Source organism: Phaethon aethereus (genome assembly GCF_964289735.1).
Source record: "Phaethon aethereus genome assembly, chromosome: 4".
In the NCBI taxonomy this organism is placed as follows: domain Eukaryota; kingdom Metazoa; phylum Chordata; class Aves; order Phaethontiformes; family Phaethontidae; genus Phaethon; species Phaethon aethereus.
The window spans coordinates 68,971,511-69,115,689 of NC_138578.1; positions in this window are offsets into that span (position 1 = coordinate 68,971,511).

A 144,179-nucleotide genomic window follows, 5' to 3' on the forward strand; every position below is an offset into this window, starting at 1 on the left:
AATTCGAGAGTAAGTTATATACTTCTATTTGCTGTGGTTTTGTCAATCACTTTCTGAACTACAGCAGAATATTTGCTCTTCTTACATGATTACTTTGTTTTCCTAATTGGTTCCTCAGGAAATACTTTTTCAATTAAATACATTGGCTTTCAAGTGAACTTATTTACAAAATGGTCGTCATCGTCCATCGCTTAATACTCTTGATGCATCTCAATAGACTAGAGAAGATCAGTTTTCCTAAACAGAAGCTCTGCCAGCTTGGTCTCATAGCATTCTCATTTTGGTGATTTTATACTTTTGTCTTAATTATTGTTCAAAAAACTTTTCTGAGTATTCATAGTTTGTAACTCTGAGAATTCCCCTGTTTCCCTTTTTGGAAGGAAAGGGCAATGTTTGCTACCCTGCTATTCTGTGTTTTTTAATGAGCTGTTCTGTATTCTTTGTTGGAAATGGCAGCTATGCTTCTAAGAGATCTCCTGGAGGGATACCATCAGTCAGGTGACGTGCTGCTCTTTAATTTATCAGTTTAATTTTCCTATTCTTCTTATTTTGACAGCTCAGCCTGACATAGCGTGCTCTTTATTTCCTGATAAGGGTAGGGCTTGGATAGGTATCTTGGCTGTATTTTCTGTGGTGAAGACTGATATTGAATCTGTGGTGCACTGTAATGCTGTTTCTAACGTCTACAACTTAACTTCTTTCAGCCTGTCTTTCTGTATGGTTTATAGTCAGGTTCTGTATTATGCTGTCAAATTCCGATTTGGCCATAGGTTTCTGAAAAATCTGTTACATCGTGGCCCTATTACACTGCCAGGCAATGTAGTTAAGTGGTTTCTGCTTTGAAGCTGTTGGCCTCGGTATATGGACACATAGGGGCTTCTTTCCCAACGTGGGCAATATGCCTACTCTTATTTAATTCCCCTTCCTAACAGCCCGATCTGCGACTGCAACCCCTTTCCACTTCATCCCCAGTTTCAGAGCTGTTGTCTCAGAGACACAGAGCTAACCTCATGTTTCTGACATTTTCTGCAGGTGTATGCATGATCCAATCTCTCCCTGGTTCCTGTCAACGTTTCTTTTGCTCCAGCTCTAAACAATGTCCCAGAACTTGTAAATACCCTGTACCTGCAATTTGGTTCTACATTGGTTAAAGGCGGAGACCGTTTTTCTGTCCCTTACGTACTTCCCCTAATGTCTAAGACACTTAAAGCCTCTCCTATACACCACCTGCCCAGATGTCCACTGTTTCCTTGTGGGATACTTGATGTAACTTGTCTGGTTCCTCACTCTGGAAGTAAAAACCTGGTTGTGGGGACACTGGGTCAAAGCATTTGCCCCTGAAATCTGAATCTAGCTTCTAAGACCTCCATATCTCACTTCTCATGATATGTTATGCTATCATGATGTTGTAATTGCTCTGGAACACTTTTAAAACGCTTGCTGTCTTCATTTAAAATATGGTCATATCATAGTATCAAAGGTTTAAATAATGTATTAATAAAGTGTGGCCTCTCCATTTCCAAAAGTCTAAATAGGGAAAAATTGTACAAAGAAGAGCTTTTAATGGGAAAGTCAGTTTTATGCCCATAGCCTATGTGAAAACAAGATGGCATCATTTCCTGCAAAACCTATTACTGTATAGGGAGATTGTCACTTATCCCAACACAGGCTGTGCAAAGATCAATGTTTACCCTTCTCTGAATCACATATAAAACAAATGATGTGAAGAGAAGATTCACCATCTATTTAAAAACACTGGTTTCTATTTTGGACATAACATGTAAAATTTCTGTTTAGCAATTTCAGTTAATTGTTAGATTAACATTTTTGGGAACAGATTGCAAACTTCAAAATGGAAAAGATCATTTTAGGGAGGGAACCAAGGCAGCTGTCAGTGAGCAAAAATTAACATAAATTTGCATAACAGATGTACAGTAAGGTGTCTATGACAGACAATCGCTGAATATTAATGATACAGACCACGACATCATTTGCGTAAATGCTGTCTGCTGGGTATTGAAGCTGCTGCGCTATTTGCAGAAGACAAAGGAGCGTGGAGCTGAACAGATGCACCAAATACATCGATGCATCTTAATTTATGACATCCTCATGAAAGACCTTGTGGTGCGATTTCAGGTTTTATTACAAATAATTCGGAGATAAAGGAACTAAGTAATTATCTTTTCCACTACAGTCAATTCTTTCAAAGGGGAGGGAAGCTTACTTGTGACAACCATTGTGACAATTTTTTTTTGTGTGGAAAGCCTCTTTAAAAAAAAATCCCCATTACAAAGAGTCAAATATTCATCATTATTAAAAGATTAGCGCATATTAACATGCTTCATGGGACTTGCTACCTAACTTACCATCACCACCACAACTGGAGTCCTCCAACAGACAATGCATTTCAACAACTGTGCAAGGAGTAAAATGAGAAAAACATAGAGGTGATACAAACTGTTTTAAAAAAATTACTCATATGGTATTTTAGGTTAATCTTACCCAGTGTTCATCCTCAGTCTATCGTGCCCTTGTTATAAGCTTCAGATACAACTGCAACGACTCAAAGATTTAGAGGTATCTGCTCCATACAGAATATTCTTACTACAGTATTCCTGCAGCTGGAGAAACTGATGCAAGTTATATGCTGATAACTGCAAAAAGCAGAATTTTTAGGGCCCTGACTATATAATGCAGTAAAGTTAATGGGTGAGGAAGGGATAAATATAAAAAAATAACAACTCAAAACTAGACTTGAAGCCATGTGTATAGAAAATCATGCAAGGCAGGGGATGTTTCTCTTCTCTGCTATTAATTTAGTTGGGTCTTAATGGATTCCTCTCCAAGCCCATGCTACCATAAGAAAATGAATTGCTGACATGATGGATCTGTTGGTAGCACATATAGTTTTATGCGCATAGTGTTCAATTTCGTTCTTGTCAGCTAATCAGCAGCAGCCAGACTTTTTATTTCAAGGGATTTCCTTTTCCCATTTGAACGGAGACTGTAGCCCAGCAATCACTCTGCAGAGGCACTGTGTGAGCTGTTATTTCCACCTGTTTTTTCCTCAAAATCTCTCTCAAAATCTTAATCCAGTAACCTGATAAAATCCTTCCAAGGTCCTGTAGGTGCATTGTGAAATTGTTCATCTAAATGGATCATGAAATAACATGAAAGTTACCATACCCCAAAAAGAGCCATATGGTAATTATTTTAATGGATGCTTACTGTATGCCCAGAAGGCAGTTAACATGTTATTTCACATTTTTTGTGAAAGAATGGAACAACTGCAATCTGACACTCTTCTGTCCAATTTTGCACCCAATGTCTTTTACAGAAATGCAGTTCTATTCTGTGTTTCAGTACACTAACAGTAGGTGATAAGCTGTTGCCCACATATGCTAACAAGAGTCAATGCTGATAATCCCCTCCATTTTAGCCTTTTGCTTGAATCCCCATTCTAACTTGGGGAAAGGGATGGACAGGTGAGTTGGGAAACACCAGGTCCAGGGTGTACAGAACAGGGATAAACTCTGGAGCTGGAGGCTTTCTTTGATGTGATGGAGATCATCGATTGCTCTTTATAGTCTCAAGTAATAACACAGAAAATGTGGAGTGAGGTTTTATACAATGGTAGGTAAGCAAGCTGCTGCTATTCGCTACACTATTCCCTATTTTGAGCCTTGATGACCAACTTCAGTCAACACTGACGAAGAAGATGAGCCTGGAAGACAGCTGAGACAGCACTGACGATGTCTCTTCTCCTGCTGTGAGAACTAGTTTAGGACTTTTCCTCCTAGTCAGCCTTGTTGGACCACAACTTTCAGTTCACTTTGACAGTAGCCAGCTGGCAGGGTTTCTTGGGTAGCAACTTGGACCATATGCAGCTTTCAATGAACTGCCTCTCCTCTGGCTCATGAGGGACGGAAATGCTGTAGGGGTATGGGTCACCTGAAATCACAAGGGGCAGGGGAAACAGGGTTATTACAATGGGAGTGTTGGAAGAAACCTGCAAGGATGGCATTTTGATACATTTCAGCTGTTTGAATGTGTCAGGGTGAAACCCAGGCTCAGCACTCCCCTCTCTATCGCAACCTAATGCAACCATTTGGTCTCAATCACTTTCATAGTTATTTCTTGCGTGGCTGTTCTCTCGCTCTCCTGCGTGGCTCAAAAAGAGCAGTGAACATGCCCATGCCTGGGTCATTTAGGACACTAAAAGGGGAAGAGTTACAACCAGTTTCTCTAGCTGATAGTCTTGACTCAAAGTGAGTACTTAGACCTCCTGTGGCGGTCTTAGAAGGAGGTGGCAATCAATGCTGACTTTAGCCAGGAGCAGTCTCCTACATCTGCATTAGATCCTCTTGAGGAATAAACTACTACTCTTCCACTGAAGCCTCCAGACAGCTCTGCTGGCTTCCCATTGGGGCTGGAGGGGCAGCCCAGTGACCAGGGCTTTGTGACCGCTGGAGGGAGGTGGCACAGAAGTGTCAGCACTCTCATGTGGAGTGACAACTCAGAGGATGCTTTCAGGATTGAAGACAGATTTAGGAGCCCAGCTCTTCCAGGAGATGCATTTAAGGTGCTCAAGGTCTTTTTGGGATCTGGCCCTCTATTCTTTACGCACACATGAAATTAATATGACAAATGACTCTATTCTTTCAGCAAATATAGAGGTTGTTGATAAATAATGCAAGTAATTTAATGCGAGGTTGAAAGCTTATCTCCAAAAGGAAATGATCTGTTCTGACTGAATAAAAGAACCATGATCCTGGGTATTGTGGGATTTTGGAGAGGGCTTGAGCTTATGTTTAAGGGGAGGAGAAAAAGAGTAGATGACAGTTGTTTGTAGCTTCTATTTAGTGGTCTTCTTTCAAGTTTGGGATTTAGTGAAAAAATTCTCGTTCAACCCCAATTGCCACCTCAAGGAAAAATCCAGGCTGCCTTTTTGCCTTAGCATTTAGCAAGTAAGCGTGCAATGACAACAAACCAGTGAGAGGAACTTCTATGCTTCTGGCTAGGAAGTCTGGTTCTGGTAGCATTCGCAAATGGCTGCATTGTCATGTGGTATAATAGGGCTTCGTTAGTGCCTGCCAAAGGGCTCCCAAAACCTGTACATCCTGTCACTGTCCATTTGCCAGCATAACATGAAAACACTTGGCAAATAAAACATGAGCTCAATTTGTTCATTTTCATACTGTTAGAAAACCATTTACTTCCTTAGATTTACTCTGAAGTTATCCTGATATAGCTGAGAGTGAAAACCAGTTCTGTAGAAGTAATATATATTTTATTCATTCTGTTCTTCCCTAAAACAATTTGAGAGCCTTAGTAGAAGGAACCCTAGGTTGATGCATAACATACTGAGCTGAGCAGTAACTAAAATAGACCTTTTTCCTCTGCTGCAAGTCTCACTAGGTCACTTTTTGAAAACTGCTACAACACATTTCAATAAACAAATATTTTTGTATTCATTTGGATTCAGCTTTCAGAATGAGGTCAGCTTTGGGGCGGTATCCTGCAGCTCAGGCACTCTCAGCGAGATGTGCCTGAGGAACGGGCTTCAGAATTCGATAGTCTCTGTTTTGGATAAACAAATACCATATTTGTTCTAAATGTCATGCGAAGATCTCCTTCCATGTCTGAACAGATGGAAGCTATAGCATGGTGATATCTTCTTTTTTTTTTTTTCCTCCTTTTTTTTATGTGATACAGTAAGGTCCTCCTTTGTCTGGTTACATTGTAAATAACAATTTGTTGTTAGCAATTATTAAGTTATAGTTAAGCTTCACTACTCGTATCCTTTTGTTGTGGGCTCTAAGACTACTTAATGGCCCTTGTTCCACCCAGTATGTAAAAATCCTTTGTACAGAAACCAGGGATCGGTCAGGCTAGATATGGGGAGTATGTACTCTAACTGGGATCCTTTTGCTAATCATGATCCCCTTGAGGCAGCAAAAGAAACCTAGATTTCTGATGAGAAGTAGGAAGGATATCTTAAAGCTAAATTGTAAATATTATCCAAAATACCTTTCCAGTGCTTTGGAACCCACTGTCCTGATCACACCTACAAGCTCAATAAAATAATTGTTGGGAAAGAAAAGGCTAAGAAGACAAGTATCACAATAGGGAACGCGAAGGCAGACTGGGATCTAGTTGCTGTGATTACTCAAACTGGTCACGCAAAGGGTGGTTCTAGCTTTTGGATGAAGTGAGGATGATTTTTGAATATGTGCACCTGAAGAGTGTTATAAGCATAAGGAAAATACTAACAAAAGGAGAGAGGGAAGCATTGAACAACTTATACATAACAGATTCAGAGTAAGAAACAAAGGAGAAAAGGCATTAGAGAGTATATCAGCTTGAGGACAAAACCAGAATGTAGAAATAATAGAGCCCAAGAAAGCTCCAGAGAGGATGCAGTGGTGGGGGACAGGGGAAGCATGGAAAGCTAGTACAGAAGTTCAAACCAGTAAAAGCATTCAGTGAGACAGGAAAGGAAAATGGTGTCAGAGAAATATGTCTAGTGGATGAAAATAAAATGAAATAAAGGGAGAAAAGGCAAGTAGAACAGTGAAAGGTGAGAATTACTAGAGTATAAGATGGTGTCCACAGAACTTAAAATGGGAAGGTACAAAAGGGGAAAAGCAATAAATACTGGACTAGCTGTGAGGGTGTAAAAAGGAAGAGCTTTTTGGTGTGAAATTGGTTAAATGCTAAAGAAAACATTGGGTCTCTTTTTTTAATGTAAGATTAAATCCTAGTGAAGCAGGCCAACTCCACAGCTTCAGCAGAAGAAAATTCCAAAAGCGACAAACTTAACCTGAAGTATCTTACCAGAGCACAGTAACCAAAGTTTCTGGGTAAAACTTAGAGCAGCCCAACAGCTAGATGCAGTGGATTTCCAAGAATGAGGACATGAAATTCTGGTAAGATAAACTGGGCCAGGAACAAGACTTCTACAAGAATGCTACTAAAATATAATAATAATGAAAATGGTAAGGAAATAATAAAACCTTCTGAAGTAGGAAACTTATATTAGTACTTGTATTAGTACCTTCCTTTATTAGAATCCTGAACCTTCCTTCACCCAAATCAAAGAAAAGATTGCAACATAAAATGTTACCCCAGTTTTGAGAAACTGATAAAATAATAAAATGGAATCTATTCAGACGTACTGGAAGTGGGCAAAAATCCGCTAAACACTACCTACCTACCTCGAGCCTGAATTGACCCATGTTATTGCTATTAAGTAGTGGAATGTTCTTGGGAAGCCCAGCCAGGAATAAGAAATGTAACCATGAGAACTGGGGTGTATGTGTTAGAAAAGCAGCTGTGTAAATAGTGAATCTTTTGTTTTGCTGGTATTTCTGAAAGTAAAGAAAAAATAATTTTGCATTGAGTGTAAAGGAAACATTTTTAAGATAAATTAAATTATCTTTGGTCAGATTACTTGCTTCATTTGACCTAAAGGAAAATGCATTGTTTAAATTTTGTTTTGTTTTATTTTTTAGTTTTAAAATATCTTTGTTAAAAATTTGCTAAATTAAATACTATTTTGAATGAAGAAAATATAACCCCCCAATTTTCCTTAAATATCAACACACTTTTTTGGAAAGAGGACTACTTTAATCCTTTCGTAGCTCAAACTATTCAGTAAATTCAACAGGAGTTGTTGATATATTTTGCTGTTCACTGAATAATTTTCTCCAAGAGATATTTTAGCCAAAAACTTTCACCAACCTTTAGTCAAAGTTAAGCCATAAATCTGTTTTCCACAACAGCAGAAGACCTAAATCTTCTCATAGAAGCAGATATTAATTTTTTTTTAAAGTAGGTTACAAGTATCAAACAAAAGAAAGTCACTGGGTCTAAAAAAACCTCAGGTGTTTCTTCACTGACTGGCTTTCATGGGAAGTTGATACCGTTTTTTTAACCCCATTTGAAAATGGCCAAAGGGTCAGCTGGCAGCTTTGCCTTGAGAGGCTGGAGGAAGGCTGCGGGAGGCTTCCCCAGGTTCCGCTGGGGAAGGGTGGGTGAAGGATCCTATGCTGGAGGAGCAGTCTGGGGGGGCAGGTGGGACACAGGCAAGGTGGTTGTCAATGCTGGGGTCTAGTGGCACCAAGGAGAGAAGGAGTAGGCTATAAAAAGTGAAATTTACAGTATTTCCCATGGTCAGAAGTGTTAGACATTTAGGAAAGATCTCCATCCCTGAAAACATGAAGATTCAAACAACCCAGAGGCAATTTTCCAGCTGAAAGCATCAAATCTCTTTCAAGTAGTACCTTCTCAACTCCCTTCCCAAAACCTTTTCTCAGAAGCACTGTAGGTTGCTTTTTCAAGCTGTTTCAGGTTTTCTTACCTGGCAATTTCTACGTTTATGTTTTCTTGCCCCTTTCTCCAAAAGAAACACCCAGCCTAGACCTCTTTGCTGAAAGCATCCAAACCCCTCATCAAGAACGTGCCTTGATGGGAGCCATCGGGAATACAAGGCAGGTACTGGAGCACAGTGGCATGCTTGGATGATCTGGAATCAGGACTCCCGTGGCTGCTTTTCAACCTGCGATGCCGCTGCCTGCTCCCTCTGCTGCGGCCATCTGCCGTTTGCACCTATGAGCAGTTGGCCTAAGGGCACGAGGTGCAGGCAAACCACAGCCTCCTGAGGTTTAGAAACTGAGGGAAAGAATGAATAAACGACTGAATTGTTCAAAACAATGAATGTTCCCAGCTGAGTTTGAGAATATGCAAACTCTAGGTTTTATTTATATCTATAAAGAATTTAAGAAATTTGTGAAATACAGCTTTCCAAACAAATTTCAGATATGTCAGGAATTAAGTCATGCTTCTAATTGAGGCCTCGATTGTGACCTCTTAATGAAGAATTAAAGAGTATTTTCAGGTTTTATTTCATAAATGCTCTTCTTCATGGCTTCCTCTTTGTTCCTCTGTTTATTCTGTTAATATTTGAGCACTTAACCTTGGATTTTGTTCTCCTTCCACAATACTGGAAGATCTCTAGGTGACATGTATTCCTTGAGCTATGCTCCAATATGCAGGTGGTGCATGTTAAAGGTCATGGTCCTTGTTAAAAGAGAGGAGAAAAGTGAAGAGCAAAAACCAGTCTGAGTAATTTTCTGCTTCTTTCGCTTCTGTTGAAACTAAAGCTTATACTGAAAGAGGATCTTCCACTTCTTTTCATTATAATATGAAGAGAGAGTATATTTGTGTTGGTATTACCAGTTTTTAATTTTCAGTTTTAAAAATATAACAAAGATGAATATGGCTATTGTGAATCACAGGGAAGATAGTACATGGCTAATCGATGTCCTCATTGAAACGTATGTGTAGCAATTTACTCTCTTGGTGTGCTTACAGAACTGAAATCGGGGATTTGTAAAAACAATGTTTGTGGATTAATTAATCTTTATATTAGACAGAAATTTTCAAAAAAAGCTTATATCTAAATAAGAAACCAACACTTTTAAATAAAAATGTTAAAATTAGTCTAGAAAGAAAAAAAAATCCAAAACTTCAGAAAATTCATCCCTAGCTGTTTATCTTACCTGTAACTATTAGGTATATTTTTTGTCTTTCACATAAAGAAACTTTTCACTTATAAACAATTTGGGGGGGGGGAGAGATGTGTGCTCAAGTCTAGAGTTTCATTAGTTCAAAACTTGGCTGCTGAATTACTGACATCTGGAACTGTATAAGCAACAAGTAGTAGAGGATGTGAAATATCCAGGACATTCATGCCATCACTGTGTAAAATACAGAGATATTGTTGTTTCTGAAATGTCCTTCTTTCAGATTATACTACTGTTTATGCACATTTGTATGAACAGGTATTTTATTTAGTATTTCCAGGACCAAAACAGACTTAGTGTCCAAACCTGTGGCAAAGATTTATAGATCCCTTTACAAGTGTGCACCTGAGGTTTGGAAGACTGAGGTCCCCCTTCAAGCGCCATTTCAGTTAGCATTTATTTCTTCAGAAGACAGTAGTTACAAGAAGAGTTTGAGAAATTCTGCGTCAATCTAAACTCTGGCTGATTCAAGGCTAGGATCTGGTCTTCAATCTTTCATATTTCACCAAAACCCAAAAACTTTGCAGGGGTAAAAACTGTCGGGTTTTCCTTCTAATAGGGGAGGGAATCGGAATTGGAATACTATCAAGCTTGGAATCTTCGATACTTTCATGCTAAATAAATTTTTTTCTGCTTTGTCTACAGAAGTCTTTGCAGCAACATTTTGGTCATCAGCATACAAAGGGTGCAGGACTTTCATTGCTGATTCTAACCATTGGTCCAATGTTGAGAAACCCCCTCCTAATACTTAATTTTTTTTTCTTTTCCTAGAAAAGATACGTTATCTTTTTTTTTTCCCTAACTCTAATTTTTATTTAAAATATGCTTCATTTCATTCTCATTTTGGGTGAACTCAAGTTGTGAAATGTTAAAATGGAAAATTTAAGTTCAAAACATTGCTAATCAGAACGTACTAATCCATTTCTGTACACTGAAGAAACGTAGCTATTTCAGCTGAGAAAAAACACAGCAAAATATGCATTCAATACATATATTGAATTGATACTATTTTACTTGTGATAATTTAAAATTCTAGATTCCAAAAATGATTACTCCATAGTCATACTTCTAACCCGTGTGATGGAATTTAAGCATAGCCAACTACTGCTTCCAGCTGTGGTCCCATATACTACCTTTCCTTCATGTTTCACAGCTCAGTAAGGAAGAGTAACTTCAAACATCAATTTCTGCCATGGAAGTGAACCCCTATGATCCACAGACTGCTCTTTTGGAAGACCTGTAGCTGTGAGGAACCTAGTGCTCTTCATTAATGATGCACTGTCATGCAGATGACCTGAGGCTCAATACTGGAGGCACATTATTTCATTTTTAATCAGAGGCTTCACTTTGTTTTTTCCTTTGTAGCCAGAGGAAAGTTTCTTTTGTATTTATGTGTTCAAGATCTTGTCTTCTAACCAATTTGATCTCAGGAGATGGTTGGCTGCTTTTTTTTGGATGCAGTGTAAAAATTATTTCCTCCAGAACAACTGTCCTGTCAGCAGTGTAGTCAGAAATATTATACATACATTTCTTTTTTCCATCAATCCCAATGTTATATTGCAGTGCATTTTTGGAGCAACCTCCTACATAAATCTGTTCTCTTCAGTTCTAGAAAAGCAATTTGTTGTGTTTTCTTCCCAAACTTCACCAGGTACTGTTGCTTTCTTGACGCAAAATAAATAACAGGCTATGATAGAGACATCTGTTTCGACAGTACTGATTAACTAGCACAGCCATGTCTCTTCCAAGAAGCAGCTCCTTTTGAGTAAGCAATCCATTTCAAATGGTCTTTGGTCTTGTTGCTCTGCTGTGTAATCCGTTTTTTGTTTGTGTGTGTGTCTGTGTGGGCTCTTTAATCATAGCCAGCTCCATTGGTTCCAAGTGATCCTTGGAAGGGTGCCAGTGTAAAAGTAGGCAGAGGACAAGAAAATTAGACCTTTGCTTTTTTTCCTTTCTCTTTTTGCAAGTATTCTTGTAATTATTGGGTCCCTTCTCAGAGGGTACAGGCCCATAACCATGCCACATAACTAGATGCTCCATGCTTTTTTACATGACTGACTTTTAGACGTTGGTTAGAATCAAAAGCCTGCAACCAAATACGTTCTGGGTATATATTATAATACAGCAAGGATTAGTAGTCGTCTGTCATTTTAAGGAAAGTCCAATGAAACCACCATTTCCATTGGCACCAACCCTTTGAGTTCTGTTATCCATTCGTAGTAACTAGCCAAGCTGGCTGTTCCTGTAACGGCAGCCGCCTTCTGCCACTGCCCTCCCGCTTTGTTACAAAAAGGGGCCAAAATTAGCTTCCCAGTTTCCACCCAGTAAAACCTATTCCAAAGCACTTATTTCTAGCTGTAGATCCATCTGAAAAGAAGCTTGTGGGTTTATTTAATCACCTGCAGCAATATCTACTTGGACAGTGTATAAGCTCTGCTGTCTTTTGTCGCTGAGTACTCCAGGATGTCCCCAGAGTACCACCACAGCTAGTTCAGCCTTCAGAGATGTGTTTATGAGATGGCAGGTGGAGCTGATGGCAGGTGCCTGGGCAGAACAAAAAACACCTTTCTAGGGGACTCATAACAAATTCAAGGCAAAGTATGTTAGTGCCAAACAGCGGATGAGTAGCTCCAGGAGAGAGAGAACTATTTTCTTCACCTACATTAAGGCAGGTGGGTTTGCTCCGGCATGAAGCACCACAGGGCACACACGGTGCTTAGGGCTAAACAATGGGAGCACTGTGACGTGTGCTGCATTTAGCAGAAAGGGTTTTCCTTCACTGAGAACTTTCTCTGTTTCTGCTTTGGGGAACTTTTCTAATTATTTGCATAAAAATTTTGGGACGGGTAAAATGTGCAAGCATGTAATCTCCTGCCATGGATTTAACTATGCTTTTTTCCTTAGTCTCTGACAGTGTAGTCTTTTTTTCTTTTTTCAGTTCCATTATAGCCTATTCTTACTGTCATCCGATTCTGGAGCATGTTCATTTATTTTTTATTCTGCAATTTATGTGCTGCATCTAAAAAGGGTGTTACAACAATTCTGAGGTCTAATGGGCAATTTCTGCCTCAACTGCTCGTTTTCCTAGGGTCGCCTGTGGCATGGATCCTTGCAGAATCCTAAGGAGTAGATCTGAAAAGGGGCCTACATGACTGAAGTGATACTGGAGTCAAAAGTGGCATTCTTTTGACAAGGAGAGCAGATACTGCTTCCCTGTCCAGATAACGGGGATGGCATGACTCCATCATCACTTTTGTGCTCTTGGAAACGGGACATCTGTGAAACTCGGAGATGTCACATAGGAGTAGGAAAGTCTCCAGGACCCACCTAGAATAAGCTTCACACAGTTGAGCTGTTTTTACCAGTCTTGCTTTATACTAGTTGAATTGATTACTGTGAATTTGTGTGTGAGTCTTGAAACCAGCTTTCTGTGATCACTGGTTCCAGCTGAACTTCTCTCAAATGGAATTCCAAGTTCATGGCTTGCTGTGCCGAGGATGTGTTCAGAGAGCTCTGGTTAGACTTAACTGATCTCCCTTAGCAACCGTGGATAATTTCCCCCCTGGCTCTGTGTTTAAGAAGGAAACTTGGTTTGAAGATTAATTTTGGCTCTCCCTTTCCTAGAGTGTTAAAGGTCAGTCCCCCACTGATTCTGGTTTGACTGAACCTTCAGGCCACTCCTGAATAGTCATATAACTACAAAGCAAAGTCTGAGTCCTTGGGAGCAAAGGAAAGTGCTGCAGTGCAGATCAGCAACATAAGAATACCAAGATGAAAAATGACAGCCCCGGAGTAATGTCATTAGGTTGTTAATACCCAAAAAGGGTTCAGGGCAGAATTTGTACCAACCTCATGCATCAGAGTAGGAGTAAAACTGAGTATCTCAAGCCACATCCTGTGGTGATAGAGAGGAAGAAGCAGTTCTCCATTAGGTTGGACTTGCCAGGGAGGCCAAAAGGGCTGTTGTCTCTCATTAGCTCCAACAGGTAAAGTATTTACTTCTAGCCATATAGGGTGACAATTATTTTCTCTGCCTGAGGAAAATACCCAGCCTGGCTCCAGCCATATTCCCTTATTTTCCTGGATCCCAGGAGAGAATTTAGTGCCTGGGATTCTGTAACCCCTTATCTTCACATCTGCAAACAGTTGAGAAAATATCTTTGGATGTATGTTCGATGACTCTGAACTTTTAGCTTAGTTCTTGCCTGTTACCCCTGGGTTCAAAAGAAAAACAGAAGGAGGAGAGAAGGGAATCTCAAGTAACTGAAGAAAAGGTCAGCATAGCTGAAAAGCAGTGTAGGACTGTAGATGGAAACTGGGGTCGTTTTGTTTCTATGGGAGACTATTCTACCCCAGCAGAAAGACTATAATCCAATTGCCTTACCTTTACAGCTGACATCGGTTTAGGCTTGGAGTTTCTTGGAGAAGATCTTTAGGTCATCAGTTTCTTTCTGCAGGCTCCCAGTCTTAGCTGGAACATCTAGATGCCATTGTGCTCTAAATAAATAATCATAATCAGTGCCAACACTTGGAGTTAGATAACGATGTGCATGGCCTCTATTCTGAGAGGATGGTTCTTCCTACAAGGGTCTCTCTAACAATATGAATGTTCCTTCTCCTAGTTTATTCCAAATAGCTCCCATGAACTGCTGGCACCTGAATTATCCATGAGGGGTCCAACTCTTTGTCGTGTAGTTTGTGCCATGGGGAATAAAGTTTGTGCATTAGAATGTAATGGGGTCAAACAGGGGAGTCTGCAAAGGCTGCAGCTGCTCTCAGGATGGAGCTTTCCATGCCTCTCCCTTTTCAGAAGCATTTGATGCTCTCCTTTGGGAGCAGGAAGAGAAGAAAGCACTTTACTTACTTACTTTACATCAAGCACAAGCTTCTAAAAGACGTTCACAGTATGGCACAGCTTCTGTGGCTGTGTGCGCCTTGCAGCAGAAATGTGGAATTCAGGAGAGAAGATCCTAGATGCAGATGATATACTTGCAAAGGTGAATGAGCTGTTTCCTCCTGCCTAAGTGATGACATTAAACAACTCCTTCCTATCTGCACCACATTTCTTTACTAAGCATTACCCAAAGAGAGAAAGGCACAGACTAACAGACACAAAACTTTACTAGGGAAAGCTCCATAACATTGATGAAATTGTAGCAGAAAGCTTCCTATAAAACCAGTTCCCTAAATTCCCATCTTAACCTGAATAAATTTAAAGGTTGAACCAAAGTGCAAGGAAGTCAATGGAAGACTGCCTGTTGACTTAGAAAGACATGGGATTAGGCCCATGAGGAATAAAGAACTTTATACATTGACCAAACCTTGAAGATTAATTCATGAGAGCAAAGTTCAGACAAAGTTAAGTGTTCCTGAAACACCCTCCCAAAGTGTTCTATTTCAATAAAACAGTAAAGTGGTATCCCTCTACTTCAGAACAGTTGCCCCCTGAAACAAGGCCAAGCTATTTAATTAAATTTGGACAGTCAACTTAAAAAAAAAAATATTTTATGTGAGGGTGTATGTGCAGCAAGCCTTGGGAAATTAGTTCATTTCTTTCTTTTTCTTTAGGGGAACTTCTGACAATTAGGAAGCAATTAGATGTCAAGCTAATTAAAATAGCATTTTTTTTCTTTTTATAAAACAAACCTTATGTTCTGAAGTGGTTCCAATACATTCAAAGCACTGAAACTGGGCTTGAAAGAAAGGACTCGCATCTGCCTCTCAAGGTCTACTCTCCCTGTAAACTCATGAATAATCATTGTTACCAGTTTATCACTGTCAGATTAGGGGCTTAGTATTACATTTTATTTAAACCTGATCCAGATGGCTGCCAAGAGATTTTCAGGCAAATGAACTGTGAGGCAGACTATCATCAAGAAACATTTTATTGTTCATGCATATGAGTGTGTTCCAGGTCTCCAAAGCACTTTACCATACAGCTGACAAACTTTTTTTTTTTTTAAAACTTTGGCACCTATCAACTTAATCTTCATCAGCAGTTTGTCAATATCATTTTTCTGAAGGCAGAGGAATGCTATCTATGACCCATCCTTCATCAGATATTTAATTTACTTGAGTTTACCAAGTCATTCAATTAACAGTCTAAATAATAGAAGCAGGAGTCACGAAGTTATGTGTGTCTTTCTAGACACATGCAGTGACTTTGCATAATTTGACATTGTTGGAAAAAATGCTAGCTCAGCATACCTGGAAGAAACATCTGCTTGCTTTCTATTCGGTTTCGTGTTTCCTGTTACTCGATGGGTATGCTCACCTGTAACAAGTCTTCAGTAAAAGCTTTTCCCATCATAAGAATATGGAGAGATTCCTTTTGCAGTGACTGACACAAAATCAGTTTACACCTCTATTTGCAAGTCTTTGACAGAGGACAGTAGAGCTGAATACACAACTGCCATTCAAACAGCGTGGCACGTTATATCTAAATCAGCTTCCACCTGATTTCTGAAAGATATGCTGTATTAACCTTTTTAAAAAAACATTATATGTGTGAATATACATTATTTGCCCCTATATAAATTAAATTAATGGCTCACTTTCATTTATGTCATGGTTTAATATTAACTAATATTGCCAGTTCCAAACCTACCTCAGGAAAGTTTTGTCTGCAGTGAAGTAGTTGTTCCAAGCCTAATTTTTTTATAAAATCATTGGGCAAAAAAATCACCTCGGGGAAAAAAATTTGTGTTTGTTTCTATCTTATTTACAAAAAACTTTCTCAGATTAAAAAAAATCAGTTCCATTTATTCGGTTATTAGATTTTTTTTTATCTTTAAAAGGGCTGTATTATTTCATTGCACTGGAAGTAGGTGACATCTTAATTCAGAAGAAAAGTCCTTTTTATCAATGCTAGCTAATTAATGTAAAAATTTTCCAAAGAAAATACTTTAGTTGTTACATTTTCTTATCCCGCATCAGTAATACTACTATTCCATTCTAAGATGACTATGCTAACAAATAATGTAAAAAGAACCTTCTCATAAAACTCAGAAAAATAAATGAAAATTCTGCAATTAAACTGTTAATAAAGTAATCTTTTCCTCAAGCTCCTTTCATAGGAAATTTTGAAGATACTGATTTAATTTTGCATTTGAGTTGGAACAAATTTCCCATGAAAGGATCTGTGCTTGGTATTTTACTGTGGTAAAGGCCAGCATGAATCCCTTGTGATATCTGTGACCTTCAGACTTGAAATTATCTTGTACTTAGCTTATTATTTTCTCTCGAAACATAGGTTGAAATTTTTTAAGTGGTGGAGGGGACATAGACACATTAACATTAATGGTGGATGTGTACCTCAATACCCTAGACAGTTTTGAAAATCTCAGCTGCAGATTTCAGATATGTTATCTTATGATGAAATACTGTAGTAGCATTGCACTTGTATGGATAATGGAGCCATTATCTAATCATCATTGTTCCATGTTTCACACTCTGCTTGAACTCATGTATTCATGATTTTCTGCATGATAAGTACACTTGTTAGATACATTTGAGATAGCACATAAGGGCTGTGGCACATTATGATGGCTACAGAAATCCCAAGAGTGAGAGTATAAAATCCTTGGTGGTATCCAGCTTCAAGTCATAATTTCAGTTCTTGGTATCAAACAGTGAGGCACAGTCTGTGGGAGTGGGAGAAGGCACCTCCTGGAGCATGAAAACAAAATGGCAAATACCATGGCAAGACCCTGGAAGAGAAGCAGATGTCCACTCTTACCCAATAATCCTACTGCAGTTTTAGTCAATACACTCTGCCCCATGTTAATTAACTCAGGAAGATCCTAGCATGATGAAAGGACTACAGAGCTACTACGGAGCAACCGTGACACTTGCCTCCATCAAAAGTTGAAAGTACTGCGACAGACTGACATTTGTAGATGTTAGTAGGAGTCTTAGACTGTATGGTTTTGGTCATCCCAGGGGAGAACCTCTGGAGAATGTGATTTCAACGGGATGTGCCCAGCAACTTCTAAAAGTCAAACCCCTATGTCAGCTCTTAAATTGACTCACCTTCCCATGAGAGAAAAAGGTAGAGATGGGGTATTTGTCCACTTTTCTTATTCTTTTATGGTCTAAACTGTGACACCAACTCATGTGTGTGTGCAAACTAGCCATGTGCAAGCACTGAATAAAAAAGGAACCGTACGATCTTTGCCGATCTAGTCATCTCTCGAAACCAAGATTAAGAGTCACAGTACTGGACCCAGAATGGAGACTACTTTGCCTTCAGGAACTGATTTTACAGTATGTGTTTCTCATTCTTCTGTCACATGTTGTGTTATGCTGTGTTAGGTTTTGTCCTATTATCAATAAAAGAACAGAGTAGGTAAGTTATCAAAGTATATAATGTAAGTTAAACTAGATTTTCACTTGTTTATAGCTTTCGAAAGATGGTTATAGCTTGTGTCACTTAGTATTGTCTATTATTGATCTCACTGTGGAAAAAAAGTCATGATGTCACTAAGAAAAAGCGCAGATTCAGTTTGAAGTGAAAGTATGGCAATTGCAGAAACAGCGACAGAAAACTCTGCTGTGAGTAATTTCAGCCACTCCCTTCCATTCAAACTGCAAATAGTACAATGGTGCATCTTCCTCATCAATCAAGGCATAAAATTTCTCTGTTGACACTGCTTTTCATGCACTAGTTCAGTATTTTTGTCTCTGTCTTTGAGATTTTGAATGACTCTGTCCTTGCCTTCATTTCCTTCGTTGGTACCTCTCATGACGGTGGTGTTCCACCAATAAGAACATCCTAAATGTCTCCTTCTCCTCATCCTTCTGCCTTCCTTTTTTTTCTATAAGGAATAATTTTCATTTCCTGCTCTTCTAGGTTCAAGTCCTGTCCAGCAAGAATTTTTTTTGCTGCTAGAAATTGAGTCTAATAAATTAAAAATCTTATAGATTCCCCTCGCCATACCAGTGAATGTCACTGCACCCATTTGAGCCCATAGTCTTGCCAGGGTAAGGTTTGTGTGAGACAAATTTGAATGCAACTCTGGGTGCTTGGCAAGCAGTTGGAAACTATGGGTATAAATCTGTTGTCAAAGCTGGTTCTTGGTTTCCAAAAGTGGTGGCATACTTGAAAGGTAGGAAGGAGCTGCCGACAGCATTGCTCATTTCTGTACATAAGTGATTTAAATGACACTTCATTTCTGCTGGGCTGCACAGACACACGTTGCTGTCCATCCTCATAAGCAGAGCGCTGACGGGGCTTGACATTTCCTTTCATCTGCCACAAGGTATGATGCTCAGTCATCCACCACTGAGGCTGTCTGTGAAACTTGTTTCTTTTGCAAATCTCTCTGGATATACACTGCATTGGGAGGGGCAGACTTTCTTCCTTCTTTGGGTTGCAAGGAGAGAGCATCAAAGATCTCAGAGCTCTGAAGGACCCTTCATTCAGAAATAGCTGCACCTCTCAAGCTTAGCAACTCTCAGGACATGAAATATGCTCCTTCAATGTCAGGAGAGAAATGCTGTGCTGGCAACACATGTCCCAGCATCAGTATTTGAAGGTGTTAGCTTTCTTTTCATCACCTCAGCTTTTCATGCCTGTGTTCATACTCATTTATGCGATGGCGAATCAGTGCTAAGCACACTTAGTGAAATCCTGGGCAGTACATTTTCCTTGTGATTAGTTTGAATATCAAACAGCTGTTGCAATGATAAGTTGATGTTAGTAAAAATAATATCTGACATTTACATGGCAATGTGCATCCTCAAATATTTTCTTAGAATTATATAACAGGGAGGAGTAGGTGTCTCTTATGAACTCAAACTATGAAAGGAAATCCTGCTACGCTAAGACTGCAGACCCAGCAGAGTGGAGCTCACCTTGGCTTCCCTGCAGGATGGACACAATTCCTGCCAGGAGTTCACAACCTTTTCTATCAGAATCCATGGCCACTCTTTCACTCGTTCCTCTGGGTACATTCAAAATGGGAAATCCCAGATGTTTTTTTGACAGAAGCTACATGGTTTTATTATGAAGAATACTTACTCTGGAAGAAAAAGCCATCAGGGATTCCTAAGCACAAACATATTGATACAGCCTCTGACCAAACAAGTCCTTACATTTCTGGCTGTCAAGCACTACAAATGTATCACAGTGCTACATCTTTTTTGTAAACATCTGCTCTTGGCCACTGCTGGAGAGAGAAACAGGGATAAATATTTAATCTGATCCAGTTCAGCAGTCCTTAGGTTCTGATGTATTATTTAAATATGTAGGATCCAGAATCTGAACAGAGTCAAGTCTTCCACCAGCTCACCGGGAAGCCTCTGCATGCATATGAAGATCCAGTCCAGCTTCTCTGGAGTCAGCGTTGATCCATTTGACCCAATTTAAATGTATGCTCCCCCAAAATTCTACATGTCTGTTTATAATGGAGTCATAAAACCAGAGACAGGTAACAGATTGGTTATCTGACTGAGTGAAAGCTGTGATGTGTAGCAGCTATCTAACTAGACTTTAGTCCCTCTCTTTCTCTTCTGACCTTTCTGAGAAAAAGTTAGTTTGGCACAACCTAAGAGTGGTACATTATCTACAGAAATTTGGATAGGATTCGACACAACTAACATTGGCTATTTAAGGTTAGGTGTCCAGTCTCAAGTCCTCATTTAGTTCCTCTCTGTAGTCAGGAAGGACAAACAGGTTCCTCCTCTCTAAGGCACTCTATCCATCTTCTCCACTGACTCATGAAGGAGCCCAGACAGTAACTCAGGTTAGATACCTTCTTTTTGACAAGCTAATAATAGGTTACGTGACTTTCTTTCTCTCTATTGCTCATTCAGTTTGTTTATTTCATGTTACAGGAAGAATTTGCACCTTTTTTGTGTGTTTGTGTGTCTCAGGTGGGTTGAGAAATCCAATATATTGGATTATCCAATAGTGGCATCAAGCACAAAATCCCAGTCATGGCATCATGAAGGCTTTCCTTTCAAACCTACCATGAGAAGTCACAGAGCACTCTGGCTGGATTTAAGCAACTTCTTGGCAAATAGTTAGAAGATGATCAATTAGTTTGTTTTACCAGCTCACCAAACGCTGTGGAGAAGGGACGGGTCTTGGGCTGCTGATTCTATCCTGTCTTTTCCCTGCAAAAATATGTTGTTTTCCATGAGAAAGGAGGAAGGGGGTGGGTGGGGTATGCTAGCCCAGACTCTCTCATTTGCTCATTAGATGGAGATGTCTTGCCAATCCCAACGCTTCACCTTTTCCACCAATATCACCATCCCAGTCAGGAAATGTGATAGTTACTTATCCTCCTGCACAGTTCAGTTTGTACTGATCGTCTGTGTCTAGCAAGCGCCGGCTGTAGTTTGCCGCCTGCATGATGTCAGGCGTGCGGTCACTGATTACCCGGCAGCGCGCTGTTTGGTATGCTGATGCACAAATAGGAACAGCAGCTCCTCAGGTGCTCTCTCTCTCTGTTTATTCCCAAACATGAGACAGCGTCTAGGGGTAAAGGGTCTGTCACTTGAAACAGGAATCCAATTTGTAACAGAAGAATGTCTTCAGGCAGTTGTTTAGACATATCACGGAGATTCCACAGATTCACTTTATCCTCTGCGGCGAACGGCAGAGGAAATGAGCTAGCTGTAGCCCCATTGGTGAGTTTATTACCTAACATCTGGCAAGTAAATATCGAAGATGCCGGTGTTGCCAAGCAACTGCCTGCGGATGACAGTGGTCAGAGCACACATAAGGACCCTGTTCGAGGAGTAGCGTACAGCTAAGGTCGGCTGGACTTACCATGGTGGGCCATGGTGTGTAATTAGCAGGGTGGCAGGTTCTGTCCTGGAGATGCAAGTAGCTCCTTTCTGGTCGTGAGATGTCTCTGAGAGCCAATGAATGTAAACTGGAGAGGTGTGGAGTGGCAGTCCTCTGCTGCACCAACACAATGAACTTAAAAAGAAAATCTCCTTGAGGTCAAATATGTTCTGACCTTCAAAGTGCCATAAATGCAGGACTGAGCTTGGTGGGTTTGCAAGTGCTACAGGCTGTACAAGAAGATTAAACACGTCTAAGACTGATCTCTGCCTTTGAGCCCCACTGGCAGGGGATGCCATACGTCCTTACATGTACTTCTCTTACCCTCTAGAGCTGCATATTTGCCAGGAGATAAATGGTTAACTGGGAATGGCTTCTGACCCATGGTAGCTCATGAACTTTGGCCAGGATCCTTTGGGAGACTGCCGTTCCAGTGGTACATACAACTGATGTCCAGTGCCCAGGAATGCTCCCTGACACTAATATATGAGTACAGAAGTAGTCTATGATACTGCTTCCTCTATACTTCTAGTTCAGCTTTTCATCTGTAGAGTAGTGGAGCCCCAAGTCCCCATGTGTCCTGCTCAAATGATTGTTAGATCCCACCAACTTTCCCCTTGGCTGAGCAATGCCGCTATTTTCAGCACCACTTTACTTGATAACTGTCGAGTATCGCAAGAGTGTAGCACCCCAGTAGAGAGGGTCGTGGGGAGTCCTTGCATGTGCCCCTATTCTGGACGCAAGGCTCTTGCACACACCATCTTTTCTCTGGCAATAATGAATCACATGACCTTGGGAAAGTTATTTAATCTCTGCTCTTAGCCTCCTCATCCCAAATGGATGTCTCATTGGCATGCTTGCAGTATTCATTATTTAACAGATAGTACCGCTATTTAATCTTTGTATTATAGTAGCATCTGGAGGTCTCAGCTGGGAGACAATATACAAATATGATGTGAACGACAATTTCTTCTCAAAGACCTGACACTGTAAGCAGAAAAGCAGCATTGCAGGGTGATTTTCTCCAGATCCCACAGGGGAGTAGTGTCAAAGCAGTATCTCACCTTGTTTTGTGACTGCTGAAATAACACAGTTGACACAACCTTTAATATAAGGTTAATATAAGATAAAAAAGAGTATATACTAAAAAAATGCATGTATTTTATGAAAGGATATTGATGATACCCCTGATCAACAGGGTTAGAGAACAGTTGTCCAGAGGATAGATATAGGTAAAAACATCACTTAGTATCATAGATTTAATCATTAAGGTTGGAAAAGAAAGACCTCTAAAATCAGCAATCCCAACTGTCAACCCAACACCGCCATGCCCACTGAACCGTGTCCCAAAGTGCTATGTCTACACATTTTTTGAAAAAAAAAAAGCCACTTAAATTATATGTTTATAAGATGTCAGTGAATATGCACTAAATATGGTTCTTCAGAAGGCCTGCTTCATACAAATCTGATTTGAGGTGAAAATTATTATGTCATATTCGTATCAGTTATATATATTGAGGCTTCTGAATGAAGCAAGGTGATATTCCTTCGTTAAAATGTTTTTCACTGAAAAATAAAGATACGATGAAACCAAACTGTTTTGTAAATTCATGTTTTGCCAAAAGGCACATACTGGAAAATGCATTAGAAAGAATTCCTAAACAATCAACATATTTGGACAGGTCAGTTTGTAAATCAAAATTCTCAATTTTCTTTTCAAAACCATTTTAAAGAATGTTTTAAAAAGCTCAAAATGGCCATGGATTTTTTTTTTTAAAGTTGATTGAAATGAGGAGCTAAATGAAAAAAATTTGATACATTTTTTTTCAAATTTTTGCTTTCCTGAAAGTAATTTGATGCTGACCCAAAATGTATGGCATTTTGAACTATTTGTATTTTATAGGATATTCTTTGCAAATTACATGTCAAATTTTCAGGCAGACTCTTTGAGTCTCACATTCAATGAACGTTAATGGTTGTCTGAGTATTTTATTGTCTTTTTTCATAAGGATATCTCTAGTAAGGAGAGAGTGTAAGCATGTCTGTTGAGTAGGGTACATGTTCTTAAAAGCTTTCCAAGCTTTTCCAAGTCCAAACAAGGTATTGTCTTTTTGCATTCTATTTTATATCTCTGATTAAATTCTAATTCACATAGTCACAGAAAAATGCGTTTCTCCCCTTTTGTTTTGTCAAACTATATCATGGCTTGTTCCCTGTACTTGTGAATGTGGCATCTTCCAAGCAAAACGTGGGTGTTTGGTTGGAGCCAAAAGAGAACACTGAGGCTGTCCAATGCCATCTGAGGTCAAAATGGAAACTTTATGTAATCAGGGACATTTGGATCCATCTCTGGGGTTTGGACAGCGCTGAAGGTGCTCCTTGACTGATGAAGCTACTCTGTAAGGTAGCAATGAATCTGTTAATAAAAGTGCAAAATGTAGCCTGAGAGCAAACTCTTTTATTCCTCTGGATAGTAAGTCCTTCGAAGTTTATAACCTGGCAGTAGCTCATCTGGCATGCAGCGTGTTTGGCAGGAACATGGATATGCCCATTAGACATAAAAAAATCCTACCAATGTCACTCTGCTGGCATGAAACGGGATGGTCATAAAAGTAAGAATTTGCAACTTTGTTGAACTTCAGACACAGTTTTCTTTATTATTTTATTTGTTGCCTTACTTGGTGTACAGCAAAATGTATTAACTGCACAAAGAAATAAACAGCAATACATACATTTTGCAAACAGATTGCAGTCCGAGACCCACCCCCTCCAGCAAACACATGTTTGTCTTCAAGTTGTTCAGTTGCTTTTCAGGGAACTACTCACACTTAGAGAAAACATTACTTTGGACAAGTTTGGAAGATGGATGAAGGAAAAAAGTGTGTAAGCAGGATCTTTCTCAAAGTTGCAGAGAAGACTACCGGCAAAAGGAACAGGCATCAGTCTCCTGTTAATGTACTGTCCTTTTATCCCGTTGTCTGGATACATCATTCCCCATGTTAAAAGATACATGGAGGAAAAGAAAGAAAAGGCTCAATCCTCAGACATCTTTTACAGACACCCTTGGTGCAAGGAAATTGCCAGGGACTCTCAGCATGAAGCTGTCATAATTTGGTTATTCCACATCCACCACGTTATTTAGGATTGTCTGTCCTTACTGTGATGTTCCACGGTAGTCAAGGCCAGTGAGCACAGCCTGGGAATTAAAGATCTCTCCGGAAAATTTCCCTGAATTGTGACACAACTTCCTTACTTGGTCTTTAATTTAGATTTGTCCTATGTTGTCAGTGAAGGTCTCTGTGTGTATTCACAGCCAGGGGACAAACATCAGACTGGGAGTGAAACGGGGCACACAGGCAGTTGGTTTCTGGTTTTCCAGCGTCAGCCTCCCCGGCTCCAGTCTGCCTTCCCATTGCACAGGGCGGTATCTTTATAAGGCTCCCACCAGCAGCAGCTGTTTTGCCGAGGTTCGCATTATGCAATGCTGAGCAAAGCTATTTCCATCAGTGAACAGAACACCCGTGTCAGGACTTCGTGGCTTCGAGTGACTGCAGAGCAGCAGCAGAACAGAGCCGTTCTCCTTACCACTGCCTGAGCTCCCTGATCACCTTTCCTGGCTTCTCTGCTTGGTCCTCTCAATGTAGTTTGGGAAATAATATTTCAGAACATGGCTGTTGTTTCTTGTTTCCTTGCTGTAGAACTATGCAGTGAGGCTGGATTAAAAAAGAAAGCAGCTGTGAGCCTGCATTATTTAACTCTATAGTGTTTTCAGATACAGTTTATATCACTGGCTTGAGGTACGTGAGGAAATTCTAAGAAAAAGATTCCCCTCCCAATATCACCATTTCAGCTGTGCTGGAATACAGAGTAGAGACTTTAAGAGTGGCTGAAAGTTAGCCATCAAAACTGTTTTCAGTAAGAGTATTTCCAAATTTTCTGATTTTTATAGAGGAAGAGGTTTCAGAAAGTCAAATGTCTCCTCTTCCGAATACTTGCTCTTCAAATATCATAGAATCACAGACCCATAGAATGGTTTGTATTGGAAGGGATCTTAAAGACCATCTAGTTCCAACTCCCAAATATGTTCTAGAGGGCTTGGGAAATTGTACATATGCCTGTATTTTCCATTATCTACCTTATCTATGTTAGTTCTTTATTGCCAAGAACTCCTATGATGAACCACTTCTTTGAAAAAGAAATCATGATGCATCATAGAGGAAGATGGAACACAATGGCAAAATATGATGTGAAGTAATAAAAATGACAGCCTCATGAGGAAAATGGCAGTATTTCCTTATGAAGGTGTCTGGGTTATCTGAGAACATATTTGGGAGATTTAAATAATTTTAAAGAGAGCATTTGAATATCTGCTAATCATCAAGTCATTTAGTTTTTGAACTAGAAAAAAAAAATTAATGAATGTGGATTCACATAGTTCACTGCTGTATTAAAAGTGGAAAGATGAGCAAATCATCAAGCTTCCACTGACACAGCTGAACCAATGTTAACACAGCTGGGAATTTTTTCTTTAAATTCCCTAGTGTGAAAAGGCTGTAGATATGCTAGCACTAATATCTCAAAATTTAACACTCTCAGGTTTTTGGTAAATGTAATTCAAATGTAAAATTAGATCTGTATCATGGTTCAAAACTTAGATATGCATTTTCCAATCAAAAACAATTCTAGAGGAAGTAAATTTAAATATAACGAGTGAAGTGCATTGCATTATGGGCAAGATAACTTTAAAAACCACACAAACAAGAAAAAGAAATTAGATGTTCTCCTAACCATCTTCCATGCCCACAAATTAACTCAGTTATTCATATTTTGATTAATTGAAGATTTTTGTACTAAACATTTTCAAGGTTATAACTAGCTTTCTCTGCATTAAGTTTTGTTCAGCCATTGGAATCTTGATGAACTGTGCAATCTGTCTTACGTTACTTCACATCTGGCTTTGCTGAAGTTTGAGCATCAACAGTAAATGCTTGTTCCTTTTAAATAATTAATTTAGCTATCTGTCTGTCTTCTACCTATCGTACCATTTTGTGTTTCTGAATATTCAGGAGCATGGACTTCTACTAGGAGTTTGAGAGTAAGTATAGCTTTAAAAGATTTTTGACAAATGTTCTGTGAAGATCACTCAACACAGACATTTTTTAGAAGAATAAATGAGAGGATGTTTATTTATTGCTACAAAAAATACTGTGATGTGGAAAGGTGACTTGTCTTAAATTTAAGATTAACTTTATCCCCTTAGCTTGAGCCTTTAATCTGTAGAAAAGCCTGGGGATTTATGAGTGTTAACAGACCTGAATTTTTTATGTCTCCTTTCTTTTTACTTGTTCATTTTCCATCTGTGTGTCCCCTAAGAACCTGAGAGCAAAGACTGAAAGGAAAGATATGGTGATTTATTTGATACATCTCTATTCTGCCACACAGGCAGCAATACAGTTAATACCAAGGTGATTGTTAATGGTTTAACTGAACATGAAGTTTTGAAATTCAGTGGCACTGAGTTTGCAGCTGATAGCAATACCTGGAAATGCACAGATTTTTAAATCAGCACTGTTAATCTTATAGAACTCTATCAGTTTATGCCCTGAGAGGTGATCTACATTCTGTGGCGTTTAAAGTTCCTAAGGAATTGTTCCTGTTGCCAACAAGATTGCTGAATTCCCTTGTTCTAAACATGAACATTTTAAAGTATATCTTGAAATAGGCATTTATAATTTCCTTAACATGCTGAATATTCTTTATTTTAAAATAAACAAACTATTGGTTTGTGGTGTACACATTTTTCTTGTGAATTTTTATTTTAATTTTTAAGTGGAGAAAGGAACTGAAGCAAGGTCTTCGTGAGACTCATACTCTAACTAGTGGACTGTTGTGAAAATGTCTCTTTTGTAAAGAATCCTCCTCTAATACCTGCATTTAAAGACTTTTGAGATTATTTCAAAGTGATTTTTTCCAAGAGAGGACACCAGGTTCTGCATTGTAATTTAACTGAGGAGTTTAAGCTTCGTAAAAAAGGTGAGTGTTTAGATATTTCTGTGCTTAGTGTTTCCTATTAAAACAGCTTCTAATCCAGTAACTTTTTTGGATCATTCTTCTCAAGCAGTGTGCTCATGCAGAGGGTTTATGTCCTTATTGGGTGGGAGTGTTGATCTGCTGGAGGGCAGGAGGTCTCTGCAGAGGGAGCTGGACAGGCTGGATTGATGGGCAGAGGCCAACTGTATGAGGTTTAATAAGGCCAAGTGCAGAGTCCTGCACTTCGGCCACAACAACCCCCTGCAACACTACAGGCTTGGGGAGGAGTGGCTGGAGAGCAGCCCGGCGGAAAGGGACCTGGGGGTGCTGGTTGACAGCCGGCTGAACATGAGCCAGCAGTGTGCCCAGGTGGCCAAGAAGGCCAACAGCGTCCTGGCCTGTATCAGGAATAGTGTGGCCAGCAGGAGTAGGGAAGTGATTGTGCCCCTGTACTCAGCACTGGTGAGGCCGCACCTTGAATCCTGTGTTCAGTTTTGGGCCCCTCACTACAAGAAGGATGCTGAGGTGCTGGAGCGTGTCCAGAGAAGGGCAACGAAGCTGGTGAGGGGGCTGGAGCACAAGTCTTATGAGGAGCAGCTGAGGGAACTGGGGTTGTTTAGTCTGGAGAAGAGGAGGCTGAGGGGAGACCTTATCGCTCTCTACAACTACCTGAAAGGGGGTTGTGGCAACGAGGGTGTTGGTCTCTTCTCCCAAGTAACTAGTGATAGGATGAGAGGAAATGGCCTCAAGTTGTGCCAGGGGAAGTTTACATTGGATATTAAGGAAAAGTTTCTTCACTGAGAGGGTGGTCAGGCATTGGAACAGGCTGCCCAGGGAGGTGGTGGAGTCGCCATCTCTGGAAGTGTTCAAAAAACGTGTGGATGTGGCGCTTCAGGACATGGTTTAGGGGACATGGTGGCGCAGGATTAATGGTTGGACTTGATGATCTTGAAGGTCCTTTCCAACCTAGTGATTCTGTGATTCTGTGATTCTAACACCTGGATTCCAAACTGAATGTTATGCCTGGGATTTATGTTTTGTAACATATGACCTGTTAGCACCCATGTTCCTTAATGAAACTGGTCCAAAAGAGGTCATATAGCTGCTTGTCCTTGAAATTTCACTGGAATAAACTAGAAACTATTAGACTAAATTCAATGGAATTACACTGGTAGGATAGCTTGGTTGATAGTGCTGGATCAGGTCTTTCAAAACAAGTGCAATTACCACTTGATTGATCTAGGAAAAGCAATTTAATAACTAATGAATATTTGAGAGACTTGCTGTAGGAATGTAAATGCTCTGGAAATAGATTCACGCAAAAACAAATGGGAAAACATAAATTAGGGAAGGAAAAGAATAAAAAATTCATCAACATAAAGACAGTAATGAAGAAGTGCATTTTAAATTCAAGAACAGTATCTTTTTTCTGAAATATATATTCTGGGAAGTTCCAAAAAAAAGCCTTTCCTCTTATCTCTGATATTATCTGCTTATTTGGATCATCCTGAACAGTTGAAGGCTTCCTGTACTCAAAACTCACTCACTAAAGCACCTGCAAGCTTCAGTTTGCATTCTTTATGACAATTCAGTAGGTGTATGAGAAATGCCTATTCTGTTATTCAGATACAACCACGCACTTGCTGGGTAGCTCTGTTGCACGTAGATGAATATTGGGTGAATAAGGATTTATACTTCCATTCCCCCATTTCACCACTTCCTCCGCTCCCCAAGCTCATAAATTGCAGCAGAAAGGAAAAAAAATAGGTTTTCTCAAATGCTGATTTTACCATGTTTGATCTTCTATCCTGTAGAAGAACAGAAAGTTTAGCTGTGGCTTTAGATTAAGTGAATATCCGTAAAGCTGAAGAAAATATATATCTGAAGATTCAAGTACCCTATGTGACATGAACGTAAAATGACGGACTAATTGGTTTCAAATTGAACGCATGAAATATACCCCTTTTCTGAAATGAATGTTTCTAAACCTCACCACGAAGTTGAAAGGAGTAGGGGAAAAGGAAGGGGAAGAGGAGTGGGAAGGGAGAGGAGACAACATCTTTGCCAAATCAAACCAGAATAAAAGCTGGAACGAGTTTTCTGTTATAGCTTCAGTGATGTTACACTTGTAATTCAATTTGGAAGTAGGAAAGATAATTGCATTTTTAACTTTGAACCCTTGCCATTCATTTCTGTATTGTGACCTCAGTAGTCTGTTTGATTGCCAGCCTGTTGAGGTACAGAGAGAAAAACAGTAGGAAATGACACAGCAGAAATCAAATTGCATGAGTCACTTTTTTTAAATTTCTTTTATGTCTCTTATATAATTCTGATTGCAGCAAAGCTGAAGTTAATGAACAGTAGTAAAAGCATCTGCTGAAGCTGTGTCAGTAGATTCACCTCAATGTTCACAACTGCAGCTCTGCAAAATTTATCCAAAGTCTCTTTGAAACAATTTTTCAAATGAGGTGAAAAGTATCAGAATTATACAGCTCATGAAGGAGCCATATAGTGCTGTGGTACCATAAATAAATGCTGACATTTCCTCATTAGTAACTACAATAGCAGTGGGTTAAAAAAAAATGGAAATTCAGGGGGTTTTCAACCCCATTTTTACAATTTTTCAACACCATTTGTAAAATTTTTATTACGTTAAGCAAAGTGAGCAACTGGAGCACTGTGAAATGTCCACCGTGCCTTTCAGCCAGATTACTAAGGGCACGTATGACCTTCTTCCCCTCAGGGGAGCCCAGACTTTCAAAAGTAAAAGAGGAAAGCCCCATCGGATTAGTTTCTGGGCTTTGCAGCAGGAGGCGTTGCTTGTTTGTAATTGCTCGGTTTCATTATTCATGGGCTGAGGGCAAAGTGCTCAGGCAAAAGAAAGTGACGAGGGCTGGGGCACTACAGGGAAGATATTTAAGGGTTGATTCAATAAAATACTTTATAGTAACTTATGAAAAATTAATTTCCTGAAAGAGGAAATACCCAGAATCTACTTAATTTGTGTGTGCTTGTATTGTCATGTGTAATCCATGTAAGGAAGACCATGGGAGACCAATTGCTTTCTCATGGGAATCACAAGTAACGGCAGGTTTTTGTTTCTGCTTTAATTTCAGCACCTGCTCCTGGAAATTAGTGAAAGTGCTCTAATAGACCCCCACAAACGGGTCTGCTGGCGTGATCTTCTTTCTCCCTCACAATGCGAGCAGTGGTACCAGCAGGGTAGCAGGATGCTGGGCCAGGGGTCAGGAGCTTCTTTATTATTCTGAGCTCTGTTCATCAAGTTCCTTAGGCCTAAATCCTTAAATGAGAAACCTAAATCTACTGACTCTTGCTTGTCTCAGACTGACTTGGGGAGCTGGTTGTCTGAATACTTAGGCTTGGGAAAGCTACTTGATTTCCCAGTCTGACAAATAAAGATAGTTAAACGTAAAGACTAGGATCATATTAAATAAAGATTTGGTTACGTAAAATCAGGTGTAGGTCTAACACAGGTGTCTATGTTATAAAACTGTGACCTTGAGTCCTCCCTTCAGTTGCTACTTGGCCCTGAAGGAGATTGGATGTCATGGACACCCCCTTGCCGTCTGCTGGGCATCCAGAGCTCTCCTGAGCCCATGCCCAGAAGCACCTCGGTCCTGACGGTCTGTGACACAGCATATCCATCATAACTAAGTTCATTCACGGTCTAGAAACCACATTTATGTATTTCTCTGCTGAGGCTCTGGCTACAGGCATATCAAATTGGATTCCACTGAAAATACACCAGATATTTTGACTAGGTTTTGAATATTTTTCTGCACACTTGAGCAAAAAAAGCAGAGACATCTCCATCTGAGAGGATGTTTTAACCTGATACTTAGGGAGGTGGTGGACATGGAGACAGAATCTAGGCTACTTACCCTCTGACTACTCTCAGTAGGTTCAAGAGTTACATTATCTGCAAGAATGCTGTGGAAGAGGTTGGCTGGAACAGTGGCCTCAGGCCCTCCACCCTCCATTAGAAATCAGCCATCCTGCTTTTAAACAGCTGACCATGTTGCGTATTGTTTGCATTAACAATCTACAAGTATGGCTGAGCCAAGCCAGTGTTAGGCACGAGGCACGTTCTCTGCTCAGGGAGGGTCCTCTTAGATTACTAGAGTAACACAGAGGCATAACTTTAAGTGGAAGAGAGGTTGGGAAAAGTTATGATCTGTGTTGTGTGATGGGAGAGGAGGCCACCCTGTGCTACCTTCATATCACTGCCTTATTTGTGCATCAGCACTGGGCTGCCCTGAGGAAATCAAAGAAAAGAGGAATATTTTCACTACTCATGCTAAAAAAAAAAAAAAAAAAAAGCCATTTTCATTCAGCTTCTTTTAGGAAAGGTCACAGGCTCTTTGCTTCAATGAATTCTAAATAGATGCAGGCACCTGAAAAGGCCTTTATTTAGGAGATTACTCTATTCCCAGAGTTTTTCTGGAGACAAGTTACAGGCAATTCCCTGTTCAGTGTGTAAGCCTTGGGCATTTCCCTTGTAGAAAGGGCAGATTATTTTGAAGACTTCTGTGATGTACCTTCTTCTTCCTAACCACTGTGTAAGTAGCTGAGGAGCCCACCTCAGTGTTCTGGATTTCAGCTTCAGGAAGGTCAAAGCATCACTTTCTCTGTCAAAGCACGTGGGTGCCAACTTGGACCCTGTCTCAGATTTCTGTCTGGTTTTGTTTCCTTTAAAGAACAAGGCTTCCTAGCTGCAAATATCACAAGAGCAACTAAGAGCTGTGTACCATGTATAAAAATTACAAGTACTTTTACAGCCTTAAGACTGACAGCTAAAGAAAATAAACAGTTTTATCTGTGTCATGGTCATGACTGTACTTGAATCTACAGAGTGAACACAACTCTTGCAGGTGACAAAACACTAGTGTGAGTAATAGGTGTGCAAGGCAGAGGTCCGCTGGATAGCGGAATGACGGGGTGATGTTGGGCTCACAAGACCTCTCTGTGGGGTGGCAAGGACAAGATCACACTGCCTTTTAATTCTCATGGATTGGGAGCTCCTGGGAATGCAGCTGACCTCCAGCACAGGTCACAGCTGCTCAAATGTGCGCTGTGGCTCATGTTTGCTGTAGGTGGAAGGTTGTTACAGGAGAGGAGGCAGCTGACAAGTAAGGAGTTATGGCTCCATCGCTGCAGAGGTCAGGGATCTCCAGCTCTGGTCTACATGCTGCTAATCCTTGCAAACAAAGTGTTTCATGCAGTAGCCTGGAAATAATAATGCTGATGACATTTTTTTTCTAAAGTTCAAAGAGAGTTGGATTTGGTTTGCAACTTCCTCCAAAATTAAGATTCTTAATGTAAAGGAACCAGTGCTACCTAAGAAAACTGGAACCAACTAGCATTTATTGAACCATGGCAACAATAAATAAGGGATCATTACTTGCAGTTTTATATCCCTTTCATCCAGAATTTTCTGTACGCAGTATAAGCATTTATTAACTCATAGCCTCATGATAGCACTGAGTTACAGCTACTTAACAGATAGAGGATTGATACCAAGAGACTAAGCAATGAGGTTATTTTCACAGAGCAAATGATTGCAAAGCCGGTGATGAAAAGATGCCAGAAATTCTGGTATTATGCACTTCTAAATCATTGTACATCCTTCAAAAGTCACTGATAAATATTTGCCTTCCCAAACCCTGAGCCACACTATCCTTCCCTTGAAGTAATGCAGCCTTACCCACTCAATAGTTGTATTGTCTCTTGTAATTCATAGACCCACAGAAGGATACGACTGTGAAGGACATCAGGAGGACATTTGGTCCATTTCCCCAGATTAGTCATTCCTGGGAGATATCTATTAGGACAGGCTGTTTTTCAACAGTATGATGTCCTTAAAGACCTCTAATATTAGGGATCCCCTGGCCTCCATCTGTAAAATCTTCCAATTGATTTTCTATCCCTAACATTTTCAGTACTTTTCATAAAATCTGACCCACATGTTTCTTGTAATTTAAAATTCTTCCTTCTCATCCTATGCTCTGTGGCCATGAGCACCAGATGTTTCCCCTCACCCCTTCATAACAATCTTTCACACACTTGAAAACTGTTATCATGCCCCTCAACCTCCTCTTTTTTATGCCCCTTTGATCTCAGGGTCATGTTTCCTTGACTTATGACTGTTATCGTGGCTCTGCAATATTTCTTTGGCTGGTCTGCAACTTTGGAGAAGGTTATTGCCTGAAACCAAACCTGGGACATACGTGGGGGAGACCTGACCACCACCTGCAGTTCACAATAAACCTGGCTATTTGGCTGCAGAACTACTGCCTCACCAGTTGTTCCTTATCTTCTGTTGCTGCAGCTGATAATTCCTGCCTGAGAGTTGCATTTGTCTCTATTGAATTTCATCTTGTTCTTTTCAGCCCATTCTTCCAACCTGTCAAGATGATTTTTGAATTCGAATCCTACCCTCCCATTTACTTGTAGTCCTTCCTAGCTTCATGTCAGCTGCAAATTTAATAAGTGTATGTTCCATTCCATAACTCAGGTCATATTGCATAGACTTTTATGAGCTCTGGGAAGAGTGAAAGAAATCAGCAGACAATTTGACAAAAGCCTATGCTCCTGTGTACTGCCTAACTATGGAAAAAGTTTCCTTTGATTTTTCTAAATATATCTGAGGTTTCCTTGGTTTTGGTGCTCTTTTTAAAACTTCTAAGATTTTTACTTCTGCTTTATTTTTCACAATAAATTTTTTAATATTAGCCATTTCTATTAGTAGTCTTTAAAAGTCTGTTGCGGGATAGAGATATCACATGTAAAACATTAGCCACTCACATTGTGCTAGCATTTTTAACGTTGTATTAAACTATGTAAATCACTAATACAATACAAATGCCACTAATATGACAGAGATTATCCAAAACTGCTGACACCAACAGTCTCCAAGGGAAAATTTCTCTCTGATCAGCTTTAATCGGGCCTTTCTCAGAAGCTTTTATGTAGGCTTCCACTCATGCAGGTCAGGGCATCTGCCAAAAGAGCATTTTCCTTGCTGTTTATGTAGTGCAGCAAGTGACCATTTAGCTTAGAGGCAGGAACGTAAATCCTAATGTGTTTGATTTGCCAGGCCACAGTGGCACCTTTTCCATCAGAAACAAAGCTTTCTTCTAGTTCAGCTTACTCAGCAGGGTTCATAAAGCTGGATAATCCCATGAATTTCAGCTGTTAAACCTGTTGCAGATATTTAATATAAAATGACAGAGCCACTGTTCTTTAAACTATTTCTTTGGCACTTAAAAAAAATCTGAGGCCACAGACCCATCATGAAACAAAACTTATAGTACCAGTTGGTAACGGTATCTTCGTTGCAAACCGTTGTGATTTACATTCACAAGCAATTTGAATTACCGGGGAAGCAGAGGATTTTAACCAAGGTTACATAATAATGTTTGTCTTGGCTCTTGTAAAACGCACCATGAAAACCATTCAAATCTTCAAAAGCATATTTAATGTGGGAAGCAACAGGTGTCAGGAAAACACGTTTTTCTTAACTCTATTTTTTTTAATATTTCCCTAATTATTATTTATCTACATCAGTGATATCTTAAAAGTGCTTGCAAGCATGAATCCTTGTTTGCATCCTGGGTTACCTATCAAAAAGAAACTTGAGTTTTTATACTTGCTGTATTCTGCATTGGGTCTCATACTACTTTTATCTGCATAAGCCAACAGAGTTTTCTGCAATACTCAACAGCTGCTATACAGGATGCACCTTCTTTTTCACCCTCTTCATATGAGAATGAAGTAATGTTTCCAGTGGTGTCTGTGAGGAGATCTGAAATTAGTCTAGGCATTGGCCCTTTGGACTGCACTATCCAGAACTCTTAACAGGCTGCAGGCTGAGAAGGGAAGGTGTGTTGAATTTTTAACCAAAAAGTCTATGGTCCTTTTTCATGTAAAATAAAAAAACCCACTTCAGATGTTCTCCATCTTTAACAAGAAAGGTATGCCCCAGAGCATAATCTTTAATTTTCTGCTTTCAACAACATTTTTGGCAATGTCATTTGGTTCTATGTTAAGGTCTTTTTTAGTGTAATGGCAGATCTCTTTAAACGTTGCCTGAAGTAATAGCAACTAAAGTTTGTGGGATGACTTGAATCTGAGGAAACCTGAATATGTTGCCAAGAAGGGGCATTGACACTCACTGGCATGCATTTCCCTTTCAGACTGTTGATATAACCTGAAGCAAGATAGCAAACATTGCCAGCTGAAAGACCCAGTGCAAATAAATAAAGCAGTCAGAAAGGATGGAGCCATAAATAACACTTTAAATATGTATGAAAAGGAACTCTGGGCACAAGAGGACTTATTAATTATTTTTCACTATTTCCTTTTGGTAGGATTCTCCAGACCATAGCTGGAATTCTTCATGTTCCTTTTATTTCCCCAAAGGGACACTGTCATCAAATTCTCCCTTTCTGTGATACCCCTGTTTTCCAAGGTCCGTGAAGACTGGACACCCTGTGTAAATTAAATATTAGGTCTGGAGAGGCTCTGTCCTGGTATCGCAGGGCCTGCTGTAACCCCCACAAGGGTTACGTTGTAAAACAGGCTCAGAAGCAAATGGATCCAAGGTTCCTGCTATGTTGACACATCACTCTATACTCTTGATTCTTCTCCTATATTTCTCAAGGATCGGTCAGTAAAGCAGTGAGAAAGGGAGAATTGTTTTAGAGATTTGTTGTTGTTATTATATGTGCCATCAGTTGTCAAGAGCAAAAGGAACTTGTCAGCCCAAAACAAAACTGAAAAATGTATCTTGTATTTCTGCAGAGAAGAATCGTTTGGGAAAGAACTGAGAGGAGTAAAGTTTGATTGTGATTCTTAGAATAAAGTACAAAGACTTTGAAACTGGCTAGAAGGAAAAATAACAAGCACTCCCAAACACACTCCCTGCCTTCTAATTTGTCATGATGTACCAGCTTAAACATATGTTTTTCCTTTTTTTAAATAATAGTCTAATATTACCAGCCCAAACTAAGAGTGAATAATGTCTCACTTCTTTGAATCTTCACAGTATAAATCCACCAGCATAAATTCACTTAGCTCAGCACTCAATGCTAAAACCTACCAGTGCTTGACACATTCCCACAGGAGTCAACAGTTGATATATGAAAAGTTGTTTTCAGCTATATTACCCTGGAGGGAAAAAAAAAAAAAAGAGGTTATTTAACATATCTATTCAGAGATGCCACGCTGGTGGTACAATAACCTGCAATGACAGTCCTACTACTGACTTGCATATACTCTCTTATAGAGTAACATAAAGAAAAATCAAGGATTTTCCTACCACCAACAAAAGGTAGAAAAACATTGGCAGTGGCATATGAACCTACTTTCGACCGGTGTAACTTCTACTCCATCATCATTACTTGTAGACGTGTGTGGTTATTTATCTAAAATAACTCAAGAGTAAGAAGGAGGGACATCATTTTCTTTCTTTAGGGACTCCATGGTATGTGGGCAACTTTCATAATTACTATTAGTCTTATAGAATCATAGTATTACAGAATCCTTTATGTTGGAAAAGACCTTTAAAATCATTAAGTCCAACCATTAACCTAGCACTGACAAGTCCACTACTAAAGCATGTCCCTAAGCACCACATCTACACATCTTTTAAATACCTCCACAGATGGTGACTCAACCACTTCCAAGGGCAGCCTGTTCCAATGCTTGACAATCCTTTCAGTGAAGAAATTCTTCATAATATCCTATCTAAACCTCTCCCAGCACAACTCGGGGCAATTTCCTCTTGTCCTATTGCTTGTTACTTGGGAGAAGAGACCAACAACCACCTCGCTGCAACCTCCTTTCGGGTACTCATAGAAAGCGAAAAGGTCTCCCCTCAGCCTCCTTTTCTCCAGGCTAAACAATCCCAGTTCCCTCAGCTGCCCCTCATAAGACTTGCGCTCCAGACCCCTCACCAGCTTCATGGCCCTTCTTTCAACATGCTCCAGCAACTCAATGTCTTTCTTGAGCCCAAAACTGAACACAGTATTCGAGATGTGGCTTCATCAGTGCCGAGTACAGGGGCACAATCACTTCCCTACCCCGGCTGGCCACACTATTTCTGATACAAGCCAGGATGCTGTTATCCTTCTTGGCCACCTGGGCACACTGCTGGCTCATATTCAGTCAGCTGTCAACCAACACCCCCAGGTCCTTTTCTGCCAGGCAACTTCCCAGCCATTCTTCCCCAAGCCTGTAGCGTTGCATGGGGTTGGTGTGACCCAAGTTGCAGGACACAGCATTTAGCCTTGATGAATCTCATACAATTGGCCTTGGCCCATCGATCCAGCCTGTCCAGATCCCTCTGTAGAACCTTCCTGCCCTCAAGCAGATCAACACTCCTGCCCAACTTTGTGTTGTCTGCAAACTTACTGAGGATGCACTTGATCCCTTTGTCCAGACCATTGATAATATATTAAAGAGAACTGGCTCCAATACTGAGCCCTGGGCAACAGCACTTGTGACCAGCTGCCAACTGGATTTAACTCCACTCATGACAACTCCTTGGGTCCAGCCATCCAGACAGTTTTTTACCCAAGTAAGAGTGGGTAAGCCATCCAAGCCACAAGCAGCCAGTTTCTCCAGGAGAATGCTGTGGGAAACAGTGTTAAAGGCTTTCCTAAAGTCTAGACAGACAAAGTCCACAGCCTTTCCCTCATCCACTAAGTTGATCACCTTGTCACAGAAGGAGGTCAGGTTGGTCAAGCAGGACCTGCCTTTCATAAATCCATGCTGACTGGGCCTGATGACCTGGTTGTCCTATACGTGCCCCCTGATGGCAGTCGTGATGATCTGCTCCATAAAGTTCCCTGGCACCAAGGTCAGACTGACAGACCTGTAGTTCCCTGGATCCTCCTTCCAGCCCTTCTTGTGGATGGGCATCACATTTGCTAACCTCCAGTCCCCTGGGACCCCACCAGTTAGCCAAGACTGCTGAGAAATGATTGAAAGTGGCTTGGTGAACACTTTTTCCAGCTCCCTGAGTACCCTTGGATAGATCCCATCTGGTCCCATAGACTTGTACATGTTTAAGTGGTGCTGTAGGTCACTAACCCTTTCCCCTTGGATTATGGGGGCTTCATTCCACTCATCAGAAAGTGGAGGGTCTTTTCTACATTGTTATCATTGTTGACATTTCTTTGGAAAAGTGAGATCTTTGCCTGTAAAAAAAAAAAAAAGCTGAATATTTGACTGTGACATTGCAGTGTGGTATTGGTTTTGCTTTGTCACTTACTTGCTTCACTCACCCATTCTGCCCTACTGGCAGGGGGATAATGCACTAATGTGGAATAATCCTCCAATGTTGCAGAGGATATGGTGGACCCCTCAGCTGTGGAGGCATCAGTTGTGCCTTCAAAGCCAGCAACTGCTGCACAGGGGACCCTGTTTCTAGCTGAACTAACTGGCTTCTAGAGCAGAAGGGAGTATACAGGGCAAGTCTGTGACAACACAGTAGTTCCCCTAAATCAAACTATCTTCAGTTCCATGCTTTCTTTTCTTCTGTGAAATATTAGCACTTTTGCTGGGCAATGGGTATTTCCCAGAGACAACAACAACAACAACAACAAAAATTAATCGAGATTTCATCCAAAAATGTGTTGATGAAATATGATAAACAAACTCTAAAACTTATGATTTGGGGCACTATTTTCAGTTCAGGAGAGTTGGAAATAATTTGGGAGAGGACTGAGGAAAAAATTTTAATCATAAGCACTGAACAAGTGAAAGGTCTCAAGCATCAGACGTAAGAGAAAATAGTAAGCTTTTCTGAAACTTGGGCTGATTTATATCTGCTGTATGGATGCAATGTTGCAGATGATTGCGAATATCTTTAAAATACTTCTGTATTTCTATTTCTCAATATTCATTTGGAGTAATTATAGGTCAGGATGTCCAGAACCACTTTTATATTTTCCTTATGTTTTGTGTCCATAAAATATGACTTAAGTGTATTATATTGTCCATCCTTGATAATAAAGGAAGAGAAAGATACTGTACATACCTCAGACAAAGAGGTTACTTTCATCAGACGGAACAGGGCAGCCTGTGTTTGTGGAGAGACGTGCGTGACAAAGAGGGTTTCATCCAGTTGTGAGGATAGCCCTCTGAACATGTTTTGTTCTTGTGTCTCTGTTAAAGCTGGGAAACATTAGGAGTAGATCAGAGTCCCTGCAGATGGCGAGCAGAGATGAAGTGACAGAGAGGTAGCTTTTGGGCCCTATGATAACTCAAGCTGAATTGGCCAAGAGATTGTGGAGGGACACCAGTAAAAACTTGTTGACCCACCACCAGAGCTGTAGACACTTTGTCAAAGACAGAGGTAGAACACTCATTCTTTTTAGGACACCTCCTAAAAGTGCAGATTCATCTTACCTTCATGTCAGATTGTTGTTGCTGGCATATAAGAAAGAGATCGCCATAAATGTTTCAGCATATGCAAGTACAAAAGACCCAAGACATTTTTAAGATCCTCAAGGACCCAGCTTCAAAGAAAAACATAGGGGCTCCTGACACAAGTGGTGGATTTTGGGTAAGATTTCCCAAAAGATATTTCATGCATAACTGCTCCAACAAGTGACAGGCAACAGAAGGAATTCTCAGAGCTTTCCACTGTAGCTATTGCTAGCCATGAGAGGACACACCTGCTGACAGCGTGTCCTCCTACCGCACTTTTTTCATTAGTCATTGCTGATTTACCTTTCCCAAACTCATGGTCTGTTTCTTTGCTCTCTCAGTCCTCCCCAAGAGATTCGTTTGCTTTACTTGCATGGATCCATTGCTTGTGAGGAAAAAAATGCTGTTCACCTGTTTCTGGTTTTGCATCACTGACTGGGACAGTGGCATTTCATGCCATCACAATGAAATGGTCTTTTGTACAGTCTCCTGTTCAACCTTTGCAATTTTGGAACTTACACTGAAGTCAAACTTCTTTAAGGTTCTGAAATGGTTTAAATAATATTTTTGTTTCACCACTCCCAGGTATTAAGATGGTTATCAAAAGTACTAATATTCTTTCTATTGTTTTTACCAAGTTGGATAAATGCTTGTCCATAAAAATTCATCAAATCATTTACTCATTGGAATTTCTGTCCGTTTTTCAAGAAGTCTAGAGAAGCTCTGGATAGAATTTTCAAACTGAAGTAGTGTTTCATCCATTTGGACATTCACCCATCTGAGCGAAATGCACAATTGTAAAGCACCATTCTGTTCTTGCCACCGTAGTTTCCCTTCATGAGCTTGCAACCACTTACTGATTTTTGCTTATTTATTTTGAAAGTTATACAGTTCAATAAAATCTACACTGTCTTAGCTTGCCTGTTTATATGATGTCTCAACATGTTGGATGATGAGCAAAAACATTTCACACCCTTTACAGTCCTCTGCCTAACATTCACAGGAACTTGGACTGACACTGAACTGTATTGAGGCAAGCATCATAAAGAGAGTATTTTCCAGGGAATTCATCATACCCATGCTTTGGTACCACGACTGCATTGTATTAAAACTAGGAGTTGGTTCATCACTTTGTTTAGGTGGTGGTCTTCCAGGAGTCTTCCAGACCAATGTGTGATCTTCTAAGAGTTTTCCATCCCAAGAGGTGCTGAGAAGGCACATCCTCTGGTTTGTGTTTGTGGATAAGGAAGACAATATAAATCAGTGCCTGCAATTATTCTGAAAGTATGTCAACAGTGGAGTGCACCATGGGCTTAGACCACAAAGACCTTTGCTATGGTACCACTTTCTCCTGGATTCCTATCTCAGACAGAATTTTTGTCACATACATTTTCTGTTATGAAACATGAACTTTGGTAATTAAAGGAATGATTGTACAACGAGAGCGTAACAGGCCTTGTGGATAAGAAGAAAATTGGTAGATGTCATGTATCTTGACTTCAGTACACCTCTGGACTCTCATGTGCAGGCTTAGGAAACGTGGACTAGATGGAGTTATTAGGTGAGTGCATTACTCATTGGAGAGAAGTGTATTAAAAGAGTAGGTGTCACTAATTCCTGATTAAATTAGAGGGATGGATTGAGCGGGTGTTTACAAGAATTAACCTGAACACTATGCACCGCTTCTATTTGTGATTTTCAAGACAGGATGAACACCACATATATTAAGTGCACAGAGAGCACCAGCTGGGCAATATGTGTATGACAAGACAGGATTAGAATTACAACAATGTTGATATATTGGAGAAATAGTCTGGAAAAAATAGAATGTAATTCAATAAGCTAAAAAATGCAAAGCTCTGCCTTTCTGCAGGAATAGTAAAGCACACAAAAGCTGGAAGGTAATGCAGCAGACCTGCAGAAAGGAACTTGGGTTTAAAATGAGTCACCAAAAAAAACCCAGCATTCTCTGCAAAAAGACAAACAAATATATGTGTGCTTACTCATTAAGTGGCTCTTCTTAGAGCCAGTAAACATCAAGATTTCTCACTGAGGTTATGTCTTCAATATGTGCCCTGTGTCCAGCTTAGATGATGGAGCACAAGAAAGATGTAGATTAGCTGGAGAAAGAGCAAAGGACACCAATGAGAATCATGAAGATGAAGAAGGGGCATCTGGGGAAAAATGAAGGTGTTGGATATTTTTGATCCAAAGACTGGAATTTTAAATAACAGACAGCTTAGATGAGGAAGGGAATGAGCTCTTCCCTTTGTCTGCCTGTCAGATAGAACAAATGCTCTTAAATTACAGCAAGGCAGATAAAGGTTGGACATAAGGAAAATCTTTCCAGCAAGAAGGATAATGAAGCACTGGAGCAGAGAGTCCGGGACTTTATTGGAAACCCCACCTGAGATATTTTTAAGAGTGGTTTGGGCAAATGTCTATCAAGAATGGCATAAGAATGAGAGGAATTTATTCTCAGAATAGAGGAATGACTGGATGACTCCTTCATTTATTTTCTGCTCTTATTTTCTGTAATTCCAAGCTTGTATTCATATTTGACTAGGTCTGTATTCTATTAGCTGATATAGCCCTACACTTGACTTTTAATATTTCTGTACTTAACATGCAATGCTATATCGCCATTTCCACCAAATCTTTGACTAAAATGAAAGAACTATCTCATCTGACATATCACAGGGTGGTGCTATCCATTTTTTTCCTGATAAATTATAAAGCCGTATGTAAAACTGCATGCACTTTTGATAAATTTTTGGCACTTTTGGCCACTTCACCTTCACTCTGCCATCAATCTGCTTATTGTTTTTTGTGGGGATGTTTCTCTCATTCCAACCAGCTGAGCAAGTTCAAACAGTTACCAAAAGGTATCTTTATCCAGCAAGGACCCTACGGAGAAGAGAATGCTCATTATGGAAATATATCCTCTCTTTCCTTTCCCCTGAGGGCAACAGGTAACATCTCATGTAGCGGGATAGGAGATAGATACTCATTCATTCCTGATCTGCCATTAAAATGTTCGCTCCGATAGCTGGTGATCTTACTGTTATCTTTATACTCATGCAGAGAGGTCATTCCTGGCTTTATAAAAGTATGCAGAGAACTCTTTCTAGTTGTGTAATGTCCTAAACTATTACATTTTAAAAACATTTTTAATAAATTAGTATGAAATCTAAAAATCTTTGAAATCAAAAGAGAGGTTCCTATTGATTTCAGCAGGGTTGAATCAGATCCTTTACAGACAACATCCAGAGGTTAATGCACTGGTCATGAAGTTTTTCTTGGCTTGTAATCAGTGCATTTGGTCTCACAATAACAAAGGAATCTAGAGAAATATGTACAAAGAAACAATGCAAGAACATTTTAAGAATACTGCTTATGCCTTCTTTTGCTTCCTTTTGAAATATCTGCAATATATCAACTAATGAATAACTCAGGCAACCCAATCTCCCAGTGATAAAACCTTTACACAGAGACTCTATTATCGTGTAGTCTCTTCTCTGCTTAATGTTATTTAATGTGAATTTTCTGCTGAGAAAGCACAAGTAGCCTAGATAAAATGGAAGTATTGCAAACCTGCCTGACAGTAAAACTGAATTTTTGCCTGCTCCTGAATATAATAGTTATATCAGTGATCAGTGACATTTCTGCTTTGCATTTCATACATCATTCGTTTCTGTGTTCCCAAATCCATTTCTGTAGTGTGACGTATCTGTAAAATACCAATATTTTACAGAACACTGCCCAGCACCATTGTATGCCTGGAATTCCTTTATGGCTACAAAAAAAACCCCAAAACATATAATACTGAAAAAGCATGAATAGCTGCAATTCTAATTTAAGCATTTAAAAAATTCTCTGCTGCCTAATAAAATTATTTCAGCCAGCAGTGTTAGTGGTTTGCATCGTACGCTGTTGAAGCAGAGCACTGAAGTGCAAACTTTGATTTCATCTAGCAATGATCATTTAGTTAGGAGTCAAAAGAAAGTCTGCCTGAAGAGATCTCTGTAAGAAATCCACTGTGACAAAAATGGAATGTGTCTGGGGTTTTTCACTTTGTTTGTTTCTGCCTTGCTTCTACTGATTAATGTGTGGTTCTTCAAAGCCTAAAAGATATATGGTATGACAGGTAGACTTTTTTCCTATAGCCATGAACTCTGTTTGAGATTTTCTTGCTGAACCAGAAAGTTAAGCAGGCTTTTCTCTGGCAGTGAACTTCTGCATGCACTATTTTTGCAGACAGATGAGAAATATTATATTTTTCCAATAATTTTTTTAGATGTGCCTTTAGATGATTTAGATGAATCACAAACAACTTGGGCATAGGCTGTCATGAGGTGCAGAGAAATGAAAAATAGCATTTCCTTCAACAACTGCACCAGATAAAAGTTTGTTTTCAAAAGTTGCAGAGCAGTGGATGGGTTTGGTTCCTGTTCAGATGGAGCAAACATGCAAAGTTAAATCAAAATCTTGCCTTTTACCTCTGTTGCAAACAGCACATTAGCACAAAAAACCAAACCACATGGGTGATTTGTCAGTTACTATCCACAGTAATAGGTCTTGCAAATCCAGCCCAAGACCCGTGTATGCTACATATCCTGAGGAGGATCCACCTTCAGCCCTTGGCGGTGGGGGACATACTTGCGCTCCTCCCCTTCGGCTGCCAGGATGGTGCAGATGCAGCTAAACCTGCAGGGAAGACGTGCTCGGCCTCCTGCGCTCAGGGAAGCGAGCGCTCGCAGCCTGCCTAGCCCTGCGGAGCAAAACGAAGCCCGCAGCAGGGGCTGGCTCGCAGGCGTGCACGTTATGTCCTCCCTGTGCCAATAACCACGGGCAGCAGGGTACGAATGAAGGCGCCAGGTATGCCGTGACCGTGCAAGAGGTATCTGCACCGTCCAGTTCACATTAGCGTCGGTACGAGTGTCTTACCAAGCCAGGCTGCTTCGCAAATGAACGTTGCCAGGCTGCTGGAATTATCTGCACAGTCAGATACTCATTTTTAGATTTTTCATCATGGCTGGAGACAGCTCCGCTTGGTCTCAGCGAAGTTATTTTAAAATCTGAGAGTTTGCCAATGTTTCTTTTTAAAGGATCACATCTAGTGTGACTCATTACTCCTGGATTTCATTTGTCAGAGCAGCCAAGTAGTCTAGCTTTTACATTCCCAATGGCCATTATCTCTGTTTGTTAACAGCTAAATGGCTGATGCACGGATATGCATTATTCTTGTGTTTTCTTGCAGAGGGAGCGCTTTTGCTGGAAACAAAACATCGGGAGAAGACACTAGAAGGATATAATAATCCATAGATTTTAGAGAAAATAAAATTGCTATTGACTGGAAATATGTATATACAGGATAGTTTACTGAATATTAGCTCTAGGGATTTGATTCATTGGATTTCTTTCCTTTTAGATTATACATTGCATGTGCTGAAATATGGTCTTGTGCTACTGACAGAGCAGAAAATTTGATGCAGAAATTTTGATGCAGAAATTTCTAGCAGAAATCAATACATTAATTCCAAATATGGCAATTGGTTTCCACAGTACAATCTTTATTCATTAAACTAGTGCCAGAATCTGCCTAAAAGTAAGTATGTGGTTGATCCTGTATATATTCAGCCGTCCATTTAAGGAAGTGAAGATGGTTCCACTGGCCACTGAATAAACCTGATTTTAGGTGAATACTTCAGTGAGCTATGTCTGTATCATTGTAAAATTGAACTGAAGAAATAGTTTGATTATCTGATGTGGACCCTGAACCATGTAATTATAAGATCACACACAGTTGTTGTGGAATTCGTTAGCCAACACATTAGAGTTACCTTTCGATAAGCACAAAGAGGGAAAATAATTGTTACTCCATACAATAAGCGTACTACAGTTTGTGCATTTCATGTCTGCAGTATGGTGCTGCAGCCACTTGTTTTCTGAATAGCAGTGAATCATGATGATGATGATGATGATGACATACAGTTGCTCAAAACAATTTCATGTGGTAATTAGCTTAGCAGAGAAAATTCCTGCCACTAGTTCAAGACGTCAAAGCAAATGTAATCCAAAATCTTTCAAGCCATTAAAATTTCACATTTATAAAAAGATCCCCTCTAAACTGCTCCACGACAAGACTAGCATCAGCAGTAAAAAAGATAAGCATAAGCAATGTACCTTGAGTAATACTTGCTACTAGTTGTAGATCTATCCATGTGAATGATGCTGGGCTAATTTTGAGTTGGTAGATGTAAAGACTTCCTTCTAAAAAAATAAACAGGAATGTCTTCTAAGGTATGGAAGGCCAGACAGTGCTGGGAGAAAGAAATTGTAGATGCATGTGTGACTACATCTGCAGCACAGCTGTTGAGTGGGGTTTGCAATGAACCAGGCAAGCAGAAATTCCATTGTAGTATGGCAATGAGTTAAGGTAATACTCTTACTGTAAATGTGCATGGTCCAGCCACATAAAATCATTTCTTCTTGAAGATGTTACATTTTGAGATATAATATAATTGTCTTAGTTGGGGCAAATAAGAGACCAGTAATAATAGCTGGTTCATTAAATAACATCTCTGTTTTTGATGATGATTAAGTATTTTTTTATCATTAGTTGAAAAGATTTCTTATTACATCACCTGTGATAAAGAATTGTATTTTTTTAAAAAAGAATGCTACTGTGTACTGTGTGCAATTAAATTGTTTCTCTGCTCATTATACAAGCATGTAATTAGAACATTAACACTTAGAATAATTCAATAATAATTGGAGCCATTCTGTATGGTTTGGGAGTCAGTGGAATTTGTGCATTTCAAATGCCAAAAAAAGGTCATGTGTATCAACATGCTGGCACATCTATAACACTGAGAGAGCACATTTCAGATAATCTGTGAGCATGGCACTTTCTACTCCCCCTTATGTCTGAGTATGCCGGTAAACCTCTGGACTTTGGGGATCACCTGTCCTCTTGGGGTGTATTGCAAATCATTATTTGAACAGATTGTGTATCTGGCCTTGAGAGAGTCCTGGCTGTGGTCCTGAATGGGCACATCTGTCTTAATATGTCTCCAGTCTAGCTGAGGCTATGTTAAATGTCTGGGTACTGGTTTACATCAGGTACTCGTAATAAGGAGGATCAGAGAGCTTAAACCCTCTCCATTCCCCAAGTAAATCCCTGCCTGTGTACATGTTCCTGCCAAGGTCAGTTGTCCTTACAAACAGGCTGATACGGTAACTCAGCGTATCATTTGTAGAGAAAGCAGCTGATAAATTAATTTCTAATATGTTACCTCTGCGTCACAGGTGACAGTCCAAGCTGACGGAGTGGAAGTGTGGATCGTGGGCACCACGGCACTAGCATTCAGGGACTGTGAATCCTCTGCCTGGCTACAGTACATTTTTTTCTGCTGAGTGACCTTGAGCATATCATTTGTCCTGTTATAATATGAAGAAAATTATTCAGACTTCTATTTAAAAGACTTCAAAATCTGTGCTTGAAACAAGCTCTATATGAGAGACAGCTATTATTAAAAGCAATGCCAGGTTCTGCACTAGGTCCCTCCTGTTTCTGCATCTATTGTTCTTTATCTTCATCTCTCCTTTTGTCTCCACTCCTTTGCCTCCCACGAACTCCTTCCCATAATCAACCTTCGTGAGACCGTGCTAAAATAGACCCCTTCAGCAGTCTGAAATAATTACTTCAGTTTAAGCCAAGTAAAGATATAGAGAACAAGTCAATAAACAATCTGATGAAGATTTTTCCTAGTAATACAAAATAACCATATAAATTTACACGTAGTCCATGTGCCCCCACTCCTCCTGAAGTCCCTCCTCTTTCCTCTTTGTTGGTTTGCTATCGTTCTTGCTTGACATGTTGCACCTGCTTTAGTACAAATGCCCTTAAAGGCAAGGGCTGTATCTTTTTTCTCTCTTTATTGTGTCTCAAACATAAATGTAGGAATGAACATTACATTTGAAATATTTTCAAAAGAACATTTTGATGATTTACTGCTCTGCATCTCTGTAAACACTGTTTTCTCCCCTGCAGGGAACCAACTGCCTCTTTTGGATCTTTTGTCACTGATTCTTTCTGAGTGTTCCTGTTTCCTCTGTTGCAGAGCTGAGATGGGTGCTTTTAAAAGCATTTGCTTCACACTCATTTATTTCTTGCAGAGTCATATCACCCCAGGGCTGATGCTCACTGTCTTTTGCAAACAGTTGCTCCCACCACTTGGGGCCACTGCTGATTTCTTCCGTCTCTCTGAGGAGAGTGGCTTTTTGCTTGAGAACTGTACCTGGTTTCTGAAGTAGCACACAGGCTGTATTTGCAACCACACAAGAAGGAGAAAGGGGCTCTATGGGACCATGCCTGGTCTCTAACAGTGACTGGAAAACAACCCTGAGGAGGCTGATTGCAGGGTAAGCCCAGGGTGGCACCTCCCTGGGACGCCTCTGCGGGTCAGGACTTCCTGGCCCACACTGTTGTGTTTATAAGCCCACAGCAGATATTTACTCCATGAGTTTCTCTAGATGTTTCTTGAAACCATTTATAATTTTGGCTTCCAAAGCATCCTGTGGCAATGGCATCTCAAGTTATGGATTATGTGAAGAAGTGCTTTTTGTGTAAAGCCTGCAGTCTGATAGTTTCATTTGGTGCCTTGATGTTCTTGTCTTACAAGATATAATAGCCACCATTCCCTTCCTTCCTCCTTGGCATTCATCATTTTATAAACCACAAACTCTTTCTTTTCTGTGCTGTAAAGTGCTATTCTGTTTAATATCTCTTTGGACAGAACCCATTTCAAACTTCTAATCTTCCTTGCTGCCTTTCATTGTACCTTTTGTTTTCTGAACTGGGGTGGCCACAATCATGCCTAACATTTAAAACTGTATTTTTGTGTAGTGATATAGTGATGTTTTCTCTCCCCTTCTCTACTCCCAGCGTCACTAATATACTATTAATATATATTATATTTCTAATATACTGGAGGCTGGATGCCATTAACCTCAGAACTACCATTTTCAAAGCAGTATCTGCAAAGACTCCTGCAGTCCAAGAGGTCATCATTATTAAATAGCATAGTTTGCATGTAATTCTATTGTTAAAATCATAGAATCATAGAATGGTTTGGGTTGAAAGGGACCTTAAAGACCATCTAGTTCCAACCCCCCTGCCATGGGCAGAGACACCTTCCACTAGACCAGGTTGCACAAAGCCCCAGCCAATCTGTCCTTGAACACTTCCAGGGATGGGACATCCACAACTTCTCACCACCCTCATAGCGAAGAATTTCTTCCTTATATCCAATATAAATCTACCCTCTTTCAGTTTAAAACCATTACCCCTCATCTTATCACTAGACTCTCTGATAAAGAGTCCCTCCCCATCTTTCCTGTAGGCTCCCTTTAAGTACTGGAAGGCTGCTATAAATAAACTGTTTGTCTCCACAGAAATCTTTATTAAAAGGTGAAAGATCTGAAGAGAAGCCAGAGTTCACTCATGTCATCACTTCTGGATTGCTTTTACTGAGACAGTGGTAGTTTCTGATGTATTAGACTGAAGTATTAAAAGCACAGATTATGATACAAATATTAATAGAAAAGACCATGTTGATCTTTAGGTAGTATATTTATATAATGATCATGAAGGGTAGGAGCTTTACTGTGGCGCTAGGTAGTGGACCTACACAGTGTGTTTTAGTTCACAGTCTTTCCTATAGGCTCTCACTTGGTCCACATCAGTTAGTCATTCCCATTTCTCCTTCCTTTCTCCGTGTTTTCTTTTGAGTCTCCATTTCCAACGCAAATAAAAGTTCAAAGTAAAATTCAGCCCAAACTTCTGAATTAGCTTTCTGGTCACCCTGCCAAGCCCGTCTTCGATGCTGGACCTCTCTGAGAAGACCCACCTGGTTCTTGCAGCTCATCTGTGAGCCTTCAGGAGTTTTGCTGTGGGATATCTGTCTGCAGAAAAGGACAGAAGGAGGAGAGAGAATGCGGTAAATCCATGATAAATGATGAATATGTGAAAGATTAAAATGGAAAAAGACATCAATTATTTTCTCTCCTTGACCACATGTGGCCATTATCTTAATTATATTAAAAGTTATGAAAATATCTAGCTATTAGTGCAGGGAAAGCCTGGAATCAACTACTGAGGAAGCTGGTGGAATCTTTCCTCAGGGAATGACTATGAAATATGAAACAGAAATATCTCTCAGAGGTGATTCGGATACATTTCTCTTACCTTACTGAAAAGCAATATAGTGGGCACTAGGAGGTCCCTCTCTGCTCTGCCTTTCCTTGAACTATGAATTGGCGTTGAAGACCTTGCGTCACCAGGCCATACCTCCCAACCACATTGTATATTACTGTAATTGGTTCAACAATACCAGAAAAACACTTCTGCTCATACATTTAAAGAGGCAGGCTTCAGAAATCTGTCGGTGAAATAAAGCCTGAAAGAGAGCATTCCATCTGGGCTAACCTTTTTCCCCGTATGTCAGTCCCTGTGAAATGTTTTATGTATGTATTCTTTGGAAATCATCTAGCAGAAACAGCTGTGTGTGCTGCCCACCTGCTAAAGCCTACAATCTAGTGTTATTTCAATTAGATTTGATTGCAGGAAAAGTTTATGGAACAGCTATCAATGATTTCATGCCATCTGGCTTCCGCTTTTCTCCTGTTTAGAGAAACCCTGTGTTTACATTGATTGGCCTTCTATATATACAAGCATGATTGAGTTTTATTATTCTTTCTATTTGTCTGATAGCAGCGTGCTTGGTGCTGTACAAACTTACAATGGAAGAGAAGCTGTCAAAGATTTAAAGCTGTGAAGTTCTGCTCAGATACAAATGAAGCTTCAGCTAAGAACATAGAAGAAGGGAAATTATATTTTAAAAATGCTCATTTATTAATTCGGATATAAAGTTTCCACTGAGGGGAAAACCTACTTTATCTTGGTTTTATCCATACAAAAACTAAGTTCTTGAGCAAGACAGCACTCTGGTTCCTTTCCTGAGTCAGCAGAAAGAGACAGAAATTTTACGAGGAGGAGGAGGAGTGTGTCCAGCCAAAGTCATGTCTCGGGTGGTGTGGATTGCCTCTGGGGACATTTCCTTTCCTCCGTTCATCATCACAGGAACTTGGACACCCAGCATAGGCTAGGCTTACATTCTCAATTGCTAAAGTCAAAGGAGATGAGTCATCCTTTGACTATTGGCTTTCTTTTAAACCCCCCAAATTATAGAAATATTCTCTTTGGTTAAGAAATGCTTTCCCATGAGCTATTTTTGCTTTAGTAACATTTAGATGTTTGCTCTCCTCTCAGGTGGAATGTGAACACAGAGATCTTTAAATGCTAACTTTATTTTTCCTTCTCCCCCCCAAATTCTTCATGTATCTGTTGTCTGTGAGGATTTGGTACATAAAAGTCAATCTGAAACTGGCTGTCTCATTGGCAGAAAAAATTTGTCTTCTAGCTTTGATCTGAATTCAGTTGTGGCAGGCTTTAACCCTGGTTTAATTGAACTTGACATTTCAAATGAAAACTGAAAGGTTCATCCCTGTTTGGATGAACCAGCTCTAGGAAATGACAGTTCAAGCTCACACAACCATCTTGTGTGTTTGTCCCTCCTGAGATGAAGCAAATTTAGGTGCATGAGTTGACTTTGGAATTAACACCATCTGCTCACACTGTGCTCGCTTAAGGTTTGCTTGTGCGACTTACCTCTTCCTTCCCAGAAGGATGATGTGTTGTGTGGGGCTTGCAGACAGTCTGGGCACATGTTACATTGTCAAACTCAGTGGTCTGGAGGCATTCCTGTTCTTTGGAAATATCTTTTGAAATTCTATAAAAAAGTAAGAGAGGCTATGCCTCCATTAGAGGATCCAGACGTCTTCTAAACTGACATTTTGGGGTTTATTCCATAGTGGTGTGCCATCCTGGAATACTAGATACCAACAGAAATTAAACTAAAAGAAATAGGATAAAACTGTAAATGCTCTAGTGAACAGTGTCCCCCTTTCATTTCTATGGTGCCCACTATGACGGGGATTTGCACCCTGATTTTCACCACTTTGTGCAACTGCAGGGTAGGTGTAACAGCACTGTTTCTATTTAAACCAGTGTACAGGCCTATGATGAAACTTTAGTGGAAATCAGCTGTTTAAACACCTTGTAGACCTGGCCCGGGGTACTTGCAAGCTGAGATTTACTCTATCTTATGTGTCCTGTTGTCTTTTAAGAACAGATTAAGAATGTATTAAAATGTCTCAGATGTGTGTACACTTTCCTTGGCTTCGCTATGGCACCAAGTTTTCAGATGTTTTACTGAGAAAAGAAAAAAACACACAGGCCAGCTAGAGTGGAAAATAATGTACTGTTACCACATTTTAAAACCAAATATTTGAAGAAAGTGAACAATTGTCTTCACACTCAATGGACGTGGGGAAAAAGGCAAACATATTTGCTTTTGCAAATTTCCTTATGAATTATTTAGTGCTTTACTAAAACAACTTATCCTAATAATATTGTAATAAGCAGTGCAGCTCTGACTCATGTTCAGCTGAAGAGGTATGGGAGGAGAACGCAGGAAACTTTGCTATAGGCTCCCATAATTCTTTGGAGTACAAATGATATAATTAGCCCAGTACTGTTGAATATATATGAATGTAGGCAGATATAGAGCATAGCTTCTACATACTTAGAAGCACGTGTTTAAAGAGTAGCTAAACATTGATATCACCACTATTCACCTATATTTTTATTATTAATTTCCATGACCAGAGCACCATGGCTTCAAACACCTTTAAATGTAAACGCAGTGAGCCCTACTCTGGAAAACTCAAGATCTGTTTGGATACAGCTTTGTTTTTTTTAAACACGTAAGGAACTGAGGCGTGGGTACATGCATGCTAACAGCATGGATAGATGGGGGCATTTACACTTTCACTCTTTATGGGAGTCGCACTCTGCCTTGCTGTAATCAGTCACACATATTTTTTTTGTCTACATATGCAAGAAAATTGAGGTACCTAAATCCGAGAAGTTTCAAACTAGGGAATTAGGAATCTGAAGAACTTTGGGTATCTGAATGTCAGTGATTTATTCAAAGCTATTTCATGAGACTGTGCAAGAGCCAGGTCTTTACACAGAATTTGTAAGCTCCGGCTGAGAATTTTGTCCTGGGATGAATCTTCCTGTAGTCGATAGTGCACTTTGAAACTAACTGCACAATGTCTAATTATCACCAGACCAATTTCTTTAGGTTCAGAAATATAAAAAAACCCACAAAAGCTGTTTAGGTTCTGAAACTGCCAAGTAAGAAACGTGGATAAGCCTTCACAGGAGTGGAGATTAACTGTAAAAATTTAAAATCTCTATAATAACTGCCTGCTCTCCAATTTGACGAATGCAACCTCCTGGAAAAAAGGAAGACACCCCTCACCCCCCAATAAAGAAAACAACAACCCTGATGACAAGCTAATACAAACATTCTGAAAGAACTGCATTATTACCATGAAAAGAAAATCAGCAATACAATTGGCAATTTAAGGAATAGAGACTGTCATTAAATAAATACATGTGCAAACCAGAGGCTAGTATTACTGCCAAAAATAGACCTGTAGAATATGGAAGTGATTAAGCTATTTCATTTGAAAACCTTTTTATACTTTGGGCACATCTGATCTTAGATGTGCAGTGTGAATAAGCAGTATTTGTCATATGTATCATATGCCACATACATATATATTCTGTGTTTGCATGCAGAATAAACTCTAAGTGTAGGGAAGTGGATAAGAATAAGTGAAATTAATTTCAGACCATTATCTGCAGAAAAAACAAGGCAAAACTTTTCTTTCAAAACCTCAAACCATTATGGTTTTATTAGAGACTTAAAAATCATCTCAGATTTGTCAAGAGATGAAAAATGGTTCATGAAATGTCTTGAATAAATGAAGGTTTATTTATAATTCTTCATTGAACCAATGCAGATCTTTATTTTTCTGCACGGTTTCAGAGTGATACGAAATAACATTTTGTGGCTTGACACTTTCATCTGTGTTTCACCATAGGAGGTTTTTGTAACTCTGGATAGATCTTCAGCTGGCGTAAATTTTATTCCAGCTGAGCATCTGGTCCTTATTTTCACTGCTTTTATATTAACCAAACGAATAACAAAACTGTGAAGAAATATGTTCATAAAATGAACATGATATTCAAAATATATTGCTGGAGAATAATTGTTTCAAAACAGATGCTGCATTATGCATACAGGAGATTTCAATTGTCCTATTGAATCTCTTCCCTATCTTGTTACATTAAACATACAAAAATTTAAGAGAATGGGGACAAATAGAAGAACTTGAGGAGTACAGAACATCTGGATGGAAACTGAGAGTAAAATTTACATGCATCACAGCATCTCTAACCTCTAGTATGTCACTTGTTTCTACCCTAATATATTGTGTGGTTCAGAAACTCTTAACTGCTACTGTACTTTCTGTTGCACCCTTGCTTAACTATGCACAGAAGAGTAGAATAGAACAGAACAGAATAGAACAGACTAGACTAGACTAGAACATTTCAGTTGGAAGAGACCTACAATGATCATCTAGTCCAACTTCCCGACCACTTCAGAGCTAAGCAAAAGTTAAAGCATGTTGTTAAGGGCACTGTCTAAATGCCTCTTAAACACTGACAGGCTTGGGGCATCACCACCTCTCCAGGAAGCCTGTTCCAGTGTTTGACCACCCTTAAATGGGAAAGAAATGCTTCCTAATTGTCCACTCTAAAACTCCCCTGGTGCAGCTTTGAATCAGTCCCATACATCCTATCACTGGATACCAGGGAGAAGAGATCAGCACCTCCCTCTCCATTTCCCCTCCTCAGGAAGCTGTAGAGAGCAATAAAGTCACCCCTCAGCTTCCTTTTCTCCAAAGTAGACAAACCTTAGCGACTCCTCATAGGACATTCCTTCTAGCCTATTCGCCAGCTTTGTTGCCCTGCTCCGGACATATTCAGCTACCCTAATATCTTTAAACTGTGTGGCCCAGAACTGCACACAGTACACAAGGTGAGGCCACACCAATGCTGACTACAGTGGGACAATCACCTCTCTTGACTGGCTGATCATGTTGTGTTTGATGCACCCCAGGATGGGGTTTGCCCTCTTGGGCAAACTGCTGACTCCTGTTGAGCCTGCTGTCAACCAGCACCCCCAGATCCCGTTCTGCAGGGCTGCTCTCCAACCCCTCCTCTCCCAATTTATACTTGTGCTCAGCATTACTCCATCCCAGGTGCAGAATCGGGTATTCGGTCCTGTTAAATTTCATGTCATTAATCATTGCCCAATGCTCCAACCTATCTAGATCCTTCTGTGAGGCATCTTGTCCCTCAAGACAGTCAACAGCACCTCCCAGTTTGGTATCGTCAGCAAACTTGCTAACAGTGTATTCAACCCTTGTATCCAGATCATTGAGAAATATATTGAACAGAACTGGCCATATAGTTGAACCCTGAGGAACTCTGCTGGTGACTGGTCACTAGCCAGATGTAGCCCCGTTCATGACAACCCTTTGTGCTCTGTCCTTCAGCCAGTTCTTCACCCAGAGCACCATGAACATGCTCATCTCACAGTTGGACAACTTGTCCAGAAGGGTGTTTTGAGGCACAGTATCAAAAGCCTTACTAAAAATCAAAAAAAGCTACATCCACAGCCTTCCCTTCATCCACTCAGCAGGTGACCTTATCATAGAAGGATGTCAAATTAGTTAAACAGGACTTTCATTTTATGAACCCATGTTTGACTGTGCCTGATGATTGCATTATTCTTTAAATGCCTTTCAATAGTACCTGGTATAACCTTCTCCAGATTTTTTCCAGGAACTGAGGTTAGACTAACAGGTCTGTAGTTTCCTGGGTCTTCCCTCACGCCCTTCTTGTAAATTTGAATAACATTGGCTAGCTTCCAGTCAGCAGGGACCTTCCGAGCCTCCCAAGATCTTTGGTAGATGATCGAGAGGGGTCCTGCCATAACATCCGCTAGCTCCTTCAGTACCTTGGGATGAATCCCATCAGGCCCCATGGACTTGTGAACCTTTAGTTGATACAGCTGATCCCTTACAGTTTCAGTGTCCACAAATGGAAAGTCCTTGTCTCCACACTCCTGGTCCTCCAATTCAGAGAACAGGGCAGCCCAAGGTCTTATCAGAATTGTTCAAGACTGAGGCAAAAAAAGCATTGAATGCCTCTGCTTTTTCTTCATTCCTGTTAGACAGGTTACCATCTTTGCCAAGTGTCAGTCCAATGTTTTCTTTAGACCTCCTCTTGCTATTAATGCACTCACAGGTGTCCTTGCATAATAGGTATGAGACTCTGCAAGTGGAACCGAACAACAATTGCAAAAATAGATTCAATAATTCAACCATAACACTCCCTGCCATAACATGTATTCAGATAAGTGGTTTGAAAGAGGGATCCTTAAAGGAAGGACAATTGCAATAAACTATTCTTTTCCTTGGTGACATCTCATTGCCAGAAGCAGCAAATGTAGCTGAACAACTATACTAAGTGATGGATACTTTATATATGTGATGGTACCTCATAAAAAAAAAAAAAAGCTATGCCACCTGGACACCCACAAGTCTATGGGGCCTGATGGGATCCACCCAAGAATACTGAGAGAGATGGTGGAGGAGCCTGCCAAGCCACTCTCCATCAGTTATCAGCAGTCCTGGTTAACAGAGGAGGTCCCAGATGACTGGAGGTTTGCCAATTTGACGCCCGTCTACAAGAAGGGCCAGAAGGAGGATCCCGGGAACTACAGGCCTGTCAGCCTGACCTCGGTACTGGAGAAGATTATGGAGAGGTTCATCTTGAGGGTGCTCACAGGACATGTGCAGGACAACCAAGGGATCAGGCCCAGCCAGCATGGGTTCATGAAAGGCAGGTTCTGCTTGACTAACCTGATAAAGAACTGGCTGGATGGCCGAACTCAGAGAGTAGTGGTGAATGAAGTTAAATCCAGTTGGTTTCCTGGTCACAAGCGGTGTTCCCCAGGGCTTAGTTCTGGGACTGGTCTTGTTCAATATCTTTATTGATGATCTAGATGAGGGGATCAAATGCTCCCTCAGTAAGTTTGCAGATGACACCAGGTTGAACTGCTGGAGGGTAGGAGGGCTCTGCAGAGGGATCTGGACAGGCTGGATCAATGGTGGAGGTCAACTGTATGAGGTTTAATAAGGCCAAGTGCCGGGTCCTGCACTTGGGCCACAACAACCCCATGCAACGCTACAGGCTTGGGGAGGAGTGGCTGGAGAGCTGCCCAGCAGAAAAGGACCTGGGGATGCTGGTTGACAGCCGGCTAAGAATGAACCAGCAGTGTGCCCAGGTGGCCAACAGCATCCTGGCCTGTATCAGAAATAGTGTGACCAGCAGGACTAGGGAAGTGATTGTGCCCCTGTACTGAACACTAGTGAGGCCGCACTTTGACAACTGTGTTCAGTTTTGGGCCCCTCACTACAAGATGACGTTGAGTTGCTGGAGCGTGTCCAGAGAAGGGCAACGAAGCTGGTGAGGGGTCTGGAGCACAAGTTTACAAGAAGTGGCTGAGGGAACTGGGGTTTTTCAGTCTGGAGAAGAAGAGGCTGAGGGGAGACCTCATCGCTCTCTACAACTACCTGAAAGGGGGTTGTGGTGATGTGAGTGTTGGTCTCTTCTCCCAAATAACTAGTGATAGGAGGAGAGGAAATGGCCTCAAGTTGCGCCAGGGGAGGTTTAGACTGGATATCAGGAAAAAATTCTTTACAGAGAGAGTGGTCAAGCATTGGAACAGGCTGCCCAGGGAGGTGGTGGAGTCACCATCACTGGAAGTGTTCAAAGAACCTGTAGACTTGGCACTTCCAGCTATGGTTTAGTGGGCATGGTAGTGTTGGGTAGTGATGGTTGGACTCGATGATCTTAAAGATCTTTTCCAACCTTAATGATTCTGTGGTTCTTTGTGATAATGAGAATGATGGTTCATCTAGCTTGGAGGTATTACTGAGGTTAAATCGGCCTATGCCCTGTGTCAAAACTGCTTCCATAAAGAAAAAAAGGTGGGTCATTGTCACAGGAGACCCCCTTCTGAGGAGAACAGAGGGCCCAATATGCAGACCAGACACATTTCTTAGGGACGTCTGCTGCCTCCCTGGGGCCTGGGCTAAAGACATGAAGAGAAAGCTTCCTACGCTGGTATGGCCCTCAGATTATTATCCATTACATTTTTCAGGTAGACAGTAATGAAGTTGCAACAATAAGTCCAAGGGCAATCAAGAAGAACTTCAGGGCCTTGGAATAACTGCTTAAGGGATCAGAAGCACAAGTAGTGTTCTCCTCTACCTTTCCAGTTGCAGGGAACCATGAGGGAAGAAGCAGGAAGAGCCAAGAGATCAATAACTGGCTCCAAACCTGGTGTCACTGGCAGAATTTGGGGGTTTTTGATCATGGGTCAGTTTACAGGACACCAGGCCTGCTAGCAACAGATGGGGTACACCTGTCTCAATGGGGGAAAAGGACCTTTGCACAGGAGTCAGCAGGGCTCATTCAAAGAGCTTTAAACTAGATTTGAAAGGGGAAAGGGATAAAATTAGCTTACCTAGAAATAAGCCTGGGGACAGCATGCCAATGTTTGAGTGACAGTGTACCAGCAAGGTAGGGGATCTACTGCCATCTTAGTGGAGGTAAGGGATGGAGATCCACGTGGCAGCAAAGACACAAGCATTATTGATGTGTTAAGAAATGACAGAAGCACCAGAGAATGGTCACATAAGAATTAGGGCTTCTCCCAAGAAAAGGTGGTGGGATCAATATCCCAACTGAAGTGCATCTACACCAATGTACGCAGCACGGGAAACAAACAAGAGGAGCTGGCAGCCATCGTACAGCAGGAAAACTATGATATAATAGGATTTTTTTTTAATTTACATTATGTCCATATGTAAAAATCTCTAGCTTGCATTAAACTTGACTGCCAGATTCAAGACCTGGCTGTCCTTAAAAAATTACTCTGAGCTTTAAACTGCAGTCCTCGTATGTCAAGTCATGTCATTCAGAATAGTAAGTAATAGGTTGAAGTCCCAAGCAAGAGTGAACCATATTCTGATGATGAGTGAATTTAGGTTGCTTAAAAATGCATAGTGAGATTTATAACATGCCTGTGCAGACAGGTAGCGCTTACAAGGAGATTTAACTAAGTGTTTGTTCAGGTGAGTAAAGACAAGATTTCTTGGCTGCTTACATACATCCCAAGTTCCTTTAAGGAACAGACTGGGTCACATGTATGACTGAGGGGACAAAATTAATCTATCTCTATTAGAAAAGGCTTCTCACCTTCTGCTACTGGCTCTCCTGAAAAGCTTGCTCAGTGGACCATGAGAAACCAGGACTGAGAAGGCATTATGTTCATGCTCTCTCTCCTACCTGGCATGGCTCTAGGGAGAAGTAGTATCTAGACTATCAGGTTATTCCCAGGGTAAATTCTCTGAAGTTTTTCTCATCTTTGGAAATACTTTTCTCATTATTTTCATGAAAAAGAGTTCCCAGAGGTTTTATAGAACAGGAAAAATTGGGTTTGCAACTGAATTCTTACATGGGGTGGGTCAAATACCTGGAGAACCTGTACTGCTCATTGTTGCTTCTCATCTAGACCTTTTCCAGAAATGAGTTAAGCAAACAAATCCCAGAACAAATCCAGGCCGGAGTGTTTCAAACTGTTCCTCAACTTCAAGACAAACAAAAATCCTTGCTTTTTATACCTCTGCCACAAGTTTACTTTTAAAAGATACCTCTAAGTATTTGGTGGTTAGAAGGAACCAAAGAACTTGGGACAGCATTTCAAATCATTCATCCTAATATTTAAAGCGCTTCTTCTGTTAAAAGTAAGTAAAACTGCCCTTTGATGAAAATAATGAATGACATGTCATTCAGCCTTAAGTCTGAGCTGAAAAAATCAATTAGCAATGAGAACGGATAATGCTAAGATATATATTGCAACAAGAGGACCAGCAGAGAGAGGGCAATTTAGAATGATAGCTACATCAAGCACAGCAGAGTTGATTAAAAATTTAGCAGTTCTGCTGATGAATGTCCTGGTTCAGATTTGGAAAACATCTATGAACTTAATTTTCCACTGATTAAATAATCATTTTATAAACCGTGTATAATTCATGCAATGTTAACTCAACAATCTTGTGAAATATGACTGCAGCTAAACAGTTAACACATGCCCAGTGAAATAGGACTTGCAGCAGACCAGCATGAACTGGACAGGGTAACAACCCCTTATCTCAGCTGCCCAGTTCCTTCACATTTTCCACCATCACTGAACAGAGCACTACATAGACCATCTGAGGTACTCCTTCAGGACCAGATCCCCATTGCAAGTGTTTCCAGATAAGGGTCCTTAAATGTGGGTGCCTGAATCCAAGGTTCGGTATCTTCATACAAAAATTACACTTGAGAGATGCTGAACAGCAATTGATCTCAGCTAAATCCTCAAAAAGTGAGGAGTAATCATCATTGATTTCAAAGGAAAGGAGTGCTCTCCAAAACGAAAAACATGGATAACCCAGGTTGCCCTTCGTTGACTTCATCCTAGATGGTTGTGGTGGGCAATTATAGTATGCTCGGGAAAACAACACAGTTTTGCTGCAAAAAGTTACTGCTGAAGTACAGGCATAGAAGTACCTACACCTCTTAGGGAAGTAAGGGTGATGCCTTTGTTACAAGGTAGAGCAACAAAGTTACATATCGAAAAATAGTTATAGTCAGGCAAGACAAGTTGTCAATAGTAATGGTAGAGCAAGTTTTGACTTTCATTTGCCTTGATGAGAAAACTCAATGGGACTGAGCAGGAAAGTGTGAATACACAGATACCAGAAATTATGAGACAACTGCTAATTATTAGAAAAATCAGATTCTGGAAAGGTCTCCTAATCACTGTGGTAGAGTTTAAAATAGCACTTAGTTCTACAAGATGAGTGATATGATGTGGAATGATATGGTGAGGAGCTGTATTCAGAGACCTAGGATGTCATTTTCACCCACTGTGAGAATATGTACAAATAACTTAAGTTGGTTTTACATCAACAAGAGAAGAGCAATGGGAGAGGTGAAAAGATGGGACTTCCCACATCACATCAGTAAGGATTATGAAAGGCCAGAGTAAATGTATTTCAGTTTAATATTCTAAAATCTCTCTAGAAAAAGTGAAACCTTAAGAATGTCAGCACAAGAAAGGATACTTGAAAAATCTGCATGATTTCAGGTGTTCCTAAATATGATTTTTACAGTTCCTCTCCATTCAAATGTTGTCATCTTTATACCACAACTGATACAGAGCAATCTAGCATATTTTATAGAAAATGGGAGAAATTAATATCCCAATTATAACTTTTCTAAGTATTCTCAGTGCAAATCCAAATAAAACCCAACAAAGCTGGGCTGGCTCACAGCTTTGAAATGTGCTTGAGATCTGTGTAAATATCGAAATCACATTTGCCTTGCAGTTTTGCCCTGTTTTCATTATGAGGTGTTAGTTTCACCGATGCCTCAAGGACTGTGAACTCAGATTAAAACTAGTGAGAACTTTGACATACCCATTTGCAAAAGATCTTCAGCACCGCGTAGCACACCTTTGGCTCTGCCTCGCACCTCTGAGCAGCTGCTCTGGGTTCCAGAGTTTGGAAGCACTAAAGAAGCCAGAAACACATACACACACACACACAAAAAAAAAGAAGTTTTTTAACTGTAGTAAAAAAGTTAAACTTCTCCAGAGCATGCTGCAATTGCTCGTATGTGGGACTTCTAATTGCCAAGAATTCCAGCAGGCCCCTTCCTGTTTTCTTCACCTCCAGTCTGCGCCAAAATATCTTATTTTTGCTCATCCCGTAGCAGATTCTGTGGGTAATTTCTGTACTTGTTGTCTTGCTCCGAAGGTTATTAAAAGCTTGGAGGAAAAACATATTGACTGGGAGTTTTTCCTTGGCTGAGGCCCATAGCAGTGAAGCGGTGCACCCACGTAACAAGGTTCCGCCCTCACAAGTTTAAAGCTCAGCTCAGTCTAAAATCCACCCGGCACCCAATGGGAAAGTACGAGCCGGTGTTTAAAGCCTGTCAGAATTTCACGTGAGCAGCTAAACATAGTGAAAAGGCACCTGCTGCGTGCGCCGTGAGAGGTGAGCCGCGCTCGCGTTGCCCGGGCCCGGGCCCCATGTGGTGGCCGCAGGCCTCACCCACGGCCCCAGGGAGCGGGCGGCCCGCAGAGCCCGGCCACCTCCTTTCGCACCTGCCTTCAGGGCACGCCGACTGACAGCTGCTTATCCGCTGTTTGCGCTCCCTTCTCGATAACCCGCATCTCCTGCCTGTGCGGTTTAGACCCTGCCCTGAGTTCGCAGACACGAAGTGAAAGCGGTTTCTCTCCCCCTCCAAAGGTGAGTGGAAATGTTTCGATTGCAGACGTGCCTTTGCCCAGCTGGGCCCCTGCCTTCCCCGTCACTTTTTTGCTCACGGAGAAAGCGACACGGCCTTAGCTAAATGCTACGACGCTTGTTCTGTCACTGGGTGACATCATGTTGCCATGGCAATGCTTGGCAGCATTTCATAGAGGATTTCTGCATTTCAGATAATGGAATTTAAAAGGGCTTTGGTCTGAACTTTTCAGGGTCATTTCAAAACAGAAGATCCTGTCCTTTTATCTGTTACATTGAAAGGGGGGGGGCAAATCTGAAATAGGGCAGTAGCAAGGAAGCCAGGGATAGCTCATGTAAAATGGAGAGGAACTGACCTTCAAGGAGCACCAGGTATCCCCTCCACCCAGTTATTTCTTTACTTAAGCCTGAGCTGTTCTGATGTTGGACTTTTCGCTTATAGGCATATGCACCAAAGCACACACATCTCTCTGCAAATTAATAGCTATCATCTGTCATGTAAAATGGTGTTTCGAACTTACATCACTGGCTTTTACCAAGAGGTTTCCTCATCACTAGCTGTCATTCTCAGGAGGTTCAGGAAGTGCTCTGAAAAATCAATGGCTTCTTTTGAATAATGGGAACATCTGCTTTTGAAAGTGATGTAATTTCATCAGATCAACTTTTTAATACACACTGTTTGTACTCTGTTAGATGGCCAAAATTTATTTAAGGAACAGTTACAGTATGCGAAACTCATGAATTAAAATAATTATCCTCTGAAAAGTCAGGTAGCAGTTTATCAATTTCAGCACAAAGTCATGGTATCATGGGAAGTTCGATTATTTCTATGAGGCAACAGAATATCTGTGTGTTTTCAATACTCAGATACTTCCTACACTATTGATCACACATGCACATTCTGGTTTCAAGAACAAAGGAAAAAATAGTGTACCTGTAAGTCGACAAGAAAATAACAGTTTCATATAAAAATTACTTTCTTAGGAATTACTTCTGAAGTTCTCAAGCTTTTGTTTCAAAAGAACCTTCAAGCAGAAAGCATATAGAAGAATTATAGATTTATAGATCAGGTCAGCACATAATAAGCAATAATAAAGTTAATCGCCAGAGTTCTTGCCTTTGGATAACTGCAGTTTAGCTGCTTCTCATTTTTGCTAACTCTTAGGAAAGCAAGGGAGACTTCAACAACATTTTAACTATTTTCAAAATTTGCTCTAGTTTGGGCAAGTATTTGTCAGAGCAATTTGCATGAAATGGCACTGAATATGCTTTATCTGCCACAAATAAGTATCAAGCAATCATTTAATGAATAGGCACACCCAATGATATACAGACATTAATGTCAATTCTTCTATATTTATTAAATAATTGTATGTTTCCCCATACATTATTGCACTAAAGAGTGTGATTCCTCCCAGACTCAGAGCACGTCTTGAACATTATTCCAAAATTGCGAGTAAACATGGGAAAACTGCAAGGCATTTGCACATTAACTTATAGTAGTTATAGTTTAAATAACCCCATTAATGTGTAATATTATGAAGTTTATTACATAAAGCCATGATGAGCGTAACGAGTGAGCAAATGGGAGTACTGCAGAATAAATAACACTCCTTTGCTTACAAACATCCCCATAAGTTACAATAATAAAGTGTATAAAGTGACAACCCATGAAGAAGCATGGTTCAGTTGGCTACACTAAACTTACCTTGCTAGGCAATAAAAGAAGGTACAATAAATTTTTTATGTGTAAAGTTAATTTTTCATTATACCGACTAACACAAATGCAATCAAAATGTCAGCAAAGGTTTTGGTTTGATTTAGCCCATTACTTTAAAGGATGTTACTCATCTCAAAGGTAGTTTTTGACACTCTTAATGTGTTTTTGAAAAATGTTTTATTGTCTACAACTAAGACATCCTGAAAGTTTCCACCTTTGTAAATCAAGAGGGGAGAAAGGGGGGCAAGTGGAGTTTTATAGGTTTGTTTTACCATACACAGACTTCAAGTCAAATGCCGTTGAAACCTGCTTTGATTGCTTTTGAAAGCTCTTTTAGTGGTGAGGAGGGTAACAAGTTTGCTCTTGGGCCAGTGCTATCTTTCTCCAGTGTTTTTTCCAGATGACAAGTCCCACTGAAGGCAGCAAAATTCACCACTTGACCAAGTGAGCAGGATTTGTCCCATACCAAAAATAAGCTTCCACATCACACTTGAATGCAATGTACAAGTTTAGGATAAGCTTTGTTACTCGGGTTTCCTCCTGTCATGGGCAGGTGGCAGGCAGAAAGCCCTGGCAGAGCCCAAGCCACTCCACAGCCACCGGTGAGTTCTCAGAAACTGGACTGTGATCCTCCTGCCTTACACAGTGCTGCAGGAATTGAGTCTGCACAGGGTTAAGCAGATGAATAAAATGGTGAACAGTTAATCCCTTGCAATTTGTGTTTCCATCCTACAAGGTTTCAGGATGACATATCAGTATCCAAGCTACCTGAAGTCAGAAATTTTATTTCTCAGAAAAAAAATTTAGCATTTTAATAAAGAATTATTTACTCTAAAGTGAAATGTCAAGTTAAATGTCTCACTTTTCTAATGGTTTAATACTTCCTACGAAAAAAATGGTTTTGCAACTATCAAAATGACCTAATTGCAGGATTTTTTGTTTTGTTTTAAGTCAAAATCTTTTGTTTCAATAAGGTCTCTTTCGCCTTGGCTCACTTACAGGAGGTGCAGAGCAGCCTTGGTATCATTTCATCATTGTATTGTGTTATGTTATATCACGTAGGGGTTTGCAAGGGAGGGACTAGGAAAACATTAATTTCCATCTCCTGCTCCCCAGCTGTTGTGCAGCACTACATCACTACTGTGATATTACAAATCCTCTGCAGCTTTCTAGCACTGACCACCACCAGATCAATTAAAGGTACTAGCAAAAAAAGCTGAATTGTGGTGTGAGGATAAGGCAGTTGGGTACACTGTATTGGAGATAGACATATCCTGGATTTTAAGCCATGCTCATTACTTGCCTTGTTCCTGGAAAGAAAGTCTTCCTTATAGATTCATTGAGGATGCTTAAAGAAAAAGGTAAAGTGGGGAAAAAAACCAACCTAGCCTAAAAAATGAAGCAATGATGCTCCATATACTCAAAGGCTATACATTGGTATGATACTGGTCACTATCACAGACAGAAACATGGGATTGCAAAACTGCTCATTTGCTCTAACACTGCCATTCTTTCTTTACTTCCATGAATTAGAAACTTAGGAGTCCCAACATAAAATTAGGATGGGATTCATCTCACCTGATTTCAGCCATCTAAACGTTAAGAATTAATCTAAGTGGTTGTCTAGGTCCTCTCCATAGTCAGCAGGAAGAAACAGGCACTTGCAGAGGAACATTCATCCCATCTGCCTTAAAAAAACATCCTAAACTGCTTTGGACTAGATGTCTGGTTTTTTACATTGAAGTCTTGTAAAGTGAATTCTACCCTCAGTCACTTGAGAAAATCAGCTAGTCTGGGACTCCTGAGTTTCTGAATCTTCTTCCAACTGCTTGATACACTTGGTGTTGCAAGTAACAGAGCGGCATGAAAATATATTATCATATCCTAGCCCGCCACAAATTTGATTGAAAATAACACTGTCCCACGTAAGTATAGCATACTCTCATCATGATGCATGGGGAATTTGGCAACAGTACATAATTCAGTGAGTGCTATGAGAATGCTCTCCGTAAAGTTCAAGACCTCTAATCTCTTTGCTGGTACATGGTGCCTGGTGAGTAACAGCTGTACAGCTGGAATAGTCTTTCTACAGTTTAGCAAGAGGTGAGGTTTGATTGATAATAGATGAGGTGCTCAGTTCCCTTTGAAACTGTTATAAATCAGTCAGATATCGGCAAACAGAAAAAAATGTCAGGATTAGCAAAGGATTTTTCAAAAGCATTCAGAGGTTGGAGGTATTGCGTTGTTGAAAGTTAGAAGAGGAACGGGGTATTAAACTGTTTTCTTCCCAGCCTCCAAGAAAAAACAATTGATACTAGGCCCATAAGGAGAAAAGGACATGGGTACTTTGAAGGGATAGCCCAAGCTCAGTGCACCATGTAGGTCCTGCTACAGTGCTTCAGGACAATTCACCCACTCAGGGCCTTAACAGGAAAGGCAGAACTTGGGAATTTCACCTTTATGACTACAAGGATGGAGCCTGCTTATGGCTTTCCATTGCTAAGAGCATGAGTCTGCAAGTTAGGGGAGGAAATTATTCCTTCTAATGAAAAAATATTGTTCATGATAACTATACCAATCTAACTGATCCAAGAAAATCACCAAGGTTTACGATGAATCTCTCATTTTAAATTAAGCATAAGGAAGGCCAGAAATAAAGCCTTGACATTGAGCAAATAGAAAAGAGCTGGTAGCAGTGTCTATTTTTAATGTTAGCCAGCCCTTGTCCTGAAGAGATCCCACTTTCTGTTGCTTACTCTCTGCCAAGCTTCAACTGTTCAAACTGAAATTTGACATGGCAGGCATCACCCAAAGGGGGCCACAAGGCTCATCTAGGGAAGAAAAGAGACATGCTTTTGCATCTGTAACCACCACTTGCTGTTGTGTAACCCTAGTGATGACAGAACTAGTGACTTTCTACCTATTATCACTCTGGCCAGAGAAAGCTTGCATTTCTTCTACAAAGGGACCCCAATTTCAGAAGCAGGACTGGTCCCAGCTGAAGCTGTCCAGTAACCAGAATGCTAAACCATTTGCTGGTGGATTTCTTAGACATAGAAATATTTGTTCTTTTAGAAAAGGAGTTATTTATTTGCTATGTTTTTTAAAGAAAAATATATTCATCAGTTTAACTTCAGGGTTAGGAGAATATGTAGGATGATGACAAGTCATTGGAAAGCTGCATAAGGAAACTGCTGCATTCTGCACTCAAAGCATGTTAGTGGGCATCATCAGGTCTCCTGTGTTGTAAGAGCTAAAAAGCTGATTAGGAGCATCTATAGTTGAAACGGGCTCTGAGAGAGGGTTTCATCTCATTTAATGCATCTACAATGCAGATGCCAGCAGCTGACCAAGTCACCGAGGACTCAATCTATATTCTGTGGTCAGAAATAGGCCCTTTTAAGAAGTGATTCATCTGACCTATTTTATCTGTCTACTCTAAGAGGCACTGCACTGTGATGTAAGAGTTCCTATTTCTTTCCAGTAAGATAATCTTAAAGGGACTAACTAGATGTGGACTAACTCTCTGCATAGCAGATGTCTGTATTAGTTGGATGAATCTCACAGGCTGCTTTCGTGCTGCACTTAGACCTTTGTGGATGATGAGTGTAACGCCGATGAGAATATAGCAGGGAGAGAGCTTGCACTCCAGAATTCACTAGATTGCAAAGACCTAGTGCCATAGAAAGAAATTCACTCTTACTGAGTGTAGGGTGAATACAGTGGGGAGCAAGCAGTAATGTGAGCAGACTTAACAGTTTCTACCATGAGATGGAGAAATACACAAAAGCTAGTGAAATAAAACTACTTTAGTGATTGAGTTTGGAGAGAACAATGAGAAGTATGAAAAAGGTCTTCCCTTCCCCAGCAAGGAGAAATTTTGAAATTGTAGCCCAACTCTGGAAAAAGACTGGAACACACCATTCTCATTTTAATGTCATATTCACAATATAGAATTACAGTATTTTTTGGGACACATACTGTCTGCAGGACACTCAAGAAGAATTGTCACCACGAAACTGCAACTATGTTATGTAGAAGCATACCCTCCACACCATGTTCAGATACTAAGCCACAGTGGACTGAAGGTGCATTGATACCAAATGGGGAGGTAAGCACAGGACATCTCTTCTCACAAGACTCTAATACTGTCTCTATTAGACAATTAGAGTCAACACCGAAGAGAACCAAGACCCAGATGACACAGATGAGAGATCCAAGAAGGCGTTCCTGATTGCATGGTTGAGTCTCCTTGCAATGCACCCTGCCATTCTGTAGGGAGTATTTCCTCTCGTCACTCAGAGGTCAGAGACTCTGCACCCCACAAGGTGCAGTTAGCTGATGGCTGTGGGAGAACACAAAGGCAGTCAAGAGACCATAAAGATAACCAGATTCTCCGTTACTATCAGTCTAACCATGGAAAGCAAGGAAAAGACAACCACACAGGCTACCAAGGGACATAGATCATACAGAGTCACTGCAGATCCAGAAAGTGGAGGAAGGAAATTAGACAACTGCAGAAGAGCAGAAATCAGATGCCACTTCCATACAGACATCATGATGTGACTTATGATCTCATCTATCACCTGACATAACACAGGATTAGAAGAAAAAATCTACATCAACAGTACAAGGGACCAAAAGGACTCCATGTCTCAACATAAAGTCAGCAGGAAGGGAGGAACCAATGTCAAAAAGTCAGACAGGAACTGAAGACTGGATTAGATAGCCTGAAAGTATGAGAGGCCTTCTAGTTGTAGAAGCATCATGATACAAACATGTTCCAAGAGAGGTTGTGTGTTAATTTCCCCCAGCTTCAACAGTTCATCATTAAATATGTACACAAAACACTAAATAAAAATACAGATATTTTCAAGAAATAGCTTCATGAATAGAGTTTGAGGGATGAGAATAAATGACAGAAGAAGAAAATTGGTGAATGCATCAAAAAGTCCGTTTACTTGCCTGTGTCTGGAACCTTAGTTGCATTCCCTCACAGAGAAATTATTCATTCCATAATGAGCTGGTTTAGCTTTATAAGCTTTAGCTTTTATTTTGTTGCTTAGCAAGTGGTACAGAAAACATACATAGTTCAACGCACTGAAAGAACATGGGTCCTGTGAGAAAAACAGATGGTGATCAAGTAATTAAAAACTATCATACTGGATGGTCTTATGGGTAGTAGCCCTAGTTCCAAAATCTATATTAATATTAACACTTCCTATCTTTGGAGTGCTTGATTTACTGTCTGAAGTAAGCATTATTTTAATATAATTTGTGATATTAAAAACTATACTAACGTCAAGTATTAGTATGCTGGTAACCATCTTGATTAACCCACCAGAGATTTAATCAGGAATCTTCTGCATTAAAAGCCTGCACTGGTTCAGGCAGAGTTGGCAATAAGAAGTCATCCAAGAAATAAATTTGCATCCTCAGAGAACAGACAGAAGAGGGGTTCTGGAGTGCAAGGGCCATATTACTGTTTTGGCAGTTTTAGCCATATCAAAGTATAGAAAAAGAACTGACTTCCTTAGATATTCATTTTAGTAGTGCCTCACCAGGAGCTTAAAAAGGAGGAAATTCATTATGGAGTTAATTGGTTTCTTCCTGGTTTGTACAAAACATGAAGTATCTCACATGTGTATATCTTATACTGTTAAAAAATTGCACTTCACTCTTTTCCTAGATGATATTCTCAGAGAATATCAAGGACAAATGTTAGGGTCCACAAAAATAAAGATGAACTAGCACAAATTTCAGATTTGAAGAGTTATAAACATATGCAAAATAAAACCATCTATGTTAAGTGAAATAGTTCAGGAAAAGAGTTTCCAAAACCCAAGAACTATTGTCACCTGAAGAGTCAGGTATGCCCTGCAGTCACAGAACATTTGATCTAATAAAATTTTTCTGGTACAGTTTTCAGTGTATTGGAACATTATCGTTTATTAAGACAGGAGTTAGAAAGTTCGTGCTATCATTTGCTATCTGTGTCTCATTAATTTTATCTTTAGGACTCTTCTTTTATTCTCCCTATACACATAGTATTATGCTTTATCTTAAACTTTTAGGAAATTGAATCCAGCATCAGTTCAAGACATTTTTAGAAATGTTTGATACCATTAAGCAGTAACTTAAGGACAACCTAGTAATTAAGGTACAGAACTAGGCATCACGAGATTTGGATTCACTGCACCCTTCCAGGTTTTCTTTACTAGCTGATGCAAATATCCATGTTCCCCATCTGTATAATGGGAAAATTATTCTTCCTCTGTCTGCATTGCCTAGGAGTCCTGCAAGCTGCTCTTCAGAGGTACGTTATTCCCTCACCTGTGAATATTTTGCAAGAGAAAAGGCTTTGAATGTATTCTTTTTCAGGGGAGGAATGATCTTACTATGCTTTTGAACAACACTGCGGCACTGGGATCTGAATCTGCTTGTAGCTCCTTCTGCTACAGAAATACAAGTGTTAATAATAATTAATGATATTAGCACCTTTTAATTGTGTCACACCTGTAAGCTCCTTCTTACTGCTTTGCTCTGGGTTAGGGAACTCTCCATTGTCTGCTTTAGTTATGGCAAATACCACTGTTGCACAATATTATTATTATTGTAGTTGTTAGCAATTTATTCAATGAAGATCTTATGAGTGCAAATAAAGCAAGCACGTGTCTGCACTGGGTTTATAGAGTACATTAAAGATAGCACAGCAAGACACCAACAACAGAGAGGGAGCACTGGAACTCAATGTCCTTCATAGAGCTACAAAGCAATGGGTTTTTCTTTTCCCTTTTCTTTTCTTCTCATTTACTCTCTTGTTGCTTTCTTGGAATCCTGGTGCATGTGCAACCTTTGAATTCTCCAAACACTGGGCAAAATATTTAGCTGAAGTTTAGGCTAAGATACATAGGAAGTCTTGAGGGAGATGGATGCTGTGAGAAACCTTGTTATCTTTGCAAATCCCTGATGAAATGACACCTCTTGAAAACATATAAGAATCTCTTATCCATCAAACCTATAATTGCTCACCTCCTCTCTTGTGTACAGCTGCACAGAGAACGGGAATGCCCTCCTTCTCCCAGCAATGTCCTGTCCCAAGGCAGAATTGGCACCTTATGAGGTATATGAATCATTGCTTGACAAACCAGAGGTGTAGTTAATTTAGGTCCTGACATTAGAAATGCGATTGCTACTGGGCTTTTGACCAGGTCTCAGACTATGTAACCTGAAAAAAACATTTCCTCTTTTTCTTTGTGTGGTTCATTACCATCTCCTGTTAGATTTTGCCTTACATGGGACTGTGGTTCCCACATACAGATTACAGGAAGAAGTAGAGGCATGTGAAGAGGTCTTGATCTCCCTTGTGCTAACAGCAGCTGGTGCAACATGTCCTGCTGCATCACAAAATGCAGCCACAGTTTTGAGAGGCATGTCTGTCAAAGCAGAGACTATCTGCTAGGAGCAACAGGGTTCGTTCCTGACCGAGTCTTTGAAGTGTTCCTGCCTATCAACCTACACACACTAAATAAAACAAAGAAGAGTTGAGATGAGACTGGAAAACAATGAGAGAGCACAGAAGGTCATGGTGTAGAGTGCAAGCCTACAGCACTTCATAGTGAAGTTATGGAGCCTCCACAGGAGTCAGAGGCATAGGGAGGGAGAAGTTGCTGTAAGCTACTTCTATTACAAGATTGTACACTGGAAATGGAAATGTCACCCCAGAGTGAAGTGTTAAGTTGGTACCCTACAGACAACTCCAATTGAAAAAGATTTACAGGTTAAAAAGAAAGAGAAAAACCTCTCACCGCAGGAGCGTCTCTTTAAGGGTAGAAAATGTGAAAGGCTGAACTGCTGCCAAAATCCATGGTGAAGCCAAATCCAGCAGGGAGATTCCGCGTTCCATCAATAAACTCTGGATCGGACTCTTCATTTCCCCTTTGTTCGGTGCACTGAGGAAGGAGTAGTGGAAAGAAAAATTAGTCACTCTTGCAGGAGACCTCTTGCCCTCCTTTGCCAGGTGGTCTGCTGACAGCATATTGCTCTGTAGGGTATGTTGTATCTCTGCACTTTTCTTATCAAAATGTCAATACTTTCTCATTGCCTTTAAATGTTCCTAGGAAAGTACGTACAGACTGCAGGAAATGAAAGTCATGAGATCCAAAGGGCTGAGATAGGTGCTCCTGGGTCCTGAGGTAGAGGCAGGAACCTGAGCAAAAGGACAAACAACTGTTACTTACTTATTTTTGTATGGCTGCAGTTGTGATTTTGAAAGGCAGAAATAGAAGTTTGATGCCCGGCTCCCACTGAGTGTTACGAAATCTGTTGAAGTCAGGAAAAGTAACTAGCAAGTCCCTCTGTTGGCACTGAAAAATGCAGCAGGCTTTCTCTTCCACCATCCTTTATTTTGGCTTCTTGGCTGAGCTTTAGCTTAGTGAGTTCCCTGCCACTATCAAGGGCAGATTTGCAAATCTCCTACCCACATTTCCCTTCCTGTGGGTGAACAGCACTGCTATAGCCTAGGAAAAGAAACACATTGGCAGCGAAATACTGGTTGCTCTTAGTCCATGAAAACTTTGCCACGATTTCAATAAATTTCAGTTTCACTCCCATGCTCCTACTCTGACCTGGCTTTGTTCCCATTTTGTTTGTGTGTGGAACTGGGCTTTTTGAATTCATAGCATCAAAAGAGCAGAAGAAAGCACTAAAACTTATTGTTTGGGCTTCTTCTCTGACCAAACTTGTCCTCTCATCAGTGTGGCTATAAGCTGTACCAAAGATATTGTCCCTACAGTCCTACCACCGTAGCAGATATAAGGCAGTGCTGGCACCACAGTACCATGCCCCCGAATCTGACCCTCCTTCTTGCATATTGTAAAAACACTAATGATAATAAAATTATATCCTGTGCTTGATTTATTTTAAAATATCATCATTCGATTTAATGTCAGGGGAGTTAAAAGTGGAAATTAACTCTTTGGCAGCAAGATTGTCCCTCAACACTGGATCCAGGGAGCCCACCTCACACCAACATGCTGTCGGATGCAGCTTCCCCAAGGTCCCCCCAAAGGGGTTGTTCCTTGGCACAGCTGGACTACACAGAAAAGACAACACAACTTTGGGCTCCGTCATGTTCTGCAAGGAAACTCTGTGAGCTGGCTCTCCAGGGAAGCAGTGGAGACCGCATTGTAATATACTGTCTATAGATGCAGCCTGAATTTGAGGCAAAAATGCATCACACCAGATAAATTGATTGTTTACATAAAATGAGCTTTTCAAAGTAACATCAAAAAAATCTAAGGTGTGCAACAGCAACAGACAGTGCTACCAGCAATAACAAGCGAGTTACTAATAGGCTGGGATTTCAGTTTCAAGGTAAATTTGCATTCACATAGAAGCACTGGGATAAATTTTATATGAGAAAGTCAATGAAAAGAAAAATACAAACTGATCACAGACACTCACTCGCCATTCTGCCGTATCTGAATTTTATGTGCATGTTTGGTGGCTGATCACTTGGATAGAGACAAATTTGTTTTATTTCTCTCCCTGCAGCTTGTTCATTAAAATTCTGTTTTACTCCAGCAGCCAGCATTGTGCTGCATCCTGACAACTGCACAGAGGGAAAGTGCCACAACAGACACATGCCAGCTGTCCCTTCCAATCCAGCAAACTATTGCTTCCCCACGTGGAAATATAGTATTTACCCTTTTCCTGGGGAAATAACACATTCTGCAGCAAGATAACAGAACGCAGCTTGTTCGTACATGGTTAAAGCACACGTGGTAAACACAACAGCCTGACTTCCCTCTGCATTGCTTCAGTTTTACACAGATGCGTACCAAAACGATTCCTAGTCATCTGTTTTTCTGGCAGAGATAAAACCTAACTCCTGTTACGCTACCTCCCACATAGCTTCTGAGTCCCAGAAAGGTGTCTGGCCCCGCGTTCGTTCCCGCAGTGACTGGAAGACATGTGTTTTCACAGGGAGCTGCATGGTTGCCTCACGCTGTCTCTCTAGGCATGTCTCTCCAAATTCCAGGGACACATATCGCGGCTTTATCTCCTGGATTAGGTGCAGAAATTCCTCCGCTGCTTCAAAATACTGGCATTGCGCCAAAATTCCTGGATGCCTAAAATTAAGCTTCGAGGCCATAGCTAAAGAAGGGCTTAGGCACCCAAAGTGGACCTTAGATGGAATTCAGGCACCTGAGTACAAAATGCTCACAACACAGTTGCGAAATGCTGCTGTTCAGCTATTTGCCAAGCCTAGAGATGCCCAAGGCTTTAATTTCTTGCCCTAGAGTCCCCAGGTGCCTAAAGCTAGGCTTGCAGTGCCTATGCAGAATTGTCCCAGAGTTGGCATAAGTGGATATGCCAGTACCTAACTCGAGTCTCAGCAACCCTAACCTTAGAATTTAACACTTGAGTAAAACAATTCATTTTCAGTGGTGTTGGTGGACTGCAGCACCAAAGCTGCTGGGGGCTAGCACCCCTGGGGAAGAGGCCATGAATGATGACACTGGGTTTTGACTCCTTTTTCTAAGTAACTAAGCTAAGGTTTCATTTACATCGTCAATAAATCAGTGCAGCAGTTTAAACAGGAATATTTTAATATACACCAAAAGCATTTGCTTTTAAGAAGTACCTAAATGTCTGCAACTACTTAATTCCAGCATCCTTCTGACCATATTGTTAGGCTATATTATATTTGAGATGCAAAGGGGAAATGTGCACAGAAATACTCTCTGCAGCAAGTTATGCTTGGTTGGCTTTCGCATTGACTTGGTGTTTGCTCATTCAGCGTTAGAGAGGTATTTGGGCTCAGGCTGTAATAGGTGAAGGATCAGAACAGGAGGGGATTTTGCGTCAGTGTGTGGGCTGTGAATGCAACAAGGAGGTGATTAAATAGACACTGGCAGCAGAAGATAAAGTTAGCAATTATGAGACCATTTCCAGGAACAGGCTGCCCAGAATAAAATTATTTTGCTTAAAATCAGCAGGTAAAAGTGAAAAACGTCTTTCAAAGAGGTCTGCTGTTGCAACAAGATTGAGTTTTCTTTCCCTTTCCTTTAGAGCTGACAACTAAATGGTCGCACAGTTTCCCTTCGCACGTATCTTAGTGATTATGTTCATTATTATTGCCCCTCTTTTGAGAGCTAATAAGGCTCATGTAGAAAGTTAGGCTGGAGAGTGGTACTGTCTGTTTGCAATGCTAAGGCAGCAGGGAAAGGAGACTTTAAAGTTTCTTACACCTTCTCACCCTGATGCTGTGAGCCCAGCATAAAGGGGCAGCTGCCTATGATGTGGACCCCTACTGCGCACCACCATACGTAGGATGAGGTGGCAGTAACGTCACCAGACACGCTGCTTAGTGCCAGTTGTAGTGTGAAATCATTAGAAACTGGACAAAGATCACAGATTTCTTCCCTGTGGGCTTCCAGATTCATGACAGATGACAACTCTTTTCAGTTGCTCCTGACATGATTGGCTTCAAAATACTTTTCTGAGAAGTGAAGACCAAATCCCCTAAACCACGCACATAAGCCATCCAGTCTCCTACTCTTTGCTTTGTTTAGGAAATACACATACATCATTTTCATATTGCTCAAGTTGGTTTATATCGATCAACAAGAGCTATTGAATATACATTTATACATGCTGAGAGCACCTCAGGTGCAGGGAAAATTATGTTATGAGACATAAATGTGGGAATTTCCACTGCAAGAAAACTGATGTGAAAGCCAGCCTCCTGTAAAGATTGTTATCTGTGCAACAACCTCTCTCCCCTTACACATTTCCACTGAGATTAAAACAGCAGATATTTTGGAAGTTTTCAGGAGCATCTGACTTTGTAAGATTTTCTTACTAAAATAAAATACCTGAAAGATATCTGTTCTGTTAAGGATTTCACATTTTTGGGTGATATCTCATAAATGTAGATACCTCATGAAGTAGTATTTAAATGCTTCCCTCTGCATTTATGTGCATATCCCTGAAACTGGTCTCAGCTAAATATAACACTAACTGTGGTGTGATTTCACAGGTTTTAGCATTAGTGGGGAAAATTATGATCATCTGGTCGCTTGGGCCTTTTGTGTCACCAGGGCCGTAGCATTTTGTCAGTGCTTCCTCCATTTAGCCTGACAGGTTGTACTTCAGGGTCTAGCCTCAGTTTTGTTCCATCACTGCAGGTAACACAAATAACACAATTTCTATAGCAGTCTCCATAGAGACAGATCCACCACTAAATCCAGAGCCTCATCTCTGCAGTCAAACCTTGACACATCGCACCTGGACACTGGATCTGGAAGCTTTAACTTTTACAATGAGCGAATTGACAAAACTAGCCCGGAGCTAAGCAGAAGATAGGATTGCTTAAGTTTTACTCAATGTTAAGGAGAAAGCACAAATAAGCTCTACCCTATGCACAAGTAAAGGGGTGGGAGGATTTTGCTTCCATGATGTTTTTTTAGGAAAATATCCTTCAAAATCTGTGCTGGGGGGGGATAGGAGACCATAGAGCTGATGACGCTGATCCAGGAAAAACTGCATGGACACCTGTAAGATCTGTGCATGCTGCTATTTCTTTAATAGTTGTCATAGTGTGTAGGCATATATGCCATGGCATAATGGCAACATAACAGCCCAAAGACTTACAAGAACAGTCCAGTGTGTGATTAGAGAACCCACGTGCTCCAAGGAGTGTTTTGCACACAGAAGTGAGGTATTTTACAGTTATGCTAAGTAAACAATGCGGTAGGTTTGAGTGCTGATTTTTTTTCCTGTGTGAACAAGTGCAAAGATATTTCATACAGGCTTATTCTTATTCTGACAAAATATACAAAGGAAAAAATGGTTCAATCTTTTCTACTAAATACAGCTTGAGGCATATAATTAGCAATCTAGAGAAGATGACTGCAAGTGAACTGGCATGAAAAGTTACACTGTTATCACAGATGAAGTTGTAATATTTCATTATCATTTCATGATGCGTGAATTAATTGATATTTATTCACAGAGGTGCATTGGAAATAGTGGTGCCTCTTCTGATAATTATACCTATTTTTCAATCTAGGGGAGAAAAAAACTGCCTTAAATACTATGAGTTATGAGACAGACTTTCAAAGAGCAGCATAACTACTTGCACTTGCAAAAATACTGCAGTTACACACATTTCTTTTATATATTCATGGTTCCGGTAGCTATGCCTATGTACATACGCACAGTGTTTATGTCACGTAATGATGCATGTGAGAATGTGAGCAGATATCTTGGGGGAAAAAAGTGTCCTTAAGTGTTCTTTTTATGAGAAGGAATTAATCTAGCCGCTAGTGAAATACATTCATCCCTCAAGTGAAATGGCAAGAGTTGTTTGCCATTTATGAAGGTTGCATAGATCGTAAACAAGGTGGAAAAAACATACCTGATTGCGTTGCCTGTTCCTACAGGTATAATATCAATCCTGGGATTTAAATTTTTAAATTCTTAATCACTGGAAGCAAACGGCAGGTTGTGAACCTTCATGTGCTTGCTAACTACTTTGTGAAGCCCTGATTGGGTGGACAAAGGACGCAGATGGGAGTTTTTAGGAAGAGTTTTAGAAAATATTTGAGCAGATTTTTCCAAGTTAATATTTAATACTTGGGTTAAAAGAGATGGAATTGGTGTTGCGCTTGCTTTGCTTCCTGAGACTAGAAGGTACTCCTCCTATCTGTAATAAAAGTTGCTGACTCTGACATAAAATCTCAAAGACATTAGGAAACATTAGGAAACCTTACAAGGGCCAAGAAGTACATGATAACCAGAATCAAGGTGAACAAAGAATTTGAAGAGAGGAAGCCAAAATAGAGAAGGAGGATTTCATAAGTATTGGAGGTAAAACGGATGGCACTGAATATCCTGGAAGCGTATGCAAGTAGAAAGATTGATCCACTAAGAAGAAGATAGCCAAGAGGAATTGAATACATTTAGAAATATCCAAGTACTACTGAGTTTCTAGCAGAAACTGCAGAGGCTTTTTCTGCAGATTCAGCTGACCAAAGGGAGCTGGGAACTGCATGGCAGAAACACTAGTTTGGCTTTCAGGCCCACCTGCAAGATGCTAAAGCTGGGTCCAAGAACATCCCTTCAGCCCAAGACTACTATACTAAAAGCAATGGAAAGAACAGTTTGTAAAGGAAGGTAGACAATAATAAACTGTGTTGTCTCCTTGGAGCCAAGTCTCATGACATCATTCCGGGAAGGCATTTCGAGGTTGGCAGGAAAGTTCCACTAGTGAAATTGCATATTAGCACAAATGGCACTTCTGTATGTGATAACACACGGAGAGTTTGAAGGGGACTGGTCATGAGGCAACTCACAGTGATCTCCTGTCCTTGAAGACTCTTGAATAGCTGCATAAGTATATGATGTCAGCTATAAAGCAGTGATGCCATAGTGGAGGAAGCAAGAAAACTGTTCAGTGTCCATTTCAGTATCGGAGAACCTTTCTGCTGGGGAAGAGGCTGGATTACAAAACCATAAGACTACCAAAAGGTGGAAGCTTCAGAGAAGACAAGAGCAGAACAAATAGTTTTCATTTTATGCCAAATCAAGAAAAAAACACCCAAAATGAATCAAGCCCTCAAGGGACAGAATGAGAAGACAGTCTTTATACATCAATATATCTATACATCTACACATTAATATCAGGATTCTGTGTAATAATCAGGAAGAATTTGAATTGCTTGTTTAGGAACATATACTTGATTTAGTTACTGGTACTAAAACTCTGCAAGATTCGAATGACTGGAATGTTAAAACCGCAAGTTCTGTTTTATGTGGGAAGGGTGGTGTGGGAAAAGAGGAAGGCAAATTATCATGACCTCTCCCTAACTTCCTGATAATTTGGAGTAAATGATCTTGAATATCTGTAGAACAAATTCCAAAAACTATTAAATGAAGCAATAGTTTGTGTCTGACATAGATCACTAGATCACACTACGGAATAACAGAAGGGGATCTTTAAGATTCTTTCTATAATGTGTCTGTGACAAAAATACATGCTGTGATGGGGGACGTCTATTTCACTCAGATGTGATAACTTGTCAGCTTTGACATTGCTGGTGTGTCCTTGGATATTTTTTAATTTTAAAGATGAACAGTCTGAATTCCAAAAATCAAGATAAAAATGCAATAATTACAGATTTGAAGCTGGGGCATACTGAGTGCCGAGTGACTGACTTTGTTGCATTTCTTCTGTGTAAACAGAACAAACCCTATGTATTTGCTATTTTAACAGACCAATTTGCTATATGGAAAACATGAGCGGGATCAGCTTGATTTCATCATAGCCTGCAAGAACCTATGTGGGGAAGACAACTTTGAAAATAGAATGGAAATCAATGCATCAGACAAAACATCATGAAGTGCCTTATCTGCCAGCTAGTCAGACTCCGACTAGAAAAAAGATTCAAAGTTTAACCATGAACCAATGCTTGGAACAATTTCCCAGAAGTTATGGGTGGAGTTTCACTGGGAGTGTGTGGTGTGGTGGTGTCAGAGTAACTGGCTGATTTTTCCCAAAAGATGTCCCTCATTTCATCCATAGCTAGTGGGTCTGAATTAAGAGTTAATTTGGGAAAATCCTATGGCTACATTATGCAGGGAGCTGGGGTAAATTATTACAGTATTGGAATCCTGGTATCTATGTAAAATTTAGGAAGGAAAAACATCAGAACCTATAGAGTGACTACAACTGAGTTGTCCTTGTCTCAGTTTCTCTTTTTGATGCGTTAGACTCCCTGAAGGGCTTAGAAAACCGCTGTCCAAAGCTTCAAAGTTTTGCTTTAATTATAATTTTTTTTTCTCCAACTTTGTACAACTAATATATAAATCCTTTTACATTTATGATCTTGCATTGATGGGACAAAATTCTTGGATAACATACTTTTAATTTCTCTTTTACAGAGGTTTTACTTGTCTTTTCCTTGTTTCTGCACTTAGATTTAAGTGCAGTTTTCTGTGTCATGGTAGAGGTATGATTCATTGTTTGTTTGCAGACAGGTGGTACTTTGTACGAGTATTGACTACATACTATGTATGTTGATTTGATTGATGATGGTAATTTTAGCTTCTCTTTAAAGCAAAGTGTACTTGTTATTGAAACATTTTCTTGGAGGCTTCAAATAAGGCTATTGCTAATAAAGGTATATGTATATGTTTCTCTTAGCTCAACTGAGAAAGGTGCTGTTTTGGGATCTACAAGACGCTACTTTGTGCCTCTGTGTCACGGGGCACACTGCATGCTCCCTGTCCTACTGACCCTGCTGTGGCCTTACCATCTTATCTTCTTAGGAGACAGTAGTTCTGTCAACAGAGCAACTAGAAATTGTCCAAAGAATATTTGGAACAAAGAAAATAGGCCAGTTTTGAGGTCACGTGATGGTGATTTGCCGTGGAGAAAAGAAACAAAATCTCAGTGCCTTAACTCACATTGCAGTATGCCCCAGACTTAATCGAGGGATGCACTGTCAGAGCAAGTATGTCTCCTGAAGAAAGGGAGGAGGTTTGCTGACGTTTTCTTGCTTCTGTGTGTGTATATTCCTCAAAAACCCAGTGATCCTGTGATTGGCATTATTCCTTTAAATGTATTAGATACCAGTGAGATTCTCAGACCTGCTTAGTTTAGTGGTGTCCAAGTGAAAATGGCTATTGTTGTAACATTAAAACAGGGTCTTACCCAAGAGTAAAGAAGATATTGAAGAGAGCATATACACAGGTGCCTGTTTGTTTACTGGGTAGATTGTCATCTTAAATCCGTTTTCTGCTCAAGATGGAATAATGTTTGAGTTGAAGCTCCAGAACTGCAGGTGTTTGATTATCATAACCTATTTAAGCAGATAAATGCAGCCAACATCTTTCCAGCTTGTATCGTTATCCTATTCTGCATTCCCCGTTACCTTGCATGTTTCTACCTACATATAGAAATCATCTAGAAAACAGCGATGCGAAGTACAACAGGTAGTCACCAAAACCCATCCACCCATGAAAGGAAGGATCAAGAATATCAAAATTATTCTGATAGACATCTGTCTAACAAATACGTTTATTAAACTTGTTTGTAAAAAAGCTCAACTGATAGAGATTCCAGTCACTGAAACTGTTGCAGTTGTTAATTACCCTTCATATCAGAAAGTTGTTCCTAACATCTAACCGGAGCTTTCTTCAGAGATTCTTTCAGAGAGTTCTTTCCTCTCTGAAATGGCATAGGCCATTCACAAGGAGTGCAAGGATGGGATTATTCTCTCTTTGCAGAGTTATTTTAGGTATTTGAATGCTACTGCACTTCTCTCCAGCTTCCTCTAGACTTAGTCCCATTTCCTAAAATCCTTCCTCATTGGTCATAATGCAATTCCATTTCACTGCTTTCCTCTTCCTTTCTCGTCTTTTGTGGACCATAAGTGACCCAAAAGTGGGTACGGTATTCCAACTACAGCTTTATCAATGCTGAGTAGCATAGAAAGATTCATTCCCGTACCATGTTTCCCTGAGTACTTTATACACCCCAATGATACCGCTTTTCAATGGTACGATGGCATTTTGGGGGTGTGACTCACAGTTCTCGCCAGGTCCTCCTCTCCCAAACTACTTCCTGGCAAGTTGTTCCTCATTCTGTATTTGTGCAGTTCATAATTTTTGATAAAATGTAGAACTTTGTACTTGTCTTTATTGAATTGAATCCCATTTTTTCGGAACATTTCTTCAATTTATCAAGATCATTTTGCACTTTAATCCTGTTCTTCAATCTCATTACAGCCTGGCCAGTTCTGGATCATCTGCAGATTTAATAAACTCATATTCTATTACTTCATCCAAGTCATAAGTGAAAATATTGACTAGGCCTAGGACAAACTGGCTGAAATCTACTTATAAATCCTTCTATTCTGACGTTAAATTAAAAACAGTTTTGTAACCACTATGTAGCAGTTTCACTTAGTTTTCTTGACTTGCATATGAAAGTTCTATGTGAAGCTGTATCAAAAGGTTTTCTCAGATATATGACCTCTATGGTTTCTTCTTTATCCCTCCAAACTGTTAAAACAGCTTGACATGATTTCTTCTTGCCAGATGTAAATAGCCTAGGATTCCTCATCCTGGAAAAAAAAGATGTCTAGAGCCTATAAAATCCTGGAAGGTGGAAAGAAAGTATAAGATGAATGATTGTTCACTGTCCCTTATAAGGCAGACAAATGTCTTCTGCCAAGGTTTCAAGGCCTCAGCTGACTTCCACAGCTCTCCTAGCTGGGTCCTCATGTCTTCATGTCTAGGACTACTACTTCTCTTATCTCCTCCTTCTCCAGGTCCTGCATTACATCATTGAGGTAATAATTTTCTTTACAAGTGTCTTTTGGTAGTAAATAAAATTTCATATACCTCAAAGGATTAATGAAATAATACAGATTTTCTTCACTTCATCCCAATTATGGTAAATATACTCCCTGAGCAGGATGGTTACTTATTTACAACAGCGGTTTCTGAGCCAGTGACGTTTACCAGCCAAGTTTGTGATGTTTACCAGGCACTAAAGAACTGCTTTCTGGTCTGTAGCATCTCTGATTGAAGAGATTTGTTCAGGTTTCCATGAGGGCTACATAGCCTGGATGAAGACTGACAAGCAGCAGGTATGAGCAGGCTACAGGCAATGCCTGATTTGAATCAAGAAGTGAATACCTGAGAGCAAATATCTATCATCTCATCAGTTCGGAAAAACTGTAGAGGCTGGAGAGGAACGAAGGCTTTCAATATCTCAGGATCTGCTGAGCAAGGGGAAAAAGCATCTATGGACAGAGTTTTTAAATTATGTTTTCATTAAATAGTGAAGGAAGGCTTATGGGAAGAATTAAGCATGAGTTCATGTGTTGGCGACAAAAACATAGACCAGTTGCTCATCTAAAGGTTATTCATGTTTCTGACCTGCTCAAAAGAATCAAGGGAAAAAAACTTTTAAGAGCAATCTTTCACTAGTACAAGGCCAATGGGAATGAGGCTGTCACCACAGATGAAGTTAAAGCTTCATGTTTCAAATGTTTCCTACTGGACTGAGACAGGAGAACTGTTCTACGTTCTGCCGCCACGCAGCAGGCACACTGAGTTACTGAGTAGTAACTGGGCTAATCACATCGCTCTGCTGCTCCCTCTTTCACCGGGCAAACTTTGCCTCTTCTGCTTTTAAACTGTAAATAAAAACTTTTAGGGAGACTATCACACCACTTGTGCTGTGTGAACACATCACACACTGATGGCCAGGCTCGGCTGGGGCTTCTAGGTGCTACAGAGAGCAAGCAGATAGCCAGCACAGGTACTGTATCACCTTCATGACTAATATTCCACCAATGAGATTCCTTTCTATTTTGATTTATAATCCATTACTCTATTCATGCCTTAAGGTCAGTCTCGGATGTACAAAGATTTGTAGGAAAACAAGATATATTACATTCTTTTCTGCTTGTTATTAATACATAATCTGGGGTCCTACAGAAACATGGAAACATCTCCAAAGCATTTTGGGGAAAAAGAAAGAATTGGTTTTCTCAGACATTATTTATCCAGTAAAGTTGATTATATTAATCAATAAATTAATAGAGATAATTTTCTTATAGTCTACCTGAGTCATTATTCAGGCTATTCTTTTACGTTTCTTTTATAAGAATTTTTATACTGAAATATTTGAGTAACCTGAGACTAAAAATGATAGCTCTTTATTTGTTGTTCTCTTCCGTCAGTCTCATACTCTCATTAGATTCTTGTTACCTATGCCATGACAACAGTATTCTAATTTATCTGTTTTTCTGTTCTCTGGTAATGAATTAACGATGATGGGAACCATAGCAACTGAAGCAAAAACTTCATTAAGCAAGAACAATTTTTCAGTTTGCACCATACAATGTGAAACTGCTTTCAGCAACAAAGTCTTCCACAGAATGATCATAACTAGAACAAAGAAAGCAGGTAAGCTGAACCCCAGTACAGTGGAGTCTGTATTTCAAACTGTGACATGTTGACCAGGTTTCCACCTTAAGCATAATCATCAAAGATAACCACTAAGTGTCAAAAAACACTCAGAAACTTCGTAGGTTTCAACAAAATATTTGGCAGCATTCACTGTGATTCATCCTGAAATGTTATTATAAGCCAACAAAAATAGTTAAATTCATCAGAGCTTTGTTTTAAAGAAAAGTTTCCCAGCTGAAGTAAACACAGCTAGAATGAACTGTCCAAAGCATAGATGGCTGCTGTCAGAAAAGGCTCTGTTCCACCACCCTGTGTTTTTGATGTTGCCAACAGCTTTGGTATTGCAAAAAGATATAGGCATGGACATAAGCCATAGTGCCTTAAAATATCTGTGTTTTGATGACAATTTATCCCTTCTAAATGAAGTATCACTCAACTTGTGAGGATGGAGGCCCACCTACTCTTGCAAAAAGGGTGGAGTTAACAATCAGCTGTGACAAAACGTTGTTAATGACATCTACAGCAATTTCCCATTCAAGAACTACTTCAGAAGATGAAAGAACTCAAGTGAATTAACAGTGGGAGTAATCATCATAGCCAGAAAGATCAGCTGTCCAAGGCTTTCTGTAAGCAAACAACTAGATCATCTGAAGCACATGAACTGATACAAGGGCAATTCAATTACCCTGTCATCAGTGACCAGTAAGTGCTTTGAGTTCATTGTGGACATTTTTTTATATATTGAAGATAAGGAAAGCAGTCTTTTCTAACTAATAAGGCAGAAGTGATTAAGAACATGAGAGAGAAAAACAATTTAGTGGGAGTGACTGTAAAATTGGAAAGCTTGTGATGCATAGGAAAGAGGGAAGAGAGTAGCAAAACAAAACCACTTTGCGTTTGAGGAGGACTGACTTCAGTAAACTCAGAGATCTGGTAGATATTAGCCCATGAGTACCAAGTTTCAGTGTACATGGCACAAAGTGAGATGTGAAGAGAAAGAGGCACAGAAAGCACAAGAAAACTTCCTATCAGTAGTGGCTAGTTAAGACCAGGAAGGTATAACCTCTGCTGATCAACAGGGAAAGATGCTGAAGGACACTGAGAAGCCTGAAGTGTTTAGTGGTTCTTTTACTCAGTTCTCACTTAAAAGGTCAACTGCAAGCACAGGACTAGCACAATGCATACTGGCAACTAAAAGGATTCTATCTCAGGCCAGAATAAAGAAAGAGGAAAATGCTTAGTACATAGCTAAAGAGGATGCTCTCAGATTGGCTAAGCTTGATAAATATTGTGTTAGCATGACTAAAAAAATCTTAGAGCTAGTACTGGTTATTTCTGAGACTCCATGAAAGACAGGTGAGGCACCTGCAGACAGTAAAAGAGGAAATGTAGTACCTGTCCTTTGAAGTGGGAAAAGGAGGCAGTGAACATGAAAGCACAAGAAGAGATATTCTCGGTAAGAACAGCAGCCATTGAGCATAGCCAGTGTTAAATACCCAGGTAAAAGTACAAGTAGAGAGCAAGTGTGTAGTGGTACTTCCCAGCCTGTAAGGGTCTAGTTCAGGGGTATGTTCATGAACTAGGCACACTGTCGTTATACTTAATAATACTGGTAGGCTTTTTTTCCATTAATTCATACAGTAATTTTCTGAACCTTTCACAACATTATCATCTTCAGTGTCCTGTTTTGAGGGTTTCCATAATTTAGCTACACATCTTGTAAAGAGGTGTCTGCTTCTGTTTGCCCTGAATCTCTTACCTCTCAGTTTTATTTCATGTTCTGTATTGGAGAATGGCACCTAGGAGTGCCATAGGTTGTTCAAACTTAAAATGAGAATGCAGTAAATAAAATTTCAAAGGATTGCAAGCCAAATGGAGATATGACAATAGAAACCAACTGAGTAAATGCCATAATCCAAAACTGTGATTTTGAGCTTCTAAATACCTCAAATGCTGAATATCTCTCTAGAAGATGCCTGAGAATCTATCCAGCTAGCAAATACCCAGTCACAAGACAGTCAAATTTAAATTACTTTTGCCCAGTTAAAGGTAAAGTATTTGTCTTGAATCTTGACCCTGAGCTCAAAGATGAGGAAGACTAAAAAGCTTCTAGGTGACTATTACACACAGGCGTAATTTAGCTTTTTGTATTGTAAGCTGAAAAAAAAAAGTAGTCAATTTTACATATGCTATCCGAGTCATGGGATACATTTTAAAGGCTATAAAGAGATGTACTATAGGTATCAACTCAATGTCATCATAGCAGCGTAAAACAGATTTCCAAAAACTTCAACAGGAAAATCCAGATGATTTGAGTAAATGGGTTTTGGACAGTGTATTACTGATAAATGTTAATATTGTAGTGGTGTTCAGAGTGTCATAATTGTGCTTAACTTGAGAACATTTACTTAAGTTACGGGCATGATAAATGTTTTGTGAAAACCTAGAGACCTGAGAGAGTTTAAGACAACTAAACAAATTGTCAAGTACTTAGTGGCTTCCATTGACTAAATATACTGCAAAAGAACTTTGAAAAAATGTTATTTAAAATGTCTGTTGTAACAAGTCTGAAAGATTTAAGCAAGAATATGGTCAGTGTAGAAGTATAGAATTAAAATTATCATGAAAACATGGTCAATGTAGAATTATATACATGCATAATTTTGCAATGGCTTTGTACAGGGGTTTTTTTGTCTTTGATATGGATCTTAAGTAAAATATATTATTATTTACTTTTGAAGATAAATACTATGTCATATTCAAGGATTATTTCTCCTTAAAATAATCTGTAAGAACCTCACTGTTGTATCTCTAAAGTAAGAAATCTGCTTTAAATTTTAAGTGTCTAAAATATCTGTAAAGAGTTTCAGTAGAAATTAAATCCTTAGGTTTTAGATAAAGCAAAATTCTGCTAAGTAGCTTCATAAATATGATGATTCAGCAAAGTGATCCATGACAGTTTTTAAAATGATCAGCTGAAACTGTCTGCTAATTATCTGAGAACCGTTGCACAGATTCAAACCCCTTTGACTTAAGAGGAAGAACTGTGGTTCAGTTATCACAATATATCACAATAAAATGTCTTCTTGTCTTTGAAGGAATATGTAATTATTGACAGAAATCTAATCTCCTGTCTGACTTCAAGATATTGGGCAAGACTCGATTTGCTTGCTTTGGTTCCTAAGTTGGGGTGCAGGTGGAATTTGTGTACTTACTGGTTAAAAGTACAGGTATTCAGAAGATAGCTGCAGACAGTGGTTGGATTATGGGGAACAAAAAGGAAACAGATAGGACAAAAGCTTAGGGATTTTTTTTAGTTTCTTGAGACTTCTATAGAAAAAATGCATTCTGGAAGAGTGGCTACTGCTATGGAAATATAAAAATTTCATCTTTGTTTTAGAGCTCCAAACAGGAATACACACAATTTTTTCACTGTCAAGCCATCTTCTTTTTTGATGGTGCTACACGTCTATTGCACTGTGGTCACATTATCAGGGAATAACCAACCTTAAGATGAAACTTATCACAGCAAGTTAAAAATTTAATAGTGCCTGTGATGAATAACTTTTTGAAACACAGAATATAATGTACAACTCTGTTTTTATCTTAAGAGAGGAAACGAAATTTCTTCAAACTTTTCTATAACATACACTGATTTGAAGAAGTTTCAAAGTTAATCTTAATGGATAGATTCTTTAATTTTTTGGCATACATGTCCACATAATGTATCTTTTCCCTCTGTAGAGGCGAAAGGGTTAATGCATCCCCCACAGAAGAAAGTAACTATGCTTCTACCTAAGAAGACATTGCAGTTGCAAGACAAAACGTGCTAATACCACTTGTTGCCTCTCTTTTTCTCCATTACAAAATTATTGTACCCCAACTTTTGTGATGCGTCTATAATGGTCAGCTGTGATTGAAAAAGTATAAAAGACATAAATCATTCTCTCTCCTTACAAGAAGAAAAATTCATAATTTTTGAGGCAAAACCAGATGTTAACTGGTAAACAATGTTGAGTATGGTCATTATAGAACAAACTGAACTTCCAAGCAGGGAAAGAAACCTCTGTCAAAAAACACAGGAAAATGTAATGTTCAGAGGCATAACTGTTTGATCATTTCTCACAATGTTCTTAGGCTGATAAAACAGAAACAGTATAAAATAGGAGTAGAGGAAGAATATGGGCCTTTGCACATTTTTATGCCACTGCAGAAGGACAAACTTTCAGGTTGCAGGAGTAGAAGGCATCCAAAAATCACTGGAAAGTGTATTTTTTTCCAGATGTGGAGCATATGTAGGAAACTAGCATGAACTCACTTAATTCCAGTGTGTAGACACAGGTAAGACTTCATGAAAATTTAAGAGTAAAGAATATGTTTCAAATTTTGCCAAGATCTTTATAGAAAACTGTTTTGGGTGTGAGGCTTCACCATGCCAATATCTATGGTGTTTACTTCATCCTGAAGACACGGATAAAAAATCCGAACGTTAACTCCAGAGCTTGCGAAGGTAAAATAATTTGAGATTTTGTTGATGAATTAAATCCCATGAAGTTCAGGAAGATATTGCAAATTATGGGTTTTGAAAGGCCCAAAGGCTACTTTCCATATTTTTAGCACTTTGAAAAGCCAAAAGTATGTTGGGAGTCTGCCTGAAGACCTGGATGCTGTTAACTGTATGATGCATGGGGAGAAGGCAGGTTTTCTGGGGAGGTGTTAAACTAATCAAAATAACATATTTGACCTCCAAAAAGAGCTGGCTCACTGCAGCCAACAGGATGTTAAAACGTTCAAAGAAGCCTGCATCCTCTACAAAAAGCAATGAAAGAAGTGGCTGTGACAGTGGGAGTTAGAAAACAAGCTGAAGGTTTTCTTTGGACCTAGAAGTTTTCCATGCTGGCCTCAGGCTTACATTTTTTATCCCTTCAACCAGAAAACGTCTCTCACCAGATAACCACCTCAAGCAGAGAAAAGTGAGACTCTACCCAGCCTATTTGGAGGTTGCAATTTACATGCCATAAACATTTAGCATGTGTTTGCTAGTGTTTACTGCTGGAATATTAATGGGTCCCCTACTTTCAAATGGCCTTCACTGGTAAAATCAGATCTTGTGAATTTAACCACTAGTTTTATTCTGCCATGGATGCATTATCAGTTGTATCAAGAAGTTCTCATGCAGTTAGGTTTTCCTGCTATTAGTTGTATTACCTTTAAGAGCTACCCCAAAAGAGAATGTGCAGTCTGTGTGAGCATGACTGCGAGACTGCGGTACAACCTGAACTTGCTAGTATCCTGAAGATCTTTTGGTGTAGAGATAATACAATTTTCCTGTGTAACAAACTCAAGGCCAGCAAGCAAATATATAACTGTGATTTTATATGTCTGAAACTGTCTGGAGATAAAACTAAACTTTGCAATCCTAGACACCTTGCAATCTGCTCTGAAAACCCTGACTTCCTCCTGAAGTTCTCTGCAACTTCTAGAATTACTAGGTGCTATGAGGGCTGCTTTTCACAGAGCCTTCCATCTCACACACCTATGTTGTATATCTGGTGGGATAAGGTTACTGCAAACCCCACCTGGAACCAAATGTGATTATAAAAGTGAACAACAGCCTGCAAAGCCTCAAGTTTCTTTCACAGGGCCAGTCAGCTGCTGGCCAAGAATATCAAACTAGATTTTCAATGAGGGCAGGAAAGGTCAGCGTTTCCTGTTTATCGAACAAACACAATGCACAGGTTGTTTCTGTGAGAAAGAAGGTATTAATTTATGATGGCATTGTCTGTTTAAAGTTTCTGCAAAATTGTTTCTGAATTCTTGCCTGGTAAAATTCAGATAGGGACCAAAAATATTTGATACCAGCCTCATAAGCAATTGCTAAGTCTTGTTTGAATATGGATTTTTTAGCTCCCTTCCAAGACTTCTTGTAAATGGTTTGATATATTTGGGAGGTATGTACAAGAAAGTTTTTGGAAGGACTAGTTTCTCACAACTGCTTTCATGTTATTCATATGCATCCAGATGTATGCAATCTGTTACAGCTGTTAGGGGAGCGCTGTCCAAACATTCAAGCAGCTTTCATAGTATCTGTGAACCTCCTCACACAGTCTATGGAGAGGACCTGACTAGCTGTATTGTGCCAGATCAGAACATCAGTGTCAGCAGGGTGAGTAAGCGGAGAAAGACTGAATGGCCTGCATGAAAATTGAAGGCGTTATTCTGTCTAGAGAGGCTAGTGAAAATATCGGTTTTGAAAACTTGAAAGCTTTAGTCTGTTGCTTAGACCTTCTGCAGGAGTGCTGTACAGAAATAATCATCCAACAGCCAGCCAGCATCAGAAGACTGCTGATAAAAACTTGAAGGACTTTTCCAACATGTGTCCATTTCAGGCATTTTTGAATGAAACTTTTCTCTACAGAGAAAGTAAAGTTAGAAAATATGAATGTGATGTTCTTTTTGTCCAGAAATACGGTATCGGGCATTGCAACTACCAGTAATTTTGTCTTAAGAAACCATTTTCAAATGGTTTTTCCTCAGTTTACGGAGGTCTTTTACAGAAGACAACTGTTTCCACTCAGTGTGTGAAATGTGATTAATTTAGTTGGCTTTGATGGATGCTGTTTCTGAAAGCAGTGAAATTCGGAAGGGACATAATCAATTGTGTACGAGCATCACATCCATAGATCAGAACATGTATAGCCACAGCAGAAAAAAACAGCGGCGCAAGCTAAGCACAGAGCACATCGGGCTTTTAAAAATCCTTAGAAACGAGGTGGGGATCACAACCCCGATCAGCGAGTGAACCTGTCAATCTTGAGTTTTCTCCAAAAGCTTCTGAAGGTGATACCAACGAGCCAGCTAGATAGATTTACTGTGGCAAAATTGAGACTTTTAGGGCTTAAGAACTGAGCTATTCCCTTCAGGCCAACTAGCAGCTAAGGCTTTGAAAAAATCAACAATAAAATATCAAAAGAGAGAACTTCTTTGTTGGCAGCTCCTGGGTCCCTGAAAACATGGCTTGGTTGAGAGATGAGAATCTGCCTCTTTCCCAACTCTGTATCAAGGCCGTAAAAGACCCATGGCATTTAACTCCTGGCGATTTAAGTAGTGACCATCTCACAAAAAGCTCTTGGTGTCTTACTTTCAACACAGAATCAGGCAAGCAGCCAAATAAAATAAAAATTATTATTTTAAAAAAAAAAAAGAAAACAGGCTTTTTTTTAAAAGAAAACCTCTTTAGCAATGTACAGCACACTTTATCAGGACTGTTAATTTTTTTTGTCCTTCTGATAAGAGAGCTTTTGACCAACTGGTGGTGGAACATGGTGAACAGAGGACACCCAGCCTGCCTGGGACACAGCCACCAGCTGGGGCAATTAAGGCCATTTCTCTTGCAGAGGAATATATCAGAGCCACAGACACTCTCACCGCCGGGATGCTGAAACAAAGAACAGTCTGCAAAGAACAGCTTTAACTGAGTGCATAAAAGCCAAACTTTTCACCTCTGTGCTTTATAAATATCTGATGTATGTGAGGCAGAGTGATCCACACAAAGGAAAAACGAGTGTGTCTCTGCGGAGCAGGAGAGGCACAAGAACTGCCAAACTTAAGGAATGCCAAACAACTGCAGTTCTGTTGTCCAGGAAGTATTGGGAAGTGTGAATAAATATTACAAGAAAAGGAAACGCTGAAGTACTACTAAATAATCTGGGCTGATCTCAAATATATTCCTTAGAATGATAAATGAGGTTTTGTGTATAAAGGCTTAGTTGTGAGTTATTCTAGTGCACTCAGTTTGGCACAGAGTATTAACCAAGCTCTTTTCACACCTAAAGTCCAGTAAAGTTTTGCACAAATGCCATGTCTAAGTTAGATACATCTTGACTAAATGTAATAAAAAATGCACTTTTGGAACATCAGAAAAGTCTTTACACAGACATTGGACTTGATTGGAGATCACTTCTGTTCTTCTCTGCCTTCTCTTTTAAAAGCTGAAAACCATATAAAGTCTTCTAACTCAGCATAAAGATGTGTAAGTTACGTATTTTTTACTACTGAGTAATAAAATTTTGCTTTAAATAAAGTGATTCTTTACTATTGCATTGTACAATCTCTTTGAAGCAGTCTGTTGGGATAAAGAAACACCGTGGCAGTGAAAGGCAGGCACCAGCAGTCTTTGAGCCTACCACCGATGTTTTATAAGAAACATGATTAAAAAAAATCTGTTGCACAAACACAGGTCCAGGCTTGCTGAAATGTGTTTGAGCAAGTCTAGACACATCCTCTGTTTTAAGTTTTAGTTTTATAAACTGCATCATCAGACAGTTGTGCTGCTCAAAACCAACAGAATACAGTGCTTAACTCTGTCCGGAAGATAAGCCCTTGCCATGGTGATGTAGAAAAACATGTGGTGATATACAGAGGCAACTGAGCCGGGGTCTTGCAATAGTTGACTGTGCAGTGTAGTACCAGAGGCATTTTTGTTTAAAATTCATAGCTTTTCTAGGAAAGGAAGCACAGGTTGTGAATGTTCATACAAATCAAAATATTTCCAGCAGTTGTTGTCTGCCGGGCACACAGCAAGCCACGCTCTGTGTGTGTGCGATCAAGCGGTTTGCCAAGGCCATAGGCAGATGTTTCCTAGGTCTAGCTCTGCTGACTGGGGAGGGTATTGTCCCTGCCTCCCCAGCCAGAAGTCACTGCCCCCCACAGCCCTGCTGGCTGGGGGCTCTTTGGATGCTCTGTACCCTACCAGTACCACCTATGGTAACTGGTAAAGTCACCATACCCATCTTCATTAACAGGTTTAAGTCACTGGCTGACTTTGCCAGATAAGGTATGGTTAACAGAGCCCTTCAAATGGCAAAACTGTGTGTACAGGAGCAGTGTGGCAATGGCAGACCACTAGGATGGTGCCATCTTCAGCTGGTACAGCTGTTTGCAAAATGAAGATCCGCCTGTGATTTCTGTATATGGCCTCATAACAGCCAGCTGTCTTGGAAGTAGTTGCAGGGAACATATCAAAGCAGATACCTCTTCTTGTCAGAGTCAACAGACACCACATGGCATAGCTGTGTAGCATCTGCACTTCCATGCTGTCGGACTACACATTGCTTTTCTCTTTTCTGTCTGTAATGCTGTCCAAATTGCCATGCATGGCCACTGAGTAGTACTAAGTGAGTAGTAGTAAGCTATCAGTGAACATACTTCTAGGTTCCCAGAGCTCATAGCTGTCAGTAAATTCCTTTTCTCTGGAGATTGAGAGAGCTGAGTCTTACACGTCTAGTTACTTATACCAGGTTTACACATAATGTATAGCTTCAGACTACCCATCTGATTTTAGAGGTCTAACATCACACCCATAAAGGTCCACAAAATTAATACAATAATATAAAGAGGAAGGAGTTTTTAACATAGCTTTCACAAATATCATTATCTAGAAAACTAGTGAAGATCATTGAGTGCACTCAAAACAAAATCTTCCAGTAACTGCTATCATGGAGGTCTGGGTTGTATCACACTTTTCAGAAAATTATTAATCTCCATCATGAAGCAATTGGGTTCTCTTCTCCTGCTGGTCCAGAACAACAGTGCAGTCATAGTTATCAACTCTTTTTCAAAATCCAGCAAAGATTGCCTCATGACCAAATGGAAAGCATTTAGGTCTTTCAAGGACATTTTTGGCTAAAGCCAAACTATAAAGATGACAGGCTATGTCCTAGAAACCCTTTTTTCCCTACTGCAGTTTTAAAACACCTTTCTTGTATTTGCCTGACCAAAACTCTGGATAATGTAGAGAAGGTCTTAAAGTGTGGTACAGCAGTGTCAGTATCTGTATCTCTTTTCATGTTTGTAACAGTCAATAAAGCATTTGATTTTCAACAAAATTTTTGTTCTCCAAAGGCACTGGAACCTCCATCTTCCTTCTTTGTGCCCATCAGCTTGTCTGTATTAAATCCCTCTTTCTTGCCCATCTGTGTTCATTGATTCATGGTCTTTGTGCAAGAGGCCAGCATAAAGCTGTGCAGCGAGGGTGTCATCATTGTAATTGAGCATCGATTATTTAAAGAGCACAGTTGTTACTTTGGTTGATGAGGCCATCTCTCAGACTGACATCCACTCTGAGAACAGAAACTTGGGGTAATTTACCAGACCCTTTTTATACCCCTTAATCAGGATTGGGTTTACCTTTCATAGACCTGCAATACTACAGTGTGGGATTAGGTCCCTGCAATGGGTGCTGCACTTGGTGCTTTATGGAATGATAAAGGCGATACTTTGATGATTAGGTATCTGTGAATATTGACCTGTAATGAGAAACATGTAAAAAAACACAGGTTGGCTTTTATACTGAGAAAAGAATATGCTTGGCAGTGCTGGAAATAATACCTTTTTATTTCATTTTATTTCATTTTTTTTCCCAGAGAAACCTTCCTCCCTTTCTATCATACATCATCTTGATCTTCCACACATGCTGACAGAGAGAAGATACAAATGATTTTTAGAGATCCACAAGGATGAAAACCAGCAGGGATTATTAAGCTCTTTCTGAGCTGGAAAATGCTATGCTTCAGCATCTGGTTAATAAATATTTATTTTGTTTCTAATTCTGTGTGTGAGTGAGACCCCATCATGATTATTTGAGCAGACAATATTATGGCTAAAAGACACATTTCCACAGGAGGATATTCTAAAAAGTATGTGTCGCACCTTGGATGAAACCGAGATTTTTAAGGAGTGAAACATCTCTCTTTTTTCAGCAGCCAAAAAGTACAGAAAAACTTTGAAGAGAAAGCAAATCACATCTTGACTTTTGGAATGAGATTCTCTACAATCCAGAATGAAAATAAAAGGCCCAAGGCTCTCCTTTCAGATGAGGATACACATTGGCAGGAAAACTGAATATGCAACAAATATCCTTACACAGTGGTGATGAGAAGCACGTCTTTCGAGGGATGAATGTTCTGTGTAACGTGCTTTGGCCTTGGACTTAAAACACAAGACAGCTCTGAAGTATCTGTAGCCTTGAAAGCTAGTTACAGGGTACTCAGACATTCAGTCAGTTGTTTTCTTGTGTTGCTGAAGTTGTCCTAAGTCAGCAACACAGAGAAGGGAAATTACTATTTTAACCACTTAAACATAAAAAAAAAAATTAAGAAAATGTCGCAGAATGTGGAAAAGATGCTGCTGTAGCCTGGAGGCATCCATCTCAGCAGAAGGCTGGATACGAATAGTGGAGGAATGGAAAGGCCACAACAATCCCATTATAATCAGTTCTGCTGAGCAACTTAAATGCAGGGGTTGCTGCCAAATTCACCATAATAAATGAATTAGATGCATTCCCTGCCTGGGAAAAGCTGGGTGGGGACATCATGTGAGTAAACTGAAAAGGCCTAATCTTCAAGATATTACACCGACAGATTTAGAGTTACAAATGATCGACAGTGATAGGTGAAATTTTGTATTAATAACTGCAGCTGTAAATCCATGGATGCAAAATTGTTAGCAGCTACTCAGATTTCTATTGATAGGGATGTAAAAATAGACCATTTTCAGCTGTTGTGTACTGCTAGCTGTTTCCGATGGGTAAAACGCTGAATCTGCTCTGTGGTGGTTTTTATTTGTGAACCAGAATTATACAGTGCAGTCATACTGACATTTAATAATGGTCTTATTATTGCCCTGAAATACTTGCTCACCAGCTGCAAAGCAACAACATTTTATTCGCCCTCGCATGCTGTGTGGCTTCCCATAGATGAAATGCTATTTATGCTTGACAAACATTCCAGTTAGTATCTCAGGTAAGATGATGCGCTTAGCAAGAGTTGAAACCCATCGAAACGAAGGTTAATCTACACCAAGAGATGAATTGTCATTCAGTCGTTGCTAGCAAGGCTGCAGGAGTCTCAGCAACCAACAGAGGTGACGGTCCTTTTGGGATAGTATATTTGTTTGTTTGTTGTTTGTTCTTTTTTTTTCTTTTTTTCTGAGAATAATGCTCATCCAAGTTATGGTACAGACACTTCTTTCCCAGTGGTATATAACAAGCTGCTGCAACACACTACAGACTTGTTTTTAGGAAAACAAACACACAAACAAACCAATTCCCATGCTAGTCAGAGAAAGGCTGGTTAGGTTGGAACCCGGACCCTGGAAAACTTGCTCAGAGGTCACAAATCTTGGACTGAACAAAGTAAAGGCTGATGTTACACGGGAGGAAATTGGCAGATGGGAGCCAACAGAACTGCTAGCTGCAGTCAGCCATTTGCGCCTGCCGAGCTCTGTATGACAAGAGGTGGTTTCTTTTTCTACCATTGCTTTTTGTTGTTTGTTTTAGGGCTTACTGTAGGAAAGAAAGCAAGTGTGATGAGAAAACACTGACTATGGTGCAGCTGAAGTGTTTGTAAAAGGGCCAAATTCACTGCCAGTGTAACTCAAGATAACTGCAAGCAATGGACCTAATCCAGGGGTGAATCTGGCACCTTTACTTTTCAGCTGTTTTGGTACATACTCATTTGTATGTACAGTTTGGTACATCAGGCAGAGAAGCTTGCCTTAGCCCATTAGTGTATGCTGTGTTTTTAATCCATTGCGCACATATTGCATTCATTTTGGTGTAAAACTATTAATTACTAGGGCTGAGGGAAGGGGCAGCATTCATTTCTTTTTTTTTATTAAATTCATTTTCTCTGGATACACACACATTGCCAGGTTTTCCTTTCTGTAAACATTCAGTCTGTTTGTCTTAGGGTACATCCACTCGGAGGGATGGAGGGACATATGGAAGGTGGGCGCTCATCCTGCTCGTGCTCTGAGGTAGCTAAACGCCGTGCCTTGCCCTTCCACAGGGTTCCTCTGTTCAGATTCAGCATTACCCTAACGCGGCTACATGGAAACAGGCTCATGCCAGGTAAAAACGTACACTGACACGTATGCTGTTACACGTTACTACAGGGTCCGTGCATCTGCCAGGCAAAGTCACGAGTAATAGCAACATTTCTTGCATGTAGAAATGTTCATGAAACCTTCAGTTTAATCATGTACACACCACTGTTCACGGAGCGGAGCAGAGGTGGGGCATGTATGGCTTTGCTCTCCATCTTTGCCATTTGGGTTTCTTGGTTTCTGCATGCTCTTATTAGGCTTCTATCCCTTAACAACCCCTTTTCTCTGCCTGTTAGTCTATCCAGTTACAGCCCTTTAATGAACGTTTACAACATCAGATTGCAGGGAAGATACAAATATCCTTCCCGTCTAGGATACAAATTTCTGTCATTCATTTGACTGACTTTTTCCGAGCCTGCGGCAAAAGGCTGCTGCGACGTGCGCCATTAAATATACTTCTCTGTCAGGTTTTCTTGGATGATTGTGAAGGAATTTTCTTCCTAAGTTTCTGCTGTGAAATGTTTTTCCATTCCCATCCAAATGTTATGCAATCTTCCTCTTCTTGCTATGTCTTCTTTTTGTATTCGTACATTTTTTGCCTTTTGCTTACCGTTTTCTTTGCTGAAAGCCACAGAATGGGAAAAGGAAAAAATGTATTTTGTTTTTTTTTCACATAATTTTCAGTATTTTTTGTTGACAAATGGTCATGTTTGGTTCTGCTTCATTTGCAAACTGCAAAAAAAAAGCAGCAGAGTTGGAGGGTACAAAGAGAGCTCCCAGTGATTTTGAGATGACATCACACACCCAACTTGTCAGTAGTTAGTGCATAGGGTCTGAGCTCTTCCCATCCCACCTGAATCTCGTTCTGGCAATGAAAAAGGCCACACTGCACCAAATGCTTCAAGCCCATCAAGATTCACATTTTCCTGATACCACTGAGCAAACTAGCATTATGGTAAGCTTACGTGAAGTTTGCCTTGACTCATTCTTTCACAGTTATCATATGGTCCTGTGTCATCTGATAAATCATGAAAACAATTGGAAACCATGGAAATAATTTAAACCAGGAGCAGTAAGAAGTCAGAACAGTTTGATAGAAGGATGATTTATGGATCATTCAAACAATTCGCTCTCCTTTTCTTCTTCGGATTCACTTATAAAAAAATAATCCTGGGTAGTTTAGAGTGATTAGATTTTCAAAGGCTTGTAACCCAGAAAGGAAAATGCAAGAAATTCAGATGTGTATAATGTAGTGGCTTATCATTACTCTTTAGCAGAATTATCTCCTATTGTTTACTGGTAGTATTTTTATTAATGAAAGGCATAAGCAAGCTTTATCAAGGGTAAGATTTAGTGGTGGGTGAACAGAGGGAAAATGTATTTACAAAAATATTTGTGAATTCTTATTGGAGTTTTAAATAACTATTTTTACATTCTTTTTGTTCACTTTTTCCATCTAGTCAACTGAGCAAAGATTTTCTTACAGAAATGTCCACAGGAAGTAGCTTTTAGGCTTGATTGTTGTTTAATTATGAAACAAAAAAGAAATTAATAGGAAAATAATGTATGTATTGAAAATATAGTGCAGAAAGAAAGTTGAGGTCAGCCAAATGAGGAAGAGAAAGTCTAGCTAGGCTGACCTACCTCCAAACAAGCCAGTTCCAGTTCTGGGATCAGGACAGACAGGTCAGCACAGAGCTGTGCCAACCAAATTGAGCTAACTCATTTATACAGCCCCTGGGAGCCAAATGAGTATGCAGCATGGCACTGTGCCATGCAGACATACCGTCCTTCTTCCTGGGCTATCTTGGCTAGCTCTCCCATGACACGGCATTGTGTAATGTGGATGTGTCCTTAGGTGACCAACCAGCACGCTCAGCAAGCAAATCCCAAAAAGCAAATGTTCAGACAGAGGGCTGTAGCCATTTATGAATGCTCTGTGAGCACTGATATTTGTTCAGATGAACTTCTAAATAACAAACAAATGGGAAAAATCCAGGACCTCATTATAGACAAGATATTAGCAGAGACAGGAGCTAATTTCAGCTTCTTCTCCCCAAATAGTTTGCTGCTGGCATATCAGCCATAGCTGCATTTTCTGAACCTAGTTTGAATATTCAGAGGACTCTTATCTCACGTTATTTTTCTTGTAACTCTTACCTGTATGGTACCACATATGATATGTTTTTCCCTCGCTGTTGAGAAGTGTGAAATACGCAACAGTTCCTTTCGATATATTTCAAACATAGTGTTGTGTTCACCCATACAGAAAGCACTTCAGCGAACGTACTCTGCTGGTCTATTCATCTTAATGTAAAGGTCTGTTCGGAGTTTCACACTCTTCAGTCATTACTTATGTGCTGCGGCACACAGTGAATTACTCAACGGTCCCCGAAGATCTTCCAGTCTTGGCAAAAAAGGCTTTATTTTTAGATTGCAAACATTAATAACAATTCAAATTGACAAAAGCCTTTGACAATACCCCTAGATGTATGCGCATGTATGCATGTATTTGTGAAGAAAGAGAGACCTGAGCCCATGCTTGATTGCCATCCTGAAGGCCAGGTTTTTCCATTGTTGTAACATCAATGTTTAACCAGAAAAGGACTTGTCATGTAGTGAATTCAAATAGATAAAACATTTGGAATTTGCCTTTACATCAGATTGCTTCATCTCCATGTATGACCTTTTGAAAGAATTAAAAAAAAAAAAAGAAAAAATAAAAATATCATGCAAAATATAATATATTGTTTGGAAAGTTATTATATATTAGTTATAAAAAACCTCCCACACATATTCTTTTGCCAAGATATAACTAGAAATAGAAAATTAAAAAAAAATAATTTCTAAATGCAGCAAACTTTTTTTTTTTTTGTCCTAGGTTCTCATAAATATCATGTGATACTATTTTCCCATATTTGGGAAAGAAGCTACTCTGGCCCCACCGACAGTGCACTTGAATCAGAATCCTAGGTAATTTGGGACAAATCACCTTATTTTTCCTCTGCCATTTTCTCTGTTCAGCAGAGGGTGATGGTACTATTTTATTGCTTTGTAAAGTGCTTTGAGATCCAAGGATGACCGGAGCTTTGTGGAAATGTCAAGTGCAAACACATTTCTAATATCTAATTAGGCTAAATTCTATTCCAGTATATACAAATACCACTCCTGCTAAATTCAACAAAACGTCACAGGATGTGAGAAAGAAGGTTTATACAGTCAGCAACTGACACAAGGATCAATTTTGAAGCTGTATAGGAAAGATTTTTAAACCTAAGTAATGCTTAACCTAAAGCATCCTGAGGGACTTTATTTTGTATTTCATTTCTGTCCTGTGCTGTGGCACGAAAGCCACTCTTCTAGAGGCCTCAGGTCTTTTATGCCTGTAATTTAATGCCCAGCGAGGCTACGGGATCTGGGCAGAGGGGGAGATGGCACCCGGCAGCACTGCTCGGGGCTCGGCAGACACACCACTCTTGGCCGGAGTCAAGGAGACGCCCCTCGAGCCCCCTCCAGCTGCTGGGCAGTCTCGCTGAGCCTCTCTGGATGTGCTTGGTACCCAACTCCCAAATGTAGAGAAAAGTCATGATCCTTTGCTGGGAAAGAGAGGAGCTGCCAGAGCTATTGGGAAAGAGATAAAGTCTTTGTCAGCCCCTTAGGAAACCCATATCTGAAATGACCGGTTCGGTGTTTGTAGGATGCAGGCCAAAACTACATGGAATTTACTGCAAATCAATGTATTATTGCAACAGCTATACTTTTTTAATCCTAGTAGAAAAATCAAGCTTCTATGACCCTGGTTTACAACTCTAAGGTACCACAAAGTTTAAATTAGAGCAGATTTTTTTCCAGTTTGGATCAATTTATCTACAACAGAAGAATCTTAGGAACTTTTCTCTATATAATATATAGAAGTTCTTACTAATGTTATCGTATTTAGGTTTTCTGAACACTCCCAGCCATTCCTCTGCTTCAGCTGCTTTTCTCAGAGCAGATAAATACTTGCAACAAGTAGAGCTGTGTGAGCTAACGGGGCGGGGGGGGGGGGGGGGGAAGGCGGAAAAAAAAAGACAAAAAAACCTGGCAAGCAAGTTCTCTGTTTCTTTGAAAACTCTCCAACACCATGAATCCTGTGAGAGCTTAATTAAAATGAAAAGGGAATTTTCAAAGAGAGAAAACAAAATAAGCTGTTTTTAATGGTCTATTTTTGTTCTGAGCTCAGAAAATCTCTTTCTCTTTTTCAGCTGGTTTCCCCAAAACATAAATACTGGCAGCTTTAAGGTTTGTTTTTCATCCTCTTGAGCAAGAGGCAGTGAGTTCAAAAGCTTTTTCCAGTCAAGCTTAGAGGGTTTGTTCATCAGACCTTGGATATCTGACACAACTAGTGAGTCTAGAACAGTAAACACTACTGTGAAAGTAACGTTGCCATTTCAAGGGAATTATGGTTAAATGGTGATGTATTCACTTTGCTGGTAATTACAGAAACCTGTTTTTTTCAGTCACAGCCGTGCATAAGGGTCAAGGTCAACCAAACCCTACACAACACCTTAGGCTCATATGATTAAGGGTTATTTCTGCAGCCAGCCTCACTCAGAAAGCAAACTTCTCATCCACCTCCTTTCACCAGCTAATTTGAGCAGCCGGGTCTTGCTTTAACATGAGTCCAGAGTAAGACTCGAATGTCTCAGTCCATATCAAAACTTAGCAGCTCCAACCATCTGCTGTTAAGCTACTACTTGTTCATATTTCAAAGCTTTAGAGACAGAAATTGTTGGAATTTGGAATGCTTTTTCGGATATCCACCATTCTTGGCTAAAATGCATGTGCCCCTCCAGCCCAAAATAAGAACAATAGCAAGCCAATGTTTGTGTCAACCTTTTTTAAACAATCTGAGTGACAAAAAGGGCCGTATATATTAGCTTGCTTCAGCCATCTCTGCAGTAGACTGACAGTGAAATATGGAAACTTACACTTTAACTATTGACGAAAACACGACTGCAGAATCCTTTCTGGCTTCACAGGTGTAAATCAACAAATTATTGCAGTTGTTGTTGCAGATTTTCAAAAGCTCTGAACACACATGGTACTTTTCCGTTCAGTCATAAACTCTTCTGAGCATAGTCCCTAGAAACCATGTGTTCATGTACAGCGTGACTGTGCGTAAGACCAGACTCAAGGCGTGTGCAATGGAGAGTCCAGTGTCACTGCGCGTTTGATGTAGCGTTCGATCTTCCGATCTAAACAATGCAATGGAAGGGCTTGTGTGAAAGTGCTGTAGGAGCTCGTTTACTTTGTACGTGATAGAGAGTTACAGTGCAGAGCCCAGCCCTACTGCCTGTGACATTGTGTTTGAGCAGACCAGCTAATAGGAACACATATGCATGGTCATTTTCATGTCCAGTGTCAGACACAATAATTAGCAGTGGCAGGGTCTCTTTCAAATTGAAGACTCAGGACCTGGTCCCATGGACTTATCCCCCCAGACAGAGCTGCTGCGTTCATTCAGAAGTTCCCTTAAAGTGCTTTTAAGTCAATGTACTTTCCTGTGTACTGCTTGCCAGTCCTATATATGGGGAACATCTTTCCACTAGCGGAAGAAAGTGCTGTGCATGTGTTTTTTCTTCCAGAGGTCATTTACGGGACAAAAATCAGTCTTCTAGATGACTAGCTTAGGATTTTAAAAACATGGTTTGTGCTAGGCTTATTTTAAATATTGATGATAAGATTTAGTCAAGGTTGTCTGAGGATAATGGTGGCTTAGGCAACTGCTCAGCACAAAGCTATGTGCTGATCGATTTCTCTATTTCGTAGGGAATCTTTTTGTAACTGGTCCAAAGACCAGCCCACTCTTCCCCCATTTATTTGTAATTTAACCTGGGTATTTAATGAATTACAAAAAAGGACAGAAATTAGCTCAGCATCCCATGAAGGAAATAAATTTCTAATTAAAAACTATGAATATGGGTCACACTTTGAAGAAGGAAGCACAAGTCAAGCATCATTTTTCTTGATTTGTTCCAGGTCACTGTTTTTCTGTGCCTGGCTGCAAAACACTAATGGATCGTCATGATAAAAATTCACTTTTGCACCCATATGTTACATTGCACTTTTAATGTCTGTTTTACTTAATGTGTCTTGATTCTACCCCACTCCCAGCTGCAAATACACCATACTTTATTAAAATACAATTTTTTCCCCTCTGGTCCTGTAAATGGGAGTAGAAGCTGTAGACAGTTTTCTTTTCAGCACTGGCAGTTTTAAGTTTTAACATATGTTAGCATAATAAAGTCATTCAAGACAACTTTCAAGTACACATTCCTCTCTGAGTCAGTTTTCTAGAAACTGCAGTGGGTCCCTCTAATCTAAGTTGTTTATATTGGCATTAACAGAGAGCTTGTGTAGCAAAGGAGTTAAAAAAAGACGAAGTCAATAGGGAAGATTTTTCATGCTTGAAGGAATATTGAAGATGGATACATGAAAAGGGAGCTGGAAATGTTTTCCTGATAAAATGGGGCCTAAGCAGATATCTTCTAATGTAAGGATCATTTGATAACCAATGAAAGACAAGAGATTTTGGACTACTCTGGCATTCTGTTGTTAAAAAGAAGATACTGAAGAGGAAAGAAAGATGTGTAATAATGAACGTTGAAAAGAAAATGTCAGTAGAATACATCTCCAGAGCAGATGGTCTAATGCAGCAATCATCAACTTTTTTTCTGATTTGACTCTCTTCTAGATGAATCCTTTTCTAGCAGCCCCAGATATAAGCATCAACAGTGGATGAACATGTATTACTATTAGGTTAAGAACCCTGGTAGGGGTTATGATTTGGGAACAACTGGTCTGACAGAATTAGTGCCAGTTATGTGCACTGTGGCAGCACCTCAAGGCCTGAGGTGGATCACTGTGTTACCTGAAATGAGGGACAAATGTTGGCTCAAAGAGCTTTCAGTTCAGGTATTAGATGGACGAAGTGGACCGAAAGGTAACAGCAAGATAATCCTGACAAACATAATAAGCACAACAGTTGTAACCACCAGCCACCCACCTATTGCCAAATTTTACAGATTTTGTGTAATTAATATTCGTGTGTCCTTCTGTGTTGTTGTCTCTCCTGAGCAAGTTACATGATCTTTTAAATCTGTGTGCTCTGTGGATCTTCCACCTATCACAGTGCCTGACACCGTAGCGGCTAACAGTAATGCATCCGAGACACTCTTTGAAAAGCCCTCGACAGAGAAGGGGTTACAGACAGTAACTGCACAGACCTGCTCTCAGTGAGTGGGTTTGTGGCAGGGCTGCTCATGTTGTTCCTGTGGGTCACTGCAGTTCTCTGCTCTGCGTCTCAGCTTGATGGACTTGGGTTGCCGTCGTACCCTACAAGCTCGTACAGAACCCCTACCCTGTCGTGCCTCGTGACACATCTCTTCACGCGATGTTCTGGAGGCTTAATTGGAAAACCTTTCAGCAAGGGCCCATCCTTTGGAAACCCTAGCATGCCAAACTGTATTTTATTCCTGGGAGTGGTAACAGTCCCTCAATTCAACCACCACCTAGAAATATATTCTAATTAGGAAATTCAGTGGAATTCAAGCTCCCAAGTCAACCAATTGCTTTTGAAAAATCACCCTGACAAGTATAATTTGCAGCTAAACTCCCCAAACTTCTTTCTGAAGCTTTTCTGTTAGGGTGTGAATAAACAAATAGCATTAATTTGGTCAGGCATGGGGAGAGAGCAGCATCTGGGCTAAGAGTGAAGGCATTCACACATGATAAAGAAAACTAGTCTGCTAGGCTCTACTTCAAAGGAAAATTTCCCTAATTTATATTTCATACACCTGGGAGCAGAGATCCCTTCCTTCAAGGTGAATGTCCTAGCCAGAAAGCTGTAGACTTGTATTTGAGTCCATGTTTTTTTCTATTATCTGTCTCTGTGGATATTTAATTATGCCTGTGCAATCTGGGGCACTTTCAAGGCAAAGGACTGAGAATGCCCCCATCCACATATTTCCTTAAGTTGTGAGGTTTGGGCATTCCCCTGGTAGATGGGAGTCGAGGTTCCACTTTCCTTGGGAAGGATGCATGTTTCCTTATTCCTCATTCCATGAATGATTTAACTGGATAACTTTTACTACTACTAGGGTAAGAAGGGTCATAGGACTACTTTTCCTGTCTTCCAAAGCTTTGGCTGACTCGGTGGCAGTTTCTGAAAGAAAGGCATTAGGCATCTAACTGCAGAAGCAGGCTCAGGGGTGTGAATCCTGAGCAGTGGGAAGCAGCTCCATTCAATCCAGGCTAAGGGACCTACACCTAGGGCACATATTTTTCCTCCTGCACAGTGTGTGACCTTTTGGCAATCTGACTCTTAACAGCTTAACTTCTTGATGCATGCTTAACCAATCCATCATTTTTGGAGCCGAGGGCTGTCATTTGAGAGCTGTGAATCCCATTAAGCTTCTGCACCCCTAAAGGTTAGGAATCACGAGGCTGTGATTCATCCCATTCCTTCTGGAGCCATGTTACTAAAGGAAGAAGCAGTAGTTGGAAGGGGGGAAAAGCAGTGGTTGGAAGGGGCTGCTCTTTTAAACTTCCAGCAAATGGAACCTACATAAAGCAAAGAGTCATCACCTGGACAGACAGATGCTGGGGAAAGCATTGAGGCAGATGGACCATGAGGCAGATTTAGCATATTCGCCTGGTCTTTTTGGAAGTACTCCCACACCCATGGGACTGCCTCAGCTGAATGAAGAACAGTGCCAGTGGGATCTCTGTCCAACTGTCCTGACCAAGCAGGACCCCTTGCCAACAACAAGAAAAATAAGATCAGATTAAATATAAATAAGAAGGAGCCTGATGAAGGTACTGCCCTGGAAGGATGAGGAGCAATCTTGGGTACTAGACACTGTTTACGTATTTCGTTTAAAAAAAAAGCATTGGATAAAATACGTAAATAGTTTCAGGTTCAGAGCCTGAATTCAAACCCAGACTTTCCCCCCCACCCATGACAATGAACATTTAATAGCTGTCTTGCAGAGGGGGAAGGAAAGCACTTTCAAGTTTGATGTGCACAGGAGTGCGAGGTGCGCATTTTCTACTGCTGATTTCATACACTTTTGAATTTCCCTTGAATAAAAACATTCCTGATGTGATATAGAGCTAGATTCTAGTCTCAAGAGCATAATGCATAGGTTACAATAGAAGTTGAAAATCTGACCACCCTACTTGCATACAAAGGCATAGCTATTTGAGATTTCACGTTATGCAACTCTTTGCACACACTGCACAGCTGAGAGCTGAAGCTGGCCTTGAACTGGAAAAGGATTAAGTCAGTCAGTCTCATTCCTTCAAAAAACCCCAGGCTCCTTGTGACGCTAATAGATTGTCTGAGTCATAGCTTCATATTTATAAACCATCGCTAATGTTTTCACACATTTCAGAATAAAAATAAATATATTGTAAAGTCATTTGTTCAAGGAAATTCACCATCTCCAAAGCACATATTTTTGCTCTGCTAGTCATCAGTTGAAATGAAAGGTTGCAACAAAAGGCTGCAAACAAAAGAAAAAAAAAAACTTTCTGTTTTTTCTAAGTTGTTGTGAGTTTTGTTGTTTGGGGGTTTTTAACAGAAGGTTGGTCTATTGCATAAGGTTCCAAGAAGTTTTGAAATTGAATCAAAATTTTTCTGTGCCTGTTCAAAAAAGATGCTGAGTATGATACATTTTCAGCACTTAATGAAATTAAATTTAAAAACATTTTTTCTAAGATGTTCCAACCTTATCTAAAAATAAAAAATATCTTGTCAGTTTTATGTTGCAAATTTCATTTCATACAATAACTACAATAATATAAACCTGCGCTTTGGAGATGCTGCAGTTCCTTTTAACAAATGGTTGTAAAATCAATTTGTATAAATTCTGAAACATACTGGGAAAGAAGCTATGGCTTATGAATATGAAGGTATGACTCAGCCAACCTATTAGTATCACAAGGAGCCTAAGGTTTTATGAAGAAACTGAATTAATATTTGTTCAGCATTTTGAAAATGTAAAGAACGGTGTAAGTGATTATTAATTGTTGGTTTTGCCATTAAAAATGGGAACTAAAAACTGTGTGAAATAAATGTATTTTGGAGTAATTACATCAGAGAGTCCACAGGTAAGTTAGAAGCCTAATAGTTAAAGCCTCGAATTTCATAATCTGAATAGAGCAGTTGGAGCTTGAACATTGCACCATGATCAGCAGTCCCCTTGTACAACACTTACCCAAGTTGCAGAGTTAGATCAGGGACCCCTAACTGAATGTCTTGAACATATATTTGAACCTGATGTGTATCAGTTTGAGAGAGAAATAGAATTAAAGACCAAAGCATTTAAAATGTAGGTGCTATCATACTTAACATTTAAGGGACTTGTTCCACACTTCCTTGTAGTCCATGAGGACTCTGTGATTCCTCTAGAGGAGAGATGTCAGGTGAATGCCCATACCCTGTAGAAAAAAAAAACCACAATACTCTTGCTCTTTCCATCTCTCAATCAATCCTGAATTCCTCTGTCTTGTGTTCCTGTTGCAATAGGATTAGTGAAGCATGTCCCCTCCCAAAAGACTAAAGTGTGGTGGTTTGGGACTGCCTTGAGTCACCAACAAACCCCTGAATCTTCCTGGCCTTCAGCCTCTTAGACAGTCTGAGAAGACAGCAGAGTCTGGATTGGCAACTTTCTGCAGGATTACTGTGGCCATTAAGTCAGCAGAAAACAATTAGGACACCGATCTTGTTCTGGTCATATTTAAATAGAAAAGATAATCACAACTGCTGGTCATGTCAGGCTTTTCTACTGCCTTGAGTTCCCCCCAAGGCTTTAGGCAAGGGAACACAGTTTATGAACTATGGTTGGATGCAGGAATGAATGACATGCCAAAGTGCTAATTAACTTGTGAATGAGGTCTGCTAGTGCAGCAGTTCCGAGTAGTGCATTATTCAACACCAGATACCTTGAAAACTAAAATAACAAGCTGCCGAGGGAGTTTTGACACCCCTTGGGTTAAACAGAAGCTTAAAAAAGATTTTCAAGATTACATTTTTCTGTTTAAGTACCTAAATTCTGCCTAAATACCATGTTGGGCATCAAAGTTCTTTTTGGATTTGGCTCTGGGTACTTTCATACATTGGGACATAATATATGGTCCTTAAAATACAGCAGCTCATCTGTTTGAATTTTACTAGCTAACTCTCATTGCAATGACTATCTGATCCCACTGTATTGATAGAAAACACATGCTTCAGGCAATACCATAAAATTCACAACCAGTGAGTTTTACAGACACCAAACAAAATGCCCAGATGAATCTTGAGTATTTAGTGTGTATAGTAAGTAGCTGACTTCATTTTTCAGTTGCCATAGATTTATTCAGTATAGGATATTACTGAAAATAATTTGGAATTGTTTATGAGACTCATATATATTTAGTGTAATGTTGAGAAAATGTTGTTAATTTACTGCAGGGAGTAGAATTTGCCCCAACTCTTGCAAGCAGAATTAGTTATTTTCTTTTAACACACAAAAAAATCTCTCAGCACAGAAGACTTCTATATGCTTTTAACTACTCAGTAGAGAATGACTGCCAAAATAGGAATGGTTTTCACTCCCACTTTGCTCTAACTGACCTTCTGAGAAATCATTCCTGCTCTAGCAACCGTGCTTTTTTGGGTTGGTTGGTTGGTTGGTTGCTGTGCTAGCATCTTTGTGCAAAGCCTTAAAGATACTCCCAAAGCACCAAAAATTTTCTGTTGCAGGTTAATGGATACAAACCTTTCTTAAACAGCCAATACTTCCAAAAATAATCCCCAGCCAAGCACATATGCTGGTATCTCCAACAGCGTTTGTTCCGTGAATGTTTTCTGTGGAAAATCAATTCAGCCAGCAGGCTGAGCAAGAGAGGTTTATCTGCCTTCTCACTCGCACTATCTCAAGGGCCAAGTTCAAAACAGCACTTGGAGTGATGTGCTCAGGTTGAAATCTGCTTCCAGCTTTTGAGCACCCTTCTCATCTCCTATCTGCATCTTAACAAATTTGAAAGTGGCTCCTGTGTGAGTACAGGTAAATCTGGCTGTGCTCACGTATTTTCTGCATCAGAGCCTAAGGCTATTAACCAAAGTGCCAGGAGCAGCAGGCTTTACTTTCTGAACTGATCATGCATGAGAGCAAGGAGTTGCTGTCCAGACAGTGTCATAATATTGAGAGACAAATTTTAACTCCAGCTCTGAAACTCTTTGAATACTTAGGGGCTCCCAGGAGTTGGGGGGAAGGCGTGCAGGTCCCTACCACTTTCTGCTGGGCTATTACTGTTGATTCCTGAGATTCTTAGTTGCCTAATTAAGCCAGAAGGAGTACCTGTGCCAGGATGTTCTGTTTCACATAACGGTCCTAATTTATTTAATTTAAATATAGAGTGTTTTATAGAAAATATCCAATATTAGCCTTAGCCTTATCTTCCAGCACTTTGTTTTAGTTCTAGTATTACTTCCCAAATTGAAGAGCTAATTATCTTCCCTGCATAGCCATTAGAGATTCTGTTCAGCTTGCCAGGAACCTTGTTTTTTATAAACTAAATTAGCTGCTGGAATCCTTTGCTCTCAGATTTTTAAATCATTGTCACAGTTCTCAGGAGCACCTCAAACTTCCCAGTACTTCCCTTGAACTAACCAAGAATCCCAGCAGAGACTCAACGGCATGGTGTCCTCACCTAACCAACTCCCCTCCTTCTCCACATTCCTGCTTTTGCTAACAAAAACACTGGGTCTTGTTGGACAAAACATTGGCAATTTCTGTTCGCATCCTCCGGAAGACTCTCCCAGTGGTTATCAGTTTGGAGTCCCACATACTGTCTGGGAGTTTACGACCCTCATTCCTAGGACAAAGTTCAAAGAACTCTGGATCACAGAGTTGATGCAGACAGTGGCTCATAACTTATCCAAATTATACTAACACAAAACATGTTTTATTACTTGCAGGGAAGATGAGTGATGGCTCTGTTTTAACTTTTTTATTTGCACTCCAATATCAATAATGTTTAATTTGCCAGGAATATTGTCTTACATTCTTATCTTTCTAACCTATAGGTTAAAGATATCATCAAAAGCTGTTCAAGCCAAATGAAAAAACAATGTATAGCCAACTCTTTTCCTGCCATTTGTTTTAAGAATAAAATGGCTTTTATTGCCCAACCATACTATTTATGCTATAGCAAAATGCCAGAGATGACTACACTATGTTCCCTTTGTTATATTGGCTATGTAAGTATACGTATATAGCTCCACAATGATCTGGGATAAAGTGATACATCCTTGAAAATTACAATTAAGGGAACCGAAGCTGTCAATAGAGACATCAACACTTGTTTGTTAATCATGTTTGTATCATTAAAGTTCATCTAAACAGAGCAACTTACAGAAAAGAGTTGTACGCATGCACAGAATACTTCACCACTGCAGCTACGCATCCCTCCAGCCAGTTGAAAGATTGGCAGCTCTTTCTAACTCATGAAACTTTTAAGGCTTAAGACATAACAGTGGTAGATTGTTCCTGGTGATCATTTCACCCCAAATGGAAGGTAACAATAGCTTGGCCACCTTCTTAGTCATAATGGGCTTAATCACAACCCCAAAACAGCATCTCCTTGCCTGTGCTTTAACTTTATACACATCATCATCTGCTGACTAGGCAGGGCTGACTTCTCTGTGTGTGCCAAGGTATCTCTTAGAGCAGAGTCTCCCTAAACTGTCCAATGTCACCTTATTGTATGTTGTGTTGCTTGTCTTATTATCAGTTTCCATTGCCCCAAGAGCAGAGTGAAAGAACACCCTTGAAAACAGGAAAACCCAGCGCCGTTTATTTGGGGAAAGAAAAAACAGTAGCTCATATTTAAACATGGTTTATTATCTGTCTGCTTAAGGTTTTGTATTGCTCCTGTCATTGCAGCATCTGAGCATTTTACACATTAAAAGGTTTGGCAATAGTTTAATTCCCAGATGACCACATGGAGCCTCTGGCTCTGCTCCCCACTATTATATTCAATAGCTAGGATTTCCAAGGGGCCTGTGGGTCTAGGTGCTTTATTCTCACTGAAATGGAATGTAATTTTTGCACTTCAGTCCTTTAGGATGTTTTGAAAGTCTCTTCCATCTTTCCCTCTTTCTAGCAAAGAAGGAAACTGTAACAACAGCCAGTGTACAGCACAGAAAATATGGTGGGCTGTGGATTTTCTTGTGTGCTCCCATCAGCTTTTGCCCTTAGTTCTCCCTCACCCTCAAAGTTCTTTCTGAAACCTGTGGAGGGCGTGTGGTATGAGAAATAAAATTTGTTCCTTCACAAATGGCAAAGTAATGCTCATTCCTAAGGCTTTACCCAGCGAAGGTGCTGCTCATGCCTGAGGAAGAGGCCACTGCCCCCCATGCCCATCCTTTGAACGCCTCTAGCCCCACTCTAGCCCAAAGAGTCAGAAAGAGAAGGGACAGTGAGTGCCTAAGACGCAAATTTAGGCTGCACGTTGCCAGTGGCAGCTTTTGGGCACACTTAAGCAAACCATTTAGCAGCACATAACCGCACTGCACAACACATCAGGAAAGGAACAAACCATATTCCACTGGAGCTGCAGGGGGATATGTAGATAAGAAGAATGTAATTACCAGAGCAGTAATTTAGTCAGGATGCTAATACCCTTAATCTTGCCAAAAAAAAATCCCCTCACACACTCAAGGGATATTAATGAACAGAAGTGGTTAAAACCTCAGGTTTTATGTCTTGTTTGAAAGATCAACACTGTTGTTCGGGACTAGACAGTGTAAAACTTTCCATAAAATAAAATGACAAACAAATCATTATTTGATTTTATATCCACTAGGACTAATAAACAGAGAGGCCTCACAGCTTCTGCAGTGTCTGAGTAATTCTAAAAATTTCAGGACTGTAGCATGTAAGTGGTAAAACATCTGTTCAGTGAGGAGGGTTGTATATATTCTTTGCAGTTGTTTTTGTCATCTCTGGCTGATAAATAGTTTTGGGGCTCCCACTGTGTAGAAATGGCTAAATGGAGGGTTTTCCTTTTCAATGTCTTGTTTGACTCTTAAAAGTGCAACTATCACGTCTTCAGGCTTGTTTACACTCCTAGGTCTCAATATTTTTAAATTGTTTGAAAAGCTTTTTATGTTAAAATATTACAGTCAGTTTTATAGGCAATAGATACCACATGCCATGACTCTACCTTACTCCTAGGTCTTTCGACATGTTTCAACAGAGTTGGTATTATTATCTACATAGGCAGACCCCCAAATGGTATGCAAATTTAAGAAGCCTGTGCTGTTTGTAGGGCTGGAGAACAAATTTGCATCCTTGGTTGAGCATGTTACACAAATGCTGGCATAGTTTTTAAAAAAACAGGTTTGGAACTGGGAATGCTGTCAGAGCTGCCCAAGGTCTTCGTACCTGCCTGGCTTCAGGTTTCTCTGAAAAATGGTGGTTTAGGTTGGCTGTTGGTTTCATAGCAGTCTAGAGTTTATGCTTCGGTGAATACAGAACCTGAGTTTATATGACATTTCCTTACAATAGAAATGCAATTGGTTAGTGTCACCTATAGACACTATTGAAAAATATCTCCACTAGGCTAACATAATCTCACTTCTAATCCAGATTTTATGTTTTATACTTGAGATTATTACACTGCCAAATACCAAGCTATACTACGCAGACTAGTAAAGAGGGAGAATTTGTATTAAAAATTGCTTAACTTTCCAGAGAGGAGACTCAGTATTTTAGTGAATCAATGAGTTTACCTCACTTTTCTCATTCAGATCTTGTTTTACATTCACAACAAATAGCAAATGAAAAGAGAAAGAAAATTTAGCCTCAAAGAGAACTTTTCACCTAGAAAAGGTGCAATAACCTATTTCCTTCCCAGAGTTTGTATTTTCCTACCAAGCCCCTCCCAAAAAAAAACAAACTTTAACACCCTGCAGAAGAGAGGTGCATGCAGAAAGGATTGCTGTGGTTGCCACATAGATTTCTCTTTCAAAATGCTCTAGTACTAACAACGTGGTTTGCATGGCTATAAAGCATAATACCACACGATGCAGCAGACTTCCTTGCTTCTGCAACAGGCACTAGTGACATATGTTATGTCACTTGAGACAGATGAATTAAACTTATGTTGCTATTTGGAAGTTGTTCACATCTATCTGAATTGTTTACAGAGGGGAAAAAACAACTTCTTGCAATAAATTTGTGGAGCAATATACTGCTTCATAGGACAGAGAGGATCTGTCTTAGTTTCTCCTCTAGATTCTGAAAATATACTCTTCAGCTGCTTATAAAATCTCAGGCTCTCTTCTCTCAGGATATGCATTGTCTTGCACATGTTACTGTTTGTTATTTATTAATTGCAGTTTCTCACCAAGGGCATTACCTAACAGTGTGGGAGCAAGTTTTCAATATGAGATTGACCTGTGACTTGCAGGGGTGAAAAGCTAATGAAGTCGGCAGGAGTAACCAGAATAAGAGGGGGATTTTAAAACTCTCACACTTTTAAAATCCTCCCAGAGTAAAATTAATTCACTGACTCTTCTCACCTCTGCAAGCCACACTGATGGCAAAGAGGCAGCGGGTAAGAAAAGGAATATATTTCCTGAGGGTCTGAATTATTTTGTATACAGGTTGTGCATGTTTATGTAATCTGGACATACTGCAAGCATCACACTTCCATGTATCTAACACAGAGCCTCTCTTCAGTAGGAAACCCGAAGTGTCAGAGGCTCCTCTTGATACTGTGGCACTCAGGGCGGGGGTTCTGAATTTTTCTTGGGAAAAAATCTGTCTAATTTCAGAAGAAGCAGGACTAGAGGGCCGAGTGAAGAGAGGAGTTTTTTAGATCAGTTTCAGTGAGAAGAGACTTCAGGATGGGAATGTTGTGAAGTAATTTCATTATCTTTTGGGAGCCTGATATATTGCTAGTAGTGGTATTCAGGATATAGGCAGACCCAATGCTGCAGATGCTCAAATTGAGTGAGAGAAATAGCTCTTATGACTCTGGGAGAGGAGAACTAACTGGTACCACACCCAAGTGAACAGAGCAGATGAGAGCAAACACCGGTGAGACAAGACTTATTTAACCTGAATATATATATCCATCGTGCCACTCTCTCCTAAAAAGATTTCTATACAGCTCTGAGCAAAATATAAAGTTGTTTTTCTTGGAAGCTAATTTCTTATCTTTCTCTCCTCCTCCAGCACCTTGCTAACACTAATTCAATACATCAAAATTCAGATAGTTAAAGTTACTGTGAAAATGGAACCCTTTGGAGTGATTGGAACCAAAGAAGCCAGGGATTTCCAGTAACCAGTCTGTTTCTTTTTTGAGATCTACAGAAGTTTAGCATAGGTTATAAAAAAAATTAAAAAAAAATAATAGACCCAGCACCAAAATATGAAGAAAGTTGGTTATCTTTTAAAAGCTAGTCAAAGGTACTAATCTTATTTTCAGCACTTTGAGTAATCACCGTGAACTAAATGGCCATTAGAACACCTTTCTAACAGAAACTAATACGGGAAATAGCCATGCAAACCCATTTCTTCCCAGCCACTGTGAATACTGAAAAGCAAGGGGGAAAAAAATAGCTTAAATCCTATTAGGACAATGATGCCTATACATTCCAGTCCAAGATTAATTCTTTCCCACAAGGGCATATAGTACATGATCTCAACCACTTTTTCCAAAGAAAAAAAGGGACATTTTGAAGAAAAAGAAGAAAAGTCCTGATTCCTTAAAGCCATTAAACATATGCTTAACCTTAAGTACATGTGTAATATTCAGCAAAGCAGAAGCATAAAGTATAGATTTGATTTTTAATCTTCTGTTGATTAAGCTCTATGATGATTTAAAGAGTTCTGCAGTATGCGGACATGTGAAAAGAAAAGCAAGTTAAAGGGTTAGCTGTTTAAAGGGCCAAGTTAAACAAGATGTAATTATGGCTTCACTTAGTCTTTTCATTCTACTTCAAAGCTTCCATGTGTGGGAAGGGGTTTGGCAGGTTAGAGTCAGCTTCGGTGTCTCATTTGACTTGACTTTTTTCAATGACCAGCCCTTTTCTAATATGCCTAATTCTTTGCGATACCACAGGACAAATTCTGCTTACTAACTTCAAAGTCATACTGATACCATTTGGCCCAACCTCTTTGTAAGGACAAGCCATTATTTTTCAAATTTGGATTTTACTGTTGGCATAAAATCTTTAAAATTGCAGACAGAGAGCAAGCTTTAAGGCATTGTAAGAAAAGAAAAAGGCCCAGGACCATATACTGTGAATCCTTTATCTGAATATCTAATAATAAACCCACAGGTAATAATATGGTCTGTGAAACCTTCTAGCTAAGTGCTTAATTAAAAAGCAAGATCAAAGGTCATTGCTTCATTTAGAATACAAATCTCTCCCTTTGAAACCATAAGGGAGGGGGCAGTGTTCAATAGGCTGAAATACAATGCTTTGGTTCATCAGTCCCATGCTAACCCTACTCAAGGTCATCATAGCTGGAGTGCACCAAGCATGTCGGCCCCTCTCTTTTTAAGGGCGGCATCTTGCGTTTGTGCTTTCTGAGCCGGATCTCAGGAGCTGCACATTGATACCGGCTGGAGGAAGGGCTGCAAGGTCAAGGTGCATATGGTCAGTACCAGGGTGTTATCCAGGGAAAGTGGAACTCCAGCACGTGCAGTGTAGGGGTGGGCAAGGGTCTTTTACAACAAAAGTTACCTGCATAGTTTACAATAGCAAATGTTCTATTTCTTAGCCTTTTCCTAATGCAGCAGAAAAGGGAAAACAGGTCATGACACTGTTAAAAATTTTTACTTTAGTGACAGATGTAGCACAGGTAACATATAAGTACAATGGTGGGCAGGATTTTATCAGGCACAGGTGAAGGGTAAGACTAGGCTGGTCATGATACTAAAAAAAAACCTCCAGGCAGCCCAAAATCTGTTCCTCATGCAACCTATAGATTTCAGTGAGAACACCCCAAACACGTTTGATAACTTGAATTCAGCAGGAGTTAATATTCTTATTTAACTCAGCCCAATATAATATCGCACAAATACACAGGATTCATATATACAAAGTCAGGAAAAAAAAGAAGCCATCACCTTTTTTTGCCTGCGTGGTCTCTTCTGAACCTTCTACTTCAACAGCAACTGCCCACTGATGTTGTTTCCCGAGGCAAAAGCAAGTACTAGCCATGACACAAAGCTTAGTGATTGAAAGTTATCTATAAAATCCTAAAACAAGTTGATCAGCTATAGCTTTAATTCCATTTGCCAAGATGTACAACAAAACTTAAATAAGTGTAGACCAACTTTGTTGATCTACAGCATGCTGATGATGTAGATCTGTTATGGAAGTATATTTTGATCCCCAGGACTAATTTCCTACCATTGCTGACAGCACTCATGCTGGAAATTAAATATCCTCAAAGCAGATGGCTTGCTTACAGAGATTTTAGAGGAATAGTCCCTTGGTTTGAGCTGAGGCTTTCAAATTTTCCAAAAGTGTACATTTCAGTCAGCTTACGCCATGCCTCATTCATTGTGTAATAGCACCTCTGTCTGCCACGTTACATCTGAAGAAGAAGCTAGCAAGGGGTATGCTTTTTTCTTTATTTGCAATTCTTCTTCCCACAGCTAATGAGATTAATATCCAGCTCTCATTACAGTAGCAGTCCAAGCTGAAGAGTCTGTGAAAATCTGAGACCTCTACTATTTCTATACTACATGTAATTATATAACAATATATATTATATGTAATTTCTAACTACACTGAATGAAATTTTTTTCCTTCCTAACACTGACATCATTTAGTAGTCAATCTTTTTTAAGTATCATTTTGGATTGTCTGTCAAACCATGTCATTTTCTTGACCTTAACATGTAGAGTATCTCTTCTAGTACAGCATAAGGATGGTTGGTGCCCGTTGATCTTAGAAACAGCTATCACAATGCTATGTGCTATTTTTTGCATTTTTGACGATTATTTTCATTTTTATGTTTGTTTCAATCCACTCTTACATCATTAAAATCAATATGTGGTGGCTTATATGCGCTGTTATCATATAAGTCATCTGAATAGTTAGGTGATGATGTCTTTGCCTTCAGCATCACTTTCTGTGGTTTTCACAGTTCTGGGCATGGATGTTTTATTTTAAATAATAATTGAATTCACTGAGTAAAATTTGTGATTAATATAGTTGTGAATTATTCCAGGAGTACTAGACACTGGTGAATGATGGAAAAATATATTTTCTGAATAATTTATTTGAAAGATATAAGAATTGTAGGATGAATTATTCAACTAATACGATTCAACTGGTCTTTAGTCATTTTTAAGGCAGCTTGTGCTCCCTCTACTGGATGATTAGCTGCTTCCAAAGGAACTAAAAAACTGTGGAGTCATGATTTCAGAATTATTTTTAAAAATGCCTAGAAATACTCGGCTATAGGACAGTGTATTTTTCAATATTGATACTTACGCTCAGAAGGGTATTGCTTATTGGGCAATTATCTTTTAAACGGCCAAGTTTTAGACCTAATTACTTGGCAAAGTAGACTGAATTCAGAAAAATCGATAAATGTTACTCCTTAAGTACTATCTGACACTCAGTGATGAACTACGGCTGGGACAAGGTACGCAAAGGCATAAGGCACCTGAGTAGTATTTATGCAAGTGATAACTGGTGGCACTCAGTGACCATGGGAATGTCTAGATGCATGTAGCACCTCGAGCCTTGCAATCTCAATGCTGGTCAAAGTCTTCAGTAAATATTTCACGGTCTGAACATGATCCACTAAAATATTAATGATAGGAAGTGGTGAGTAGATATTGATGCTATCAGGCATGGGACAGGTACTGGCAGGACTCAGTCTGCCCACTCAGGTAATCCCCTGCACACAGGAGAAAGCATCCTGCCCCCATCCAGTCCTGACCATGGAAGCAGGTTTAACGTGTGTCACACAGCCAGAAAAACAATTAATTTATTGTCTTGATTAAGCTGCAGTGATGAAGCATGAGGTTGCCTGGCAGATACCCCACAGTAGCCAGGATTATATAATTTGCACCATATTATCCCTTTTTCGGTTACTCAGCCCTCCTTGGACCTCCTTTTCCCTGACCCCATCTCCCCACAAATGAACAACTCATCCCCAGTTACTTTTTCTGCATTGCTGCTACTTTTGCTATATCAATACACAATTTGGGGTTTTTTTAATGGTTTCCTCAGTCATCTTAGCATTGTATGGTATTTCTGATGGACACTGTTGTCCATGCAAGATACCACCCTCTAAAGGCTCCCCTCTAATTTGCCTTAAAGTTCAGCCCACATGAGATGTAACTCGTATAAAATCCATCCATCCTTACAGTGCTAACTGTAACCTTTGCCAGCCTCTTACATTGTTATCTGTCACATCCAGCAGCTTCCTAAGCCATGGCCAGTAGTTCTCCAGACCCTGTGTGGTTATCTTAACCTCAGCCCAGGGCACCACCAGCAGTCTAGTCATTTGCATGCAGCCTAAGAATTAATAGTAATAATAATAAAACACTGTAATCTGCTCATTCGTCTTCCTCAGTACATGATGCTCATCTTTTCTTGGCTGGACCTTCAGATCTTTTGATTTCTGATTGCCAAAGGTCCCAGGTCTTTTCATCAGACGTCATCAAAGTGCACCAAAACCTCTCTCAAAGGCTATCTAGAGAATGCTGCAGAGAAGCATTGCAAAGCCTGATCCGACAAATATTAAAGGACAGTCTTTCCGTTTTCATTTTCTCTAAACTTCAGTCATGACCCTTGAGAGTAATTTATTCTGGCAAAAACAAATTGAATCTAATTCTTAACTGTTACATTGAAATCAGTATAACTTCAGTGAAGTCAGTGAAGTGAAATCAGAATACAGCTAGGATAAATGAAAGAAAAATCAAGGCTGCTTTCTGGGACAGCAAAGAAAAAAAAAAGTCCATAACTGCTAACATTAGAATTGGTTCTTCTAAGTGATGGACATCAAACCACTAGATATATTCAAAATCTATTCACTTGCATGTTACTTTCTTAAACCCATATGCCAATAAAATAACATCATGCTACCAATCACACTGCTATCAGCAGTCTTTAGATTACAGCTTTTATGGTGAGAGAATGGATGGCATCCCTTTGGAGAAATAAAGAGAACAGGAAATATATTCATGGCTTCATAAGCAGAAATTCAGAGTGGAAATCTTGAATTAATTTACTTAGTTCAGATGTAGGATTGTATAAATGTTTGTCATTATTTCTAGTGTAAAAATGAAGAAAGACTCATATAAAGAGAATTTGTCAGAATACTCATCACATTTCCATTATCTAGGAAAAATGTGACTTGGGATCCATTAAACACAAAAGAGTGAACAGCTAACTCACTTCCTGATAGTTGTATCAAGATTAGTTAGAGTAATATAGCAGTACAGTACATACGAAAGTGGTATAGATTTATTTATAATCACTCTAAAAATGGTGCCGAAGAGATATTTTTGGCAAAAAGCAAAGAATGTAAGTTAAGATTAGGGGGCATAAGTTTTTACTGGCAAAATAATTCTTTGGTTTGTAACTAACAGATATTCTCATCAAAATTAAGATTCTGGAATTCAAGCATCACTAACACAGTCCACTTTATTTCTTTAATAACTTTATTGTTGCTGTTCCTGCCTTGCTAAGTGCATTAATATCACTAGAAATCCTACTCATTATTTCATTTAACCCAGTAACTGGGAGCATTTGATCATGCAGGTATTTGTAGATACTCAGACAACCTTGTTGCCTTCTTCAAATAATTTGTCTCTAAGAATGTGAGGGCATTTAAGACTGGAAATGATAACTGCTTTTTCTTATTCGTTTGACTTCTGTTAGAAGCAAGGAGGCCCATACTAGGACCAGGAGCTCCATTATCTTCAGACCCAGTACAAAACCAGAACCAGACATCTTCAGAAATTTTTGGAGAGTACATGTACGGCATTTGCACTCGTCTCCAGAGGGCCCGGGATGTATTGGAGAGACTGCGTATGTGCATTTTGCTCTCTGCACGAGAGGTAAATGTGATGCATTTGACATCTATTGCAGTTGTGGTGCACAAACAGGTCACACGCCAGACACACGTCCGTTGAGTCCATCACAACCCGGCAGGTTGAGTTCCCTCACCAGCAGCTGGCAAGACAAGAATAAAGCCATGTCAGCCAGTTAGAAACTTGCCTGGTGGCAGACTTTCCACTGTGGTAACCATTTGACAGATGGGAAAATGCACCAGAGACAAGACTGATCCACCACATCGAGCATTTTCCAAGCAGGCGTGGGAAATGAATTCATGCACTCTGAATCTCACTTGAATGCCTCAACTGCAAGACAGTTCTTCAGCTTGAAAAAGGAGATCGTGTTGGGAAAAATTTGATATGGAAAATGCAAAGATATAAGATCTGCATAAAAGACATGACATAAATAATTTTCCATTTTGTCCAGACTTGCACCAAAATTTTGGAGGAATTTAAGTCTACCTTTTTGTCACTGAAATATCTGAATTTCAGGAAACAATTTGGAATATTTCAGGAATGAAATTCCTAAATCTGGTCTAAAACTGAAAGTTCATATAAAAAGGCATCGTGTTACAGGTTTGAGAGGCAGCATTTTTCATAGTTGTAAGGAACAGAGAAGCATTCACAGCACAAGCCGCTCTTTTCAGGACTGAAATAGAAGCCAACACGACCCTTAGGTTATCATGTATTCAACAGCACTTTTTTTAGAGGAGTGCTCTTTGTCTGAAAGCATCAGCTGTTACTATGGTTGCTAAACACTGCAGTAAGACTTTTATGTTTGCATGGGAACTGTCAAATCCTAATAATATAAACCAAAATGTTATATGCCCCGTAACTGCCTCAGACTGAAGTTTTGCGGAGCATTTTACCTCTAACTGTTCATAGTCTGTCTTTGAATGAAGCTGGGTTTTGCCTGTGTTAGAAATGCTGGTGACCCCTTTTTTCACAAGCTCTTGTCCTTAGAGAAGGCACTTGAAATTTGGCAGGAAGGTGAGAAACTGAAGATTCACAACTGCAATGGATGTTAAAAGAAGCAGAACTCCAAATATGTAAAATACCATATCATGTTACACACTTGAAAAAAACACCAAATCGTTCTCTCTTTTACTTTATTCTCTCTGCACCTTTGTTTGCCAACTGCAAAATGCAGGAGACACTACTTATCTCTCAACAGCACTGTGAAAATAAAGGAAAGTTTGTGAAAAGCTAAAAGTCTATACGAATAAGCTCCACTAAAAAAAAAAAAAGAAAAATTAATGATTCTGTTTGTAGAAGAGGGTTTGAAAAATGTACACTAAACAAAATCGGAACCACTACAATGAACAAAGATTAAAAAGTATTGAATAACTACTGCCTACACAAGCCTCATCCTCTTTATGTACGGAGGCACAGGTTTAGGAGAGAAGGCACAGTATATGGAAATATTGGTATGTAATGAAGACATGATAAAGATGTATCATCGTAGTATTTAATATATGAGACAGGCAAATGAGACAGACGAGACAGCCAGCAGGAACTCTGAGAACAAAATAGCCAGCTCCTCTGAGGGCAGGTGGAGTTCTTAGGCATAAAAATATCAACTGATATTACACGTGGATATTACTTTCAGCATCTCATCCAAACTGCACCAGCCTTTGATGTAAGTAGGGATCTAGACATGAATACGAACTTTTTTCCTGACCTCTTCTGTATAACAGATTGGTTCAATACAGCTCCAGCATCATTGAAATTTTGGAAAAATTTGTATCATATTCCAATCATGGCAGATCAGATCTTCCAGTCTCTTCTAAAAATTTTAGTTTTGCACACCTACTAATGAGATAATTAGGCTCTCAATCCTTTCTTGAGCAATTCCACAGTTTTTGCCTTTACAAAAAGATTGTGTAACACTGTGAAGTGCCTTAAAAACACATGAAATAAATCATATAGCAGTGTAACCACGTTAGCTCAGGTACATACGCATGTGCATGTGCGTGTGGTTTGTCATATGGAATAACAATTACTGTTAAGAATTAAGGCTTCAGTCTGTTATTGTTGCTTTACTATCCTAAGTCTGAAGATTTAGGCATGACCCAGTGACGAGCACTCACAGCGGGTATGGGAAAATCAGGTCTGGCAGAGCAGCAGAGCACCGTGCAGTGGACATTCATTTCTCCTGTCAGCATTTTCTACTGAAGACCCGAAGCTTTCTGGAAATCCTCATCTCCGGCAACTGCAGGCACGTTGACACCACACAGTGGAGTGTGACACAAAGTTAATAGGGACCCAAAAGCATATATCCAAGAACAAAAGCATTCTGCTTTTGGACTCAGCCCAACTCATGTGAAGCCTGGGCTGTGAATACGGTGCTCAACTGCAGGGAGAGACATCCCAGGCATATATGCTCTAATTGATTCATACTTAATCGCTCTCTCTTCTGGCATTGTTTCGGCCACCAGGACAGCTTATGAGCATCAAGGAGTCCTGTGGTTCCTTAGGAACAGTAATGGTCCTTCTCTTTACATTTTACACTGCCAGGCACACTTGACTCTAATATTGTACAAACAATTAAGCCTCTGACAGGGCTTTTTGTCTGCAAATAGCAAATTAAATTATGTGCAAATCTAAGAAAGAGGTGTAATGTTTCTATCATAAGAATGATTTCTTGTGAAATCTGGGGGTTTTTTCATTGTAGCCTTTCTGATGCTCTTTTGACATTACACAGCGGGTATTTTTAAATCAGTCGTGGCACTGCTTACTAAATAAATATCTGAAGCATTTTTAAGATCTAGGATAAACTATATCAATTTTTCTTTCTTCTGCTGTGAGGTTGCTTATATTAAGAGGCCTTGTGACTCAGTTAATCTTTACAAAGGAACCATTACACTGGTAATAAAATGGGAAATGAGCACACTGCAAACAACATCTCTATTCAGAGAGTCCAGAGATGCAAAACAATTTCAGAGAACTGTAGCCATTAGCAAAAATAGCAGATTACCTGTGACAGCTAACCAGATGTATGCACAACATCTTTAACAGAGCTTTCACAAAGAACAGCCAGCTGATTGTAAAAGAAGAATACTCAATGGGTTTTAAAGGAAAAGCGACCAGGACAAACACTTTGGGACGGTGAACGTCAGCATCGATCTCCTAGGCTACAGAAAATCCACGGAAACTGCCCACAGCATCCCTGGTGGGTATGGTCCTAACCGTGCTGTAAAGCAGCTCTCGCTCATCCCCTCTTACACCAGTCAAAGGTACGAAGGATGCGGGAAGGAACAGGTAGGAGTTGGAAGAACAGTAACTTGCGCAGCCTTTGGGGGTCACTGGCATCTTGTAGGTGGTTTATGTTCATGTGGATTCAAAATGCTGTCAGACAAATTAAGAGGAGAAAAATGCATCAGGGGTTTCCAACCACACACACACACACCTCCTCCGATCCCTCAGGTTCCTGAGCCAGATGTGTCCTGAGGCTGGGAGAGCACCGCGGGGAAGCTTCACTGTCGCACCCATCCTGTGCTTGTATTTCCCCCCGGAGACCCACGGCACACCACAGCCAGAGAACAGACCCTGCAAAGGAGGGGTCAGCGAGCCCCAGCCTCATTGCCAAGGAGTCGCCAAACTCTCCAGCAGGCCCCGGGTTCCTCCAACCCACGGCGGTGCCGGGGAAAGCGGCAAGACGGCCACAAGGAGCGCGCAACCGTGCACACCTAACCAGACCCTTCACCGCAGCGGCTGACTACCGCAGCGATTCTGGACCAGGGCCCTCAAAGGCTGCTGCTAAATGCTGTCTGCGCAGCACTCCTGGGGACAGCAACAGAAAACTGTGGCTGCCCACAACCTGCAGAAAGTACTAACCCTTCCTTTGCACAGCTGAAGACTGGGCTAGCTGCTTGTTGGGAAAGAAACACCTAATTTTTGTTGTGACTACAATGACTTACTGCCACAATGTGCTGTTTATCAGGGATGCTGAGCTCTTCACAGGCCAATGAAGAGATTTTTACATTACTTGCAAACATAACTGTAACATGCAGGGCTCTTTGGAGGCAAACCTAGAAGCCGGACAGGGTATAATATGTCACGATTTATACCCTTTGTGGGTTATGCCTCTCTACAACAGGTAGTCACAGGTCAGGGATGCAATTCAGACCTTTCTGCTTGAGTTTGTACAAAGTCAGCAGTCCTCAGACTAGTGCTTGCAGCAAACTTAGTTAACAACAAACACTAAAATGGTAAACACACCATAGATCATTCCGGTACTCATATTGATTCTAAAATAATTTCACTTCCACCACTGCACAGGGCTCTGTGTTTAGTCTTCTCTACCAAGTATTACTTATTCTTATTTATGTGGTATAATTGTGCTGCACAACTTTGGTTGACTTTGTTGGGGTTTTGTTTGTTTCTCTTTTCCTGGTGACACCTGTATTCATGAATATTTTAGCACTTCTGTCAGAGACCTGTGTAGCCCTAGGAAACAATTATTATATTACAAGTGTATAGGTGAGTGTTGCAATGTGTAGGTCAAACAGATTTTAAGTGTCTGGGATGATTCAAGCTCTTAAATGTCTTTCATATATACCAATGTACTTGACAAACTTTAGGCTTCGTGATCTGGCTAGCACTAATGAGTGGTGTGTAAGTACTTGAGCTCTACTCACAGCTATTCATGTAGAACCTATAGTAAGTCTTAATGCTCACCTAGTCACCAGTCATTAACACTGAAACATAGAATCACAGGAAAATTCAGATTAGAAGGGACCTCAAGAGGTTTCCAGTCCAGCCTCTTGCTCAGACCAGGGTCAGCTGTAAGACCAGACCCACTTGCTTGAGGCTGTATCAGATGGATCTTTAAAATCTGCAAAGGATGGAGACTGCACAATCTCTCTGGGAGTCTGTGCCACTGCTGGACCGTCCTCCTGGGGAAAACATTTCCCCTTACATCCATTCTGAACCTCCCTTGTTTCAATGTCTGTTGTTCCTCATCATCCAACCATGCATGGCTGTGAAGAACCCCGCTCCATTTCCTTAATGGTGTCTCTGTAGGTACCAGAGGCTGCTGTTGTCCCCCTAAAGCCACCCCTACTGCAGGCTGAACTAGCCCAGATCTCCCAGTCCCTCCTTGCAGAACAAGCACTCCTGTCCCCACCATCGTGGCTGTCCTCCACTGGACTTTCTCTACTCGTCAACATCTTTCCTATATTGTGAGTGAGACAAAAATAAGACTTAACTGTCAAAGGTATTAATAATTGGGATGTTGATCTTCAACACTTCTGTGGGAATACTTAAACCAAAACAGTCAGAAGTGGTGAAGTGGTCATGCCCTAAGTCAATGCTTAAAGTCATTCTCATTCGATTTACAAAATAAGATTTGAAAAGTGACAATGTGATTTTGTCACCATAAAATGACCTTCTCCTGGAGTTTCTGTACAGTATCAGAAATGGAAAGCAGATCTCCCAGCAATGTATCACAGTGACAGCTCACAAAATGCTCAGTTCAGTGGTAACAGAAATCTTTTCAAACATTTTTTGTCAATAAAACACCTCAAAACTTTCCTAATAAAACCTTGCAGGTTTCCTTGCATAGAATACTGCATTTTTTTCTGGAAATTTGTTTTCTAGTGGGTGGCCTGCTTGCTGAACTTCTAAACTTTGAAGTCAGTGAAAACAAGGGGGATGGAGCGGCAGGGGATTACACACGCTGGAGGACAGGCTTACCTGAGGGAAGTTTTGTGTCAGAAACCACTAGCCCGGAAGTACATTGATCTGGTAGAAGGAACAAGCAAAGCAAACAAATAAAAGCTACATTTTAAATTGCTTTTACTTTCAGGTAGCTCTAAGTGACAGTAGTAAAAAATGATGCAGCTCCTTGTTTGACCTTTCAAATGCCTCCACTTCAGCTCTGGGTTTGTCCTATTTACATTTGCTTTTTATGAATATTCCAGAAAATGCTTTTGTTGATAGGAAAGTTCGCCAAAAGAATAAATTTCACAGGTGGAAATTCAACTCCAAGAAGTCAATGGGGCCTCATTTTTTACATTCCCAGATGCCTGAGAAGAGCAGACTGAAAGTCATGATCAGCTATTTGCATCTAAAACTTGCTTTGAACAGTAATACTATCCAATGAGAAACAGAAATGGTATCATATGCCCTATGTGAGCAATAAAAACAGCTCAGTCTTCAATGATAAAAACATATGAAACCCAGCTAACTAACAGTGTATTTCTGAACTGCAAACTTTGCAGACAGTACTTATTATAGGTTGTATCTCCTTTAAGATGTCAAGGGTGAAGACACCTTGACCTTTGCAGACTATGCTGGATTTCACATAGGAGCTGTGTTATTTTTTTAGAAGTATCTTTTTCTTAATCTTAAATTTCCTCTGGGTTGCTCTGTGTTCTCTGGTTGCTTTGTTCTTTCTGGGTTTGATTTTGCAGAGAAAGTTGATTTTATTCTTTCTGTGCCTTTCCCTCATTTTCATAGCAAGCATTCTAGCTTTTCCTTGTTTTATTGACTTAACTTACTTTCCTGTTGTTTTTTTTGTAATATTGTTTCTGTTTACGTGGGATGTATTTTTCCTTTGGACTGTTTTTTCCCCTTCCCAATTATATCTTTTTCTTTCACACTGTTTTTCTTTGCTCTGGCTTTCCACTTCGTTCCCCTGCTAGTATGTTTGTTTTTCAGATTGTGCAACTTCTTTAGGCTATGACTTCTATCAGCTGCTGAGAGGAATGATATACAATGGACGGGTCCTCGGGGATCACTGTTTCAATGCACTGAGAATGCACCAAGGACTCAGGCAGACCTAATCATATCGCACAGTTTGATTGCAGTGTGATTACCCCTGGAAGAAGGGTTGTTTTCTTTCTCCCACCACAGAGAGGTAGGTAGTCAGCACTGAATAAGAGAAAATTTGAATGACATCAGACAATTGAAATACTTTCTAAATAATGGATCCACATCCTGGCTATACAAACTAAGAATGTATTCCTATTATTGCTGAACTCCTCAGGAGCTATATTGAGCCCTCAGAAAGGCCCTTTCACATGGGAGCAGATGTGCAAAAGAAAGCATTTAAAGAAAATTAACTTTTTTTCCCCAGAGTTCTAGAGAGTAGATGTAAAATGGCAGCATGGGAACATACACTGTAGTAACAGCTCTAACTCCGAAATGTGCTTTATATAAATACACTCAGAAGAACAGATGCTTATAAATGCATAGGTTATGTCTTCTCCTTATTTTAACATGGACCAAGCTGAGATCCCTGCTTCTTTCTAGCAAAACAGAAGTTGAGGGGGGAAAAAAAAAAAAGACTATTAAGAAAAGGCTGGGGTTTTTTTCAACTGCAAAGATTTCTTCTCGGGATGGTTTTTACTGGAACTGCAAATTCACATGCACAATTTGACCTTGGGTCTCCAGCCTAAACGGAGGGATAAGACCCCCTGTCAGCTACCAGCACCAGTGACAAGTGCCCCGGGCTGGAGCTCTCCCATGAGAACAGGGGAGATGAAGGTAGCCACCAGGCAGGGAGGTGCTGGTGGGATGAGGCTAATATCGATAAGACCATATTGTTACACAGAGTGGGATGATGGTCCAGTAGCTAATACAGTAGCACAGAAGTTAAGATACGCAAGTTTAATTCTCTGCTCCATTACCCCCGTTACAGTCATGCTGGGAAAACCACAAGTTCCTGTGTTTTGACAATACGCAGGTGCCTGACTGCTACTAATTTCAAGGGTAATGAAATGCATAAATTTTTTTTCAATACCTGGAACTTGCTACTAAATCTTTCCACCTCTGGGATATGGGCTGCCTTGCCTCTTCCTAGGGGTACCTGGGGATGAATGCGTCAGGGACACATCGTGGAAGTGTTCAGCCTGCCGCTGGTGGAGATTGTGTTTAACACCTTAGATGTCGTGTAGAAACTACAGCTATGTGTGTAGTTATTAGGCATGCGTGAGTAAAGATGCCCTTAAGCACCAAGCTCTCCCCAGACCTCCTCCCACATGCCTGTCTTGCTTATGAGCACACTGACCAAGTACAATGCACCTAACAAATACCAACTGCCTTCAGCAGAAGACTTCTGGGGTCTTCCAGGAAGAACTCCAGGTTATTTCATCTGCCTAGTGTCAGTCACACCATCCCATAAGGACTCCTGCATACAAGGATCTGGCAGGGCCAGAAGGACATGCCAGGGGCTGTCACTGCTGCCCCTGCTGTAACCTCGAATCACAGTGTGCATGTAGAGACCTCTGACATTCCAGCTATGGTTTAAAGAAAGGTGACTCACAGGAGAAAGCAACATAAGTGGTTGGATCATCTGGCTTTGAAGCCATTCACACCCAAAAGCATATATGTAGGCTATGCAGCCAGGCAATCTGTGGGAAGGACAAATATTTTTGTCATTAATAAATTTGTGAGCAACCCAACTGTTACTTTATCTGGCTCCTGTCTCACAAATGTCATAGTTTTTGAGGAGAGACTGAAGGAGAGGAGCAGCCCTGACAATTTTTGTCATGAAAGCCCATCAGAGAGCTCTGGAAGCTTACCGGTTCAACGTAGGAGACAGGCACAGTTAGTGGAGCTGATGGGACATATGCCATAAAAGACAAAAGGAGTATGGCGGAGTTCTGCAGGATGCTAAGGTGAGAGGTCAGGTTTGCATCCCCCCTGACACAGGAAGGGCAGAGGTGGTCCATGCAAGGGCCTGCAAGGTGGCAGGGTGGACCGTGTCGAGGGACCAGGGACAGAGGTCACCCCCTGGGAAATTGGGCCACTACAGTCTGGATGGGCTAGAAGAGCCATCCATGTCTTCTACATTGTTCTTTTCTCCCCATCCCACAGAGATGATATAATCTTGGTGATTCGTGTGATTTATGTGAATTTAGGCCGGGGGGAGTTGTCACAAATTTAACACTTTGACATCATTATAGCTTTTATAGGAGCAAGGAGGTTGTAAAGAAAAAGCACAACTCTGCTTTCAATGTAGTAGCTATGGCAAATTGGGAAACAGAGTGAGACACAGATAAAATTCATATGATAGATAAATGGGTATTTCTACAAGAGTGTTCAAACCGATTTTTTTTGTAAACACGATAATCTTAAGATGACCATGCTGGGGATCACAGCTTAAAATAAATAGTAATAAAATTTAGAATTTGTTTGTGAACATCCAAGTATTTTATACTTTTTCATAAACACTGCAAGCACAAAAAAATGAGAGTTCATTCATTTCCCAAGTATTTTTATTATTGCTTCTCTAGAACACCTGGGTTATTTCCTCATTCAGTTTAAAATCTTTCATCATCTCTTTATCTAATCTCAGAACAGCATGGGATCCTACTTCCACTCATCTATCTTACATGTTTAGTGGAAGCTGATAGCAAGATAGGGAGAGGAGTTAAAGATACGATTTTAATGAAAAGCAATGATCAAAATATTTGGTACACTATTTGGAGTACAAAATGAAGGCTACAATTTAAAATGCTTCACAGGCTTCCTGTATGCTGTTGACTAGATAATGTCTACATAATAATGTACATTATCTTCTTGGTCACCAAGGTGGCAATTTGCCACACGGATGCTATTGTTCAGTTTTTTGAGCAAGATCCTGGAATCACGAACTACAAGACAACCCTGAACGGCGTTTGTTACAAGCTTTTCCTCCAATATATGAGACTACATGTACAGATTTCTTTTAAAATGGATTTGGGTTGCCTCTAGTCGTGCAAAGAGATTGATTCGTACGAAGTGAGAAAGCTCTGGTGTATCGCTTTGTAAGACTGACGTGACAACCTGACAGACATGGCTTCATATGAACACGTTATTTATTAGATTATGAGCAAAACTGAACACTGTCGTGTGCTGAGGGATGAACGTTGTCTCCTCTCTAAAGGAAAACCCAGCTGTGCAGGTGAGTGGTAAGAGACATCCCTGGGGATATGTTGCAGGAGTGATGCAGAGGGGCTCTAGGTGAGGATTTTCCTGCCTTGCTTGTAGTGTTTGTCCATACTTTACCTTCTCTTTATGTACCACTTTGTAATTATTTTTTTTAGTCAAAGATTTCAAAAGTCTGCTCAGATTAGTGAAGATAGCTTGTCCCTTACATAGTAAAAAAGGGCTAATGCAATAAAGGACAAAGATGTTAGCAAGGCAGCTCCTCCTTTTTGGGGGGAAACTGGAACCCTACGGAAGACGCATGTATTTCACGTTAAAGCTTAGGAGATAATTAATTCATAAAACTAGTGATTCAGATACTAGATTAAAAGAAATGTTGCACAAAGTGTGTTATGAATCCCACCTTTTTCTGGAAGTGAAAGCAGTAGCCCTTGTAGGTGCCTCCATTCCCATGGGACCCCAGGGCAGGGCTCTGCTGCCCTGCCTGCATCTCTGCACCCTGCCTGGGGACAGTCTTATCCCATGCCTTGGCAGAACGCACCTCTCACCTTCTCACTTTAATTATCCAGCACTAGAATACCTGTGGCATTACCTCTCCTCCTAGATTGCATTTTTGGGCATAACTCCTAAAGCCCATCTAGCAGCAGTTAGAGGCATATCTACACCAACATAAACATGTCGCTGCCATCTAATTCAGTTAATTAACTGAAGCACTGTATCACCCTGATGTGGCTATGTTGCTTCTGGGTCCAGAGTTCACAGACTTGCAGTTATTTACGATCGCCGCATCCCACTCCGCTGTGAAGGTAGATATACTCTGTGTCTCTCATTAGTCAGCCAAAGATTTTGTTTCTGCACCTTACCCAAGTTAGTTTTTCTATTATTTATTTACCTCACCGCAGTGCGCATCCTCATGACCATATATCCTCATTATTGTTCTGTCCTTTTATAAAACTTCCACCAAACTTTCTCTGCTGCTTATAGATTGCGTAAAGGACTCCTGAGTGTTGAATAACTGATCAGCTGACTTCTGAGCTTATTCTGAAGTAACTAACAGCAGAGCCACTGTTGTACATACCTAATAAGAGTGAGAGCCTTCCTCTGGGTCTCATCTGCACTCCCACACAGTTTACCTTTATTGCCATCACTGCGTTTGAAATGGGATTTTATTGCAGTGATTCCAATACTGTCAAACTTGCCACACCACCACCACCACCTTTGAATAACTAGCTTTGAGAAGCACAGATGGGACCATTCACTAAATTGTCCCTTACTTTCTCTGAGCATTTGTTATTCATTGGTATTTTCTGAATAATCTGGATGAGTAACATTCGAGCTATAGACTGCTCAGAAACCATCCGCTCCCGCTATCAATGTTCATTACTTCTGTTGTGTGACTTGGCTGCCTAAGTTTCTGCTCTTTCATTTTCAAACAGAAGAAAAACAAGGGAATATGACCATGAATTTTCACATAAAGCATCATTTTTGCTAAAGTTCGTTATTTCAAGACCTGTGCGGTTCAGACACCTGAGAGGATCTGTGCTTTCCTCTGAAAGGACTCACACCCTCCTCGGCCCTCCCGGGGAGCTTACAATGACGATCCCACCAGGTTTACCATTCAGTGGTGCATTTTTGCTTCCTTCATATCTGAAGTTATTGCTTGATGTGAGGCAGATAAGAAATCACTATGGTTGTGTATTAAGAGCATGCATGCAGTGCTCTCTGCAAGGTGAAGAAAAGCTTGTGCGCTCTCGAGCTCCTCTGCTTTTTTCTTCTCACTCCATTAATCTAATAAAAGATGTTGCCTCTCCTTATAAACTCTATTCACTTTCTGAGGGAACAGAAGGAAGCCGGGGCATTTGCATATTGAACAGAATAGAAATTGTTGCATGAAGCTCCCCAAAGAGCAAATGAAAATAGGAGCATTTATTTGCAGCTGCCAGTGAAACGGAGAGATATGAAACTTCGTTAGTACTTTGCCAGAGACTGGAAATCAGTGGGGAGCAAGAGAGCTCTTCCTGACACAGGGAGCAGATGAATGAAGGAGCCAGTACATTTAGAAATGCCATGAAACATTTGGAAATGCCAAGAAAGCAGTGGAGGTCAATGCTCCGGACTACCAGAAACCCTGGAGAAAGGAAATGGCACTTTACTGGCAGTGTAAAGGCGTAAAAAAGCGGTGGGGTTTCGGGGTTTTTACCCATCTCGTTGTGTTTCTGATGAAGTAACATCAGAGTAACAATAAGGATGTAGCCAAAATTGTGAGCAGAAAATAAAGTTACCACAATTAAATATCTGCATCAGATTCTGGGTTTGAAGGGGTTAAGAGGCAAGGGCTCTGGTTCCAGCCACCTAAAGCAAGAATAAAACTAAGATCGTGTGAAAAAGTGGCTCGGCAATGTATCCTTGACAGTTCAAAACCAAATACCTGATTTGGTTTTGAAAATGTATTTTCCCTGTGGTATGGCAAGATGTTGGGGAATGAGGAGAACAGAAGTTAAATAAAAATTGAATGTTGCAAGAGACGTGAATGTGCTATGACAAGCCAGGGGCCACCGTTTGCTTGTTGTGTAGAGCAGCACTTGCCCAAAGGAGGGGATGTGAAGGGTTGTGGTGCTATGAACCACTGCTGCACCACTGGCACAGATCTACTTCTGTGGCTCGCATGCTCCTTCCCCTTGTCCAGCCAACACTAAGGTCAGTGAACGCTCCCCAGTTTCCATGCAAGTCAGTCATTAAATCGTCCCATCATTACCCTTCACCACTGTGGGAACAGTGTCCCTGTGGCAACTGAAAAATTAATCACCGTGAAAATTAGTAAATTTTGAGGTAGGTGACCAACTGTCCACACATTTTCTGTCATGACATGCAATACAGGAGGTTTTAAAGAAATTTCCCTACCTTGTTTTTGAGATATGTGAATATATTCCTTGCAGAAAGGCTTGTCTTTCTGCCTGGGAGTGTAACGTAGGAGTTTATGAACTGTTTTCTACTCCAGACAAACAAAAGACCTTATTTCTTCCAGAGCTGTCTCAGCTGAAACATATGGCATATTTCAGTTTGCATTTACCTTAATTTGATGGCATCTTTAGAGATACCAGAGTAAAGACTGTCTTAATACAGCTTCATATCATCATCTGAATGATCTTAAAAGAAAACTGTACATATACAAGATAAACCTGCATGGAAAAGATGTGCAGTAAAATTCTCAATGATGTTGTCATGACAACAATGAAAGTCAGTAAATCACGAGTTAAAATCATCTGTGATTTGAAGCTTCTCTTGAAAAAATGGAAGCTGGCTGCTCCAACATGTGACGAGTTTGTAAGAGTAAAGTGTGTTGCCTTTCTGGAAGAGATTGAACCATATTTAAAAAATTATATGTTGATATATTTGAAGATTACAAGTGACAAGTAATGCACTGAATCACATCTAAAGCACTCAAATCTCCAACAATTAGACTGAAACAAAGTAGTTCCTCAATTTTCTAGACACATAATCTACCATACAAATCTGAAAGTTTTCATGGAGAAGTCCCCATCTTGCTGCTGAACACATCATAAATAAATAAAAGAATTATCCTAGCACCAAATGGTTCAGAATTCTTCAATATCAGTTTATACAAAAGTGTAGAGGTTTTAAATGGCAAAAAATATTCCTGTTATTTAGCAATCTGGTATCAGATAAACGCGGAAAGAGGAAAGTGATTTTAACCAGACCTCATTGACTTGCAATGAGGACTGTGCAGGAGACAGATGTTCCATTTCACAAAGGATTTTGTGGCCTCCAGTCTTGACTTGGTTCTGAACCTAAATGAAATATAATAAAATACGGAAAGGAAAACACTGAAAAGTTTTCATTTCAGATTCATAAAAACTTTTCTATTTGCTTTTACCCGTTTTTATTTTCCCCTTTACATCATGAGTTATATATCTCTCTCATCCTTGGCTATGTCCATGTCAGTGATGTGTCTTAACCCCTGGTTACCTGTTTTCTCTTCCTAATCTCTTCATTTAACTACTCACTCACCAATTCAGTTCTTCTCTTCTTACTCCGCTGAGACCACTTTTGTAGACCTTTGTATGCCTTACTCCATCACCAGCTCTCCAGCCTCATTCTCTGAAGCCTGGCAGCTACTTCTGACACTGTCAGCTGCACCCTTCTTCTCCAAAGCTTGTGCTTTCTTCACTTTGCCTGCCTTCTAACTCTTCCTTTATAGCAAAGAAGGTTAAGACCACCGGAGAGCAAAGTCCTCTGTGGTTACGCCAAGTTCTCCTTTCCTTCTCTTGCCATCTATAATCTGTCTCTCAGTTGCAAACACAAATATAATTGCCACGTTACTTTGACTCACTAACCCGTTTCTCTAATAAAGCTGTCAATGCACTCTGTCCATCTAAACCAACAGAGATGACTTATCTTTGTGTCCATCAATATCTCTGCAGCTCACCCTGTGGCACAGTTTTCATGGCAACGAAATAGAGGAGCTCTACCACAATACAGGACAAATTCCACTTGTGAGTTCCATAGTTTTCCAAAGACATATTTCATTTTAAAGTTGTCAACTGACAATTTTCAAGTTGCAGATGAGCGGAAGATAATACAAGGATAAACATCTCATCAGTTTTACTTGGAATATTCAGACTACTGTGCTACAGCCAAGAGTCACAGCACAACATGCTTAGAACAAAAATTCACAAAATAGAGATAAAAAAGAATATAGAAAGAAGATTCTTACCTACAGTCATACAGCAGTTCTGTACCAGATTGCTTTACACCCTTCCAGAGTCCTGGACTACTGACTCAAATATACACAAGGAATATAACCCCGTATGCATAGATTAACGTATCATCCTACCAACTCTCTACAAAGTTAAGGAATATAAAAGGAAAGATTTTTAAGCTTCCACAATCCATTGATGAGAGCATTCTTAGAAGTAAACCCCTTGTTTTAGCACTTATTTTATGCCACAACTCCTTCAGGGCAGATTTGTAAAAATGTCTAGGCATCTAATGATGCTGACAGGTTTCCAATTACATTTCTAAAGATACTTTTATAAATTCTGTCGTGCAGTTCTTGTGTAGCATTTAGGGCCTACAGCAATTTCCTTTGTTCTAGTCTTCCCTCCATTTCTTCAGTGTTATTTTGTTGATTTTGTCTATTTATTTTTTGCAAAATATTATGTGGCTCTTGAGAGCAAATTACTATTATAAGACTGATCAGGACTTTCAGAGTCTCAGAAAACCTGAGAAGAAATATGTCCATCAGGCCCTTCCCTATCAGCAGAAAGAAATTTGACCCCACAAAAATAGCACTGATGAATGTCAGGATGGGTTGAGGCTTGAGGTGTAAACTTTACAGCTGTGGCAGGGCTGAAGTGATGAATTCCTTAAATTAGAGTTGTAGGTGATCAAAAATGATGAGCATGTCCTCAGTACACCCGCTGTAGAAGGTTTGTACAGAGTTTCCTACCGTGGTGCATTATGTGCAGTTGTGCCGCCTTCTTAAGCAAAAGCATTTTGGCTCCATCAAAACTGAGTACTGTGTCTATGATAACTTGTGGTCCAGATTTTTGGTCCTAGTTGCCTAGAACTGCATGGCTCAGAGGAGGCATCTTGGCTTCCCACATTACTAAGAACCCAGTAGTTTCAAAAGAAAGTGCCTCTGGTTTACTTGGTGCTTTATGTTAGCTCTTCTGGGGACTCGGCAAGCCGTAACACAACACAGCTGCCTAGCCTGCATGTCAGTGATATTCTAAGTTTTATGCACTGTATGCGACTCTGGAAGAGGATATATTCATTGAAACCTTCAAATCAAACCTTCTCCAGGAATTTGGGGGATGATGATGAGTATTCCCGTGCCCATCAGAGTTACTGCTTTCCTCCAAAGCAGCGCCGTGCTGGCTTGGCGATGGGCACATCACGGAGGAAGGGCTGTGCCATCTCCCCGTGCACGGCTACCGCTCCTTCTGGCTGCAGATAGCAGCAGAAAACAGCTTGTAACGGGGCTGTGTCAAGACTTGGTGACCAACCTAAATGATCAGATCACCTCTTGCCTGTGCAGGGAGGAAGAGGGAAAGTAATTAACTCCAAGCCAAAACTCACGCCATTGCCTTCGCGGTTGCACTGTTGGCAACGTATCAGTGCTGTTCATTTATAGTAAGTAGCGGCAGCCTCCTTCCCTGTCCTGGCTGGGCACTTTAGCAGTGAGCATTGGATTAAATAGTGTCATGCAAACACTGCTGCCCACAGCATCTGACGGCTTTGATGTAAATGAAACAGGAAGCCGTCGCTCTCCATAGTGAGCTGATGTGCCGGGAAAGTGAGATCTATAGAGATGGGATTCGATTGTGGGAACTTTGTGGGTGTTAAATGAACCTGCTTTGGAGGGCTGCCAAGGGAGGAGATGCAGGAAAATCTGATGAGAGATACCAGGCATGAGAGTTAATTGTGTTTCGGAGGTTGGAGAAAAAGCTAAAATTAAACCATTATCAAAGAAAAGCCTTGGACAGTTTGTTTTAAAACAAAGTCAATGGCTGGAGCCTGCAGAATACCTAATTAAAAGGGAAAAGAAAACAAATGAGGTTTAGGACTGTGGCAGTGCATTCAGAAATGGTTTTATATATGGATTTTCTGCCGTTCCCTACTGTATTTCTGTGACTAAAAAAGCTATTACGGCAAAGCACATTAAAAAGGTTTTGTAGCTAGGTAAGAGCAAGGTATTTTGCGTGGGGTTGCAGCATGAAACTCTGTTGCTTATTTTGATCATCAGAAGGGACAGCTGTCTGTCACCTTATCTCCTCACCTTATCTCAGAGGTGATTCTGAGGCCAAGGACCCAGCTGCTCTGAACTTCAGGTCACAGGGTGGCAGCAAGATCAGGGCTGCCAACAAAAATGGAGCAAAATGTAAACACTACAACCACCCTGAGATGTAATGTACGTACCACCTTTTTCCTAAGCCCTGTGACTATGGTGGGAATTATACCACCCAACGTTGCATGTCTGTACTCCAGACGTTTACATCTAAACACATCACCATGACCTACCTTTTTATCCAAATAAGAGAGATAGGCATTTTCAAAGTGTGATTCAGCTGGCCTAGTTAGATACCTACTTTAGGATGGCATGAATCACACCCTAAAAGTGCTCCTCTCCACTGACTTACTAAAGGAATCTAGAGGAACAACTTTGGTGTAACTATATTTATATTCGGTCAGATTTAACACTACACTGTGAATCACCCGGAAGGGATATTCAGCAAGGATTTGAGCTAGTTTCTGTTCTGGCTTCCTCAGAAAGACAAGCCCTAGAGAGAAACAAGGGTTGCTTTTCCTTACCACTGTGCTCTTTACTTTCTGTGCTCAGTGGGGGAAGAAACGGTTTCCAGCAAAAGATTTTTTTTTTAGTAGCCAGAATTTGAGACTTCTTATGAGTTCCTCCATTGCTTAGAAATACCTCTTGTCTTCAAAAACATATCTGCCTTCCTGTCCTGGCACTGCATAAGGCTTACCCTATGACTTAAGAGTCCTCAAGTTCAGCCTTATACAATCGCTGAGTTTGAGAAATTTGTATGGAAATTTTGCTGGCAGAAAGACTGGTGTGGCCTACCCAAAATTCACCTACTGACTAGTTTACAGACTTCCATGGTGAGAGGGTTTGTAACTGGTTATCATAAATGTTTCCTTTTTCAGTCACTCACTATTATATACCGGTGTAATTTTATCATCTTTGGAGTTGCTCTCCCTGTTCTAAGGAACAAGTTACAGCATCAGTGTCGTGCATAGTCAACTGTTTCATTAGCTGCCCTAAATCACCGTGTATTACAAGTCTTCCAGAGATATGAAGATAAATGATGGACGTTTCTGGCTGCACCAAATGAGAGTGAAATAAGTATAGGAGGAATTGGATATCATGAAAGACCAGCAGACTGTCTAATATACTGACCTGTGTCTGATACTGGCTAGTATGATCTCTTTCAAAGCCAAGCAAAATAAATCTTTTAATAGGGAACTATGGAATTACAGGTCAAGGGGGTTTATCTCCCACGGTTACTGGTTATTGCAGATTTTGGGCCAGGAGATATTTACACTCTTGGTGTTCCTGTCCTAATTTAAGGTTCCTATCCATCTTCAGTTCTGCCTAGCTTTTGGATTCAGAAATTAATTCCACCGCTGAATTATTTATTACAAGAAAATACTTCCCTTTATCAGCTTTAAATGTGTTGCCTTCAGTGTCATTGGATGTCCCATAGTTCTCATGTTTTGAGGTGAGGTTACACACATGCCCACTCTTTGCCATTCATTGTTTTGTACGCTTCCATCAGGCCACTGCTTATTGAGGTCCCTGCTAAATTAATCCATCTCATCCTCATTAGATGCCTCTCATAAATTCTTCCTGAGCCTAATAATTTTCATTGCCTGTTTCTAAGCCTCCTTCAATTTCTTCTGTATCTTGAGTTCACAAATTATTCAAAGTGAGTATATAATGGTATTTTCTTAGTTATATTATCAGCTGGCTTCCCATTTCCAACTGTTGTCTCTTTTCATCCTGCAGAAGAAAGGGCTGAGCTGGAAAGAATAGTTTTCAGCAGGACTTCCCATGTGACTGCAGCAAACTCTTGAGAAGGATGTGTCAAGAGAATTGTACTCCTTCAGTTTGTCTTGTTCACTAGGCAGGAAAAAGGGACCACACATGTAAGCAGGGAGTGTTTCTGGGCTGTAGCACAGGATTCAATCATACCTCCAAGCTTGCACCCCTAGGTATGAGCATGGGCTTTTACACTGACAAACACTTTAAAAAAAAAAGTGAAATTCAGTGTGAAAAGGAACTGAAAAATAATTTTTGTTAGAGATAATATGTCTTCTAGTTGCAATGTGAAAATAAGACATAGTCAGAAATATCCCATAGGGGTTCTCAGATCTGAAGCACAGCGACTTTTCCTGCATAATACGATAGCACTAAGGACATCAGGTCTTCTCAGCTCACGAACTCAAGTACTATTTTTTCAATAAGAAATCATGCAGAGCACAATTACAAACAAATATTTTCACCAAACTAACATTACGGCATTTCATTTTGAAAATCTCAGGCATTGTCAACTTGTGATGTCAACTTTCTTTTAAAACATTAGAGTAGCGTCGCATTTAATTTTTTTAGCTGTTATTAATCCAAATATAAATTGTATACATTAAAAACAGCATCAATAAAGTGGGCAGTAATGTAATAAAAATATCAGAGCAAACAAGCGGTTGTTTGTAAACTGACTGTGATGAATTATGGACTGATGAACGACAATTTTGCTAGCCTTTTTAGATGGTCAAATATAAAATTACCCCTAGAGAAAATCTGAGGGAGAGACGAAAGGATCACCAGTTTGGTTAGATCCAAATGTGCAGAAATACCTAAGGATTTCATTTTTTTACACTACAGAAGTTAAGCATCCAAATACGTGTGATGAACAGCCACTGTGTCTTTGAATCTCATCTGTACGATAGGATCACCCTTCTCTACCTCATAGCAGTGATGTGTGTATTGAGGTCACTAGTAACATACTCAGGATGAAGCAAGCATCCCCGCAAGCAGCCGTGTGCTCCTCCTCCCTTGGAACAGCAGAGGTTCAGCAGGTTTGTGACTAAAATCTGGGCTGGCTGTTATGCAAACCGCCTGGCAGAACGACGTCCCTGCTCCCGCCAGGCCCTCCTGCCCTCCTCCAGGCTGCGCCGTCGAAGAAGCACCAGCCACCATGTGATGGTTTCACTGGAGCCATGCACTGTTCACGGTGGGAATCTAACCAAGCCACCTCTGAACGGCAAGACTGAGCCACTGGAGGAGCTTCAGCCTAGCGAGAAAGTCAAAGATAGTCTTGCTGTTCATACTCTTGCCTTGAGAGTAAGGATAGTCTCGGTCCCTTTGTTGGGCTGAAAACTAGATCACTTCAGAGGATGCAAGTGTGTACAGTCTCCAAAAAGCTACACAAGAGTTATTGCAGCCGAGTGCTCAGTTCCCGTAAGAGTTACAAAATAATGCGTGGTTTTTCTACCTTTCTATTATTTGTCATGAAGAATTAAGCCACCTGGAATAATTAACTCAGAAAGGCTGCCTGTGTAAGCGCTTGGCAGGCAAGGCATGTTGAGCTAGGAAAAATTCCATAGCAAACTTCATATTTTAGGAATATGAATATTTGAAGAGAAGTTTTTTAGTATATTTGAATAAAGACAAACAGAAAAAAGACAGCAATCATGGAAATGTGTATCCTATAATCAGAAATATGTGCAATAAAGATGACATGAAATCTACAGAGAATATTTACCAACTTTTTAACTTATGAACAGTTTATGTTTTTCTCTTTTTTTTCAGCAGATTGTTCTCTCTTTTCAGAGAGAAAAACACTAAATCTAGTTTTTCATTTCTTCCTCTACCCTAATCGTTTATTTTTTCTTCCAGGACTCTGATACATTTTATTACTGTGGGGTTTTTGCCTTGAGTACATGTATTGTTCACACATAAATTTTGTTCACACCAAATTTTATCTGGATATTTGGGCAAAGACTGTCAGAAGAGCTGTGAATAGCGACAGCATCGTGGCAGGGCGAGCAGTGCAGAGGCCCACCAGGCAACGGGAGAGGCTGTGAGGTTTTCTGTAGAAGAAAACAAATTTTAGACTCAAGAATGCAACTGACAAAGGAATAGAAAGTGGGAAGGGAGATCAATTCTGCTGTCTTCTGCATCGAGGTAAAAACAGTCATTCGTGTGGACAAGAAAACAACTCCACAAACTGGGAGCTGGGATGCACCTGAAGTAATGTGGCAAGGGAAGGGCAGAGAAGAGCTCACAAGTTTGGACAAGGGAACTCTGTAATGTCAGCAATCTACCCCTGGTAAACTTATCCCACAGAGAGCTTATCCTACAGAGAGCTCTCTTTTGACAATCCTCCTTCTGAAAGGAAATTCTGGAGACTGTTATGACAATTTTTGTTTTCTCTGCTGGCTTATTAATCCTCTGTGCTCCTTCTTGTCCATTTCCCTTTTCTTTCTCTTCCTTTCTGTATGCCACATCCTCCCACACGTAGCATGTAGGCATTTCTAGATTATTAATGTATGATGCCAGCAGCCAGATTTTCATATCTCTCACAGGTGTTTATGAGAACACCTCTTTATGAGAACACCTCTCCGATGATCTATGTTCACTCACTGTGAAAGTACAGTTTCAAATTTGCCCTTGAAATGTGAAACAATCAATGTTGGCAGCATTTATTCCTTCCTGTCAAATATTTTTCTCTTTCTAGACTCTATAAACAATTTAAGAATAATGTCTTATGACAGTGATGCTGCAATCCAATAGGGCCTCTTTGCTTTCTAATTTGTCTTACATTCGTTCAAATCAAGGGGTAAGGAATCTAATGGATACCAGTGGCAGCATCTGGCTCAATCATCTCATCACTAATTGGTTCTGTGATTAGTGCAGACAAGCAATGGAGAAGTTGGATACAAGCTTGTAACACTTCTAGGTGAGGGCAGCTTCCAGCCCATCTGTTATGTGATATATCCACTAACTTATTCATCTTCTTATCTTCTTGATGCTGAGGAATCCTCCTCAGAGACAGACTAGGATTTTTCTGGGGTTTATTAAGGTGCCAGTATAGTCTGCTTTTGCATATTTCATCTGAACTGTAATGTTTGCTCCCTGCAGTGGACATCAAACCAGTTTGCCAGGAATCTAGCCTACATACCTCCATTTGCAACATTATCAGCCCAGGCTGACAAATAACCATTTAAAGTATTTTAGTGTTCATGAAGAGTCCAATATTAGATATAGAAAACCACAGTTTGACTGTTAAACCAGTGCAACAGCATAGTCTGAATTTCCCTCAAACATCACTGGGCAGACTAACTAAAATACTGAAAAGTCAAGTCATTTTTCATATGCATTTAATGTTTGTACTTCCCTGCAAAGAAGAATACACTTAGAGCAGTGCTATGTGTTATCGTTATCCTTTTTTTATCTCAGTGAGTTTTTAAGTCAAAAAAAGCTTTGGGGTTGTCTCTAAGTGCTCAAGAATTTAATTCAGATGTCTTTGACATTATGTCAATTACTTAAAAGGAAAATACATAAAGCCTTGTTCCTCTGAATACAGTTGGAGCCAAGAAACTTGAAGAGTTTTTGCTCCAAGTCTAATTCAGACAACACTCAACCCAAAAGACCACAACCAACCCTCTGCCCAGAGCACCACATTTCTGAGCCTGCTTTTACTTCCTGCTTTTCTGCCTCCTTCCACCCATACCCAACGCAATACGCAATGAAGCTACTGACCTGAATGGTAGTCATCTGCTTTGAAGGTTCTGTATAAAGATATTTGTCTCTTTTTTACTGTCTGATAGTTTGAACTCAACCACAATACTATTTTAAGGATAAAATTAATTAATTAATTAATTAATTGACTACAGCAATTCATGGTATGATGTAGAACCAGGTATTTTGAGAATCCTACAAGCTGTTCCCCATAGGTCCACCAAAATAGCACTAGCCCATCTGGAGAAAACCCTGTTTTAGCTCTGAGTTTCCCACAAGTACAAGCACACTTAATTTGCCAGAAGATGTGTCTGGTTAGTAAAGTGGATAAATTAGTGTTATAAATGTCAACCAGATCTGATGCTCCTTTTTCTGAGGACTGTGTCTGCAAGGCTTTCTCCTCCACGGTGATATTCAAACAGCTCATTTTTCTCACAGTTTGAAGTGGTTCCAGAAAAGTAGATCATCCAGTTCTACCAAGTGCTGAGGAAAATCAGCGGGAATAGCTGGGGTAAGGCTGACACAAGTGAATAAAGCATGAAAGATGTTGCTCCACAGAAACCTACCATGCTTAAAAGGAAGAATGGTAAATTATAAACAGCACTGCAAGCCCTCATAGCATAGGACTGTGTTTGGTCAGACAGACATTGTCTTTGTCCTTCATCTTTTATGTAGATGTATAGATAAATCCAAGTAGAAGTTTAATTCCGTTTGCACTTTCGATCTGCCATTCATTTTAAAAGCCCCCGTTGGAAGACATGAGTGCAACCTAACCACCTGTCATTTGTCTTCTTCAGAGGGTCAAGAGCTTAATCTGGTCTGGAAATGGTCCCTACCTCTCAGCAGTGGCATAACAAATACGAGACAGTAACCTCTGCAGGGATGCTGAGGAACCAAAGTGGATACTACGAAGACAATCCTCGGTAGCTAGACTGTCTGCTGCTAGTCCTAATGCATTTAACTGCAGTGTAGAATACTCTGCTGCCCCTGATGAGTATGCGTTAAGTGCCATTTTCAGTACATTACAGCTTTTTAGGCAGCTGCTTGCCCTTATTGTCATGCCTATTGCAGTTTCCTTTCCACTCCCTATCCTGAAAAGTTAAATACAGCCTTCTGAGGTACAGCAATCCTGGAAAAGGTATCACTTGTTGGATCTGGTATGTGCTTTTATTCTCATCAATTCCTCATTCTTTTCCAAGCTGACGTATAATCCCTCTTAAATGCTGAATAAATCCCTTCATGCTATAATTTGGAGCTGTTCCACTTGATAATTTATGCTATCGTCACTAGTTAACATGATCCCTAACCTCAGCAGCTTTTATCAAGCTTTTTATCAGAGGCACTGCTTTGAGTTGTTTGTATTAATAATAGTTAAGAGCACGGACTGGGAGCGATGGTGTCCGCTGCCTCTGTGCCCAGCCGCCCCAGGGGGTGACCTTCTCTCCTACCCGAAGCAGCGGCTAATGGAAAAGCACCTCCGCCTTTTCTTGTTTTCAGGTTCACACATCCTTGAACATATACTAGTTTAAAGTTTGTTTGACATCTTAGATCAGCTGAAGGTTGTAAGTAATTTAAAGTCATTCATCTAAGTCAGCGCCTAAAATGAAAGCAGTAATGGTTTATTCCGCAGGGAGTTACTTGTGAGCGGCTAAAAGTGTGTAACAGCCCATCGCACAGTGCAGAGCCGAGCTCAGTAGAAAGTAGATGAAAACCTATACAGAGTTTAAAGGGCATCAGCAAGTATTCATTTTACCCCAGACAGTCAGTACAGGGGCCACTTGTCTTTTTATCAATGGTATCTGATAACATGAAGAAATTAATAATTTACAGAGGGCAGGCAGTACTTTTCCATTAGAAGCTGTGTGCAGAGGAAGAAAGAACTGCTGGCACAGGCCAGAATGCTCCCTGCAAGGTCATTCTGCCTCAGTGCTGCAAACG